This window comes from Pseudopodoces humilis, chromosome 11 (genome assembly GCF_049639895.1).
Source record: "Pseudopodoces humilis isolate 2021_Gansu_Grassland_sample_001 chromosome 11, ASM4963989v1, whole genome shotgun sequence".
Lineage (NCBI taxonomy): Eukaryota > Metazoa > Chordata > Aves > Passeriformes > Paridae > Pseudopodoces > Pseudopodoces humilis.
Window position 1 is genome coordinate 8454053 of NC_142210.1, and position 135323 is coordinate 8589375.

A 135323-nucleotide genomic window follows, 5' to 3' on the forward strand; every position below is an offset into this window, starting at 1 on the left:
CTTCTTCATAACAGGACTGTAATGAACACAATTTACAGCCTTGTTTCCCTCTTTCAGTTCATGCCTGTGAGTTCAAGTTTTAAACTGAGTGTCCCACAAACACTATTTAGACACATGCAATTCTCTACACCCTTGCAGAAATCACCCTGACATTCTCCAAACTTTGACTATTGACAGTTCTGTTTATTCCACACCTTCCCTGCCAATCACCGAGTTATGGCTGCACTGCTATGGGTGCCTAATGGGATGGAGCCTTGTAACTGAGGATAAGGAAGTGGGTTGTTTCCTAAACCACACTTACCTCCCATGTCTGCTGCCTCAGCCATCCTTCATTCAACCACTGCAAGAGAGAGCAGGAGGCTCAGGTGAGCAGGGCAGTTGTACTTCAAGAGCTGCTATTGCCTGTCTCAGGGGACCAAACTCCAATATGGATGTGCTGCTGTGGAGGAAACCTGGAGAAGGAGCCGTATACTATGGAAGAAAGAAAGAGAAATGAATGAGAACAGAGAAAAGACAAAGGACAGCACTAGAACTGACAACCAGCTGTGGCTTAGCACCAATGCCATCAAGGAGTACAGGCAGGCAGTGCCCACTCTTGATCAGCTGCACGTGTGCACGTGAGCTCATGAAAACTCAGTTTTGACAGATATATACATGTAGGTTTTGAGAGCAGCTGGAAACAGGCTTCAGAAGGAAGATTCAGCATAGATAGTGTGAGGCATAGCATCTTCTTTACCTGAAAGACAGCTAGAGTAGCAAAGCTAGGAGCAAGTTAAACCCTAATGTGTATTTCTCTATAAACAAGGTAAAGAGGAGAAAAACATGTACCTCCACAACCCATAATACCTTTGCAATACAAAGCAATTTAGGAATGAATGTACCAAATTTTCTGCAGACAAGCCAGTCAATCCCACCAAAATTAACAGAACACATCAAGAGTAAATCAAAGAATATGCTTCCACTTCTTTGTGTGAGCAGATTATACACTATAATTTGTCAGAGACTGGGTACAAATGTGAGTCAGACAGCAGGTAGTTACAGCAACTCAGAGCTGCTGACATGTTGGGAGAAAAAGGGTCATGCATAGAAGCAGAAAGTAAAATTCCTAATGACCCCATATATTTATTATTTAATTTTATGGAAAAAAATGGTATAGATTTTATTACTGATATTATTTTCATACTTCTATTGCCAGAGTAATAAAACAAGCAACACTGTCTTTGAATCTGTTCAAGAATTAGCTTTTGCATATTAAAAGTTGAGCAGACTACACAGCTACCTAGAGCCCATATCCTTACATCTTCCAAAGGGACAAAAAGCTTTGTAAGATCACTTGATAGCAGTCACTTAAGAGATCCTTGATCCTTGCCTTTTGTCAATGAGAGGCAGAGACAGCCTTCAAAGACCACATTGAAACTTCCTGTGAGACAGTTAGTTGATGACCAAATCAGTTTTTGAATGTTAGGCTGTCAGAAATTCATCATTTTCTGTAGTGCTTGATCACAGCATTTCACAGTCAGGTCATTCAGCACTCAGGACTTGGTCAACAAAAGTAAAAAAACCTTAGAGAGTTTTCTTTCTGAACTCTGTAGCAGTGAATCCAATCAACATAAAAATCTGTCCCCTTCTTGCATCTAGTTTATTCTAAATCTCCTTAAGGAATAAAGTCAGGTACTAAGACCTGGCACAGCTATCTGAAATTTAAATGAAGTTTTCAATATCAGGAATTTGAGAAGTCATCAACTGTGCATTCTCAGTGACAAAACCAGTACATATATTTTTGTGCTTTCACTACAAGGACACCACTTGCAATTCTCCAGCATCTTCAACTTTAACTAGAGTTCATATGCCTTATTCAAAACATAAGATGGTCTACATAGACATCTAAATGGGCTTTTCTGACTACAGATCAGAAACAGCTTCATTTTTTCCCACCAGTTTTTGTTGGAGCTAGAAAATGCAGAAATTTGCCTTGGGAAAGGTGAGAAGTTTAAGCTGTTCAAAATGAGACATATCATGTTAAAAAGAAACCATCAAAACCCAAAAACAAACAAACAAAAAGCCAAAACCAATTATTATATACCACACAGGCTCTTCAGCCCTCATTCAAAGGTGGCAAGTTTGTCAAACTCTTCCAGATTCCCTCTCTGGCTCCCAAATACCCCAAGGAAACAGTAAGCTATACAACATACTCATCAACCAACATTCAGACATTTCAAGTGTTACAAAGCACAGCCTGTGAACGCTGTGAGCAACTGTGAGGGATAAGGATGCTTTCCAGGTTATCTCCATCCTTTCTCTGTAAGAAGGTATCATGAAACAAGTGCAACCACCTTGTATGGCTGCAGTTTGTGTCCTCTGTATATATTATATTGTAGGCTGTGCTCACCCCATCAAGCAGAATTAGCATTTCTTTGGCACCTCAGACAGGCCCAAGGCATTTCAGAAAGGATCCTGTAGATAAGAACCTTTGCAGAGCTCTGAAGGGGAGCCAGATGAACCAGAGAAGATGTCTGTATGAGCTGGCAAGCAGAACACAGGATAGGGTTACACATCCCTAACTGGGATCACACAGCAGTTGCTCAGCTCACAGGTTCATTGTGGGCCTTTGACCTGCTGCAGTTCTTTCGGTTCCAATACAACACACCCAACAAGCTCTCCCAGGAACCTACAATTTGTACATGGGGCATGTAAAGGAAGATCCAGAGCACAAAATGCAGATTGTGCTTTCACAGGATGGAAAAAAAAAAGATGGATCATCCAAATAGACTAAGTGAATATCAAGAAATATTTTATTGTACATGTAATCAAAGTTTAAAAAACAGACAAGGAGGAGCAAAGGACAGATTTATCTAGATTCTCTTAACTATGCAGGGTACAGAAATACAACTAGGAAAGTATTAGCACATATTAGTACCCTTTGCTCCCCTTCCCTGCCCCAGTGGAAGAGGCTACACAAGCGAGATCTGTAATGCTTCAAATCAAGGCTTCTCAGTAATTGCACACTTGAGCTGACATAGTTGAAGTATGATCAGTTTCATGAGAGACTGTGTGCCTTCAAAATAGTTGTTTATAAACAAAACTACTCTCTCTTTAGTGGTTTGTGAGCATTACTCATTCAATACCAAGAGTATACTTAAAAGACTAATGATTTAGTGGCCATAATTGTCATTATATCTGAACTGACACTATCTTTAAGTATATCAGTTATAGAAAATAGATTCCTTAGGCAGTAGAGAATATATTATCTAGTGGCAAAAACATAATGTAAAGAAGAAGAGGAGGTATTCACAGGGAAGGGAGGGGGGAGCTCCATGCTGAGCAGGGGCACATTGAGTAATCAGAACTAAAAAAGCTGAGTTCTGGAGTGCTAATTGCAAAGGAATCGGACTTCAGCATCATGGGTATAGGTTTCAGAATGTCTAGGTTTAAAAATATGGTACCCGTTGCACATCTACATCAATCTCTCAGCTTAACTCACACCCTAGATCCTCCTAACCTATTACAGTGGCATATTAAACAATTCTAGCACTGTAATTCATGTTCTGCCTTACATGTCGTGAGGAAGAAAGCTTCTGTTCTCTTCCAGAACCAGATAGGATGAAGTCTGAAAGTGAATGCACAGAATTATCAGAGCTTATTCACCCCTGCAACACATTCCTTCCTAGTTTAGAAGGCTGAAGGCCTTCAGAGCATAAAGCTGAAATTGCTCATCTAGTGCAAGCTGATATTCTCTCAACAGCTCAAAAATAAGCCTTCCCAAAAACCCTAAGCTATACAGCATGTAGCCAGAGTTGAATCAAATCAGTGTGGCAAGTCTAAATCTTGTATTGAAGGCAAGACAAGTTTTGAGATCCCCACAAAAGATGGTTTTGTTTATTCTTCAGTGGCCCAATAAGGCTAGCAAATTAAAAGCTCTTCACGAAACTTCAAGAGAAGGCCCATGGAAAAGCAGAAAAAGTAACAATAACTATCATATTCTGGATTCTAATGCCCTTTGGAGATGATCAGATTTTTGGCTTGTGAATCATGATGTATTGATGATCTTAATCTATTTGAGCCTACAGCATGGTCCAATGCAGATTATTAGTGTCAAGTTACACACCTAGGGCTTGAATTCACTAATACTCATAGCACCAACTTGATGCTGTAAGCAAAGACAGCCTAACCCTCAACTCTTGTGCCAGAAAGAGCGTTTTACCTTTGATAATTGTGTAACATCATCTATTCCAGGCCAGCTGAACTACCCTTTTTTTGTCCTTACACATATTACATCTGTTTCCAGGTAAATCTTAACAGCTCCAAGCTTAAACTCTGTGACATATCACCTTAGCTTCCAAAGTTACAAAAGAAATTCTCCTTTACAGTATTCAAATGTAGAAGAGACACTCAACTGACAAACCAGTTTACTGACAGTATCTCTCACTAGTTATTTTCCTTATGTGCCAACTGCACAGTCATAAAAGCCTCACAGCTCTTTTTCATACTTCTCAGCTTTGAAACAGGAAAGGATCAATATAGATATCTCGGGATTGACACTCCTAGGTGCAGGGGAAAAAGCAGCTGTTCTGTACCTCAGTAATTATTGCTCAGTATTTATCTGTTTTAAGCAACATCAAGACAATATTTGAATTTATGCTGTACTTTAGCAGAGACAGATTCCCAAACATTAAAGAACATTAGCCTGTCCATCTCTAAAATCTAGCTGGCCATTTTTTGTCAACTGTTCCTTGTAACAAGGCAGGTTTGTTTAGGTTTCCATTCCAACATTACAGTTGTCAAAGTACATGGCTCCTACCTGTGGCCAGTTCTTAGAGTAGGTGGGCTGCACTTCTTCATAACTACAGAAGTTTATCAGCTATGCTAAAACACTACATAAAAAGCCCAGGATTGTTTGCAGACTCACCAGCTACCGACACAGAACAGCTGTACCACAAAAGTGATTTCACTAACAACTGAACTTGAAGACAAACACTACAAGAAAGCCAATAAAGGATCTTGTGTGATCAAAGATTCTCTTACTATCTCATCTGAGAGAAGCTACCTTCCACTTTAAACTATCTCCTCCTTCCATAGAAATAACCAACATATCTTTTGGAGGCAATTTAGACAGTGACTGCTCAAAAACATTTCAACAAAACTGCTTTTTGGAAGAGAGAGTAAGTTATTTTACTTTTGCACAAATTGAATTTACTACACTCATTTTACTCTGGTAATGTTTTAGCTACAAGGTATCTGTACAAGATATATCAGCAGAGATAGCACATTGTTAACACTACATATGTAAACTGAGAGACAAGAGGTCCTTCCATCCAGGTGTCATATTGCAGATAAACCATTTATGTCAGTCCGAGAGGCTGCGGAACCGCACTTCAGCACCACGGAGATTCCCGGGGAGCCCAACAGAAAAGCTGTGCTCTACAAGGGTGACTGTCCATCCTGGAACAGCAGCAGGAGGAGAATCAAGCAACCAGTGTTTGCAGTAATATTCTGAGGAGTATTCCATTCGTTCGGTGCATATTGCTGTACATAAGGTGCATAAACCTGCCACGGAGCAGATCAGCGGGAAGAGAAGCCAGTGGCAAGGCTGCATCCAACTACTGGCGTCATGTCCCAGATCTGCAAGAGAATTGTGGGGAATTACCCAGCATTAGTGTCAGATTCACAGGTCTTTCTGCAAGAGGCATAGAAGCAAACATAAAGACATCCTTGGACACAAGGTAACATCCTTTTTAATCTATGCTTGAGGAAAATCTCATAAAGAGTTACACCAGCCTTACAAGCCAAAAGCCAAATTTGGGGCTCAAGAATCTTCACACGCTTCTGTGTAGGTCTGTTTTAAGAGGTGTTATGCAGTTTGTCACAAACATGCTAAGAGCAAAACAAGGACAGGATGGCACAGTCTCAGTTGTGACACGCATGGTGAATGTAGAGCTCAGGCACAGCAAGATTCCCGAACAGTCTGAGCTCCATGCCACCATCTCATAACAAGGGCTTTCAGTGGCCATGCTCCAAGCCATGGAGCTCAGAGCAGTGGAACCCGCACATTTCCTCAGCTCTGTGCCTTTAAGGCTGCTGGCAGATTCTCCTGCTGCCCATGCCTGCTGAGTTTGTTCAGAGACACACCAGTAACAGATCCAACAGCTGCACTCCTACAGTGGAGTTACAAGTCACTTCCTCATTCAGCTGCAGAAGAACAGCCTAGCAAATACAATTCTGTCTTCCCACAATAGATAGCTTATAGCAGTAATTGTCACAAAGGAAAAAAGAATATACAAAATGAACTCTCTATTAAATATCTCTTAGAAATGCAGGGAAGAGATGCAGTAATACCTTCACAATCCGGTCACTCCCACAAGTCACCATTAGCCCTCTGGAGATGTCCATGGACATGTGTGAAATGTTGTGTTTTCCTTCATGAAAGGTTGCCAAGGAAGTACGGCTGCACAAGAACAATTGAAATTGAAATGAAAGCCAGCCATCAGATGATTATAGCAGTGCAAAATAAACTTCAAACAAAATGAAGTTGCTCAAGTACTAATAAATCAATTCCAAGAGCTGCAGTGCCATATTAAAGGGAATTAAATCAGCAAGTCATGCTAAGGCACTGGTTGTGCAATTGTACAGGTGTGATGTTTCTTGGCCTTCTGCAGCATGACTGTAAATAATACTATAGCAGAAGTGGGACACTGAATTAGAAAACGCTTTTACTCCCAGTTAGCAAAGTCAGGCTCAGTAACATTTTTCCCCTGCTGGCTACAGAAGCCAAGTAGGGCACAGCATTCCACTTTTCAGAAAAGCCCAACCCAAATCAAACAAAAAGCCCCAACAATTAAAAACCCAGCAACATAACAAAAAACCCCAAACACTCCCAAAATTTTCACATCTGATTACACTGTTTATATCAAGAGAAAAGTGGTTCCTTCATTTCTAAGACAAGTTTAATGAGGCAGCAAATGGTGTTTAACCTGGTTTGCTTGCATGGGGAAATAATGTTGAGCTCTGAAGAACATCCCCAAAGTTTTTAGAAAGTGTACATGAACTAATGCATATACATCCTGGCAGCTGTAATGCATTGTCTGGCACCCACTTAGCAATGTTAAGTGCAATCAATAGCTTTTAACTAAACTGAAATGTTGAGATAAATATATTTCAAGTCTAGATCTGGGCTCCTGGAAAAGAGGAACTAAAAATGATAAAAATGTTGTAATTCCACATCTGATCCAAATGTAGTTGCAGAGGCAGATGGAGAATCCCTGCCACCACAGTGCTTTCAGTCCCCAAGGCCTAATAGCAGAGAGTCAGCTCAATGTGTTCTGTAGCATTGTGTGTGGAAGTGGAGCAAGCCCAAGGCGTCCCAGTTTAGGGTTTCTGTACATCAGCAGTGTTACTACAGCTTATTACTCCTTAATACTCACTCTTCATCCTTGATCGACTCAAAACAGGAATCACAGACACGGACCTGGAATTCAAATCCCATGATTGGGTAGCTCGACCGTTTGGTGCTACACTTGCCACACACTGCTTGCCCACATTTTCTGCAATGATGCTTCATGGAGGAAGAAGAAAATAAATAAGTCACTATACTACATCACTTGACCAAGTGTCCACTGAACAACAAAAACAACAAGGCTTCTGTTTTGCGACCTGTTAGAAAGCAACCTGTTAGGAAATTCCCTGTTTCTCCAACCAAAGTCTCTGGAGTTCTGCACAGTCATTTGGATCATTAATGGATTTATCTTCATACTCTCTGTATATATCCTCTTCTTCTGCAAGCTCTTTCTGAGAGAAGGAAAAAAGAGGGTTGAACAAGCAACCCAGTTAAAAACAGTCTAAGGAAGCCAGAAACAGATGACTGTCTTGGTGCCTATCCAGTTCCTTCTTAAAGAAAACTATCTGGAAAGCTTTCATATTCTGGTGCAGTAAGAACAGGGCCATTAGTGCTTCACTGGAATGAGTATCTACACGCTCAGTTATGGGGCACTGTTTGCCATTTTACACAACACTTGAGGATTGGCTGTCCATAGTTCCAAAGCATGGGAACATTCAGAGAAATCCTACAGAGCATTCCTAGCACAGCCTGCTTTGACCTGTGACAGAAGTTTGATGCAACATTTTCATAGAATTTGGAAATGTCTTAGCAGTGCCTAGAAGTTGTAACTTCTCAATATACCTCACTTCAAAGCAGTGAAAATACTGAGAGTTGAAAAGATCTACCAGCTTTAGTGGTCTTCTGTTTACATTTTCTTCAGATGCTGAAGTACAGCTAAGCACTGAAACCAGCCATCTCACCTGTCTCAGCCCTATCGTCTTTGTATCCCACATTTGCTTTATGTTCCAGAAGAAAGGTTGTTCACACTTCTGACAGGAATCACTTTCTAGCCATTGAGGAGCCTACAAAAGAACAGGAGACATAAGCAATCAGAATTGTTTTCCCTCATATGCAGTAAAGGAAGTTTAAGAACCCAAAGTAAAGTCTTACTTGGAAAGATGCCCTGGTTCAGTTCTGGACACTAAAACAATAAACTGCCTAGAGCATAGTACAAAGAAAGTTTAGCAGAAAAACCCCAACTCAAGAATAGAGTTATTGGTTACCTACACACCTCCTACACTTTTTAAGCCTACAGGAATATGTTGTGATACTGCCTTAGTAAGAAAACTCATTCAAACATCTAAGTTACCAAACCCACTGCAGGCATTCAAAGACTGCTGCTCTGGTTGCCTAGATGGCTTTTAAGGACCAGTGTAGTCCAAACTGTAGAAGCTATGAGGCAGCAATCCCCTCTAAGAAAGGGGGTGTCCAGAAGTAAAATGTGTGAGTAATTATCTTTTCTACTTTCATGGGATTGCAGTTTGAAATGATTAGGGATTCATCTGCATTTTCCATCTTGCCCACGTCTTCGTTAAACATCCCTTCTCCCACCCACACACTTTTCCTGCTGTAAATGGACTAGGACAAACCAAAATAGAGCTTTTACACATTTCAGCTCTCTCAAATACTTTAGCTCAACATGCCTGTAAGAGACAGAAAGAGAGGCACAATATTTTTAGTACACAGACTTGAATTTAAACATGTATATTCTATACAACTTTATACATCTTATGAGGGGAAGTCTCCCTGAGATTTGGCAGGAGGAAAGCTGAAACAACAAAGCATTTTTTCTTTTCATTCACATTGTTGACAGTAAGAAAACAAGAGCACTCTCAGTTGCACCACCATGAACATGAACTGATGCAGAAATAAAGTGTACAACTGGGTCAACTGCTGTACACTGAGATCTTTAAAAAAAAAAAATTTCCTGGGGGCTAAACCTCTGCCTTCTGAAATGCATCTCACTTCTGAAATCTGCCTCTCACTTGAGAACTTATTTCAAGACTATTGAAGCACAATCCATTGGTTTCTTTACTGCAAGAGTTTGACTACTTTAGATTGTTCCAGAAGCAAAGGCCACAGCCATTCCAGTGAACCTGCTGTCTCTTTGAGATAAAACTCTAAGCAGTCCCAAGCACCCCTTGCACTTTTCCTGTCCTGGGAACCCATTTACTACAATGCAGTATGGACAGCCACTAGAACAAGTTTCAATAATATCATTCAGCTTTAAAGTGTCAGACAACATGAAGAAAGCAACCTGCAGAACTGACTAAGGAAAGTCATGGTAGTCTCTGAAAAGGGAAAAAAAAATAAAAATCTTTGACCTATGATATGAACTTACCTCTTCTCGGCTGATATCCATGTTCCAAACAGCAATTCCCCCATCAGCTGAACAAGACACCAGCTGCCTTGTCAACTGGATGTAGCAGATAGCCTGCACCTTGTCACTGCGAACAAAGCACACTCTATTTACTCACAGGTATTTAAACAAAGCTTGGTTTCCCAGCAAACCCTGACTTATCCTTGTAAATAAAGCTACTGACGAAGTCCAAAACTGATTTCCAGTTTGCTAAGTCCACTAAGTAGAGCTTTGAGGATGAGTGAACAGGTGCTGTCACCTGAGCACTACCCTAGCATCAGGATGTTGCTGAGAGTATTCTTACAGGCCTGACCAGAATACCAGAGCTACAGTTCCACGTTAACATTTGCTGGCAGTAAGCCCTGACGGTGAATTGAGTGTCAGCTGGCTCAGAGTGCATGTACAAATACTCTTCTGTGTTGGCAACTTGTCAAAACAGAGACAACTGGAAAAATAAAGAGAAATGATTGTTTCAAGATGCAACTAAGCAACAGACAGGGGTTCCACTTTTGGTAAGAAATCACCATAAATCAGGTTGTAGTTGCAAAGCAAAGTATGCATGCACCAATAAGACAATTTAAACCTAAAGAAAGTCATGGCAAAACAGAAGTCTGCCCTAAGAAATTAGACAAAGAATCTGAGTAGTATCAAACTGCTTTGCAACATCTAAATTGAATTAAAAAGTCATTCTGCTTCTCAGAAGGACTTACTTTCCAATTCAGTATGAAGAGAACCTAACTGCTACAAGTCTTCACCAGGACACATGATGCAGCAGTAACAGCAGTATTAAATTCTGCAGTCACTGCTTTCAGTTACTTTTTTGTAGCCAAGACTCTATTATTAATTCTTTAGCCATGAAACTAAATCCTCAAGATGAAACAAGTTCTAGAGCTAAGGCAATCAGTCTTGATCAAAGGTGGATAGAGGTCATCTATGGAATTAGACAAGAGAACACACTATACAAATATCTTTAAATATAAACAAGATCTCTACTATCAGTGCATTTCTAAGAAGAATATATCTGCCAACTGAATTAGAGCCCTACATTTAAAAATGGTAGCTAGTGTTGGGTCTCTAAAAATTAAGAGCTGATTGTTACAAACAACTACCTCAACTTCAGAAGAGTGACACTTTCTGAAGTTGAGAGACTACCCCTGTAATTTAGCCAATCAGTTATCACCTCACTGATAGAAAGACACATAGACCAGGAACATACTGAAGCTTATTTTATACGCATACATGAACATGCTTATATATAAAAGTCCTAGCCCTCCTCTCACAGGTAACTCAGTGCAGTATTTACAATACAGACACATGCAACTTTTACATATAGGCCAAACCAGATGATTTAGAATTTTTACCCACCTCTTTCTAAAACTACTTCTGTGTTATTTTTAAACCATGGTAATAAAAACGTATTAAACATGAACAAAAGATTTATCAGTAAGGCTTTCCAAGTACTGATTATCCTTCTTCCCCTTCAAAGTACTCAGGGCTCTGCACAGAGTAATTTTCTCCATTATTCACAATGATTCAAATATCTTGCCATGCTATTCAGTCTTCCTGGGGTTGTGTGTTCATTACAGGACATGTATGAAAAATAAGACTCCAATACATACTGATGTCCCTGGAGCAGCAGCGTTCGCCCCTTCCTTCCACCAATATCCCACATGATTATGCTGTGGTCAGAGGCACCTGAGAAGAGCAGCCGTTGGACAGGATCCCACCACAGGGAAGTAATACTCCCTAGGAAAGAACATTCTGCAGTTAGATGTAAGGGACTGGCTCCCCAACACAGTGATGCCCTCCTGGAGCGTTAAAGTGAAACCCGAGGGGTACTGCCTTACTCCAGTAACATACTGAAAGCCTTACGGCAAAGGAAGCATCCAACAGCAAAGTGCAGTCCTGACAGAGAGGCAGGGAGTACTGGACAATAGAAGAGATGTCCCTAAGAAGACAAATATAGCATAAGCTAGAAAGTCTAAGTTCTGCCCCTTGTATTTAGGTAGCTGATTTTAAGAGTTGCCAGGCTGCTATGTGAGCTTTGGAAGACAGAAGTGCTAACACTTGCCAGACAGAAACCAGTATCTACAACAGAGTGAAGTGCTTGGTCAGTAGTTGCAGCACAGCTCACAGGGTTCTCAGGTAAAGCAACTCCCTCACATACCCATTTACAACATTACCATAGTTGGAAAGAAACAGACGCAAAGAAATGAAGTGACAACTTCACTGCTATTAGCAAATCTGCCACTACTCACTAAATTACAAAACTAGATTTCAGAAGGCCCAGTGTGACTATGAATTAGGGATAGAAAAAAAATGAGTCATCTGACAGTACCAGCCTTAAACTAAATCCAAACTCATGGTAAGGCAGCCAGGGGACTAAAGGAGTAATTTTATTACTCATGCCAGCTATAGTTGTGAAGTTGGGACATTTTATTCCTTTGCAGAGGTTCTGCCCTTTAAAGAATCCTTCCATTGCTTGGTTGTCATCAAAAGCCTTGTTAGTCTGAAACCAAGATGATGAATGGTAATTAAAGCCCAGTTATTTTCAATGCTCTGAAGAAAGATTATTTTTTTTGCCTCCTTTAGGGCTATTCTGTTTTCAGACTGACCCATTTGGGAATAGCATGTGCACCAAAAAGGCACCGACTTTGAGTATTATCTCAGCATTACACAGAGCAAGCAGGCTGTTACACATGGTGAATTCTGGAAGCTGAAAACAAACTCTAAAACCATTTAAACTGCAAAGCAAACACTGCTTGCTTATGAAGTCACACTTAGCAAGAGCTAGAAAGCAAACAAGATGAAATTAGACTTTTGAAGTCTCAAACACAACTGCACGCAAAGAAGAATTAAATGCCATTTAAGTTTAGAGTTACTAGATCTTGAGAATGTTACACAAATATGGTGGAGGAAAAAAGGTTACACATAACCTGGTTTGCTTTAAAAAAAAACCAAAAAAAAGATGAAATTACTAGTACTACTAGTACTATACCAGTTGAAGAAAAATCTGCTTCTGCCCCTGAAATCATCTTTTATGCTAGCTCAGTTCTTGTTTTAAAGATCACCATCCCCATATGGAAATAGATGAGCCAAAGTTGGCTGCTGTGTGAACAGCACTGCTGAAGCTGGTGCTTGGAAACCCATCACAACTCAAGAGATAAAACACACACTACAAGAAAGTGCCACACAGACATACTGCTTTCAGACTAACTAACATCTACCAAGAAATTGAATTTGAACACAGACAAGCGCAAAATTGTAGAGGCAAAGAAGTCTTTAGGGCCAAGAGAATTGTTTTGATCTAAATGGAAACAATTTTAAATTCTCCTTGAAAGCAGAAAGACATTTATCACTAGAAAATCTCAACTTGCCTCCTGCATTCAAACCCAGCTGTATCATTTGACAATCATCTGTAGATCAGGAGTCAACCCAGCTTTAACAAAGCCTACTCTATTCTTTCAGCTGTTAAACAAGGCAGCCTTTTCCAGTGGGTCAGAGACTCATGACCCAGTAGTTCATCCTGACCTATATGCAAACTGTCAGCTGATTTGAAAGTTGCCTACATGGGAAAAGGCATTGTCTTGTTTATTTTTCTCAGCATATTATTAAATTACACATTATTCTGTGATTTGCTTTCTTGCCTTACTCATTGCAGCAGACAGTGACTCTGTATCATGTCATGGACTAGTTGATTCTTCATTTGATGTAAGGACTTCAGCTGTACTACAGAGGATGAGCCTTAGACTAGGCAGTTTCTCTAAAGTTAAGGAGACTAAAGCTTTTACAGGTGGCCATCTAGTGGATAACCTGTGTTTAACTGAACACATGTTTACTTTTATTTTTCATTTATAATAAAAATACCTGTAAGTATTTATAAGGCTAAGATTTCCCTTCAGCAAGAATGTATTTGTTCTTTAACAGGAAGTCAAGTACAGATTTCAACAGGTTATGATAACCACTACCTTGGACTGGTTTTTCATCTAGTATTTACCTTTAAGAGGTAGATATGCAACTGAACCCCTCTTACTCTTACAACTGAACTCACCCCAGCTTATGAAGAGATACCATATCTGGGACAAGTGGGTTTAAGTCAAAGAGTTACTTTACCTTCATGGCCTTTGAGGGTTGTGATAACTGAACAGGTATTCTGCTCAAGCTTCAGAAGAGTGATCTGTCCAGAATAATCACCAACAAACGCATGCTGAGTTTCATGATCATATCTGAACACGAGTCAAGGAGAAGCTTCATTTGTTCAAAGAGTATTTTACATGACTGAAACAGTTGGCTACAGAGTCTAAAAAAATTGGAAAATAATATTTTAATATGCCAGATCAATATTTACATAATTACGTCTAAAGTGGTTGGAGACTGTAATAAACCTTTTTGATTCCTTCCTTCTCATCACCCTTCCCTACATATGCAAGTCAAACTGTATAGAAAATAAGAGAGATGAGTTTTAGAAAGCCACTGGAGAAAGCCATGAGATAATCCATGCCCTGGGTTAAGGCAAGCCAAGTGGCTTCAGGTCATTTCTAGCAGATATTTACAAAACATACTCATGCTTGTCTAAAAGATGCCAAACCTCATCAGGCTACTTGTTGCAGTGCAGAGCTCTCTGCAACCATTAGAAGCACCTCACTGGACACTGGATGGCGTTCAGTCTTACCTAGTATCTTCTCCAATAAACCCTTTTGTTTTCTAGTGTGTTAGTGATTGATACCCCCAGGAGAGGAAAACCAAGATACAAGGGTGCTGACCATCCATAGCAAGTTCACCTTACTGTGGAAGTACACTCCCAATGTTCCAGCTACTGCCAAGGTGAGATTGTCTCATTTCTTGTCCTGTTCAGACAAGAAATGTCCTTCCCAGTTTTACCAATGCAGGTCCTTGAGTGTGGTAATGAAAACTGAACTAATTTCAGAAAGGATTCTGTCATTTAGTACTGAGATAAAAGCCACACCACATCCTAACATGGGATCCATTAACAAGATGGCACATTGGGCAAAAGCATTACACCTCATAACAGTTCTGATATTTGGTTTTTGCCACAGTGGAACTGTGAACTCCAGAAATCAAAGCATGGCAAGCCAGACGGACTAGATAATTTTCTGCTTTTAGAAGACTTTTGTTATTGAGAATATAAGCAAGAGCTTCAAAAGATCCATGCAGCTGATAACACATAACCCAAGAGCTGTGTATAAACTCAAGTGTCCTCCTGGAACCACACAAAAACAAAAGCAGCAGCTAGAAAAGTAGGCTCTGGTATCCAACAGAAAAGTCTAACTTTAAAAAGACGGTCTACCAAAAAGCCCACCACCCTAAGTGAAAATGCAGAGGCTTTGTCATCTGATGACATTCCAAAATCACTTAAGCCTTTGGGATCTTGAGATAAACAATTTGCTTTCAACAAATCCTCTAACTCCCTGAACATGTGATCCTTTCTTCATCTTGGAAGTTCAGGCTTGACTTATCCCCACTAATCCAGTAAAGAATAAGCACTCTGCTGTGTCTTTCAGAAGCTTATACATAGGATCATTAACAAACAACTTCTAAGGATACTTCCTGATAGCAAGGCCAAGCACACCAGCAAGCTGGTTCTTCCAAATACAAGTCCAAAGGAAGATCAATTACAATGGATTTTCAAATGTCAAGTTCTTCAGCAGAATTTTATTTTTATATTGATATAAAAGGTCATATTCTTTTCTCCATTTTAATAATAAACTCTGCCATTATTTGCAATAGCATTAGCTATAGAAGCCACTGATTTCAGTGGGGCTCAGACTGTTCACCAGACTGCTGTGAGCTGGTCTCCAACACACAAACCATTAACCTATTCTGTGCTGCATTCAGCTGAGGTGAGCTGCACATGGAATTGTTTTGTGGGACACAACTCCCCTGGATTCTAAAAAAGAGCATCAGTACAACAGCACAAACCTGACAGTTCTGCAGTCAGTAAGGCAGGGTCTGCACAGACGGGAAACCTCAGAAGGCCAGATGTGCAGCTGGCAACTGAGCTTTCCTCACAGCTTCTTACCAGGATACAGGCTTACAGCCACTCTAGAGAGGGCTTCATGTTTTCAAGAGATGTTGACCTGTTTCAGCTTTTGAATCTCGCTACTTCTAAAACATTATGGTCATTAAACCTCATAGAGCAACCAATAACCTTCAATTACTGTCCCACCACATCTAAACTGCCACCATTAACAAGTGCTAAAAAATAGTTTTAGAATTTCAAGTATTTAACTTGCTTTCAAAAGCTTTGATATGTGAACTACCTTTCAAGTTACTGGGTTTGTAAGTCTTTTACAAGAGAAAAGAATGCCCTGAAGTACTTACTTACACCTGAATAGACAACCAGAGTGACTAAGCTGCAAATGCTGCAGTTAAATGTAGTTTACAGAAAGCAAATTGTACACAGAAAAATTAGTACTGGTGAATAAAGTTTCAATGTACCTGGTAGCTTAAAGATAGAAAATATTAACTTTAGCAAAGACAGAAAAATTAAAACAGTCTAAAGGGTCTTCATGATGTTTTCTTCTCTAGAAGGACTCAAAGGCACACTGGCATCTGTTGAACAAAGTGACTTGCCCAAGAAGTCTATGGGCCAGGCTATAGATAACAGTCACTGCCACAAGATGCTACAGACACATCTCAAAATTAGGAACTAGTACAGACTGGGATTTCTGCAGCTCAAGGTCTCTTCTGCTATCTAATAACCACTAACAGAAACAAAGGTATTAAACTTCTAATGAGAATAAGAGTGAGCAGACTTGCAAGAGATGTCACTCCAGTTTTTATACATGAAAAGTTAGGAACAAATTGAGGTAAAGGAACAAAGTACTCTTCCAGCTTCAGGGAAGCAATCATTTTTTAAAGGATACTGTAGACATGAAGCCCAAGAGGTGAAGTAATGTCTCCCCAGCATGCTCCCACTCCTGGTGCACATCCAGCTGATACACTTGTCGTGACCTGTGCTGATAAGCCACTCTGATGCCAGGCAGAAAGTAATAGCAGACACCCGATTCTGGTGAGCTGTTAGAAAAAAAAGGTTCCGCATATTTTTCCCCAAAAATCAAAGTGCTGTGTACTTCCATTATAATTCAGACAGACTGAGGTTGAAGATGATATCTAGGCAATGCCCCAGGGAGATCTTTTACCACTATATTATACTTGCATCTAGGCTGAAAGAAAAGGTTCCCATAGTTCTGTTTAGGATTTGCCTTCTGAGTAGCTCAAGTGAACTAAACCCACCAGTTAGCTGATGAAAGCCTTTCTCCCAGAGAGAGAGAGCAGCTGAGTTCAGCACAGATATCCAAGGTTAAGGAACAGGCAAACTCTTAGCTTCCTCTAGTTAGCTCAGGACTTCTGGAGAGTAATGCAACACATCTAAAAACTTGAATTGCTTTATTAAATGCATCTTTTCCTAGCCCCAGAGAGATATGCTCACATTCATAATTCTAAGCACCTGAAAGGGTATCTAGTCCATGGCATTCAAACTGCTTCCTGTAACCAAATCCCACCCACCTTTGTTGAGAATGCTGACACTAAGCAAGAAGTTACACGTGCTTTAGAAAGAAGCTTCCCCTGCCCCCCAAGATGTAAGTACTTCCCTTGACAGAACTGTCAAATCATCTCCCTTAGGATAAAGGGAAGTTTTGTTGCTTTAAGAACAAGGTCTTTTTCTCCCAAGCAAGAACATTGCTTCTATCGGTGTCAGGGAGTCACAAGACAAACTGTACTTTGTTTTGCTACATAATCTGCAGTCTTTAAGAGCTTCCTTCAGGCCTTTCACATAAATACTACGATTTTAACCAACAATTGAGTTTTGTATTTCTCTAAAGGACATGTAGACAAATGCTGAAATTAGTATTTCTATAAATATTAGAACAATCCCACAAACCCTGTTTCCCACATATTGGAAAAATAAGCTCTTTTTCATCCTTGTTGCTCTCCTAGGATGACAGAGAAGGTAAGGACTCTTACCTTGAGCTCAAAGTAACCAAGCCCATTGATTACAAGAAATAAGGACAGAGATTGCAAATACCAAAATGCACCTTTAGAGAAAGCTCTTACACCAACACTCATGTAGTACAACTACTCCATCTGAAGAGCAAAATCTGAGCTCACTGGTTCTGGCTCATTACACTTGCAGGCTAATAATGTAGTGAACTTTATGATAATGACTACAACTTGGACTCAGCTGTCTAACAACATTTTTCTTATGGCAGTTATCCCTCAACTAAGTGACAACTCTACGGTTAGTCAGAGTTAAAGCGTATCTGGATTTGATTAATCTGTGACTGTGTCCAGTTTTCCAAGCATTGCAGATACCTTCCCTTTACACAAATGTTAGTGTAGATAGTGGTTAACAGTTTACCTGGATAGGTCTTCACAAAATTCATCTTATTAAAGTCCTCAGAAATATGAAATTCCTAAAAGCAAAGTGAAATTGTTAGAAGATACCACAGTGTCATAAAGCAACATTGACACTCAAAAAGGAGCAGCAGCCTCACAGACCAAAATTTGCATAGCAGCAATATATCCCACAGAAAAACAAGCAGCTTCTGAGGCTGGAGCAAAGTATACTGAAATACCAACTGTAAATTAAGGTTTTAAGTGAACTGAGTTTGCAATGGGGAACATCCTTTCAGAACTGAATTTGCTGAAGGGAGATAATAGGAAGATATAAGATCTCATTTGTCCTCAGCAGGAGCAAACAAAACTGTATCTTGTAGTACTTAGGATTTGCACTTTTGTGACTTCACAATAGACAGTTTTAAGTGACAGAGTTCTTTATTTGATCCATTAGACTTAATGATATTTTAGAAGTCTCAACTTGAAATTTCAAGTAGTTATCACTAGAATTCTATGCAGTTCTTTGTAGGCTATTCATAGTAGTCATCTGTAGAATCACTCTTTATGACATTCATGCAGTACTCTGTCTCTTTATGGGGCAGTTATTATTCTGACCTTATTTTCACAGAGAAAGGAAACTATTAAAGCATCTGAGAATCACAAGATTCCCCCCCTCCTTTACCAAGGAGGGGAAGAATAAAACCCAGTTTCTGTTCTGCCAAGTGTGTGTTCTCCAAGACAGGGGCAGCAATTAGAGCAAGAGTATAGAAAGAGAGAAGAAAGAATTCCCAGCAAGAGATGAACGCAGCCTCTTATAATTTTAGAGCTAGTGTTGAAATTTCTACATCATAAAAAGATCTGCAGCAAGCAAATCCAGAGGTGTGTGCATGGCAGGATACACAGATCCATACTCCTGGCCAGGGGCAAACCAACTGCAGTTCACAAGCCCTGTCAGAGCACCATCATGGCACTCTGCCCAGCTTACTGCTCTCCCTTCAGAAGAAGCTTCTTGGCAAAGTGTAATTGTTTGGGTCCATTGCTGCACTAATGGGGCTCATTGGGGCTACCTGCCTCACATCTAGCCAGAAGAACTTTTGCTTTGCAGTCCTCCCACATCAATCTCAGCTGAACTGCCAAGGAGCTCAGCCATTTACCAGTAGCTGTATTCCAAAATGAATGGAAAGGAAACAGGCTATCAGCTGCCAGTAACACATGGACAATTCTAACCTACATTCAGAAGAAAAGTCACAGCAACTTACCATGATAGCTCCGTTATCCTGGCCAACAAATATCCGTCTGCTGTCATGATGATAAGCCATGGCAGAACATGGTGCTGCCAAAAAAGCAAGTACATTACAGTATTTAAATAGAGGTATTAGGATACACATGACTTTAATAAAAGTCAATTCTTTCACTCAGGACAAAAGCTGTTTAAGTAGTTTGATAGAAACATCCTTAGTCTGCATAGTTAACATCCCTTGGAAAGACAATTCAGTTCCCACGTGTGAAGCTGAGGACAGGAACATGACTACTGTAACTCAAGATATACCAACAGGAATCTTATGCAAACGTGATTTCCTGCCGCAAGGTGCAACTTAGCAAGAGGAATTTTACACAGGCTGAAAGCTGAGCTAACAGCAATAGCTAGTTACACTTAAGAACTTGAGCTCACTAAAATTATTTCAAATGGAGATCTGAAAGAGAAAAATGCACACCCTGGAAAACAGAATATTCTTATGTCTCAACTTTCAGTTAGTGATTAGAAAAGCTCACATAATTGGGAGACAAGTTATTTGCCATCATCTGAGGCAACTCCAGCTGCAGATCCACAATGATTTATCTGGTGAAGGATGTGGTTCTGACAACACTGCCACAGATCTCACCCACCATGCAGCTAGTTTCAAATCAAAGTCTGAGCTAGACTTGCTGCAAAGCTCCCAAAATCAAAATCATTGAGGAAATCCAGCCCTTGGGGAAATGAGAAGGAGGTATTCATACACACAGCACAGGTACAAAACCCATACTATGCCTGGCCATCACTTACCACATCCATATTGTACTTACATGCCATGGTGTGATAGATGCTGGGCCAGTACTGCCCACTGTCCCTCTTCAGCCATACTCGGATTGTCCTGTGTCATGGGAAGAGCAGGGAGAAGCCAGCTGTAAGTGCACCATCCCTTGCATCTGAACCACTTCATTACTTATGGATCACTCCACTCCCCTTAGCTTTTGTGCTACTCAAATATAATAGAGGAACGACATAACAGAAATAACAGCACTCAAATACTGCTCTAACATAACAAGAAGATTAGCACTAAGAATAGGCACCATTTGGAAAAGTTTTCTTCAAAACTATTTACACATGGAGTTTCAGTAAGTATGAAATGGAAATACTCTTTCAGCTCACCTCAGAAATTGCTACAAATTGCATCCCTTTACTTCCTTCTTGTCTCTGGTTTATGTAAGTCAAACTGCAGAAACCTTCTATCTTTTGCAAAGCAAACCACAGTTTGTTTATAGCAGATTAAGTGTCTGATACATTTTAAAAAAAAAAATTGCAAGTAATTTAATCATGGAAGTCCAAACCTTACCATTTTTACAGCACCTCTGTGTAACTCACCCTTCAGCAAGCCAGATACAGAATATTAATAACAGAAGCACCTCATCTTCTAAACCAGTACATTACTGACATCTCCATCCCCAAATATTAAGAATATCCAGAGGACAGCATATCTAACTCAGTATTATTTCCTCTAAGCCATGCCTCTAATCCCTCATGTAGAAATGCAAAGGACAAGCAACATTAGTTGCTGTTAGTTCGCCCTGCTTCTCTGCCCTAAATATGATCAGGATGATGAGCCAGTCAAATGGAAGCCAAAAAGCTGACAAGATGATTTGGACAGAACGCTACGATTCTTTATAAAATTTGCTTTAGTTTGCAGTCTTCCAGAATCATCTCTTGGAAGGAAATGGTAAGTGGTCTTGAGAATATTTAGCATTTTACTACTCTGATGACTGTCAAATCCTGGGTGGAGGGATATAAGAGTATCGGCAAGGAAGTGGAAAGCTATTGTCAATTGAAAACATTCCTACAACAGACACATCAAAGAGACTCTACATCAAGAAGAGCACACATATAAGACTGTGTTAGGGTTAATTTAAGTCCTCTTGAAATTTCCTCTCCAAACCATTGTTTGCCTTTTTGTTACTGTTTAAATCCAACTTCCTAGTTCCTAAATGATCTGTAAATAGATGTACCTGGAAACACTGTCAAGAGGCTTCACTGAGCTGTTCTGTTTACAATTAGCTAATAAAAGTTCTGGTATTTAGAATTCTCTAGAAAAATACTAGGGGACTGATTAGTTAAACATCATGTAGGATCAACAATAAAGAGTTAAACAAAAGGAGCATGGGAGGGGACCAGTGTCTTGCAACACAACCAGAACTTTTCAGAACTTTTACTGCTGAAGATACAACATTAGCATTCTAATTTTGTTATCCATTTAAAGGCTTTTATTTAAACACCGCTCAAAAATAAAGAAGAAAATGCCCACCCTTAATGTACTACTTTTTGAAAACTTGAAAGCAATACAGCTGAGCATATACTGCCCCAAAACAATGATTTTCAGATTTTAAATCAAGTTACTTTTTTACCAGTTTTGGGGTGTATGTACATTAGTCCAGTCCACTAAGTATTTTGCATCAAGACTGTTTCTTAGAAGCTATCACTTCCTCTTTACAATAATCGTCAGCCTGCCTAATGTCAGTAAGTCACCAGTTCAGAAGAGCAGTTGTTACTTCTTGGTAACATGGAATATGGGAAAAACAATGTTTTCAAGTCATCCTAATGATGCCAACCTAATAGCACAGGTCAGCACCTACACACCTTTATCAGCTTTTTAGCTTGCTTTTTAAAGCAGCTCCATCATACTCAAACTATTCTGAACATCTCAGATGGTGGCTTCCATCCTTGCTAATTTAACTCTTTCACTTCTAGACAAAGTAATGTAATTATTTTTTGTTTTTAAAAATCACATGAGAAGTTATCATCGTGATCAAAATCATGCATTGCTTTTTCAAAAGCAGACTTAGCTTCCTCTCAGTATTGTGGTTAATTATACTGAACTAAAGGAAGCTAAGATTCATTTCTTCTATGAAATTATTTAATAGGAGCATAACTCCTGTGTTGATCATCAACAGTACAGTCTCTCAGTGAATGAAGTCGAGAGTCTAAGCAAAAAGCTGCAAGAGTTAGCAAAATTAACTTCTGAAAGCTTCTTATTTTGGTTAAGTAAGATTTAGACTCTGCTCACCTCATGCTTGCAAAGCTGTCAGACAGCTTTATATCTAATTATATAAAGCTCTGACTGAGCAAAATTTGAAGAGATCGTTTCACAGTAGTCAGCGAGTGACCTGTGCCAAAATGTCACTTCTCCCTGATTCTCTCTCCTACAGACCTATTTTTGTGATGCATCTCCTTATGGTAGGACAAATTAATTTGTGAAATACTAGTTCTTAAAAGAAGTCCGCCAGTAATGCTGCTCCCGCTATCTCCTTCAACCAGTCAATTGCTTTGTTAGGACAACTGCCTTAAGAGCCTTTAGCAGTTTCCTCAAAACTTGGTCTTTATTTAATGACAAATTCTGTGCTCAGTACTTGAAAAGAGCTGGCTACAACTCATTTCTCCTTAAGCATTCCCTACTAAGGGTCTAGAAAGACACCGGGTTGTTTGACAGCAGTCTCAGTAAGGATGTAAAAATGCTGAAATTCATTAAGGAGCAACCAGAGATAGATACAGACTTTTTAAATTCTAGACTCAGGTCTCTGAGAGTGGCAGGAGGAAGCCATACTTTAAAAATAAAAGATTAAAAATTACCTCCAAACTTCCCTAACATTCAATATTGAACCAGAAGCTGCCTTCAGCTGGGCAGCATAGACATTTATACAAACACAATTCAAAGGAGTTTTGGCATAGGATTTTTTAATGTAATATAAGGAAAGACACTCAAAAGCCATCTTCAAGCAACACTGACTGTGGCTTTACCAATTTCTAAGAGTTTTTATTGTTTTCAATCGCCATTTCATTTACAGAGTTCATTTCCTTAGCAGCGCTGGAGGAAAAATTTGGGGTTTAAGAGCAGAGACAATGCTGTGTTCCAACAGTGCCTGTGCTCCTGCCCCCTGCAAACCAACAGCACAGGTGCCAGGGAGGGAGAAGTGATGAAAGACCAGCAGTCAAATCCAAACCTGTTACAATACCAGCACTGCTGCAAGGTTACTACACAGCTACACCAGCCCTGTTCCCACTGCATCTTCCTAACTCCTTCAAAACACCAACAGCTGCTTTCCTACCCAAAATCAAGCACTGACAGTTGTTTTCCTAGCAAGGACAGAATTCTGCCTCTTTCTGGTAGTTTAACTAAATCAAAAATATTTATACTGTTATCACCTTGTTCCCAAAACAACATTAGGAATCTGGTTTAATTGCAGTGCAATGGAAGCTCAAAGACACAGCTGATAGTTTTTATCAAATTTCTGCTAAAACTAAAGCATGCTTTGACCAATATTTAAGTTTCATAAGCAAAAAAACAACAAAAGCTAATACTGTACTTTAAGCAGCTACAATGGTCACCAAACACCAGCATTGAAATGTGCCAGTGACTCCAGAGCTCCTGTTAGCATGTAGTAAATACATTACTTTCATCTTGCATTTAGGGTCTTGTACACAGCTTATCATCTCTGAGCATTCCCAACTGCAGCTGGGAAACACTCTTCTTGCCATAGCTATTTGTCTGCTGAGGGACACACTGCAACAATTCCCAACATTGTCTTGCAGCCAGGGTCAGACAAGATGCCAGCAGGGACACAGAGTTAATCATCCTTTCTAGATAAGTTCTGAGAAAGCTTCACAGATGGCAAGTGTCCTGCTGAAACATCCGATTGTGGAAATTAACTCTTTGTCTCCTGCAGGTACTCCTGTTTCTTTTTTCATCTTTAAAATGAAAAAAAAAATCATGGAATTTTGTTGGCATTCACAGATCTACTATGAAATTTTCTGTATCCTCTGAAAAAATAAAACCATTACTTTCCATTCTAGGAAATATAATTTAAAATAGAAAGAACTACAATGAGTAATTCTAACAAGAGAATAATCTGCAACATTCACAGAGAATGTTTGTGCACCAATGTTTTCCTCACTACCCAACTTGTAAACACATTCCTCTGACTGGTTATTATGAAATACTTGACAGCCTTAGCTGCATTAAGATGTAATAAAAAATACTTCAGCTCTGCTCTTAGTACACAACACAGCAGCTCTTTTGCTCCTTGTACTCTGCACTTTGCCAGCAGCATAATCAGTTTCACAGTATTAACACCTACACCCCACTTGTAGTGAATAAACAGGGGAGCACTGTTTGACAACATGTTGAACTGTAGGTGAAAGCTTTGATGTACTGTAGGAGGTATCCCAGATTAGAGGTAATAGAGTGCAACAGTTTCTGAAAGTTTAAAGATTTAAGTAATTTCTCATGGTAAGGCAGGTGCCACAAATTCAGCCACGAGTCCTCATACTCACTTTGAAATTACACACACCAAAGGTGGGTGGTGGCCTCTGCTCTCCTTGCACAGGTCTGTATCTGACATCAGAGCTCGCCCAGATAAAGATGCAGCTCCATCCTTGGCTCTTATCAGCAGTCTAAGCATGCAGGCTGCTAAACCTTCGGCATTAGACCTTGAGTTTAAACGCTGCCACTGTCTGCCACAGGCAAGTCTCTGCAAGCCTGTACCATGAAACTCTGTAAAGGCCAAACTCTGATACAGAATCTTAAAAATCACTATTTCCTCTTCTGTCCTTCAGGAAGCCCATCAAAGCAATCTGAACACAAACACAATCACACCTAAATGACTGGAAGGAAAGGAAGCTGTCCATTCCCATCCAAAAGCTGTTATCCAACATGTACTGCACAAAGGCATCTCCATAGGAAGGGATGACACGAAATAACCACACAGCTGATCTGTTTGCACTTTTTGACCTAAAAATAAATTGCAGAAAACCCAATTCAGGTAATACTATTACTCTGCTGATTCTAAGCACTCATACCCTCCTATTTCTCACAAGGTCAAGCTTTCCAAACAAAAATTCATGCAAATATTAATGCAAATTTAATTTTAGAAGTTTTATACTATAACAGTAAAATTAGCCCTGCACCAAGCTACACCTCAAAGAATGCACTTTTGTACCTTTAACATCGTTCTGTCAAACGGAGCCACAGTTTCTTAAGAAGCATCTCCCACCCCTTTTCACATTTAAAAGACACTCTCCACATAGCACGGGTGAAATTACATCTCTCGCTATACACTGTAGACCCCTCACCACTCTCATGGCCACAACCCTCTGTACTACCTGCTTCCTCATTTCCACTTTCACCTGAGCTCATCTGTCTGCTTAACGACATTGCCAGCTTGTGGCACACGTTTCACATGCTGTGCGAGCCAGCGCCGAGAACCAGGGTTAAACTCTAAAGACACTTTCCCTTCCAAGCAGAAAGCACCGTGCTCAGCAGCTCATCACCCCCTCTCCCCTCAGATCTGCCAATTCACTCCCCGAGCGGCTTCAGCCACAGGGAAGCAGGTTTGGGACCAGCACACCGAGCCATCAGAATGGGCTCGTTCCGACCGGAGCAGCTCGGGGAGCTCCAACTCTCCCGTCAGGCAAGGGAAGCAGTGACACACTGCAAGTGTTTCAGCCAGCAGAGCGGAAGGCCGAGGGAAACATATTCCCTCACTCCTGGTTCTGCTCATAACCTCTGTAGGACCCATTCACACACAGGGCGAGCTGTGCTTTTCAGCTGCTCCGCGGGGGCAGGTCAGCGCGCACGGAGCACAGCGGCTTCTCCCCGCCGGTGGGAAAGTGACAGCCCCGCGTCCCGCACCGGGCGGGCCGAGCCAGTCCTCCCTCGCAGCTGACGGCATCTTCCTCCCTGGGACGGCGGCTCCGCGGATTTCCTTACGGCTGCAGGAACCGAGTCCCTGCGTGCCTCCCGGCAAAGGCACAGCGCACACACGGATCTCCCTCTGCAGCCCCCGCTTCCCCGGCTCCCAGCCCAGCCCCACGGCCCGGCCCTGCCCGGCACGGAGCGGGCCCCGGGTCACCTGTCCTCGCCGGCCGTGATGACGCCGTCCTCCTTGGGGATGAGGAGCGCGGCGCTCACGGCGTCCTGGTGCCCCTCGACCTTGCTGAGCAGGACGGGCCGGCGGCTCTGCGGCCGCGAGTGAATCTCGGCAGCCATGGCCCGTAGCGCTGCGTGTAGCGGCGCCGCCCCGCCGGGCCGAGGTGTCCCGAGTAGCGGCGCAACCCCAGCGCGCTCCGCTGTCGTCACGGGCGGGGCGGGCCGCCGCCAGCCGTATTCGCTAGAGAAGAAGGGCTGAGGGGCCGTATTTCGTAGAAGAGCGGAGATCTCAATCTGGCGGCGGGGGCTCCGGCCGCCTGCCCTGCCCGGGGCGGGACGTGTCCCCTCCGCTATACCCGGGCTCAAACACGTGGCCTGGGCCGCGGAGCTGGCTGTGTTCTCCCGTAGGCTCTGTCCGGGAAAGGTCATTGCTGTGACCCCGGCTCAAGGAGCCCAACTCGCTGCCCATCCCCGCTGGCTTGGGGCCACCGCAAGGCAGCAAAGGAAAGGCTGATCCCCCTGGAGTAATTAACCGAGGGATATGGGCTGAGGCAGGATGTGTAGTCACAGGAAGTACATTAGCTCCTTTCTGTCTGTTAAAGCAGCTGTAATCCTTCATCCTATAAATTTTTAAGCAGCTGCTTTATGCTGTTATTTTCTCTGTGTCAACTGTGTGGGAATGTTGGCCACGTAGCTGGGTAACCAACAGCAGTCGGTGCTTGGCTTTTGGTCTTATACCTGAACACCAGCGCTTGGACATAACCAACACACACTGGGCTCAACTGAAAACCCTCACTGGGAGCTGTGTATCCAGCTATCCGTGCTCTGGATGTCCCAGACAGAGCTCAGCCCAAAGGCATGAGCTCCAAGATAAGGTGCAGACAAACCTCCTGGAGCAGGGTGCTGGGGATTGTACCATTTGATAAGCTGTCACAGACCATGTCACACAGCATAGGATGAATGAGGCTTCCCCAGGATCCTGGGGGAGGGCAGCAGACAGCAATTATCTTCCCCCAACCCGTCCCAAGAGAGGAATTTTGTAGCTGAGAAAGCCAGTAAGGGAGATTGGATCTATAGCTAAGGAAACAGACACAGGAAGAAGCTTGAAGCTTTAAAGATACATATGGTTAAATGCACTTTGTTTTGCCTCAGTTTTTGCCTGCTTCCTTGTTTTTCCTCTGTATTTCCAGAGTGACTTGGTCACTGAGGACAAGAGTTATTACTCCAGGTCTGGCCTAGCATGTCATCCCAATCAAGACAACAGGCAATGATCACTTAAGTAAAATACCTGGTGTAGCTGGATCTAAAATCCTTCAAACAGTATTTCAGGCTTGACCACATTTGCTGTGCAGGGTTTCCCCTGGCACTTGGCCCCAGAGGACATAACTAGTCAGAAAGATAATTTGTGATCCAAGCAGACACCAAAAGGCACCCTGACTGCCCAATGATCTGGATATTATTCAGACTTGTACACATCTATTTCTCAGCTTCTTAAGCCTGACCTGCTTAGCTCCTGCCAGTCGTCAGAAGTGAGTTTGGCTCTCTGCCTGGGGAGGGGAAGACAATGTTCTTCACATACAGAGGCTTCTCAGCAGGGATTCTGAATGAACATCCAGCTGTAGGACGGCATATCGACAGGGAAACGTTTTCAAGAACTACTATCCAAAATTTTATTTGATGACTAGCGGTTATGAGCTTTTTTTAACCTTCCTTTTTTATCACATGAGACATTCCCTCTGGCTTCATCATCTGCTACTCATCCTGCTGACCTTGGCTAGGGACACGTGGTAGTATTTCGGCTTGGAGGTACATCCTTCTACCCGCTCTTCCGTCTCCCGGGTGGGGACCCCGTCCTGCAGGAGCGGGAGATATGCAGATCTCCGGTGGTTTCCTGCTCTCGCACCAGGGGCCCGCCGCGCCCCTGGTTGAGGGACAGGCACCGGCTGAGGCACCGGCACCGGCTGAGGGACAGGCTGAGGGACAGGCACCGACTGAGGGACAGGCTGAGGGACAGGCACCGACTGAGGCACAGGCTGAGGGACCGACACCGGCTGAGGGACCGACACCGGCTGAGGCACAGGCTGAGGGACAGGCACCGACTGAGGCACAGGCTGAGGGACCGACACCGGCTGAGGGACCGACACCGGCTGAGGCACAGGCTGAGGGACAGGCACCGACTGAGGCACAGGCTGAGGGACAGGCACCGACTGAGGGACCGGCGCGGGACCTGCAGCGGGCTGCGCTGAGTTCGCTGGGCCGCCAGGGGGCGCTGCGGCCGCGCCGGGCCCGCGGCTGAGGGACGGATCCGCTGGGACACGGGGACGGGGTATGTGGGGATAAGGGGATTATAGGGACAGTGGCACAGGGGAAGATAGGGACAGAGGGATAGAGGGACAGAGGGAGATACGGGGTGATGGGGACAGCATACTGGAACAGCAGGATATGGTGTCAGGGGATATGAGGAGAGGGGGACCGAGAGGCAGGAGGATATGGGAATGGGGAGAGTGGAACATGGAACAAGGATAGGATATGGGTAAGTAGGATATGGAACAAGGGATATTGGGATAGGAGGACACGAGGAACCTCCTGCTGAATCACCACCTTGTGCAGAGGCCGGCCAGGCAGGAAAGTCACCTGTTCAGCCCCTCTGCTTGACCCTGGTGCTTAGAGGACACTGTTAAGAGCTACCAACAGGGAAAAAAACCCCCAAAAAACAGAACAAAACTGTTCAAATTCCATAATTTTGCCTCAGAATGGATTTAGATGGGTTTGGGGGGCTTTTTTTTTTTGGTTGATGGTTTTGTTGTTGTTTTGGTTTGGGTACTTTTTAAGCCCAAGGTGGAGCATTGAGGGTGGCACTGCTTCTCAGAGGGACTGACAGTGCCCCGTTCCCCCAAAGCCCCATTGCTGCTGGGGACAGCTGGCAGCCAGCCTGGTCCAGGGGCAAGAAGGGCCAGAGGTGACACAGGGCTGCACTTCCCACGTGCACACACCTGCCAGCAAAGCCTTGAACAGGCCAGTTGCAGTGTCCTCACATCAACCATTTCAGGAAGGGAGAAAAGCCCAGGTTGGTCAGATACAGCAAAAGATACATCTTTGCCTTCCCCCTTCTCCACCACCTGTTCTGATCCCAAACCAGCCAGCACGTATTAGTCTGGAAGTGAAACAAATGCTGCCTGTGATCCAAGGAGACAAACCCAGCCCTTCTGTCTAGGACAGGGTGGCTCAGAGCCAGTGTAATTAACTGATGGCCACAGGCTCCAGGTGCTCAGTGCCCCAAAGAAAAATCATCTGATCCATTCCCTCTATTGCACAAACATCCTTCAGGAGCTTACACACTTAATTACAGGAACATGGTGCATTAGGAGCCCAGATCCAACATTCAAGGGAGATGCCATGGACTCAGCAACCAAAAAAGGCATGGGGAAGATAATCCTTGGATCAGGGTTGATTGTGCATTGGCAGCATGTTGGAATGGAAATGACACCCTGTTAATGCACAATGCATGGCACATGCATACCAGACAGGGCCCAATCTTTCTTCCAATCTGTATAAGTTATCTTCATCATGGCCTTTAAAGCAAAAATTAGCAACCCTGGTAACTTGAGCCAAATCTGAAGAAAAGAGAGGACAGCACAGCACTGAGCTGGCAATACACACCTATCACTACTCCAGCAGCACAGAAAAGTGTAATTTCGTAAGTGAACAGTGCCCACCTGGCCATAGCAGCAACCCCAGAAGCAAGAGCAAGGTGCTATTACCAGCACCACCGTTTCGGGGAAGAGGACAACTGGAGCTTCTACCTTTAGGTTCCCCTACAGCCTTTAATAGGGGCTGATCTCCTCCTGGGTGTCACATCCAATACAAGACCATCAGCGGATCCTGGCACCACAGTAATAATGGAAATTATTAGTGTTAGACAAGTTTCAACGACTGCAGGTATTGGTATTATTAATATAAATTTCACACAGGTTGAACTGGTGGGGCTAAGCTAAAGGGCTTTTAGGTTCTTTGAAGCATAAGGAAGAGTTTTTTAAATGTTGCTTACAAAAGAGATATTTGAACTTCTTGCTCTTTTTCATCTTTATTAAGCCACACTGCTGCTGGGAGGCAATGCAGCCATGTTTTTAAGGGAGAGGTTGCTGTCAGAATAAGGCTGCCAGCAGGGAATGTGCTGTGATGCCAAAGGGTGAACAGCAGTTATCCTTTTACACAGGCTGAGGAACTGGTCCTTCCCTACACTCTTCACTCTGAACAGCAAACAGGATTTGAAATCAACAGTGTTAATGAAATGTGGAAGTTGTAAAAGAAAGCCAGCCTTTTTAGAGCTCTCTGAAGTTAGAAAAACAAAGTTAAGACATAGTTTGGCAGATTAATAGCCTGTTATTTTACCTGTTAATTACTTAATGACTAACTACTTTCTTCATTACATACCTGGCTCAGGAAACGTATTGCAAGGTTTACCAGACTCCTTCTCCCTACTAATTCTCTAGGCTAAAGCAACTGTAATCACAAGCATTTTCCAGTCATTCCCTGCCCAGGGTTTCAGTCTCAGTGCTGAAGAGCAGTCTCTCAGGGCTTTCCACATCAGAAAAGTTTACAAAGGATGTGCTATCTGTGCTTTTAAAGACTAAGAAACTGAGGCATCTGTAGAGAGCAGCCAGGAACAGCAAACAATAAGACCATTCTTAGCAGCAATTCTGCAACTCCTGCTTGAAGTTACCCATCCATTATTACAATAAGTCAAGCGTTCCACATTCATGGTCTCTGTTCTTCCTTGAGGATAGTCCCTTCCCAGCCCTCCTATCCTCAAACATCAAAGGGCCCAGGGGCCCAAAACAATCTCAGTTTTGCCAGGATGACAAAGTTTGACTGTCAAGCACTGAGAGTAAAGGAGGAATAGGCTCAACCAAGCAGCATGAGCATTCACCTTAGACCTGACAATCCTAAAGACAAATATGAGCTTGAAAATTATCATGCAACCTCTATTGACTGCAATCACATTCTCCAAAGCCTTTCAAGAGCAGCTAAGACTGCTACACTAAGGGTTAATAGACTACAATAAACACTGCCTTAATGGTAAAGCATCACATTGAACTCATTACTCTGTCAAGTAAGACTGGAAATTTGATATTAATCAGCTCCCAGGGTGGAAGAGCACAGTGTTTTTACAGTACTATTAAAGAGGAAGTTTTTAGCAGCTAACTTAAGCCCCACCTTCCAAGGCTTTTAACTCACTTCCCTTCACTCCAAGCTCCTTTACCCAGTTTATAGGCAAATATCACCAGCATCTTAGTTCAAACCTGCATTTTGACTTCTCTTTTCCAGCACTGAAAAAATGGTGCTGCCTAGGAGTGGCAGAGCTGAAGTACCTTTTTCTGAGTGGTGATATATTTCACCCCTGTAGTGCACAAAACTGAAGCTCATCAGGAGTAGCTGCTATGTGTGGCATTCCCCCTCAGTTTGCTCAGAGCTCAGCTTGGGCAGGTAGTCCTGGCTCCAGCAGACTAAATAATCATTTAGTTTCACCTTTACCAAGCCACCCTCTTTACTGTCCACTTTTGGGGAAAAAAACACACCTACAGTTCATGCTGTGAAGCAATCATCTTATTTTGTAAATTATTTCAGGACTAACAAGGGACTGACAGATGTTTACACAGGAACTGTGCTGAAAGCTTATGTCACTGCATTTTTTCTTGCCCAAACCTAATCCCAAACCTGCTTGCTGCCCAGAGCAGACACTGCTGCTGTGTGTAAGTCTTGTGGGAGTTCAGTTTCAATACCAACCCTGTATTAAATAGAAGCAACTGGAAAATTCTCATATTGCAATTTTATTTTGATATCAAAACAGCAGCTGTTACTCTGAAATACAATCCCACAGTGCTCCAGAGCCCAAAGACATGTTGCACCTCAGTAGCCAAAAAAATACAATGTGTATGTGAATTAAGTTCAGCTCAAGTCCTGTCTCTGTTGTTTCTGAGGCAACATTTCTCTATTCTTGCAGGACAAACCAATGCAAATGTCACTGTAATTGTTTACAGCCCACTAACTATTCTGTTGTTACTCGTGCTCCTTACCTTCATGAGATGCAAGCAACTGAAGGCAGGGGTGGATGGGTTAGCCAGGAGAGCTCTCCTGCTCAGCACCAGAATCCTTAGTTGCATGAGCCTCATACCTTTTGGTTGTTGTTTTTGGGTTTCCTTCCCTACATGGAGGGTTTGCTTTCAACAAGATGGGAAGACGAGGCCATGCTAGCTTCTCCATTCTCCTATTGCAGGAGACCTAGCCCTCAGCATGCAGCAGGAGCATCCCTTTCCCAGCTTACGTGGATTAGGTGGTAGGCAGCTCATACATCCCATAAAACACCTACAGATTTATTCTTCTTGATGATTGCAGTGTTCAACTCAAGCAGGAAAAGAGAGGCAAGCAGATTGGCTTTGTATCTGGCAGCATATTATGAGCTCTCAGCCTGGGGTTAGGTTAGCCCAGGTTAGGACTGGCCATGTACAACACATTCAGGTATTTTCAGCTAGGAGCATTTTCTCTTCATCTTGTTTTCTTAAATGACAAGAGGCTCAACACTCATTCACCCTCCACTTTATGGACACATGCTACAGTCACCTACTTCCACCAGGGCTGAGTGTGCAGGAATTTCTCCCCTGAGACCAGCAGACTCTTCTTCCTGTGAGTGTGCCCTTCAGACCTGCCAAAGACTTACCTCACCCACCCAGATTTCCTTGGTTGCCACAGAAGCAGCACAACAAAGACCCATCTGTGTCAAACCAAAGGGATTTACTGCTTATCTTTTGGACAGTGCTTTGCACTCAGTACTGTCCTGCAAGGAGCGTGAAGAGATGCCCGTGTGCATATAAACTGCACCACAGGGAACAGGAGGAAAGGGCCCAAAGGTGCACTGAGATGCCCTCATGGGGCAGTTTTCAGCAGTAATTTGGACATACAAAAATAGAGTTCTCTTCAGATACCAAACCTATGGATAATTCATCCACAGCAGACAAAAACTAACCAACACCCTCCCCTACACACAACAAAAAGGTCTCACAAAAGATCTCCCTCCTTTCCCCCTTCTTAAAAGTAAATTTTAAACAATTACAGTTTTTGTGTAATTCTGGACCCCAGTATCTATCACCACATCCACAATCCACAACACTGACTGTTCATAATGCAGTTTTATTTTTTTCCTTTGTACAAAAACAAATATAAAATTTAAATCCAATAGAAAGTGTATACTAGCAATGACAAGTTTACATTACAATGAGACAAGACAATGCGATGTGTATTGAACACCACATTAGTTTTAAAACTCTCAGTGATACATGCACTATATAAAAACTGCTAGAACTTTTACTCTATTTCTACCAAGAATATCCAGGTACCAAGACACTCAAGAACCAAAAGTAATCTTGATAGGTGGTATCTACAAAATTAGACCTTTTCCACACACAAGAAGAAACCAACATTAATAGAAACGATTATCATTCTTTGTTAAAATCCTCTCACAAAAAGCCATACATAAAATTCTTAGTAGATACAGAAAAAGCTCAGAAGCTGTTAGCATAGGTAACCATTCAGTAGTTTAGAGAATCTTTTAGACATTTTGAAGAGATACTGTAGTTTTCAATCTGTATTTTCCCCACAAAGCCAGAACTATGACGACTCCTGTTTCAAAACCTAGTCAGTGGTTAAAACTAGTTGAGTGAAGTCAAAAAGTAGTGTACAAAATATTTAACAGAACAGGGGTGTGCCTGTTTACTTCTTGAAGAAAGTCTTTTCCACATTCAAGGTTTGTTTATTTGTCCCATAAACAAGATTGTACCTGAGGGATGAAACAAAAACAAGGATTACCATCATCTGTAAATAGAGTTAAACTTTTCCATGAAAGCATTAAGTCCACAGAGCACAGCCAAGCCACCTCACCAGTTTTGTCCAGCCTTCCTCAGGTCTGTGAGCCCAGGGAAGAGCATGTTTGATTAAGTGGCCAGCTCCTATTTCTAGAGACACACAGCTCTGTTGATACTCTGTGGAGCCTTGGGATGGGGCCAGCCGCCAGCAGCCTGCTCTGCCCCTAACGCTGGCAGCAGCACCTTGTTCCCCACTAACTGACACTGATCATACACGTCACTGCAAGAAGTGCATTTCTGCTCTAGGAGTCAGCCCATTCTGCAGAGAAGCTGTGAGAGCTATACTGAACACTTGCTCATGTTCAGAGCAGGCTGGAGCAGCACCCTGCATCCCCAAAGCCCCTATTCTGCCTTGGCCCTCACTGTCTGACTGTCCAGAAAGCTAGGTGCTATTCACCAATTCACTATCAGTAAAGAGCTGATACTCTCCACTCAGGGGAGCTATGACTATTAAAGACTCTTCTTTTATACCCACAAACCTGCCATTCTTGTTTCTGTTAACTTGATAGCCAAAATGGATTTTTTTCCCTGTTCCAAGTTATATTACCAATAAAATAATCTAAAACTAAAGGCATAAAAATGCGCTTGCAAGAATTCTTTTTAATAGTTATTCAGTAGCTCCAGACTTCTTTTGTCACTATTACATAGCTTATACTCAACTTGTAAGCCAAAAAGTATTTACAGATGCTACTTACCTGTAGGATTGTGCCGGATGAAAAATACAAATGGTCTGTCCACTATGAACCAAGGAGGGGATGACCTGGCTATTAAAATTGCAGCTTGCAAAAAAAGTAAGGTGTAGAGTGAGACAAATCAAGCACCATAATGCATTACATACTCTATCAAGTTTCCTTGTAGATATATCTATGCCTGTGTGTCTACATATATATAGGCTTGAATAGGTGCAGACAAATGCCTAAAGCCTACCAACTTGGACATTTAAAGCCACACAGGTCCACATGATATCCTTACAGGAATCATTTAAAAATATGTAAGACCCACAGAGAGCTGGAAGTTGTGGGCTGTCACCCAAAGGCTGTAGTAGCTTACTCCTCTTTGTAACCTGGATAGCCAGAGCATGCTATCAATGGCCTAATGTAAAGTCTAAGCTATGAGAAGACACTTCTCTAGAAGTAAGTTGTTAGTATTTCTTACAGTGATCAACACTGGCAAGCTGAGATCTTCCTGAGAAATTGCATAAAACCCTTTAACTGATCTGGGTCTGAGCATATTGCTGCAGGGATCTCCAAGTGGGCTATCTTTGCCTTGTGCCATAGCCCTCTAATGGAATTTTCCCAAGTCTGACAGTTATTGGTACAATTGCTTACTTGTTGCTGCAGAAGCTTTGGTTCCATCTTCACTAACTTCAATTTTTGTCTTTTGCAGAACATTAGATACATGAAGACCTTCTGTTCCTGAAAGACCCAAGGAGAACAGCACCTTCAGTAAAACTCACAGAGTCCTGAAGTACTTTGTAGCTAAGCAGCTCTGTCAGCATGGCTCAGAATACTAAAAGTTGCTACAATCCTGCTGGAATCCCAAAGCTGCAGTGCAGAACAATACCTTTGAATACAGTCACTAAGTGAGTAATTAGAAAAATAAGAAATAACCTATTTTACTTCTCCTTCCTCCCCATTTACTAAGTTTTTATTGATGGCTTAAGTTAGAAATGCTCACATGAATTTTTAGTTACAATTAAAAAAAAAACTGAAAAAAAATTGCTATCTGAATTTAAATTACACTCCCATGTGTCTCAATGTCAGGGGAAAAAAAAGCACTTAGCAACATACCTTGCTTTCAATGAAACACAGGAATCTGTTTTCAAATTAAGCCAGCACAAGGTAAGCTTTTTTGTTAGATAGTTCTAGAGAAGCTAATCAGGATTTTAATGAAAGCAGAGAAGAGAAATAAGATGACATTTTGCAGCCATGAGTTTAAAAGTATTTACACCCCAGTTTCAGGTACTAGTATTTACAGCTCTGAGTTGGTTCAGTCCCTTAAAGTGTGAATATTTTTCATACATGCTTTCTTACAGCTCAAGAAAAAGTCACTAAACACATACTAAAGAGAAGATTTCACACTGTAGTTGCAGTTATTTGCTACAGACTAAGGTATGGTATTAAGTCCTGCCAGAGATTTCAGACAATGCTTGAGACCCTCAGATTGCAGTATCAAAGAAGCTGACCAGCATGATTTACTGCTGTAATGTAAGATAAGGGAGAAAAAAAAGCCACTGCAATGCTGAACAGAAGCAAGCAGTCATGCCTGGCTGGCTACAACATAAAACCAGCTCCAATGTCATGGCAACACTTAGCCAAGAGAAAGCAGACAACTGCACTGGTAAAGCAGCACTTTATTCAGAGCTAGAACCTATGAAGGACCACCATGAATTAAGACAAAAAAAACCCAAAACTTACTTGTTATTTTTGCAAAGTTTGCCTTTGACTGGTCAAACATATCTGTAATACCAAGTGCTTGCAGAGGTTCCTTTAAGTCTGTTTCTGCTTCTGCTGTAAACCTGGTTGGAAAAAAAAAAGAATCTATCAGTATTATGCAGGAAAGTCACCTGAAGTATTCCTTCTCCCATATCAGATAAGATACATATATAATCCATTCCTTCTTCAGGGAGTGTTAAGTACTTACTTAGGTAAAATAACCTGCACTCTTTTTGCTACCATGGTTGTCATCCAGCTTCCTATTGTTTTTGTGCTGATGTGGGGGATGATGGCAGAGAGCGGCGTTGTGCTTTCGGTGGGCAGTGCAATCAACATGCTGATCATTTCCCCATGGTATGGCAGCTCAATGATGTTGTACCACAGCTCATTTGGGGTACTTGTAGTGCCTTAAAAAATAGAAACAAACCCAAACAATCTAGTGAGCCATAGCCCTTATAGCCTTAAATCTCTACCTTAACGCAACTACAGCTAGAAGAGTCTGTCAGGAAAGCTTTGCCCACCTCTCAAAACCAACTTTGAAGACCTAGACTTCCTCCTAGACAACCCTTCAAAAGGCACAGGCTCTGTAGGGATGCTAGTACGATGCAAAACACAGAAAGATGATATCATGGAGCAAATACTCATTTAACATACATACTGTTTCCCAGACAAATGTCACCAGCCCAGAGCAGCAAGCCAGCTACATTAGAAGTGACCAGGCCTATGAATTAGCTGGATCTTTGCTTCAGATCTCAGCTGTACCAGAACCAACTGTGAATTGAGAATTAAAAAAAAAAAGCAAGGAATAGCAGCAGACTATCTTTCAAAACTGAAGAGATTTTGCAGACAAGCCTGTTCCTCCAAGAGTTATTGCAGGACCTCCTGGTTCCTGTCTGAAGTAGTCTGTTGCATTCACTTAATTTTCTTGCTTAATAAGGATCTGATTAGGAAGCAATCTGAAGTCTTTGGAGATGGTGGAAAGCAGCCACTTTGAGGCAGTGTAAGAGGCCAATTAGATGAGATGGAGGGAGATAGCAACACATCCAAGTTACAGCAAGACTGTGAGCAACCCTCTCCTCCAAGCTCCCTTTGCTTACCGTGGGATTTCTGGCATGTGGCTGGAAAGCAAATGCTTTTTATAGTAGTTTCAAGTTAAAATTTGTCAGTTTAACTACAGACAGTATTTCAGGCAAGGTTTTAGGATTAGTAGCAAGATCTTATTGTCTTTCCCCTTTCTTCATCTAAATCTGTACTTGTCAGTCCAAGCTGAAAATCAATGGCTGCATTACACATTTAATCTTGTTGCCAAGGGCCATGAAACCTGTCCTAAACCTCATATTGCTAAATATGAGTTTATTGCTAAACAAAACTGGCAGTACTGCACCTCTGCTTTGCAGGAATCATGTCAAAGTTGGCAGTTTCACTATACCTTTTATTATGGCAGTAGTTCTCAGGCTGGAGCCTGCAGAGCTAACACTGGTTGCACAAGTCAGCTCCAGGACAGTCACACAAGGCAAACTGTCCAACAGGTAAGTGCTGCTTTCCTGATTTGCTACATGCTGTTATCATTACTGAGGCAAACTGAACAAGAGGGGAGCTTAGCTTCAGTCAGCTGATGGGACTGAAGATACTTAAGATAATTAAACTTTTAAAAATCCCATTGAGAGCATGGATAGAATATAAACCCTGTGTTAGGAAATCCAGAGATACAAAAACTCAAGTAAGTCCTCAGCAAATGGGTAACTCAACAGTATTTATTTTGTTCCTTTTTAGCCTTAATAGTTTCTCTAGCTTAAACATAGGCCAACATTATGGATATTATAACCAGCATCAGAAGCCTTTAAGATAATAATCTTGCTAAACTCCATCTTAAGTTATAACTTCTTTGAAACTCCAAAATTAGTATATACTGCAGTAGCTTTCCTACCTCCCCTAGCTCACACTTTCAGCAGCTAAAGTATTATATTACATCTGCTATAATGTACAGGTTTGGGACAGGGTCACAGCTGTTCACTTTAACATAAATCTACTAATGTTAGTGGAGCACTACTGACATAGTAGTGCACAAAACTAGGCATTTAAGAGAACAGCATCTCTTGCTTTTAGATTTATAGCAAGCTGTATTCTCAGGCCTGTTTTTCAGACTGTTTCTAGCACACATGGAAGTAAGTTCCAGGCAGCACTTCTTAGAATGATGGAACACAAGTTTTTAATCAGAGCATCCACCTTACTTTGACCACTAAAATCCCCATAAGGCTGCAAACTGAAGCTCTGAAGTACGTTGCCAATCACATCAAGCCGCTGGTGTCAGCTCTGAGAGTCTCTGATGGAAGTCTGGCAGAACCTGCTGAACTTCTTTTCACTTGTGACTCAATCTGAAGAGCAGTTTCACACCTCAGGAGATATAGCCAACATTCTAATCCAGCTCCTCTGGCTCCCATAGGACTGGAGACTGTACAAGTCCCATTTCTCTATCTGCAGTAAAATATAAACTGATTCTACTCCAATCTTTCTCTCATATACAGCTCACCACTGGTAAACCTGTTGGCAGCTTTCCTTTATTCTCAGTCCTTATAAACATGTACTTTTATTTCTTACACCAAAGCTTAACTAACATGCAAATTTCTCAATTTGGCTACTTCAGGCTTTCCCTTTTGAAGGCAAAGGATAAGGCAATACTTGACAGTATCCAGCCTTAAGGCAACTGTTAAGTACGTTGCCCATGCCTCAGCAGCAGGAGACACTTCTGTAACAAAATCCATCTATATCAGCTACAAGAAGCAGCACCATTAAACACCACATGCACAGCAAGCTCTTGTTTCAATTTGAAAGGAAAGAAAATTCTACACCCATTGTTGGTGGTAGTGAGAGTCACTGAGCTTACCACAGCGGAAGATGGACAACTGGGACAGCATAGGAACTTGGTAAGTCTTCCCATCAGCTCCATAAAATGGGCGTTTCTTTGTATTTTCAGGTCGAAATCGTGACTTCCATAAACCCTTGAAATACACAGCATTCACTAAAACCAGTCTGGTCAAACTGCCTTCAATATCATCTGGAGCTACAACCTGATCAATCATACCTAGAAGAAATAAAGGAATTCTTGAGTATTTGCCATCATAAACACCAGCTGTTTTTGAAGTACCTGGCACACATATTACTTTAGACCCCTTGACCTGTGATTGTGTCAGCTCCTAGAGGGGCAATATATTTAAAATTCTTAAATTCAATGGTATTCTTAGTCAAAGTAGACTTCTGGGATAACTAGAAATAAACATATCTTGTTAACTGATAGCCTGATGTTTTAACAACTAACAAGGCTTTGCCCTTTCCAGCATGCAAGCGAAGCTAAGACTACATGGAATACTTTCAGCTGAAACTCCTCCCTATTCACACACTGCTTGCAACATTGCTATGCAAAACTGGTGATGTGGTCGAGAAAGAATTTGACAGCCTCATTTCACAAATATGACATCCAATATCATTAACACACTCCTCACATCCAGGAGGGGCTTGTTTTAGCTCTAAAAGTTACCAAACACATAGTTCACCTAGACTGTGAACATGCTGCAAAACACCATCTCTGGCTTTAGTATTTGTAAGCTTGACAATTGGTTCAAGAGGCTTGAAGCATTAGGAGTTGTCTTTAGGGCAGTCAGAGCAAAAGTTGAACTGCCCTACAGCTTCCTGCAAGTCTGATTTACTGAGTAAAACATGTGAGTTCCCTGAAATCATCTATGTTTGAGAAAGCATGGACCCAAGACAATTGTGCTTGGATTTCTCACCAGTTACATGAATGCAAAGAAAAGTAAAAGCTGCTCTGATCCCTGCTGGGGCAACAAGACTGCTGGTTCCTGGACCAACCAGCTCTAAAATATCACACTAATGCCAGCTAAAAGTTTTGAGCTGCAGAACAGAGCTCTCTACCTCCCTATCTTTCTCCAGTATTTCCATCTAAATTGGAGGTATCAGACACCACCTTGTCATGCAGAAAGGCACCCACCAATACTCACCCCTTGTTTCATTTTTCACCCATTGGTTGATGGAATCACATGCTGCATTTGGGTCCTCAAAGTCCACACTCTTGACACTGCACTGAAACACCTCTTTGTTCCTTGTAACAAAAGGCACTTCCATTTTAAAGCCACTCTTTGCAAACACTGCATTAGCAATTGTTACAATGTCTTTATTCTTTTTTGAGACTATCAGCCTGTTTATCTTCTTTAAGGCCTTACCAACTCCTAGTTGGAAAAAACAGCAAGTTTCATTTAGAATAACATGATAAACCAACAGTTACTTTATATGCAACTATTAATGACATAAAAAGTCAGACATTAAGTGTTGGACTAGAAAAGGAAGACCAAAGCAAGCATTCTGAAAGGACTTCCAAAATACCCATTTCTGATGTCTCATCTGCATAACACTACTGATACCCAGGAAAAACATGATGATGTTCCACTATGATGTCTACTGCACCTCTTGCTGTCACTCAGAATGTTACAGACAGTGCTTGGGTTTACACTGAGGTTCAAATATTAGTGCAGAGCTACAAATCATGCTCTTCCACAGAACAAACTGTTCCAAAAATATTTCATATCACATAAGCCAGGTCACTTGTCAGTTGTGACAATGACAAAGAAAGTCGAAGGGTCAGCCTGCTCACTCTGAGAGCTCTTCAAGATTTGCAAAATGGTCTTGAGCCTCAGAATGTAAAGAAAAATTGTTTTCTTTGCTTCCTTTCCATTTACTGGAGAATAAAGGAAGCTGTCAAGATTTTTTATAATAAACTTCCAAGTTGAGTCTTAGTTTCCTTAAAGACCAAGTCCTGGCCTAAATCAGCTACAAGCAAGAGTTAGTCTCTTAACACATGGGCTTGCCTCTAAAAGAAGGAAAAGGGAAGGTAGTAGGTTCCAGTGCTTAGTCAAGATCCTTAGGACCTGAAAGCAGATTGTACAAAGTGCTACTAGCTCCTTCACTGTGTGTGAGGGAAAGCATATGGTAGCACAGAAGAACTGCTATGTTCACCATATCCAGTTCTCCCGTGTTATGCCTTATCAATGAGCGCTTGTCTACACAGGGATGCTACTGCCAGGCAGGCAACTTCATGTTCAACCACTGTATCAAACAGCATCCTTGGGTTGCTGTTATCAATGGGTTCCCTCTGTTTCACAGTACAATTTAGGCAGAAACATTTCCTGACTACTTTCTTATGTAGACAAACAAGAGATATGAAAGGAATAAATTAGTTCAGAGTTATTCTCTTAGCTGCATGTAAGAAAAAGCCTCAGATGGCTTTGCTGTTTCATGTATCATGAATGCTTTAACAGCACCACTGGTATGAATTTCTACATGTTTACTCTCCAATATTATGGGCAAATTCTTTTGGAGAACATACCATAACAGAGGTTCTCAAACTGTATTCTGTGGACCACTGGTGGTCCACGGAGCACTTGCTGGTGGTCCAGGGAGAGCTGGCTGGTCTCATGATGCTGGCTCTCCTCTTTGCTTCCAGCTGCTAAATTGCATTAAAAGACAGCTAAAGACATATTAAATACTTTTTTAACTATTACCTTTCCAAAGAAGCAGTTGCTACAGTTGCCAAAGGACTTTAAGGTAGTCATGAACAGGAGCAGGGGAAACTTGTGCAAGAACACAGGTAGCATCCCATAACTAGACTCTAACCAGATAGTGGCTACCTTCTAAGGTGTTTGAGAACCTCTGTGTCTCAGTTAGGATTAGGAAGTCTGAAAGCCAGATGAAACCAGTTGATATAATGCTTCAACATTTTTGCAAGTACTTAGATTTTGTGCTTTCAAATGTTCCTAGAGATAATTATCCCATGAAGAGATTTTAATCTACATCATTTAGATGTTAAGGTGTCAAATCATTTTGTTGTACTTTAAATCCAGGACCAAAACAGCAAAGCAAATGAAGACAGGACAACATGTTATATGACAACATGTTATATCACAATACTGCTCAAGATTTAAATGTGCACTTACCTCCTGGAGGGTTTTCTATTCTTGGAATTAAGGCAGAATGCTGGCACTAAGATGTTAAGTCTTGCTGGCAAACACTCACAAAAATAGCATGCAAATTAAAGCAGTAAGAATCTTCAGCCTACTCCCTCTGGAGGGGCAGACATTGGCAGAGGAAGATGAACACAGATGCATGCAGTGTCAGGCACAGGCAAGAAGAAATGGCTGTTTCAAGAAGAGGGCACTACAAGAACTACACATACAGGGATTCTGACAGCAGAAACACAAGAACAAAACTGAAGAGCAAAGTGAAAGTATCAATTGTATGGTTAGTTTGCACCGCCTTCAGTGAGGTGCCAAGAAATATCCTCCTACCCTGTTAGCTAAGGAGTGGCACATTAAAGGTTGTTCAGTACAGCCTGAAATGGAGTACTGTCACCTTCCTGATCAGAGGGGTCACTGGACCACCATCCATCCTGTTCTGGAATACCAATTTGGCAAGGACAAAGGCAGTTCTAGCCACAGCCCCAAAGTCATTAACCAAACTGCTTATAAGCTAGTTTGGTTATATATATACATTCCCATGCTCAAATTGCCAATTAAATTCAAGCATGCCCATTTTGTGCTTTGGTAAACAGAGTTAACTGGTGCATGATGCAATCTACCACACTTTGAAAGCCATCTCATACATCATGAAGAGTCTCACAAAACACACCCAAAACCACCTTAGGATCACTGACCATTTACACTGTATCTCATCATAGTTGTCAGCTGCTTCTTTGTCTTTCCATCAGCTCCCAGCTGCAACACCCCCAGGACTGATGCAATCCCATGAGGAGAAACAACAACATTGTCCTGAGGCTTAGCTTTCACTATTTGATTGAAGACCTGGATTCCAACATCAGAACTAAGCTCCTCCAGAGGATAAAAACTGAACTGGGAACATACAGACATTAAAGTCCCAAGAACAAAGAGGAGTGAAAAGTGCCAGTTCATGATTCCTGGTTGGAGATATCTGTAAGAATAGAAAACGGGAAAGCTAAGTCAGCTGTCACAAGTACAGCATTTATAACAAATTCTTATTTACCTAAAGAGCAGGCAAATCTCTCACACATGCCGCACACCATTCACAGAATGCTGGCAGTGGGACTCACACCTGTTTTACTTACCACTACAAGGATTTTAGGTCTAGGGGTTTCCAGATGCAGTGATAATCATGACATAGCTAGGTATCAGTGCCTATATGAAGGACAAAAGCCACCAAGTTAGGAGACTACCTCCCACCACACCCAAGTTCCAATAATTTTGTGCTCCAGTTAAATGAGCCTTGGCATTCTATTTAGCTTGCCCTTTAAGGTAAATGAGTGCTGAGAAGTGTTGTGGTATGGTCCACACCCACAAGTATGTGATGCACAGTACACCTCATAGATCATTTTCAACAGTGAACAGAAGCATATATAGATATATGCAAACAGACCTTCTGTTGTGGGAATTTACATCTGCCTAGAACAATAAGAGTTAGCTGCATAATTTGCATTCTCAATAACAGGAATGTAGAGGAAAATTTTAGATTTCAAAATGCAAATGTTGAACTTGGATTTCAATCTGTACTTTTCCATTTAAGAAAATACAGCACCTAATGAATACGGAATGAAGATAACATTTAAAATGGGCATATCTTCATCTGCAGGTCTAAAACTGACAGAATTCAGTATCACTACCCTTGAGCTCCAAAGAACTGAAGCACAAGCAGCAGCAGCAACATTTTGTTCAGGACCCATCAAGCAACTGACTATAGAGAGCCAAGCCCAAATGTCAAACACTGAGCACTGTAACTACTGGGCTGTATTTCCTCCTCATGAAATTGCAGTCAACCCTTTTTGTTAGGGCAAAGAGATACTTAGAGAAACATACAATAATCTCCAATTTCCTTAAATTATGTTCCCTGTTCACAACATTTTTAAGGCATTCCATTTGCACAGTTAAGTGTCCTGACTTCCATTTCCAGACCAGCCAGGAGCCTGTTCCCTCCCTGAGCTGACTTCAGAAGAAAGGCTGCAGAGGGTGTACAACTGAATGAAGTGTTACCAAATACCAAATGCAAAAACAGGTCTCTGCTGCCCTGTGCAGCAAGTGTGGCACACTTGATCTTCTGGGTGCAGCACCCCAGGGCACTGGGGGCCAGCAGAGCCATGGCCTTGTCACCCCCCAGCCTCCTCCCACACACCCCAAGGAGCTGTGCCATCGCCAGCCTACCTACGCTGTGAGTTCAAACCATGCTGGAGCACTTGACTACCAGAAAACCAGCTGGTGTTTGTACAGATTCCTTTAATCATCTTTTAATAGCATGTACTCTAACTGTGCTAAAACACTTGAAAGGGACAAATACAGCATTTCCACTTTCTTCTACACCATTTGAGGGGACAAAGTTGGCTTTCTCAAATTTTGTCATTGCAGAATAATAAACCAAATGCTGAAAATGCAATTATGCAGGATTTCAGACATCCTTCTCCCCCAAACCCAACTTCTGACCAGAGAAACTTGCTGGACTGATTTAAAGTTATGCAAGAAAAAGTGAAAATGCTGTCCTACAAAGCGGGGTAACAGCCCACCCAATAATTAAGTCTTCTCCATCAACCTACTAATCCCCCAAGCAGTTTGGAAGTCATTTAAGTGCAATTCCTTCCAAAGGAGCCTCATATCAGCCATCTACTGCTCAAGCTTAGTCCAAAATTTAGACTGGACTGAGCTAGCTGCAGCTGAGACCCACACGAAAAAAGCCCAAGCACCACAGATTTGGTTTGTTACCCCCTGAGGTAGATTACATGCGTCATTCAGGTTTGTCTTGCAGCCCTCACCACCAGCTACAGCAAGAAAATGTCATGGGGGACAGCCAACAGCCTGACAGGGAAAGTAAACTTTCACCTTAAAAAAAAAAATAACTAAAATTGTTAAGGAATATTCTTCAGTGTTCTTTAATACTAACACAAACCACCTAATTTTGTTCTTAAGGGCAAGCATTCCCTCTCTCCAGACTGATGGCACTGCTGTCTTGCAGGAGGCACTCCAAGAAAAGCTATGTTTAGGGATAGCTTTTAGAGTTTTTTTTTCTTTGGTGGTTTGGTGACCATCTCTTCTCACAAACCTGGAAACTCAAGGGATAGTTTAGACAAATTCTTAATCCTGATATTAAGCAGACTTGTACCTCAACCTAGTATCCTGGAAAAAAGAAACTTCAAGGCCCTAAAAATACTACAAAGTCTGACTGGATGCACTTAGAAGCAAGCAACGGTTCATGCTGCTGCAATGTAGCCTGTCCCACGTAGTGATGGACAGGAACAGTACCAGGTAACAATCACAGAGCACAGTTTGAGCTGCAATTTGAAAACCAAGCTTTTGACCAAGGCAGTTCCACCTGACCCTGACAGCAAGCCACAGGAAACTGGTCTATTTTGAGGGCAATCTACCATAATCTCGCATTATATGGCGAGAAGCATACTATGAGGGCAGAGACAGGAGTGACACTTTGAAATCAAATAAAACAGTGTTTCATTGTCATTTATATATTTCATCTGCACAAGCCTAACTGAAGTCAGACACTTGACTTTCCCAGAATATATTGCAAGTCTCCAAGTTTTTCACTGGTGACAGTCCCTGACAGGGTGACAGCCTTGCATTTTCCCCATGACATTGTGAAGCCTTGTCAAAACAACCCAACTCTGCTTCCAAGGCCACTGCTGCAGAATTTTGTTTTTTTTTTTTTTGTTTCAACCAATTACCTCCCACATCTGGTTTCCCCAGAATTCTCCACATTTGCCTAATCTCTCCCCTCCTGACACACCATTAAGATGGGTTGGCCTCCATTTTGGAGCACAATCTCTAGCAGATACCTATTCAATAAGTGAAATAAAGTTGTGCAGTGCTCTAAGCATGGAAAAAGAATAAAACCACTTTTAATCAAAGTTACAGAGCAGCTGCTTCTTGGCCTGGCCCTGCTATGGCCACTGCATAACTTAATCAGGTAACTGGGGAGATAACTGGATCTTTGAGAAGAAGTGGCATCCAAGTAGTTGAAGTTCCATCATGGATTTCAGTAAATTCAACTTCTCTGCGGTTCAGTATCAAGAAGTGCATTTGCATATCCCGAAAGAAACAGCTTAAGCACAGTGCTGGGAGAAGAAATCCAAAAGTATGTATGATGTGTAGGATGGAAAACAGCTGACCTGCTATACAGAATATCAACAAGCTTTCAACATGCTTTCATAACACTGAAGCTAAAAACTTAGTGATAGTTAAATCTGAATCTAATGCTTCAGAAAACCAAACAAAAATACAAGCTAGGCATTTCTTTGCCTACGACCTTTATATTTTTTACGAAGTTAACTGAGAATTCATTTACATAAATGTGGGCTTTTGAAAGATGCTGGATCAAAAAAAAGCCCCTCTTTATGGTAGGCAGCCCACTTCTTAGACTGAGCACTTACAGGAAGGACAACATCCACAATTTAAACTTCTCAACATGCAATAGAAATACTGTCGCTAACCCGAAGAAACGTAGCCAGTATTACCATACATTGCAATTTGTTATGCAAATCCAGTTCTTAACCCTAATGCTAGGGTTTCTGAGCAAAACACATCTGTGTCACACATTCATCTATATGAGAAATGCCATTTCCACAGCAACTCCCCCTGCCTCACTGAACAGCACCACCCCAAGTCCTGTACATCACACTGAACAACCAGTTAAAACTTTAGCTAACTGCAGAGCCTAGCCTAAGCCACAAAATTTTTAGACAACTATTCCTGTCAGGCACAGAGCTCCGGGGAAGGGAGAAGAGGAGAACAGCAGCATGCCCTATGTACAACAATGGTTCTGTGTTGTTTCATGACAGATGATGAAAAGTCTTCTGGCTACCAATCTTGGGATGAGCTCAGCTTCATGCTGGTGTTGCAAACACTAACTCTCAGACAGACTGGGCAGGATACTCAACTCTAAGAAGGCTGCTACTCAGATCACCTCCACGGTACCTAGTTTAATTTTTTTTTTTGATGAAATGAAATGGAAGTAGGTGTATCAACAAAGAGGACATGATGCTTTCAGCCTGCATTTATAGAATGCTTATTACAAAAGCAAAGTTATATTAATACAGCTGTTTAATCTGTGTCTAGAAAAGCATTTGGTGGAGCAGGGAGAAGTTACATCTTCAGCCCTAGGCACAAAAACCTGCTAACAATGAAGATCCTCCTACAGCAAAAAAATAGCTTAAGAAGGACTTCATTTTCAGAGAGCCAAACCAAGCTGCTGCAGTCTTCCCAAGAGGAAGAGAAATTAGTTTGATTCAAGATCATAAGCAAAGACATGATCTGAAAAAGTACCCATATTTAATATCTAAGTTGGAGAAGAGGCCTGTCCCAGAGAGGCTGAAGAACACTTTGTAGTGGATTGAGAATGAAATAATGAACTGTACATAGATTTTTAGATATCTATAATGGCTGCATTATTAGAGACCGCCAAGTGTTTATTTTGAAGCCTGACTTCAACACCAATAATGTATAATCTAAAAGGCTCCTTGAAGGTTGCAAGACTGATTCTGTAGTTTCTTTAAAGACAGATCAAACATAAGTTTAGACACCAGACTGTACTTCTGTGAATAGCTGTAACCAGACAGCAGCAAGCATAGCTGAAGGGACTAAAACTGAAGAGCAGTCTCATAGCATTGCTGGTCTCACTGTATTAAGCCCAAAAACCTTGAATCCCCTGAGCCCACGTGGCAGGAACTGGGCAGCTGTGTGACCAGAGAAAACGTGGAACAAACATTCAGGGACCTCTCCAAGTCTGAGATGTTGATGTTTCCATGCCACTGTCATCTGGGCTACTAATTTAAGTCTTATTTCAATTGACATATGAGCTGAAAGAAAGCAGCTTCACTTCAGGCATTTAACCAACTCTCTTCAGCAGGACTGAATAAATACTCAACCAAACTTGTTAACAGTCATTAAAGGAGCTGGCTGAACACAGAGCAATTGTTTCTCCCAAGAAAGGAGACCACTCTGGTTGCAGTGGGAGGGTCATATGCTGGGTCCTGTTTTTCAGCTGATGCCCACTTAGCAGCATGGCAAAACACTCCAGCCTCTGGGTAGCCTTCCCCCCACTTCACGTGTTCCTGACTCACCTTTTGCCTAAGCCTCTTACACACCAAAGCTTTCAGCTTCAATATCCTCTCCTCATCCTCAACCTGAGTTCAGCCTGCTGAAGTTCTTCCACTTGACAGATCTGGAAATGTTTCATCTTCCTTCCACATTTTCTGGTATGTCCTGAATGTTGTCTCTCTTTTCATCTAAGAACTCCTATTATTACTCAATACCTGGATAGTTTAGTATATGCAGTTTCCAAGAAAAGATGATTGCTAGGTTTTAAACAGCTCAGTACTCACAATGCTCTGAAGAGGAGTATGTTACTGTCAACAAGATATAAACTTAACTTGTACAGCGAGATAAGCTGGAAGTGATTTTTTTTTAAAGAAATAATTTTATATCTTAAGACATTGGTCTGTTTTCAGGCACAACAGCCAGCATAGCACATGAACACAAAAAAACATGGTACCAGTTCTGAAGATTTCCTCTCCCAACCTTAACCCTTTCTCTGCTATTCCTATTTCTCTCATTTTTAATGAATTCTGGAAAGCCTGTTTAGCTGTGTCCAACCAGCCTCCCCTGCCAAGTGGCAATTTCCCTGCAGAGCACCACCTTGTAAAACCAGCTGGTCCCACACAGGAACCATCTTTGTCCAAACTGCTCCCACATGAGCAGGAAGTTATTAGAGTTCAGCGCTTTATGAAGAGTCCTGACTGCCACCACTTTCTGGGAATTTCTGTTAAGCATGACAAGCTTAATTTCAAACTGTCTATAGCCTCATGACCAGGGTCTCCAGTTCACAAGCCAGACTAATTTTTCTCACCAGTATCTATCTTCTACATCATTGGGTGGTGGTTCATGGTAGTAAATTGGAAAGATCAATTTCATATCATGCAAAGCTGACCAGAGATTTTTACTTCACCACTGAGATGCGGCTGTACAACAACTAACAGGCACTCACCACTGAGATGTGGCTGTACAACAACTAACAGGCACTATTTAGAGTTTCAAGGACATAGAAAGGCATTTATCATTTGTTTTTACTTCCATCCCTCATTTATACATGAGTAAAACAGCCAAATTTATCTCTGCTTCATGAAGCAAACAGTTGACAGGGTAGGGGGCTTATGGAGACAATTATGGTACTGCACAGTTCTATCAGCATTTTCAAATTTTATGTGTTCTCTTGTTACTTGTAGGCTCAACTACAATTGCTAAAGTTTCTAGGTATTATTTACTCCTGTATTTAAAGTAGTTTCCACAGAATTCTCCAAGATCTAGTATCAAGTCTTATGGTATCAGAAAGATTAAAGAGAATTGTTTTTAATTTACTGGTGTCCCTTTATTAAAGAAGTGGTTTGGTTGATCTTAAGTCTTTATGCAATGTGGGTATTTTAATGTAATGAAGAAACAAGCATGGGACAGTCAACTCATCAAGACTAATGCTGCAGAACCAGTTTCCCCAAAAGAGGGAGCATAGCAGTGTTTCACAACATGGTGGGGAGGCTATACCCTCTTCTCTGGACTCACTCCAGGAAAGAGAACAGGGGTTTGACAATCACAGCATTTGCCTAAACTCAAGCTCCCTGAAAAAAACTTTCAGATTTTTTTTTTTGTGCAAGAAAGGCCTCATGGAACCACAGTTCCCATATTTATTGTACATTAACAATGCTCACTATGCAACCACAGGCTCGTTAGGAGCCAAAGGCAAGCATTGCAAGCTCCCATTAATAAGGTACAGGGCATTAATTCTTTGGCAACTGGCTGTGTAAGAACAGATTTATGAAGTAAATAGTCCACAAGGTGCTGGACTAACAATGGTTGGTGTCTTATCAGGTACCTGACCAACACCTTTACCCTAAGTCCCACCTCAACCTTAGGATTTTATCATTATTTTTTCCTTAAAAAATATTAAAGGGTAACTCAGTATCCTTATTCATTTTCACTTGTTGCAGGCATCTTTGTGTCATCTGACAGCAAGTCTCTCACACCACTACATTCCTGCAGCACAAACAAATCTGGTTCTCCTTTTCCCAAGTAAATTTTGATGTTTTAGCTAGTGACACATGCCCTGCCTCTTGCACCTGCTAGGCTGGGAGAGTAGAAATAGCCTTATGCAGATGCTCCATGGCCACCTGGGAACTGTGCTTGGAGAAGATGGAATGTCAAGGCCTTTCAGGATACATCCTTCTTCAGAAGGGTTAAGACATGAGTATCTGTTGCACTTGGACTTAAAGAAGTGTCAAGCAAAAAAAAAAAGTCCTGTGTAAAAAATAAAGAAAACTAAAGGTATAGAATTGAGTCCTCAAGCCAATATTTCAAGTTAATATTTCAGAGTTTTAATAAGGCACGTGAGTTGCTGCAGAGTAGAAGAGGAATGACTCTCTGCTTTCATATTCTACATATTCTACAACTTTTAGGTTTATGTTACTCTACAAAAGAGGTACTTGTATTTCCAACTAAACAATGCTACAAAGCCCAATTCCCATCACTCCGCGCTCTACTGTTCAGTCAGGGTTTGCAGCATAACCAAAAATTAGGCTTTCTGTGAAGCCATACTATTTTTCCATTATTGACATTTTTATTCCTGGGAAGCTAAGAGAGGTGGCAGGCTCTATCAGCCACGCAACATCCAACTAAAGCTAATGCATGCTGAGTTTAGAGATGCCCAACTAGTAACAAAAGATGGGGAAACAGTCTCCCAAAAGGACCTGAAGAACCCTCACCTAAAATAATGCAAGTAATGAATTACTTGCATTATTTTAAGTTTTTACGTATCCCTCCCCTTTCAAGAGGAAAGACTAGGGAAGTAAGTGTTGGCAGCTCTCTAGAGTTACAGTCATTTCACTATAAAAATGAATTGGAACTCCAGTATTCTCCGTTCATAACAAGAACATTTATAAAAACTTGCACTTACACAAACTCATTGACAGCCAAAACCTGATACTTTAGACATTTTAAACAGAGAATGCCACCAAATGACAAAATACTTGGAGAGATCAGGAACACTGTTCTAACCATTTACTACACTTGTGGTTGGAGATCTGGAGAGTAACAGATGACTAGCCTGTTGTTTATTTATTAATCACACTGTACAACATTAGCAATCAACCACTTCCTATCTGCAAGCTAATTTAGAAACCTCACCTGAAAAACTAGATAACAAATATAACCCTTAAAGTGTAATGTAGCCAAGTTGTTAACATTTAAGATGAAAAACATATTGATTTTCTGTATCCAGGGCAGCATCACGGAAACAGACCTAAGCTCACAGGAACACGAGATACCAGTTTTTAGTGGCCTTTTCTCCACCATTCCAGCCCTAGCTTGAAGGCTTCCCAAAAAGGGTAAGGACATTCACAATTCTCTTTACAGCACAGACATTTACTTATATACATCTTTTACCCTCAGAAAGCTCCAAAAGCAGAACTAGCCAATCACAAGAGTATCAGAAGTCCCAGATGCTGTAAGGATGCAGGAATGAAGCCCTGTACTATGCTCAGGTCAACACCTTCTCAGTCATCTGCAAGACTACTTACATTAACCAGTTAATAAGAGAATTACCAGCTATTCAAAACCCTGTATTTAAGAAAACACTCTTTTTGTTAAACTGATCTCACTTCTGATCCCACTGGCTTTACTACAGGTTTCTGGGAAGGTAAGACTTAAATTTCCATAGTAAAAAAAAATGGGACAACTGAGTATGAACTATGCACAAGAATTCTCCAAGAGCAGGTCGTGACCTGGTATATTAAACTCTGATTCAGTTCAGCTTGAGAGTTTGTAGGCTGAGTTGTGAGCTGCGTTGGCTGAGCCTCCACAGAGTCCATCACTATTTCTGTAATGCAGATGACGAACCTCTGCAGAGGAAGTAGGCAATTAGCTGGGAAAGCAACCTCTTCAACCGAGCTGCCAGAGCAGCTGGAGGCCTCAGCTTGTTCAACTGCTGAGAAAGCCATATGAACAACTCTTTCTGGAACAGGAGGGTGTATAGCAAGATGAAGACATATAGCTAACAGATAATGCACTTCTACATAGCATTTCTTAGATTGCTTAGGGACGTCAAGTTATAAGATAACAGAATGGAAGAGGAAAAATTAGTTATGTTCAGTTTTCCTCTTGGTTTTGTACCTGTAACCTGCCAGAGGCAATGGGAAACTGTCCCTCTCCTATTCAAACAAAAAACCTCAAACCCCATTCAGCCTTGGGCCAGCAGAAGTTTACAGTTTGTACCAGATGACAGAGCCATCTCAGAAATAGTGAGAAACACCACTAAATACCTTAACATGCTCTTCTGCAAGAACAAAAGCTTAAAGAGCAAGTAGTTAAAATAATACAGAAAACATTTAAGTAAAAAACAGACTTGGTCAAAGCTACATAGCTGATGAACATAAATTCATATCCCCTGTACATCAGCCACATTAAGGGAGCTAGAATGTATCAGCATTTCTCAGTAGTGCTTCTGAAGATTCCAGGGGGATTTACTATTGCAGCTTACAGTCTCTTGGCAACTCATTTCTCATAAACCAACCTACCTGCATTCCAAGGCCACTACATATACACAGTCTTGAAGAGGCTTCTTCAGTTCAGCACTCACTGGCCATCAAGTCTTGATGCCTTCCACAACTGCTTTTGCAGTCCCAAAATACTGAAGAGAATTTCAGGCTGCTGTTTCTAAAGCCCAGGATGACAACAGTAGACTGCCTGAAGCCCACACTTTATATCACATGGCTGAGCATGGTCAGCAAAACTGACATTTTCACCATGGGGAGATAATTCCACAAGATGAAAATGCTTTCATACTTAAACTGCTTTGTGGCATAATTATCTGACCCCAGCATAAGGCACCTTCTGATTTCAGCCTGAAAATAAGGGAAAAAACATCTTTCTGGGCACTAAAAGTGAACACCATACCACAGAAAAGATACAGCAGCTGCCAAAACATACGTTTTTTCACAGACACTGCTCAAGGAGATGTGCTAATGGATTTAGAAAGCATTTCAGTTCGCACTTAAGTGTATTTCAAGGCCATGATAAACAGCTCAAGAAGCTATAGTAGCATTGCCACTAAAATTGCCCCATACTTTTCCAGTCCATGATCACTGGCTCTCACTTCAGCAGACCTCAGCTCTGCTAGCAGATGTATTCACAGAAGTCAAGTATGAAGTGGAGTCTGTCCCTAAAGAGACAGGAACAAGCAGAACACAGGACAGATCTTTTTTCCCATAGCACTCCAGCCTAAACATTTGTGTAGCTCCAGCTGTAGAATGCTACCACCTCTTTCTGCTCTCCTCCCACCACTTTAACCATCACAGAAGAGACACACCTGAACATATACATGATTGCACATATTCAGCTTTCTAGTTTTTACACAAAGAAGCTATCTACTTTTAAAATAATAAAAAGCTTCTTATATTTTCATAGTTCCTTAACTTACACTGAATCTTTACATTTACACTAAATCTTTAAATTTATATGTAGGTGATTGACTATTCCATGCTACCACTACCTGCTCTTCAAAGCCAAAAAGAGAATTCTTTATATCATTACATTATTCAAAAGATGTTTATGGCTAGTATAGGTGCACTGAATTACATGGTTCTTACAGGCCAGCACTTTGCTAGCATGATTTGCTAGCTATGTCACAGGTGATTGGGAAGATGCCCAGAGGCACGTAAAGATGACTGTATCTAGAACCATCACTTTACAGATCAGTGACAAGTATCCATCTTTTCCCTGTCTTCTCATGTATAAAACCTTGGACCATAGAAAATTGTAGAATTCAGTTAACAAACCAAGTTGACTGGAAATGTTTTGATGATTAGAATTAATTTCCCCATAGTTAGTATTACAAAAGCGTGCTCTTTCATGCATGCTTGTGATTAAGCAATTCAAGCAGCCCAGACAATCCTCACCCCAGCTTCCAAGAAAACCCTTCCACCTCAGCTTTTTCAACAATGAGCACATTAGTTCCTATCAAGAACTCAAAGTCACAGCCAGCTGCACAAGCCGGGTAGATACTGTGCCCACCACCACAAATCACTACCCAGAGCTCCCTCTGAACTGATCATCTGCTGTGGATACGTGCAATTTATATGCATCTCAATTGCAATTCCTAGCAGTAAGGTGAGGTGGTTATTTTTTAGCATTTATTCAGACACAGTCATGTCAATCTAGTCTAAAAATACCTGGTGCAACTTACTGGGCTCCCTGCTTGACATTTTTCTGCCTAACAGATGCTGGTAAGGAACTCTAGGTTGGGAGCACGTTTCTGCCTGTGTGATTTAGACACTCAGGCTAAAAGTCTCCACATGCCACTTAAGACACACTATTCTCCTGGTTGTCAATGACAACACCAAACAGAAGCTTCAACACTTCTGTATACACCTTGAGACAAAAACACTGCGGGTTTCTGTTCTCTTTTTTGTTCTGACACGAGTTTCTATTGCCTCCCACATGAGGTACATAGAGCTGTATATCGATATAAATACACATGCAACTATAGTGATGGCCAAAGCAAAGCTTTATTTTCTACCATCCTCATACCTGGGGAACACATAAAACAGAAATGCCCAGAGAAGCTGCTTTCCTGCATCTCAAGAGCACTTGACACAATTGCTTATAGGTTGCCTGACATACAACTTGCCTGTAATTGTAAAAAGCTGTGGGCTAGCATTCATCACTCAAACTTTGCTCCTGTGCCAAACAGCTGCTATTCTCATGAGTTTAATCATATCCCACAAAATGCTAGCTCTCCAACCTACTACATCTTATATGCAGTTGAATTAATCTACTATATAATTCTGCCTTTTTATTTGCATTGGTCTTCACCTCACGCTCCAAAGACTCATCTGAGCACTCACCAGGCATGCAGCTGCTTTTCTCAAAGGATGTCTGCACTTTCCTCAAGGATGTCTGCAGCTTCTCCGAAGCTGTACACGGCAGCACAGCTGCTTACACCTACGTACATTTTGTGAATAGTCCCGACGAAATCGGGTTTCTAATGAATTCCTGTGGCAAGCTGGGGACAAGACATTATTTAATGTTGACACCAGAGAAAGTGAAAGAATAGGAGGTAATTTTTCAGTACAGTGAAAAAAAAAGTAATTCTACCAGGTTTCTCTTTCAGGAAGTTACCCGAGAATGCGATTACAACCACTAAAGCCAAACCATGTTCAGAATCATATGCAGGCATGAGAAAGGGGGAGAGAAATAAATCACACTAAGGCCTCTAATCCATACACACATATTCCCTAGTTTTATGGGAAATTTGACATTTTAACACTTATTTGTTAGTACAATGGTTTCTCCAAAGGTATTTTTCTGTTAAGATCCTCCAACATTACACAGTACTGAGCCAAAATATCAAGCACCATTTTCACCAAGAGACAAAGGACTCTGCATTTCCAAATCTTCCCAGAACCCGACGCACAAAGCAGCTCTCATACAATTCCAAGTGAGCCGAGGTCAGAGTTTTGGCTAACCAGTTCTCCGCTTCAGCACACAACGTGATGCCATCAGCCCTATCCAAATCCTATTAGAGTATCAGAGTATCACCCCTTCCTCCCCAAAAGCCAATGGCCGCAAACGTTTCTCCCCCGTTACTCTGTCATTCGAAATGCCAAGAAAATTTCAGTTACTAACTGAATTATGATCTACTACTTTTATTTAGCACAACACCAGCAAGCTCTCTGTCACAGCAGACAAGAGACACGAATGAAAGCGAGCAACTTGCAGTTTCCAAGCTCTCCCAGCGCAGCCGGTGCTCGGGCAGTGCCACCTCTCCCGCACCCGGGAGCGCAGCGTCTCCCGTACCGCAATGGCGATGCTGCTCCCCGCGGGCTGCTAGCCTTAAACCCCGCTTCTTTTGGGGAAGAGCCCTCCCTGCTTTCAAAAAGCCAACACGCAGAAGAAACTCAGCGCGCCAGAAGCCCCGCTCCCGGCACAGCGCCCACGCAGCCGGTGCTGGGAAACTTGTGAGAGCAGGTAACAGGCAGCGCACACCGAGGAGCCGCCGGAGCGACCCCCGCGGCCTCCGGGCTGTCAGCAGCCAAACTTCGGGTGCCCCGGTTCTCCCGCCCGGCGTCCCGCTCTCTCCCGCCCTGCCCTCGGGCGAGGCCCCGCTCTTGCCCGCACGCTGCCGGGGGCCCGCTCACCTCCCGGGCCCGCTCACCTCCCCGGCCGCTCTCCTCCGCCGCTGCCCGCGCCGCCGCCGCTGCCCCACCGCCCCGCGACGCTCGGCCGGAGCGCGGCGGCGCCGCCCGGCATTTATAGGGCCCGCGGCCGCCCCGCCCGCCCGCCCGCCCCTCGCCGAGCGCCGCGGGCCCGCCCAGGGCAGCGCCGCCGGGCCGGGGCGGGGCGGGGGGCGAGCCCCGGGGCTGGGCGGGCCGCGCCCCCGCCCCCACCGCTCAGGCCCGGGGACGCCCCGGGGAGCTTCTCCTGGCTCAGCGGGCGGCGCGCCAGTGCCGGGGAGAAGGGGAAGCCGAGGCACCGGTGGAGGTGTACACGGGGCAGGACACCCAGGGGATAGCGAGGGGACAGAGCCCACCGAGGCCAACCCCGTGCGACCCCTTCCCGGCAGTGGCGTGGTGGGAGGTTGGAGGATTTTGGTCAAGGGACACCCCTCCGCAGCAGCCAGGCTTCCCCGTGCGCTCCCCACTCCACCCATGTCCTCACTAAGGGATGAGGAGATGCCTCCGGCCGGGACCTCCATCCCTTGTATGGCACCTTGTATGGGGTTTAATCTGCACAAACAACGGGAGGGATCTGACGGAGGGAGCTTGTTGTTCCAGCGTAACAGCACAGGCTCAGAGCATCGTGGCAGGACAGACGTGTAAACCTGGAAAAACACATGTTGACTGTAACGCTGACTGACAGCCCTGGACTCCTTGACTGGCAAAGCACAAGAAGGAATTTCCACTAGTTGTACAAAAACAGTAGTACTGACAACTTCAGAGAAAGCAGCAGTATGTTGGTGTGGCAGTGGACAGCACTGCCTTGTAAAGTCATCGTTTCTGCTCCTGGTTTCCAAAAAATTTTTCTTGCATGGCACAGTTCAGCTTTGAAGAAACAGGATGAGTATGCAATAAACCACATTTCTTCCCTCAGGAGTTTGAACTTCTCTGGATATAAAATCAAAACATCCTATCTCCTGGCATGAGCTGGAGCAGCAGCAGCTGCTGCTGGTCTTTAGGGTGGAGAGCCTTCTGTCCATCAAGATGGCTCTCAGTGCAGGGGCCCTGTGCCTGGGCAAAACCAAAGTGATGGAAAGATGGATGAGTGAGGTGGCACAGCAAGGCAGTGCACAGAAGCAAGGAGCTCAACCTCAGCCAGGGCATGGGGAATTAGACCAAGATAAGGTGCTGGTGCTTGAAGGCTGGGCTGTCCAGGAATGGTTTCTTCATGGGAAGCACCAGCTGAGGTGGATGGTTTTTAGACTATTTACTAAGCAGCTCGATTTTTAAATTTTAATTAAAATTTAGCTTGTAGTCTGTCTTCAGTAGAAATGGGACAGGGAAAAGGAAGTTTTGTTCCAAGCAAATGACATGAAATTGTCCAAGTTTTGATTCCACCCAGTTTGGACAGCACACTTCCAGTCCAGTGAAACTGGAGCTAAAGAGTAAAAGTCAGAAGTGCAGTTCCTCCCCTTAGTTGTTGCCACATTGCCCACAGCTCCTTCAGTTCCTGGCTGTGGGTAACCACCTCCCACCCAGGCAAGAAGTCACTGTTCCTTCTCCTTAGCAAGTGGTTTAGGTGATCTAATTTGTGCCCACTAAACAGTTAATGAGTCGGGCTTTTTGGAAGGAGTGAGGCACCACACCTACTAAGTACTTTGCATCAACAAAGAACTGATTTGTGGAAATCAAGCAAAAATAGCTGAAGTCAAGAAGAATTTGAGGTGAACCTGCCTGAGATTTTCCCACCCAACCAAACAGCTGCAAAAAGGAGAGCTCTTCCATCCCCTCCTTTTCCCCCTACCCTGCTCAGGCTCTCAGAGCCTCACCAGCTCTGCTGACTGCCCAGTCCTTGTGTGAGGCATCTCATCTTGGTAGGGGAAAAAAACAACAATGAGCCTTTTTTTCTGAATTTATTCTCTGATTCCTTTAGGTGGTACACACTTGGTTGCTACTAGAATTAATTTCATAGATAAGTACCTATGCACAGAGATGAAAGATGGATACATGAAAGCAAAATTCATTGACAAGTTGTATGTGCTGTGAGGCTATACTTAAAAGCAGAAAGATTCTTCAGATGGTATCTCACCTTAGAAAGGGCAGATTTCAAACTGTACACCACATTGCTAATGAGGATACAGGAAATCTCATCCATTTTTTCCACTTGATGCAAAACATCTCTTCCCACAAAGGGAAATGTTGATGTTTCCCTGTATGATTTAGGCTGAAAGAGGAAGCTGACAGGCAGAAAGTCACAGTGAAACAGAAAAACTGGATCCAACACAAACAAGCCTAAGCTTGACAAAATAGGCTGTAGTTTTAACAAGCAAGTTAGAAGAAGACCAAGGCGGTGGCCCTTAAAGAAATTTACTGCCTTTTGAGGCCAAAAATTTGAAAGCAATATTTCTCAAGCAGTTCAGATAGGAAACCCTACATAAAAAGGGAAAAAAAAAAAAAAAAGAAACTTCCCAGTTCTCATCCATGCTTTATAAAGCTAAAGTAAAAAAAAAAAAAAATTGTGGTAAAAGTGATAAGCCTAAAGAATTTATTGTTTCATGTATGGTTTTGACAGGTTGCCAAGAGAATGGTGCTGCTCTATGGAGAGTAGAAGAAATGACATTTTCTTTGCTTTAGATTGTTATAACATTTTCAGTTCTTTACAAGCCCCCAGATGGTTTTTATAACCCCTTCAGGGGTTGCAACATATTGACTGAGAAATACCGATTTATACAGCAAGCTCTACTCTCTTTCTGCTGGCAAAATTACTGCTTTGTATCTGTGTATACACACAGTGGCTGAATATAAATAAAACCCCAAAAATAATGAGATCTGAGGCAAAATCCACCACCTGGCAGTACATTAGTTGGATGACATTTCCCTAAATTTACACTGGTGTAAATAAGAGGAATATTTGGCCCTAAATCTTTTAGGTGAATTTGGGATTGAGGATTAAAAAGATTGTACTCTGTTTCACCATGCAAATAAGCAGGCTGCCTTCATTGGTGTCAGAAACAGGGAAACATTTCCAATCAACAATTCTTCCACTTTTTATTGGCTTTCATTATGTTCATCTGCAGTGTTTGAAGTGGGAAGTATTGGTGCCTTGAGACACAGCAGGGTTACAAAAGAGTCACCAAAGCAGGTGACCTTAGCACCTCAGGAGGAGCAGCTCTGAAATGCTTTACCTGTAATGAGCAAATAATTACTGAAGTAAACAGTGTGTCCAGTTTACTGGACACCACTATACCACTATAATCATCTGTATTTTGTATATACATGAGGGTATAAGAGAATTCTTACCGAATGGTGACTTCACAAAGAATGTCTAAATCGAGAGTGGACCATGAAAAGCTCATATTCCTCAGGGGACTAAGCCTGAGCTTTTGCTCTTGCCCACACTCCTGTACAGTCAGGCTGCTGGTTTGGCTCACTGGGTGACTCTGGTCACTGCTGAGACTGCCCAGGTAAAAAATACCACAGTACCTGGTGCTGTGCTCCAGCTCACAGCTAGGGAGGAGGTAGTACCCCATTCTTCCTGTACCTCAGGGCTAGGTGGTCACTTAGAACACAGGGAGTGTGATTTTAATTCCAATGAAGGTAGAAGGAGAGTTGCTGGTGTTCCCAGGAGAAGTGTCTGTCCACCCTATCTGAAGTTTTTCTGGAGAAAGAGAGTTTTTGGTGCCTTCCTGCTCTGCATTAAAGAATTAAAAATGCATTTGAGCAGGCAGAAGGAAAGGAAGAACACGGCATCGTAGCTTCATATTTAAATCATCCTTTGGGAGGGTGGAGACTGCAGTTCTGCTCCTGGCTTGCCAGGCAGAATACTTTTGTATTTTACATTAGTCAGCCAGTGGATAAAATACACGAAGAACCCTTAGGCTGGCCAGAAAGTTTAACTGATATCCTTGTACTCAGCATCTCCTCTGCTCCTTTGCATTGCAATACCTCACTCTTCTTGGAGCTGAGCCTTAACCTGTGCCCTGTAGCTCTGCACGGGAAAAGCAGAACTGCCGCACTAAACTTTCTGGCAGTTTTCATTATGCAGATTTTGAAACCTTTAGATCACAAATTTTCTCTGTCAAGGCACGCACACAGCTCCCAGCTCCTTCAGCCGTCTCGCTGATATGAAAGCAGCAGTGAGCTGCTTCCAGATTACCTTGGATTTGTGTGGATTTAGGGCTAAGTCCCGTCAACGAAGCTGCTGCTTAAACTTTTGCACACTGCATTTAAGTTGTAGGACCCAAGTGAGCAGAGCTGGCGAGGTTTTAGTGTTGGTTCAACTATTCCTGTGCACTTGGACAGCTGTTAAAAGAGCAGGCAGCAGAACAGCTCCAGACCTGAAAGAAGGCAGCAAAGCAGGCTTGGCAGAGGGAAAAAAGCACAGGCAAGTCAGCTGGCTCTGGGGAGGCAAGTCAGAGGAACGAGCCCAACGCACAAACAAAGCAAATGGCAGCCTTGAGGCTGGCCCAGGTCCTGGTGGGACAGAGCCCAGCCCCAGCCAAGGCATGGCTGCTTCCCAAGGCCGAGACAGACGTATGTCAGCAACGGGGTCGGCGAGGGCCATGGTGTGAATTAATGGCATCGTTTTTTGGCTGAAATTTGCCTGTTCCTCCAGGCTAGAAATAGTGCCATTTGCCATTGTAAATCCCCTATTCAAAAACACGGTCTCTATGGCACTCAGCTGAAGGACTGAAGATCTCATCTGCAACTCCTCAGTGCTAGGAAAAGCCAGCACTGCTGCGTCAAGCCTAAATTAACTTCCCTCGGTGTGGGCAGGATGTAGCGCTTAAACTCCTTTGACATGTATTTCCTAGAGACAAATGGCAATTCCCTCTGTGGCCCATCATTTACTATCTACATAAAAGCAGAAGGAGATGATTAGAGTGGAGAACTGCCCTGCTCTTGCTATATTTAGTGCCCTGTCAGCTCAACCTATAGCACTCTGCTCTTCAGTTGTAAATAATACTCTAAGGAGGGGAATAAAATTAATATCAAACATGGAGAAGCTGGTATAGAAAAGCAGACAAAAGACTGTAGGTCCAGGACACACAGGAATAAACCTTCTACTTGGGTTTAAAAGCTGAAGGAGGCATTAATGGAGCTCATCCCACCTCCTGCCCCACGGCTGGGAGAGATAGAGGGTTGCAGTCTTTGGGGTCTTCCAGCAGAAAGCTGAATAAATCAGTCTGGCTGGCTCCTGCTGCCTGGCACCTGACAATATGGTCTGACGGGAAGGCTTCCAGCACTATACCTAAAGGAATTCTCACATTTATATTTCAAAGAGTTCTGGGAGGCCGCGCATATTTCTTCTACATGTATGTATTTAAATCTATTCAAATTTGTTCCTCTTAAGAGTGAATTCCTCATCATAAATTATCATTGGGATTTATTAGCTTAAACTCTACACAGCACACACTTGTAAGGAGAAATACAAACTGTATATATGCCTTGAATAATTCTGTGGTTGCTGGACATCTTACAGCAATAAATAGATTTTCTAGCAACAGCCTCCTGAGGTAAAGTGGAATATTCACATTTCACAGAACAGTAATGGAGGTAGAGTGGTCAGTCCATGGCTGTTCAGGAAATCTATAGAAATTACCCCAGATCTCTAGTACTTCAAAATCTTTGCTAACCCACAGGACCAGCTTCTTCTAAAACCAGATGGAAAGGCAATGCATAAAGGAAAAGAACAAAGAAAAGGGTTTGGTTTGGTTTGTTGCCAATGAAGAGTAAAAGAAGAAAGTCATTAACAGAGCATTTTCCCATGTGATTCAAATTAGGGCAGCCCATAATGGCTGAAGACAATTGTGTTTTTATTCTTTTTCAGTGATATTTTCAAATTTGGGAAAGGTTTTGTTGTTCTTTTGCCATTCAACATAAGTAAGTTGAGTTTGGTTCCACCACCAGAATGATTCACTGCACTGAAGAAATTCAGAACATCCCCAGTAGAGGAAGTACATTACTAAATTTTAAATCTTGACCACATCAATACAGATTTTTCTGTGCTGGGAAACAATTTGTCTACAGTCTAGAGGAAATGTGCTCTAACAAATGAAAAATGAATCCTGTATTGCAAACCCAACTTCACCGGGTTGTTGGTTTTTTGTTTTTTTTTCCATGAGTAAGAAATGAATAAAAACAAACAAACATCCTTTTGGATATGAACCAAAAAGACACATAAAACATTAGTCAGGCTTTTAGCCATAACCTACTTGGAGATCCACAGTCTCAGTGAGTATTTGGTCATGCTCTTTAGGAAACACATAGCTTATTCAAGATAATGCAAACAGCTCAAGGCATTTTGGTTACAAGCTGTAGGTTTCTTTATTACTGACTCATTCTTCTGGATACCTGGCACTGGCTCTGCATTCTGCCTGAGACTGGTTTTTGCAAATTTTAGTTTCTTCAGTTCTTTCAAAATGAAAAAGAAAAAAAGAGGTTATAAGGAATATGAAGAGGAAAAAAAAATCACACACAAAAGAATTTCAATCTTGAAGTTTCTCTTTACTGTTTTATGGCTTCTCTTGTCTGAAAACTCCTAAAATTAAATTTTTAAAATAAATATTTATGAAACAAGCATTTGCAAAATTTGCCTGCCAACTCTAATGAATACTTACTGATTAACCATTTTTCTAAGAGTACCTGGATGTTTTCATACTCTCAGTTCATAATACAGTTCAGTGCATTGCCTTCTCCAACAGCTCCCACTCTGAAGCAGAAGCACATGAAGGCACTTTGCATTTGTTTGAACAGACTTTGGATCTGTTCTGTTCCATATGTTGAACTGTAGAACACGTTTGCATAATCTATCTGCAGGAGTAAACCAAAAAGCCTGGAAGAAAGGACATTTGATATGATAAATAATGGGAAGTTGTAGAGGTGAGGCATTTAGGACTATTTCCTGCATTTTACTGATAGGGAAACAATAAAAAGCTAATATTCTCTCCAGAGATTTACAGATTAAAAATTCAGGTTTTTGGTTTGGGGTGGTTTTGCTGTGTTTTATCCACCCATTCAAGTGGCTTTTGGGGCTAGCAGTACATTGTATCCTCTGAAGATAAGTTCTGATATTCAGCCCAAGAATATTAAATCAGTTTTGATTACTGTTCTCTTTCAGAGGCCTGTAGAGATGAACAAGGCTTGTTCATTCATTCATCTAACAAGGGTTTTGATTTCAACCTGCTCAGATGAAACAGGCTGCTGCTGAGCCTGCTGGAGACAGCAAGCCATGGGCCTGCTCAGCCAGCAGCAAACACCAAAAGGACAAAGAGAGGAGAAGAGAAATGCTCTGGCTGTGATTCCCCAAAGGGTCGAGTCCCCTGTGCAGTAATTAGCAGCTGCAGCCTGTAATCACTGGGGCAGGAAGGAAAGCAGCCAGGGCACAATGCAAATGTCCCTTGCTGCTGCAGGAGCCAACCTGGCTGCACTTTGCTTGCCCCAAACATGGGACTTCCACCTTCCTGTTGCCACAATCTTCGCTCATCACAGAGTTGCCGGATCTGACACCTCAGCCAAACCTCAGCATCTCACATTAGCCTGCCTCTTCCCAAGGCAGCTTCTGAGTCTGCAAGCTGAAGTGACACACACTTCTTCGGTAGTGTTGCTAAAATAATGTGTAAGATGGGAGATCAGGCAGTCTGGCTAAAATGAAAGGTTCTTTGCCTTTCCACTAATAACCATATTTCAAGTCTTGCTTTAAAAACCCTGTTATTTCTTAGCAAGATATTTCTGGTCTCTTTATTTTCCTGCCTGCACTTAAACTCCAATCATGCTAATGATCTTCATCTTCTATTCCTTCTGTCATGTTTTTCTGTGGCTTCTCTAGGTCTCTAGGGCTTGGCAATTAAAAACTCAGCTCTGGGTAAGGTGAGGTTTTATATATATATATATATATATATATATATATATATATATATATATATAAGTTTTATATGTATGAAACACCTACCATCATATTGATAAATATGATGGTATTCTTTTTCTATTTTCACCATTTCTCCAATCACCACCTCTGGCGTATTTGATGCCTCAGGGTCTTGGGTTTGCCCACTCCCTTCTGCATTCCAGCATGAGCTTCTTCTAGGAATCCTCACTGCTTGGGAGGAGAGATGCTTGCCTATAGTTCAGTCCAGACATCCTATTGAGTCAGTTTGTGCTACAACAACAATAAAGACAGGATTAACTGGTTTTAAGCTTAAAGGATTAATTTAAGAGATGATGGGAAATGTCCTTTACTGTGTCTCTTTCTTAGAGCTGGAATTCAGGCTAACAATTTCTTAAATTTCTGAAGTTTGTGACATTTCATTTCAGAAGTCGGTTCACAAATCAAACTCATTCTTTTAGAAGAGGGTGGACTTTGTTTTAATAATGTACACTAATTTGTGAATTAATGTCTCCATTTTCTGAGATAGAAGAGCAGTCTGCTTTGGAGGAGTGGTATGTATATGACAAAAAAAAAGATGAGGTCAAATGTAATTCTTTAGGTTTAGTTTTTACTGTGCTTTATGACTAAAAGACCAACTACACACTATCAGTCAGTCAATAAGAAAGGTTTAATATATTACAATACATGATGAATATATAAAAACGTATGACAAATTTTGTTTGGGGATTGGTTTGCTTGTTTGTTTGTTTGTAATTAAAAGGTAAAACTCAGCAGCATTATGGGAGACAGATATTCTTAAAAAATAGAGGAAGAGTAAGGTTCAGAAAATTTTTTACAACTACCAATAACAGAATAAGCACCTTTAATCACAAAAGACATTTCTTTAGTACAAGCAGCTAGACTGAAGCTTAATACATTACATGTGCTCAGGTCAGTGCTCAGGGAATGATACCACAAGGGAAAAACAAAGGAAGTGGGGGACACACAGGATGCTGAAGTGTTTCCCAGGCCTCAGCAGTGCCATTCCCATGGTGTGTGGGTGTTGTGGACAGATGCAGCCATGCTCTTGCCCTGTGGTTATGCTCCACAACTTCCCACCCACTTCATTTATTTCTGTCCCTTTTGGTGGCAATGCCAGCTCAAACTCTGTCCAGATGGCCAGGACCAGCCCCTGCCACACACGAGATTGTCTCTGCTGGTCCCTTCCCCGCTGCACCAGCACAAACTCCTTCTCTTTCTGAGGCTTCAGCAGATGCAGCCATCCATGAATCCTAGCACTGCTAGGAAAGTGAGGGAAGATGCTCAGCCTGTTCCAGGCTCATCACCTTTCAGCATGCCTGAAGTTGGGAGTCTGGACAGTTGCACCAGCCAGTGGTTCCCCCTGGAAGTAATTAGCCACACTGAAGTGATGGTGTGGGGCTGAACAGCTCTGGTGGAGCACATTTCCCTCCCAAGTCTGAACCTCTGGCTGGTGCCCAAGTACCAGGAGTATCCCCTCCTGAATAGAGGACATTGCCACAGTGATCCATCTTGCTGTGGCTCCACAAAAAGTGACTTTCCACAGTTATCATAACAGTCCTGGGGGTGTGTTCCAGCCTCCAAGCTGTGCATGCTGTCTGCACTCTGAAACCACATATAAGTTGGTGGGCTCATGGATCAGTCTCAGAAAACCTCAGTTCTGCACCAAAGTCTCTCTCAGGGTCTCCCCTGGGTCAGCACCTTTTCACAAAAAACACAAACACACATGGCCCAGCAGACCAGAGATCAAAGGCACCCCTTAACCAAGTGAACAAGAGGCTGTCCCGCATCTCCTTCTAAAAGAAAAGCAAACATGGCTTTTTCTATTTTTGTTGTGCTGGATAGATAGCTCTGCCTTCCCCACTGTGTTCCAGTGTCCTAAGAGGGGACATGAATCAAGATCCAAATTCCCAAGCGTTCTCTGTGCCCATCGCTGCGTGGACTACCCTGGCCACACAAGAATCCTTTTTTCTTTGTTTTTTTAACTGGGCTGAGGTGGTCTATATTTTATTTGCAGCTTTTGTTTTGTTCTAGTCCTGGCTTGCCTCCATCCACTTTTGTCAGCCAGGATTTCGCTGCTTTGTTTTCCAGTTGCACCATTTGGGCCCAGTGGATAAGCTGTTCAGTCAGAAAGCTCCCACACAGGCAGCAGCATCCTTGGCTCAGGCTTGCTCTTGCCCCATCAGGCTTGACAACACTTCAGAAATGATTGATGTGGTAGCCCCAATGTTCTCCCTTGGGATGACAGCACTCAGGAAATTTGTCAGTGCTCAAGGAGAAGGGATCACCCCAAAAATGACAGCTTGTTTCAGCTGATCTCCAGAGTCACTTACTCAAAGATTATAAATACATGGATTAGGGTTTCTGCATTTACGAGTTCCTGGATAATTGACACTGAGAGCTGTATTTCTGAAGTAGAATGTGCTTGTGCCTCCCCCGAGTAACAAATGCCATGAAGCAGCCGATATTTACAGTTCACTTGGTGCAGTCTGTGGTTCAGAGGTCATGGAAGGCCATGTAAAACATCTGCCCAGGTTCAAACAACTGCAGATAAGTCTCCTCACAGAGGATTCTTCTGACTGTGCCTGGAGTGGCAAGAGGCACATGGTGTGTGAAGCAACAGGAGTCAGACACCTTATGTTACACTGGCCTTATGTTATCATTCTCATGCCCTGTGGCAGCAGAGGAAGCTATTTTTGGCAATCATATCATCAGGAAGGTCCAGGAAGGTGATCCAGATGGCAATGAGCTGCATAAAGTAAATTCAGCTTTTCTGAGGAATTTCCCACTTGTTTCATGCACTAGAGCAAAGGTAATGTTCTTACCTGGTGCCTTTCTGCCTGCCCCTCGTGACTGGTATTTTTCAGGCTGAACAATCATTTGTGTTAAATAAATGGCACATATCAAAGCACTGGTTTTAGTAACTTGTAAGAGAAAAGCTGGGTATTATGCCTAAGGTAGGTTTGAGAGAGCTCAGAGCACGAGCATCTCACATCCATCCATTTCTTCCAAGAGCACTTCAGATTCCCTGTGCTTCTAGAGAAACCATTTCTCACTATCACATCCAGACAGGTCTGACCTCAGAGGTGCGCTGGACTTTGATTTCTTAGGATGGCTATTTCTGTCACAGAAGGATTCTTCGTAGCTTGCCATGGTTTCTCTCAATAAATCTTCACATATCCAATTTTTATAAGCTTTCTCTCCATGTTAAGTGTTGAGCAATCTAATATTACATCATTTGTACTGAGTGTTCACTGTCATCAAGAACAGAGAGCTACCTACTGGTTATTATTTCCTTTCAGAGACAAGACAAAGACATTTTTATTAAACCTGAGTGTTTCAGTCAATTACATCAAGTCTGACCCCAACCTTTCACACCTGTGTAGAACCAGTGTCAGGCAACCACCAAGCACCACAGATCTCCCTTGCTTTTCAGGAGTGGTCTGTTCACACTTGCAGAGCAACACAGGACAATTGAATTCCAGTTCAGCAGCATTTAGAGTCGCTTGCATAGCAACAAATAATTACCCAAGCATCAAAGACAGAGAGTTAGAGTCCAGTACCCATATGCTCTATTCAGGATACACAGAACCTTGCTTTTTGTGATCATTAGGACTGGCTTGTTCTAAGATGCTATTATTAAACAGATTCAAGGTACTTTACATCTCTGGTAATGACCCTCATACCTTCAAGACTCGAGTTTCGAGTTAGCACTGGCATAGCAACCGTGCACACAGAAGTGGCATCTGTGCACACACATGGCCAGCTACTTACCAGATGGACTTGGACCGTGCTCCCAGGTGGGACACACAGCTCCCTCAGAGCAGTTGACTCCTACTTTTATTAATATGCTGCCAAAACAGTGCAGTACTAGGGCAGCAGAAGCTCAAGCAACCAAGACAAAACCGAGCTTACGGATCACTCAAGCAGTGTCAGCGACTCCTTTGATTCTGCATCATCTTTCCTAAACGCGCTGCATTTCAGCAATTCACACCTCACACCTAAGGCTAAAACATTTCTTCTCTTGTACAACCCTCTTGCCAAGTATCCCTTATATTTTATTACCAGTTCCTGTTATTTGGATTGTTATTCTCTTGGTATGACTGGCTGCCTCCCAGCTGCCTCTGACACCGACAGAGATGAAGTGGGGAAACAAAAGCAGCAGGTACTCTTCCTTCAGTCCATGCCACACTTACTGCCCTGCACTCACTGCTCCTTCCCCAGACCTCACTCCTCTCTCCATCCTTTCTGGATCTAGAGAGTGGGGAACTGCCACTTCTAGCGAGTGGGATGGTGATAAATGCCATTTTCTTCTTAATTCTTTATAACAATCTCTGTTGGAATGTTTAAAAAATACAAAATCAAAACTAAAAAAAAAACCACCCTAAAACAAAAAACCAATACCATTTCACAAACCAAACCAAATCAGCCAAATTGCACTGCCCTCAGCAAATCTCCTTGTCTTCAGGCTCTTCACATTTTGCCTTTTGGTGCCCATTTAACATAAACTCCCTTAACTCCTGGCAATTATCACGGATTTTGCTGTGTCTGACTGGAAATCTCTAAGCAGTCATTCGAATATCAGGCACTTTAAGATACATTATGACAGCACCATCTCTATTCACACTTCTCCAATATGCCCTTGATAAATCATCTACTTTATTTTCAACTCCTTTTCTGGATTGGCATTCAAACCTTCACTTGGTATTTCTGGAGTGTTAACAGCTGTCTCCCTATTCCTGGTGAATGCTTAGTGAAGGTTCTTGAAAATAATCTCAAGCACCCAGTGATCTGTTCCTAGGGCTGCTCAAGTTTTCCACAGATGCTCTATGGACACCATGAGGGGCACTGCTGTTGCAGCCACCCCTTGTGACACTGGTATCTGGGTTTGCTAAACGCTGCTTGAGATTAGAGATACGCTTATAGGAGACAATGCAGAGGTGGGATGGGAGATAAGTTGTAACATAAAAAGAGCAGATGGGGAACTGAGGCACGCTTGGCTTTCAACCAAATATGCAGAGCATGCTCTATATAAAATACAAGAGAACGAGGAGGTGGCACTGAAAACCCTTAAATCTGTCAAAGGAGAAAAGAATAACAAATCTGGATTATTAACAGTGACCCATTTCACAATTCAGAGGAAAAAAATAAAACAACCCTCCAGTGGCCAAAGATTTAGTTAGTTCTTTGTGGACTTGAGTTCAGTCCCTGACCGGTGAACAAACTCTCAGTGCAACCTTTAGGAAATCACTACATTTGCTTTCATCTACCTCCCTGTCTGTAAAATGGGAATAGTGACATTTCTTTACTGTGGTGCCAGACAGCAAGAACTTGGAGCATGGAGATGCTCAGATGTCAGAGAGTCTACTACTGCTCCTAAAAAAGTTGAATATTCCTCATCTTTATGAGTGGTTTTTGATGTGCATGCAACAGAGGGTAGCTAGCAAAATGAAACAATTAGTTCTGTGACATTTTCAGCTGCCTAATGAGTTTCTCTTCTGCTTGTCACAAAAGCGTTTCAGAATTGGAGCTTGTGTTACCAGTTCTCAATATTTTATGCTTTCTCAGCCTGAAATTCAACAGCTGTTTCAATATTGCAGTTGGAGCCAACATAATCCATATAGAGTTTCTTCAGTATGTTGCCATTTTTTAAAACCTTTGCCATGCCTCTTTGCTTTTCATGGCTTGTTCATGGCTACCTCTTCATTAGAAATCTGGCAGATGAGTTTTTCTCCTACAAATGTGTGAACTGAGTTTGTTTTAATGTCAGTGAGAATCATTTCTCAGAAAACTCAGGTTTCTGTCCCAGCACTTTCCCCCCACTCTACCAAGCTGCACATCATGTGCTTGTTAGTCAGTTTTCCACAAAAATACCACAGAAGTCATGCACAATACTGCTCTTTCCAGCCTTTCTACTTCTCTTTCTAGGTTCAATAAGGTATTGCATTTATCACACATGTTATTGGAGAGCTTTTTTTTCTTTGGTCCAGACCTTGTTTCTTGGAGCTGGTCCAGAAAAAAAATTTCCTTATGACAGCTCTATATCCTATTGTTGTTAGTATTATTCTCTCAAAAGTACTGTACTGCATTGAGGACAAGCCTCCTTTTTCACTCCTCCTAACACAGAAATCTCTCTGGTGGGATCTATACTCTGAAACTGGCCTTTCTCTCCTATCCTGAACTAATCTCCCTCTTATGTTCCCTGTCCTGACTTCACCAGCTCTAACAACAAGGTATATAAGTGTCTTGCTTCCTGCTATTAGAAATCATTACAATGCCCGTATTGATTTTAAAATTAAATTATCTTTGTCACCTGTACATAGATAAATATTCTTTTGAGCTTTTAATTCCTGCTGTGCTGCACATCCCACAGAAAGGAGCCCCTTTCTTTGTTGGAAGGACTCTCTGCAGCAGATCCATCACTGTCCAGAGCTGGAACACACCTGCAGATTATTATCTCTGAAAAGCTTTCAATCATTTGCTTTGGGCCACTTGAAACAGATTTTTTTTTTTAATACAGTATTTAGGACAAAGAAAAATATACCTTTGTATTTGATAGTACTTGAAAGTACTATGAGGAAAATGGGAAAAAGTACCTCTTGTGTAAGCCTTCCTTCACTGCTGGATGCCTTTTTCCCTTGGTTCCTCCTTTCTGCTGATGGGACGTGCTCTCCCACGAGTCCTGCCTGCCCAGCCTTCTCCTGCCGCCCTGGGGCTCCGGGGGCACGGCGACAGCCCGGCACCGAGGTGCTGCCAACAAAGCGAGCCATGGTGACCCACATCTCCCCAGGGCTCAGCCAGGCAAGCAAAGGGTTAAACAATTGCGAGGGATTTCTCTGCGAGCCATGGAAAGGACTAAGAAAACGGAAACCAGCCTGAATTTAAACTGAGGACCCCATTCTTCCGCCAAGCCGTTCGGTTTCTTAATCAACTGGGGCCTTGTTTCACAGTCAGTCATCAGAGGCTTTAGAAAGGCGTTCAGACAAATCTGTAAGGGGAGATCCACAAAGGATGTCTTTTCTGTGGCACTCTCTACCTAGAATATGCAATGCTGGGGACACGGCTGCCCTCAGTGGCGCTTCTGTACCGTGGAGCACAATGCACAATGATGCTATAGGATACTTCCACTGCTGAGCTCCTGCTTCTTTAAATATGCATTTAATTAAGGAAAGTACTGTAGGAAATTAAGCAACGAGCTTTCCCAGTGGTACTTCTCCTCCTTTCTAGGAGAAAATCTTTCTCAGGTTTCGGAAGTGCTGCAGTCTGCTCCAAGTCAGACCTTTCTTTCTCTCATTAGCTGTGCAGTCCTGTCGCTAACTAGATTTCTAGCTTCTAAGGAAACAATTCATTTTTCTTTTTTCTTCTCAATCTGGTAATGCTTTAAATGATTTCTGAGAACTACACTTTTATTACTCATTATTATCGAGTCAGGAGAAAAAAAAAAAATACCTCACATAATAGCAGAAATCTGATTATTCTGGGAAACTTTGAAATTCCCTTCTCCAGTGGTTTTCTTTGATGTTCCTATTAAATAAATAATGATTTTTACATCTAAGGTTTATCTTACAGTGCAAATACACCATTATCCTCAGTGTAAAAACACTGTTCATTGTTAGCCACCGTAAACATGGGCTGAAGCTGTGATTCAAGAGTGCTTGAAGCTGACCTGCCCAGGTATGGGGCAGGGTAATTTTTTCACATTAACAACTTGTGAAGGAGAAATGGGCCATGGAGACAGAGGCACTGCAACAGGGGGAGGGAAAGAAGAGGTTAGATCAAAATAGAAATGTCATGCAGGCAAAAAGAAACTCACGGGCACTCTAAAGACAGAAACACATCTGATTAGAAACAGAATATGAGTCTTTTCATAAGATTTTTCAATCGCAGCCTCAGGCACTTTGTATGACAGCGGGAAATAGGATGACATTTCTGGACTGGTACAGAATTAAAAATAATAATAAGATCAGAGTTTACTGGAGAAGGAACACACTAAAGACTTCAGTACATGCAGGACATTACTATGTAAAGCCACCTAAACTAATGTATTTTTATGTATTTACTTGGTCTGATAATGGCTTTTACTCCTAAGTGTGCAGTTTGGAGTCTAGCACTGCTCAGTACCTGTTCATCTCTCTCCAGGTCTGCCAGGACTTGTGCTCTGTGCAGTGACTTGTTCCCCTCACTGTCCCCCTGGAGGCTGGGAATTGCCTGGTTTGCAGCTCGGGATGGAGCTGTGCCATTGTGGGCAGGGGCAGGGCCAGGCTATCACCTGAGCTGCGACAGAAGAGCTCTTGCAGAGCCCACAGGCTTTCGTGGGGAGGTGTGTTATCTGGGCACTGAGAGAGCCCCAAACCTCCCTTCATCACCTGACATCACCCACAGTATCCTGGCGTGGGGAGGCCCCTCCAGTGCCACACACAGTCCTGTGTTCGCCTTGCTTTGGGTGCCTGGTGCTGGGCTGGTGGGCAGGACACTTCTGGAAATGCAAGGGGCTCCCAGCCCAGCTGGCTGAGGTGGGACCCACCTGGGCAGCCTTTAGCTGTGTGTGCCAGAGAACATCCCCTGCAGCAGCACTCTGAGCGAGGGGGAGCGTGGTGGGAGCAGCACTGCAGGGAGAGTGAAGAGCAGCAACACACCAACACCGAGCACAGGGAGAGCAGAGTGGGCACAACAGGGTAGGAGAAGCTGCAAGAAGAACTCCCATGTTTATTCCAGCTTTTATCCACACTTGTATATCCTGATTTCTCTGTGGTTTTGCAGGGTTTTTTTGGGGGGGAGTTCGTTTTAGGTTTTTTTTGGGGGGGGGTTAGTTTTGGGGTTTTTTGGTTTGGTTTGGTTTTTGCATCACAGATTAAACCCAGAAGTCTTCTCCTGTCTCTCAGTTCCCACCTATGTCTTCCCAAAATTTCCCTGATCTGCTGCTCCTCCCAGAAGTTTTGTAGCACCTTTTGTTACCATTCTGCAAGCACACTCATCAGACAAGACTGGAAGAAGCAATCACCACAGGTTTCTCAGAGAAGCAATCTTGTACTCTGGAAGCAAGGCCCCATGCAACAGATTGCTGGAAATTGGGAACTTCCCCTGGCAGAATGCTGCTCTTCCACTTGCTTCCCAAAACAAATGTCCATTTCCAGAAACCAGAGGTGATAAACCTGGGAGGGGTTTACACCTGGAATGGAAAAGCTGTGTTTAAAATGAAGGCATAAGAAGAGCAGTGATGACAGAGTGTTTATTTTGGGTTGTGTTCCCTGGCAGCGCTGTGTGAGCACTGATCCCCAGCCCCTCTCCAACCCTTCCCGTCCCTGTCCTGAAACAGGAGCAAGGAATAGTAAAGGAAATGGAAGTGAGCTGTGCTCAGTAATAAAGTGAACATGAGAGAGGGCATATCTGGAAACCAGAGCTCCTTCCTGCCCTCCAGAATGTATCAGCAAGCCCCATCAAACCACCCTTGGCTGGCTGGTTTCTTCCAAATGCTATTTCCAAAAGAAGGCTCCTCGTTTTGCAGTCATGCTTACTGGAGTTTGGTGCAAGGCTCCGGGTTTTGTGTGCTTCCTACATGAAGTAGAGGAGCTTTCAATGGTTTTCTGATTTTTAGTGTCCTGAGCTGCTGGATCCAGTTCAGCCCTGAGCACTACCCACTTCTGTGCAGTCCAGTTTCTTTTTATGCAATCCAGTCTAAGTGAAGGCTACCAAACAGAGCAGCATTTCTCCTTCAGCCCTACCAGATGGGGCCTCCTAGGTCAGATTCTTGCATGCATAGTTATGGCCTGGCACAAACTGAGCCTACAGTGGACATCATGTGCTTCGTACTGGGTGAACAACATGGTGTGAGTCGACCTCACAGCTTGGGGATACCCAGAGGCAAGAGAAGGGAGAGGGTGGGAATGCACATGTGGGATGTGAGGAGGCCACCTCTGTCAGAAGCAGCTTGCTTTTAACTGGGATTAAGTGTTTCATGAATCTACACCCTTAGTTACACAGGATTTAGCTTCCAGGCCACTCTGAGTCATCACAGGTTGCAGCGTCCTTCCCAGAGGCCGCTCCACAAACTGTGTGCCACAGCACACCACCATTTCCAGCCCTGCTGCTCCCTTGTTCAGCCTGGAAGATGATGGAAGGGCTTCTGCATGTCAGCCCCACTAATTCCTTACCAGTCAGGGCAGCCAAAGCCGTAGCTGCTGTGAAGACCCCTCTGACGCTCGTCTCAGACTCAGGGATGCAGCAGCCAAGGGAAGCCTTGGCCCTGGGGTCTGTGCATCTCACAGCCCAGCCTGCTGTGGGCAGGACTGACCAGCCCCGATGACACTGCTGCTGCCATCAGTCAGCATCAGCCCAGCTCCAGACAAACATGTTTAGCATCTCCAGAGCAAGCTGTGATTATATCCTGGGCAGCACAAAGAGCCACAGGCAGGTAAATTAACAGAACAAATATTAGCTCCAGTCTGTGTGGCTTGCTGAATGCTGTTGTTTTCATATCCTCAACTGAGTTCAAACACTTTAGCACTTCCCAATACCACATAAGACTTAGAGAAAGCCCTAAACCTGGCACGGTGGGGATGGCAGCTCCTGCTGTCTCAGAGGATGAGCTAATCAAATTACACAAGAGGAAGAGGGAGGCAGTACTCAACTTTCACCTTTGCCGAACTGTTGCAATTTTTCCAGGAAGGGTGTTGGCTCTTTCAAGAAATCCAGTCATCTCCTGTAGACTCACACAGTGAAAGTGCTGGCAGGTGCTCTTAAGAAGCAGCCATGGGCCACATATGTGGTTCTCAGCCCCAAGTCAGCTGAACAGCCTTGCTTCTCCTTTTCATCTGTGGCAAAGCACGTTAGCACAGGTCAGCAGAACTCGTGAGCAGGCCCAGAACTTTACCCAGATGCTTTGGCTGCAAGTCTGTCACTGGGTAAGTGAACCTAAAATCAACACCACGCTGATCCTCTCCTTGCCCTGGCACTGGCTGCACGCTCCCATCTCTCTTCCTTACATCAGTGGTAATATTTATCTGACCTCTGGAGCTGAGTGGAGCTCCAGCCACCAGTTGGGCAGAAAGCTAATTCCATGAGGAAAAAGAAAGATGTTTTTGCTGATTTGAACCATAGGCATAAAACCAGAACTGATCTGAACCCTCTGTAAGAAAGTTTCAAATGATAAGTTACTTGTAAACGTAGGCTCCTCTTGTATTATCCTGCAAGGTGTCAGATATGTTTCACAACCACAGGCAAATTTTTGAAAACATGAGTGTATCTAAAGACCTTGCTCTTCAGAAAGTCTTTCTTAACTCAGGGGGAAAAACCCAAATCTGCTTCAAGGAATTTCTTTTTCGAAGCATTTTCAGGGAACAAAACTTGCAAGATTATTACCCCTCTTCCCAAACAATGATAAACAAACCAAAAGTAAAAGGAAAAAAAGAAAAAAAAAGAGAGAGAAGAAAGAAAAATTCAGTTTCAGAAGAAGCAAAAATCTTGAATAATTTCTCATAGTCTTTTACTGGAATCCAATAAACACATTACCAAATTACACTGTATATTTCACTAGGCTAACTTATCTCTCTGTGTATTAGAGGCACAGTATGAAGAAAAACAATAAAAAATATTAACCTCCTTTGTATAACTCAGTAGAGTTATAAAATATCTAATTGAATAAACTACATTTGACAAGAACAAATGGTGACATTTTCATGTAATGTTGTCTTTTTGGCTTCCTGACAGAGAAAAGCTTAAGGAACCATGAGTTTTGTTTCCTCAGGGCAAGTTCTTCTACTTGTATCAACTCAGCAATCAATAATAAAGTATGAGCATAAGCAGTTTTAATTTATGAACTGTATACTTTGAGTGAGCTTAATAGTTTAATCTTACGCACATTGCTGTGTGCTTATTTTTGTTGTACTGCATAGAACTGTTTAATGGAAAATACTGCTTTAAAGCAGTAAAGAAGCCATATATGTAGAAAAACAGAAAAGGAATAATTAAGACATAGTGAAATTAATACTGTGCTGATTTCTTGTAAGCAGAAGTGCACCATTACACTGAGGGGGAGCAAAACCCCAAACTGGGAGCTTTCACTGATGTCATCTCTCAGCAGAAGAGCATCAGATAACCAGGCTTCCTCTTCTCTGGCAAGACTTTGTCACTCTTTCCATCAAAGAGCAGAGTTCAGCACTCCTGAATTTTGGTATTTGTCTTAGGTGCAGTTTTGCAGCTAGTTCCCAATTCTGTCAATGTGGCTTGTTCAGCACGTCCCCTCCGAATCACCACTCCAGCGGATCTGCCAGCTTGCAAGAAACCGGGAGCAGCCAGGAGGGGTTATGTGTGTTTAAACTGACCTAGAAAGGGCTTACCAACAATAACACCTGTCTATGAAAATATCACTCCCATTTCTCCCTGGGAATAAGGAGTGGACTTTATGAGACTAGCTGTGGAGTGAATCACTGCTGCCCATTACTCACAGCTGAAATTGGATGTGACCTGCACCTGGTGTAAGGGAGACAGTGGCTTTTCCCACCCAGCTCTCATTCAGACTTGATAAGGATTTTCACAGTGTGTATTTATCCTGTCAAAAGCACGCTCTTCCACTTTGGACTATTGATGTTAGGCACAGACGGGCTTCTGGTTGCCATGCAGGTGGTAATATTCCAGTGAGCTTCAGTTAATATTAAATGGAAAGTGGCTCAATCTGCATGTCTCTCTAGAAACAACAAACCAACCCTACTGAGAATCAATACTGGTAATACTCTGAATGTGAAGCAAAATAAACACAGCAACAAGGAACACTTGTCATGTGGTGTCTCCAATAGCTGTAAAGACACTGCAATATCATGCAACAGGAAAAGCAGGACATTTAAAAGAAACAACTCTTCAGAACTGTATTCTAATTAAGACCATGCATTGATTATCAGATTGCAGATCATCTATAGGCACAAGCTTTACCTGCCAAATACATGTTCTGTGTTAGATGAGCACCATGGGCAGGAGCAACACTCAGGAAGAAGAGGCAGACCCATGCCAGCTGCCATGTAGGTCATGGATGTCCTAGGAGCATTCAGGGGCTGGAAAGAGCCCTCTCACCCCCCTTTGGCAAGTGAACACAGGGCTGAGGCAAACCCACATTTGTGTTATTGGATGTGGGGTTTTCTTCTTGGCCTATGAAAACATGATGAGACAAAGCAGCAGGCAAGGAGGGCCAGTTTTGTAATTCTATCTCAACCCACATCACACACAATGAAGAAAAGAGATACTTGTGCACTGAGCTGCTTCAAGCAAGGATAAAGTGCTCACGACCATGTGTGGGCTCAAATAGCTCACGTGGACCTTACCTTTCTCAGAGAAGTTTAACTTCTCAACATGGTTATGCCGTCAGCAATTTATGGAAAACTGTATTATCTGCCATTTCTACACCAGCCAAAATGAGGTCTCTGGTAGCCTGCTCTGTTTTATTAGTGTCAGCTTTATTACTTCTAATTTATGGAATAAAGCTTCTCAGGAAAACCTAGAATTATGGTCCCATCCAACCCAGAGTGGCCTGGGTTGGAAGGGACCCTAAAGACTATCTAAGTTCCAACCCCCTGCCCTGGGCAGGGACAATTTTCATTAGAACAGGTTGCTCAAAGCATATAGAGAGCATATTTCTTAGCTTGTTATATATTACCAGTAGCCTGACTTCTGCTAAGTGTTTAGCTAGACTAGATTTAAATCAACTCATGAAAACAGAGGATTGTTTGAATCAAGACAGTTGGTGTGTCTCATCACACAAGCAGGATTTTCTTTTATTTAAACATGAATGTGTGTATGTGTATGTGCAAGAAAAAAAAATTAAATTGCTATGTTCTAAACAAATTTAAAGCAAGAAAAACCCACAGGAGACAGAACTAGGAAAGACATCCTGTGGCTGGTTTTGGATCTGAACCAAGGGAAATGCATTTTAGCCTTTAGTTCGTCAATGTGCTCATCCCAGAAAAGTCCATGTTTCATCCTAAGCTTCTCAGTGTAGGACAGCACTGCGATTTTGGACACAGGTGAAAGGTAAAACACGTGCAAAACCACTGAACCCAGCAATGGGAGTGCTGGGGCAAACCCTGGTTCTGAGGCTGGAGGCAGGCAGCCTACTCTTTTCCTGATGAGCAGGGCAGCATCTTCATTATCCACATGCAAACACAAGAGAGGGATGTCACAAACAAACCTGGAATTTAGAAACAATTTGTGCATCGCTTAGCAGAGTGAAGAAAAACAGTACATGAGTGATTGCAGTCCTCGAGGAAGGGAAAACAGAGAACAACGTTGTCAAAACTTAAGTAGAACACGAATGAGAGTGTTTGTGTGTGCCCTCATCTGCAGTCACAGCTCTCCAGCCGGCTTACGCAGGCTCACCCCTCATTACGGCAGTGAGACGAGAAAAATCATGTGCTCAGCTCAATATGCCATGATTTAATGCCCTAGAAAACAACTTAACTTTTAGTATTTTTTTTTAATAGTTTGCAATTTCAGTTTGGACCCGGATCAGTTTTTCAAAAAGATCATCACAGTTTTACCTTTTCTAGTAACAGTGAAGCTATTATGGATGCAAATTATCACATTATAGTCGTTGCCACGGAAATAAACTGCAATGTTATAAGCACAAAAATAAAGAGCCTGCTGCAAAAGAAGATGTGGCAGCCACAGCTTCAGGGAAGTGCTTTTTTGGTAGCAAATGATGAATCAATTGCTCCAAACCACTTGAGCTACAGGAGGTAATACAGCAGCCCCATTTTCCATTTATATAGGACTGTGCATAATGCCTGGAGTCATTTTAGAAACACAGTGCCACCCAGCTCATGGCTAGAGGTTAAAAGGTAGTTTTGTCATACCAGGAACTCATGTGGGACCTTCTGAAGGGTCTTTGCACTACAGCCTGTTCCTCCCACGCTGAAACACAATCCCAGCAGCACGGGTGCCAAAAAATCAAGTCTCTTTTGTAGTGATAACGTGCACGTGTGAGTGTGACTAAGACACCTTACAGCAGACCCATCCTTTCAGGATTTCCCCTTAGGCAGGAAGATTTCTCCACTGGACATATCCTTTGAGCCTGTAGCCATGTGACATCCCAGAAATGTGTAAGGGGGCCAGAGGCTGATGTGATTTAGGGACCCATTTCAAAGGACGAAAAGAAAAAACTCATTAAAATCAGCACTGCTTAGTTACTCTTGCATGGTGAAGGCGAAAAACACATGGTCAAAAGAACCTCACAATCAGCTAAAGACAGGTTTTGAGAAAAGCCATCTCCCAATCTTGCTCAGAGGATCCAACAGAGTGCTGGGAGCACCAAGCCCCACAGACAGGCAGCGCACGGAGGCAGCAACTCTCACTGCAGAGAATTCCTGACACCCAGGAGAGCTGGTTTGCATCTTGTGGATGTGACTCCAGGGCATGGGGAGTAAGGAGCCGTGGGTTCAGCTGCTCTCCCAATGCTGCCTGTTCACTGGGTGGCTTTTCCAAAGGGCATGTCTGGGGCAGGGGACAGTGGAGCGAGAAAGGACACAAACCCACTGCTCTCACCACAAACATCTTCAGTTAACAGAGACACAAAGAAATCCCCAGTGTTTTATTTTCTTTTCTAGCCCCACCAGGGGAATCAGAGGATCAGGCTTGCAGTGGCTCCCATCCACATCCCTGCCTCACTGGATGCTAACTCACCCTCTCCAGCTGGGATTCTGCCTGCCTTGGGCACGGCTGCGAGTCACCAGCCCAACCTGCACGGGTGCTGGGCTGCTGGCCAGCCCCACCAGCCACCTTCCTCTGGGGAAAAGAGCATTCCTGGGAGGCACACGGGCAGGCACAGCGGGACAGAGCCAGTCCCTGGCTCCTGGAACATCCAGAGCTGCCGTGGCAGTGCTGGGCACAGCCAGAGCCCACCCGCTGTCCACGCTGTGGGTGCACGCAGACAAACTCTGCTTTCCCAGTCCCAGGCAGAATCATGTCACAAACAGTCAATTAGCTTTGTGGAAGTTAAATAAACAAACAGAGAGGAGATTATAACTGATTAACTGAAGGGCAGGAAACATGAGAAGCTGGTTTGCTAGAAAGAAAAGCTCTTGTGCTGAGATCTCCAGTAATTAGCAGCAACAAGACCTACAGAAATTTATGAGGGAAAAAAAAATCCACGAACCCTTCCTGTTTAAATGTTCTCCTTCCCCATGTTTTGCTTGGAAAGTTAACTTAAAACACAAACACAGACTGGGTCTCAAGTATGGAATAGATTCATGTTCTGCAGCAGTCTTACACTTGGATTGCAAAGCAAATGAATGTGTATCAATGCAAGTATTTTTTTCCCCCCCAAATTATATATTTTATTAGCAACTATCAGATTGACAGCTCTATCCCTCCCTCCAAGCACCTGGAAGGCAATTTGCTGGCAAATGCTGGAAGTGCTCCTAGGAGCACAGATGAAGACTGAAGCCACTGGAGAGCCAAAGGCCTTTGCCAGGACTGACCAGTGAGATTCAGGAATAATTTAGCAATTCCAGCTCAGCAATGGCCTATGTGACCTGTTTACCAGTCTGCAGTGGAGCTGCTGTTGCTTATGCAGAACCCTGCCTGCTGTCATTATACTGGCTCAGAAGTGTCCTCCACCTGGTTCCTGGGGCAGCAGAGTCTCCCCAAGGCATGTAATGAAATCCCCAGGCAGAGCTGGAACCTTGACCTAGATTTCAATGGCTCTCCAAGCTGTATTTATGCATCTTCAGCATGGCTGTGCTTACTCCCTTAAATTGCAGATAAACTGAAAATTAAAGAAAGCCCTGCAGACTCATGTCTGCTTTGCAGTCCTGGCTTTGCCTTTCTTTGTTGGATAATTCAGAAGAAAACTGGAATCAAAACTGAGACTTGCTCAAGTTGATTGCAAACCTTAGCATCCACTTGGAAAAGCAGCATGAGCAGGCCAGCAGTGATTTCATTGGGAGGGAGGATGGCAGCTCTGATCCTGACTGGAGCTCATTAGCACCAAGTCATTATTCTGCATTATGGTGTGTCCCCAGTGCAATTACAGCTCCAGGATGCAGCTCTCTGCACATGGCTAAGGATGGTGATTACACTCGAATACAGAGGTGAAGGAAAGAAGTACTATTCTATTTCCCTGACAGCAAATCGCAAAAATCTCAAGGTAAATCTGCATATCAATGTGAGTTAACATAAAGAAGCACAGCTATGTGGCCTAATAGCTCTGGAGAGCCCATCAGCAACATTGCTGGGGTGTCCTGCCCTTTTCCTATACAGGGGAGCACATGGATGCTCAGATCTGACTTCCAGAAATCACCAGCATCAGTCAGACACTTCCTGATCAGATATCATATTCTGAAAAAACCTTCAAATACAGTAGCCCTTCTTCCCCTTCCAAAAACAACCAACCACGGATTGGTTGTTACCTCAGTAACAACCTCAGTGGCTGCACAAGGGGAGCACCAGGCTGGCAGCAGGGCCCTGGGCAGCTCTGGCAGGAGTTTCCTCATGGGCCAGGAGAGTGCCTGAGCAAAAGGCTGAAGTGCAGACAGGTGCCTGGGCAGTGGGTGCACCCTCCTGGCCATGCAGCTGCCACAGGGGCCGAGGCTGGAGCAGTCCCTGCCCTGTTGGGGACAGCTGTGGCTCTCTGGGCAGGGAGTGCACCGGGGGCTTGCTGCTCCTAATGCTTACCTGCCTTTTGTGCCTGGGAGATGAGTGACCAATACAAGCACACATTGACACACTCAAAAAGATTCAGTTGCTTAAATCTGTAGCTTTTAGAACAGATGGTTGCTGTAGGACCTTACTGCTTCAAAAAAGCAGGGTACAGAGAAGAAAAGACCATTGCTGCCCATGTGTTCCCGTCAAACACACAGAGTGCCTTTTCTTTACTCTGGAATGGCACTAGAGAACCACGAGACCACTGACAGACCACAATGAGCTGACACTGCTGGCCAGGGTGTAGCTGTATTTATTTACAACGCCAGTACCTGCACAGTGCCAGGGAGGTGTGCTCAGGGAGAGGTGTGCAATGCTCCAACAGCCTCCCCACACTCCACGGCCTCTCCCAGGGTGAGACCACTGTGCCAGGAGCCTTCCTTTGGCCAGGAACCACTGCTGGCATCAGTGACTGGTCCCCCATCCTGGCAGGGCTGCCCTTCCTCACCAGTCCTGGCAAATCCACTGGTGGGGGACTCAGCCTTCCAATTAGAGCTGCCTGAGAAAAGCAACATGAATGAACAACAAAGTACCAACCAGCAGCACTTGCAGATGTCCTAAAGGTGATACGAGTTCTTTTATGTTCTCCTAAATTAGATTCATGGGAATTCATTTGGCAATGCCAATACTGCAGGCTCAGGAGCACTACATCATCCTTTATGGGCACACTAATATGGGTTTCAGTCTCTGTCACATTTAGTATCAGCAATTATTTCACACACAGCTGTACATCAGCTCCCTTTTGATCGCAAACTGCCACCCTTTCCTACCATTCAAATTTATAGCAACATTAATAGTTCAAAAGTAATAGTGTTTACTGTGTACTGGGTTTCAGTAAATTAGGAGGAAGCAACAGTTCCTAACCAAAGACTCCAGAAAGCACCAAAGATGAACTGAATGTAAGCTTTTTCACCCTGATTAACACATCCTCCTCTATTGGCAGAAAGTTTCCATTGCAGCTGTGAGAAAATAATTCCATGGATTATGTCACATCAATTCAAAGTGAAATTCAAAGCCAAAGAGAAAGCAGAAAAGTATTCCTTGTGTTCTTACAGAAAATATCACTGCTTCAATTAGGTGCTACAGATGCTTGAAGTAAACATGTTTTCCACTGGTTTTCTTAGAACCATACCCACTTAAATCTCCAATATTATTCTGCACGTTCATTTCTCATCCCAGTTTAATACCACGCCTCTGGGTGTTAGTGGTTAATGGGATACTGCCAAGCAATGAAAACCAAGGAAAGCTGAGATAAGAAGGGAAAATATGGCCTTTATATAGTAAATAAAGTTTTCAGCCTTCATGTAATGGTGGCTGTCAGCATAACTCAGAGGGGAAAAAAATAACCCAGTGCTAGTTGTACTTTTCAGTTCTTGGACCATGTGAATGTCCAGTTCTCCAGCTTTGAGCCTGCTCCAAATCCAATGGAAATAATGCAAACAACTGAGCATTCAAGCCTCTAATAAACCTCATCTTTGTGCAGAATCCCTGGGATTCAGAACAAAACCAAAACTAGATAAGACTTCTCAATATTTCAGGAAACACCATCCCTTTTTCCCAGTAGAATCTCAAATTCTAGGAAATTTATATATCCTTTTGATATAACAAGTATGGAGCAATGAGGCTGGAATTGAATCATTGAGTAATTAAACCATGAATACCTGTCACACATATATGGATCTCTTCAAAACAATAACCACAGTTTACATCCAAAATAGGAATGCTCTGGAAGATACAAACCTCCTCTCCCACCAAAGTCCTTCCCAGAAAATTTTCACCCCAAATTACTACTGTGTGTATCCTTCCCTTGCAAAAGCATGGGCAGAAGAGATGAGGGGAAGAAATCACTGGCTTTATAGGTGTTATAAACTGCAGCTTACTTTAGAGCTAAAACATCCTGGCAGATGGTACTCAGCATCTGGAGAATGCAAACGCCCAGATATAAAATTTGTTTTCTTTATTCCTCTTTATTGGGACTCTATTTGGTTACAGTGTATTGTGGTAAGATCTATTTCCTATGCTTGTCTCTTAAATGTAAATCTCAAAGCAACGTTTATAAACATTACAACCTATCAGTTATTGCTGTAGTGCAGTATCAGTGATCTGAATTCAGATCAGCAACAGTGTGCATAAATATGTCACATAAAAATACATCTAACAACACTTTCCCAAACAAACATCTAAGAATTTTTTTTTTTTAAGAGATGGCAGAGGAAGAAGAAAAAATAGATTACATTAGCATACCTCATGAAAACAAATGGTCTGACCTTGTAGGAATAAAGGCAGGAACAGCTCCATTAGTCAAGTAAAACCCCCTAAAATTATAAAGGTTGGCTGTTTGGGGGGCAAGAACCATCTCTCTTTATTCCTCCTTGACAGCAGCAGGCAGCACAGGCCATGGGGAGCTCTGGTCAGCCCTGCAATAACCCTGTGCCACAGGGCTCTGCCCACAGTCCCGGGCAGCAGGAGCAGGATGCCACAGCAGTGGCCCTGAGCCTGTCCCAGCTGGTCACCAGTGAGCTGTGGGGTCCCAGTGGGGAGCAGACCCGAGATGACACCGGGCTCCTGCCCAGAGAGCCCTGCAGGTCTTGCTGGGGTGCAGCAGCACAGCCAGCTTCCCACTTCTGCCTTGTCCTTTCCTGCAATTAACTCTGCTCTGTGTAGGTGGGAAAATCTGGGTTTACCTGCTCTGACTGCTGCTGCAGCTCCCCCTGCCCCCTAGGAATGCCATGCAGACTTTGCTTTCCATCAGCGGTGCTGGAAAACCACAGGACCTCTTTGTTTAGGATAGCAGGTCAAGGCTGTTCCCAGCTGAAATACTGCAGCAGGAAACAGCATTCAAAAGAAGGATAGCTTCTGCCCAGCCCCAGCACCATGCTGAGAACCTTCTGTACCAGTTCATCCAGGGCTGAGGTGAGTGAGCAGCTCTATTTTGCTTGCTAAATTAGCAACTAGGGTATCAAGGGCTATCTGCAACAGCTGTACCCCTGAAAAACCTCAAAAATATTCCCACCAGAGGCCTGGGAGTAAGAGACCTGGAGACATGCCTTTTAAAGTTTGGATCTCTCCTTAGCATTGCTCTCTTCTTCTGCCATAAGCACAGGTGAGAGCAGGCAGGTGACAGGAGGATGCTGGTAAACACAACCTGCTTCAGACGATCCAGCTGTTACCAGAAATGGAGATGGAATGGGAATATTTTCTTCAAACCAAGTAAAATCTAACTCTAGCAGTTTGTTTCTGCAGCCTAATGCCCTTTGTAGCTCATTAGCACCAGCCCCTTCTCTCCCCACCGCTCTGTCCATCTCCCAGGGGCTCTGTGGAGAGGCAGCATCACTCCTGGGCACAGGCTGCTCCCCATGCAGAGGCTGCAGGTTTCTTTCATGTACCTGAAGGCCCTTCCTCCCCTTTACCTGCCTGGCTGCTGGGCTGGCTCAGCTGCCTCCACCTGCTCTGGCCAGTCTCCAGCTACAGCTTTCAAATTTGGGTGGCAAGTGCCAATACCATAAATAAAGATTAATGAGAACCAGGGCTCTTACCCATTCCAAAGTATTTGGAAACCATGTTGCTGCACTATTTGTCTGATTCTGAACACCTCAGCTATTGACCAAGTTATTTCCTTACTGCTGCCCTTGTGTTATTGGTAGTAGCTGTGGATTTCCTTCCTGCCCCCCATAACGGGGTGGTTCTCTCCTCCCTGCAATGGCATCTGTCCTGCCTATTGCCAGCTCCAGCACTTTGCTGGGAATGCCCAGCACCAGGTCCAGATGACGCAGCCAGTCTGGTGGAGGAATCTGCAGCCCCCCAGGTGTCCCTCGGTGCTGTCTCAGGGGCATTGCTGTTCCCACGGGTGTCACAAGCTGCAGTAAAAGGTTTTACACTCCATACCCACAATGGGACATTACTCTCCAGTGAGGTCAGATATTGTCCAGAAATTTTCCCTTATCTTTGGCCAAGTATATAGTTGCATGTATGGAAAAGACAGAAGAGAGATACTCCCTTTTGCAAATGTTAGTCTGGTCTGCAAGAAATTCATAGGCTGATGAGATAAAATGAGAGTGTGCTTTTAATAGCAAAAATATGTTTTCTTTGGCCTAAATGCAACCCAGGGTTTTCCAGTGCTCAAACTTAAGCTAAAGAGATATTAATTATTTAACAGACATAAAAAGAGACCTCAGGAAATTATTCCTTCTTCCTCCTATTCAGTGTGAGGGTACAGCCAACCCTGGGTCTGGCATCACAGGGATTTTTCATCTGTTCTGAAAACATGAGTTTTAATTTTCCCTTCATTTCCTTCCTGCTAATGATCTCCTTGGTGCACAAAGCCTTGGAGTTTATCCATGTTCTCTTACCAGGAGCACAGCTTTGGGTGAGCCCAGTCCATTGCTCAGGCCATGAAGACAAACACCATCAGAAGTGAATCTGGAGCCCACCAAAAACTGATGCCAGAAGTCTCAGTTCTTTATCTGGCGTCAGGAGAGGGGTGTGGGGTAGAGTTGCTCCCTTCTCAACACCAGCTAAATGCAGTTTGCCAGGAAGGTTCTCCAGGGACTACCAGGGAGGGTGCCAGAAGGACCAATGTCCATCAGGAATGACCTCTGTCCCTGCTGTGCTGCCCATATGCCCAGAGCCTTGGGCTGGTCATCCTGGTCACACCTCTGGCCCTGCTGATTAGAAATACAGGCAATTAATCTCCTGCCTAAACTAACAGCAAATTCTCCCTGTCATGGCACAGGAACTGCTCTGAGGGATTGTCCTGGGAAATGAACAGTTGTAACAATTTCCAGAAGCCAGTGAATGTACAGGCAGCTCCCAGGGCAGATGATTCAGTGGATTCACCTTGTGTTTCATTCTCAGCCTCTCAGCCCCTATCACCAGAGCCCCCAGAATAAACCTTTTGTCTCAGCTTTTGCCCCACAGCTTCCTGGTTTTACACCTGGCATGAGACAGCTGGGAAGACACAGGGGAGTTACTTCTCACTGCACAGGGCAGGGAGCAGCATCCCCTGAACAAACATCAGTAGTGAGCTGGCGTTGGCTTCAGCCAGGGTTTTACCATCACCCCCTCAGCCTTGAGCTGGATATTGGCTGACTGCGAAATTTAATGCTGGCTGCATTTTTTTTTTTTTTTCACAAGAGTTTGCACAAGCTGGGACTACTTTAACTCAATTCTAACCCATATGGTCAGAAATCACTTATAGGAGTCTTACTCTCATTTTTCAGGCTGTGTTGAATAAGCTTTTCTCCACACATAACTAAGGTGGAAACAATATAGATTTGAGGAGGAGCTCTTAGATAAAGCTGAGGCATACTGCAAAAGACAGACTTTGCAGGAGAAAGGAGCTGAGGCTGGGGCAGAACCAGACAAAAGGGATGTGTTCCTCATTTAATTTATCCCACGATTTTATCAGATGCTGTAAGAGAAGTTAGCTTTAAGAGCTGTCTGCAACAGGTCATCCCAAGGAATTTTCAAGAGAAATCAGTAGGGCTTCAATTTGATATATGGGAACTTACTTCATATGCTGTGCAAAACTTAATTTCTATTCATCCCTCCTAGTGGAATATGAGTGGGGTGGTGCTGGGGTCTTCTTTTCACCCACTGGATCAAGTTTGTTATCTTTTATGACCCAGGTATAAGGATTACTACGAAGGGAAAATAATCCAAATGTATCCTGTAACCCAGCTCCTCTGAGCTGTAGCAAACACCTTTGAGGTGGTTTTGGAATACATCAGTGCTGCAAAGCCCCCAGTGAAACCTCACAACACTCACAGCCAACACTACAGCAGCCCAGAAGAACTACAGGGAAACAATGAAGAATCATTTCCTGCTTTAGCACTGGGCGGAAAAGCTCAGTCTTTACCTCCTGCCCAGCAGCAGCCATCACACAGAGAGCAAGGTGGGATGCCACTGCTTGATCCCCCTCCTTCCCAAGCAAGTCTGTGATATTCTGCTTCCTGCACTCCTCCAACCCAAGGTTTAGCACCTGCCCCTCACTTGCCCCACGCCCCTACTGCCCAGCCTTGCAGTCCCACAGTGCAGAACAGCCAGGGACTGCCCCAGCCAGGCAAGGCCATGTTCATGGGGACAGAGGTGGTGATTAAATACAGCTGTACTATTTATTGCTGTAATGCTCTGCAAGGTGGGAATGCTCTGCAGAGGAGAAGTCAGAGCTGTGCTGCTGTCCTTAGCTGACACTGAACTGTTCTGTCTCCTAAACCCATGTGTTTTCTCTTCATTTAAAATCACAGTGCTTCCTTTGAGGCAGAGCTGATGACAGAAGAACAGTCTGCCCTGGCCATTTCTGTTGCAACCCTTGGAAAATATTTTGGCTGTCTCTAAGGGCCACTGTGTATCTGTGTTGTTAAGCCTGACTTACAACACCTTGAGGTGGGCCACGGGTGATGGTTCAAGAATCCCTGGGCTTTCCCATTTGTGCAAACTCCAGTTGGCTTTGTCCTAAAGCAGAACATAAAAGGTCATGGTTTTGCAACCTCCCTTGAAGCGTGGGAACTCAGAACATTCTTGGATTAAATTTTGCTTGTGGGGAGTCAGCCACATGTACCTGCTGAGGGGAGGAGCTGCAGGGCTGGTTCAGAGGCCCCCTGCTCTCAGTGCAGCGTGTGAGGCAGAGCACCTGCCCAGTGGCAGTGAATCACTCACAGAATCCAGCTACTGGGGCTGAGCCACAGCACTGGCCCACAGCCACTGTTGTAAAAGCAGACAAGTATCAGCATTTCATCAACATTTCCCAGAGGAAATGTCTCCTCCTGATTTCCTTGATAGAGAATTGAATTCTTCTGCTCCTCCAAATCAAGTGCTGGATTTTTCTATCTTAAAAAAAAAAAATAAATAGAAAGACTGTATTTTAGTCAAGAAATAGTGAGGGATAGTGAGGTTGACCTCCTAGCCAGCTCAATGCTCTGTACAGCCTCTGCCAGCAAGAGACACAGGCTTTCCAGTCAGGAGATGTCTTTCCAGCCTGGCACACCACGCCACGCTGCCTTACTCTCATCAGAGCTTCAGCTGGGAAAAAGCATGGGAAACCTGTTACACAAGCACATGGGTGTTTTCCTATACCAAGGAAGGTCCATGACCACATTCAGAACATGAAAGGTACAGAAGTTTCTCAGAATTTGTATGAAAACTTGTAAAAAACAACAAAAAAACCCAAAACAAAAAAAACCAAACCAAAACAAAAACCCCAAAACAAACAAATAAAAACACCAAACAAACAAAAGAAAAACAACAACAAAAACCCAACCAACAAAAAAAAAAAAAAACAACAAACCAAACAAACCCAGCCCTGAGTTTTGCTTGTTACTCAGCTTGGTCACAAGAGACCAGATGTTTTCAGGCTGCTGGAGAGAGAACCCAATAGCAGGTTCAGCTCAGTGTCAGCTGTGGGTCTGAAGTACAGGCATAAGGATGCAAGTGCTATGGACAAGATAACCTCATGTTTCTAGATTAGGTGATGACTTGAACTCAAATACCTGCCACGGTTAAAAGCAGGTTTTTTGGATGAATGGAAAGCTAAAGCAAAGGGATATAGTGCTTATTCAGTTAGTACAGACTGCCTTTTTAATAAATTAGCAGACTTGTAAGAAAGATCTAATTAAGAGGCTCTGTACACAGCAGCAGTTTAGGAAAAAAACTTGAATGGAAAAACACTTTGGGGTGAGTTGGAAAAACCTTGACTGTTTGACAGGTATGATGATGACTTCCAGAGATCAGTGATGGATGTTGAATCATGGACATTTTGGCATGTTTGAATCATGACATTGTTCTTATCAACATCTCTTCTGGGAAGCCAGGGCCTTTATACATCTTTGTGTTCTGCTACAGATATTGTCCTGCCAAGTGCACAGACAGGTAATTGCCAAACCTGCAACCACTCAGAACACAATATGCACTTTGAAAAAAGGTGATTTTAGGAGAAGTAACAAGGGAGAACATAGTAAGTGTCTCCTTTGGAGCAGGCTGCACCAATGCCATAAAGCCTGGAAGCTGATCTTGGCACTGAGAGCAGGAGCTTTGATTTTTAAAGGCATAACAGAAAGCAAGAGCCTCACAGACATGTACTTCTAGGAGTGATGTGTGCTGAAACCTGTGCTAGCCCAGGCACAGCACATGGAGCCTGCTGAGCCAGACTCTCTAGGAGGTTTCCTTGACCTGTGTCTAAAAGCTGAACATGCAGAACACCAGTTTTGCAATATGTTAGTTGTACTTATTAAAAACTTTCCGTAACACATACAGATGCCATCTTCTGTCACGGCCTAAAAAACACTTTAAACAACAGTTTCCTCAAAAATCAAACAAAAATTTATATCAAGCTGAGAGATGATGACAGACTTCTGTGGGATTAAGCAATTTCTCTCAGCATTTTTGTGGGTTTAACTAAACTGAGAAATTACAAGCAGAAAGGAAAGAACCACCCCCAGATTTTCCATTAAAAAAATAGTGAAGAAACAGTCTGAAAAAACTATAGAAGATAAACAACTATTAGACATGATGTACCATAGCCTTGACCTCCCACCAACAATTGTTATTCCCATTCAAATCAATTGTTGATATGGTTTTCTTCTCACCCAGCAGCTCCAGACTTTTTTTTTTCTGAACATTCCTGCTTGCCAAAGGAGAGCATTCACAGGGAGCAAAGGGGAGCACAGTAAAAAAACCCAGTAAAACCTTTGGCCCTCTGAGCACCAAGAGACCAACCACAACTGCAGAATGTCTTCCAGCAGCTCCTCAGTGCCAAGGCTGGCCCAGCCAATCTCCTGGGAGGGCACAGCAGCTCCACACCACTGCCTGTCCCTGCAGCCAGACTTGGGGTAAGGCAGGCAAGGACTGACCTGTCACTCACCCTCTGAGAGGAACAGAAGCAGGACAAGCATCACAGATAAGCAGGCTGTTTCTCCAGAGCAATTCAGGGAAGTTGCAATGAGTCACTCCTAGTCACTGAGGGGAAAAAACCCACACAGAGGTATTAAGAAGTCAGATGGATTGATTGCACCATCTTCATAATGGGAATCCTGGATTAAAGCACCTCACCTCCTGCTTCAGGAGCACTGTACAGCCCTCCAGATAGCAGAGTTGGTTATTTTGAATGCATGGCATGTATGATTGATAGGAGAATAAACCTGAATCATGCTGGCTGCTGCTGCTAAAACAGATAGGATAAAGTGTAGTCATCTGACACAGAAAACCACATTGTAAAATTAGAGATGAAGCCTGCCAGGATGGATTTAGTTGTATTTATGAAGTGCCCGTCAGTGATGTGGTTACTGTCCAAAAAAATGAAACAATGTACTTGATTGCTAGAGGAAGAACCAAAGATCAGCTGAAGTTCACAGAGGAGCTTGTGCCTTTTCACACAGACAACAGCTAAGGTGCTCATGGCATGCACACCCTGTACATAGGCTGGAACTTCTAATGGGCTTTTCTAACATGTTGTTAAATCTTTTGGGGCATAAAAATTATGTGCCAGCATCCGTATTGCTGATCAGACCTGGAAATCCTCACAGGGTTTGTAGTTCTGACACAAACTCCATGCTCCAGGTGCCCTCCCTACCTCTGCCCAGGGATGCACAGGGGAGAAATGCTGCCTTAATTCCCCTCAGCCATCTCCTAGCTTGTTGCCAGACATTTGCAGTAGAGAGATTAGGGCACTTTTTAGCTTTTCTGTCACCTTTACTCAGTGACACAAGCCTGTGGATGTCTTTCATATTGCAGGCAGGAGATACTGCCACCTGAGATAAATCTCACTGCAAGTGAAGCTTACATACAACACATGATTCTGCAAGTTAACTTAGCAATTCTCCCTGGAAGTAGGTCCATGGGACAGTGTCTTCACAGATTAATCCTTGCTAGGACCTTAAAACTGGCAACTCTCTAATGTAGCAAATTGTAAATCTGTGCATTCTAGGATATTTAACCTGAAATAGAGCAAAAAGAGGGAAGTAAATGGCTGTATTTTACACAGACAAGACAAGTTGTCTACACAGATTTTCTAAATGAGGCTGGGAAGTCAGATTTGACTTCTCTCTCAAGTCAGCAATAAAAAAGGAAACATTCAAGTTTTCACAGTTATTGGCTGCTTGTTCCATGATCACCAAAGAGTTAAGTACCCAAGGCCTGCAGTTTTTTCCAGGGTGTTTTGCATTCTTCAGTGCTCAGACTGAGAGCCATTGAGCACATTACCACAGGCAAACCTCTCTCCAGGCAGATGCCAGAGCCTGGGAGGCTTGGGCGCTGCTGAGCCTGCTCTGGCGAGCTGGGACAGCAGCCAAGCCACACAGAAAAGGACAAGTCAGGTAACTTCTTACAGCAGCTTTTTTTCTGCTTTCTCTTCTTCTGACTCCAAAGAAGCACATAAACCCAAATGCACCAGTGGAGCACATCTGGGAGGTCAGGCAGGGAGAGGGAAGGGGGCAGAAGGAGAGGCCCCACGGAAGGGCTGAGCCACCTAGGGCTGGGATTAGGGTCAGCGGTAAAGCAGTGCAGGATGGGGTCGGGAAAGGCTTGGAACACAAATTCCCAGCCCTACTGCTGCCCAAAGACAGCGTGCAGGGAGGGAGGGGGACAGCAAAGAGCTCCAGGGGAGAAGAGTGCCCAAGGCAACAAGGGGTCCACTCCACCCGCGGCAGGTCTGGCCCTGCAGCAGCAGCGTTTTGAGCTTCCTCTCCTATGCAGAACATTTAGTTCGTTATTTTCAATTAAAAATAAGCGAGCTGTACTCGCTCTGTCAAGGACACTGCCCCTCAGAGTGCTTTTCTGCACGGCACACTGAGCTGATTTAGAGGGAGAGAGAAACTGGGTTTGGAAACTCCAGTGTTCTGGGGGTTTGGCAGTGTGACAAACCTTCCTGACGAGAGGGATGCATGTAATGCCCTTTCCCTTGCTGTTCTCCTCAGCTCAGGCATCTGTAAGCACTTCTCTTTGGATCATCTGGAAGTGACATATGGAAGAAGTTAGATTTTAAGTAGAGCTGACTCTGTTCAGACACAAGATTGTTGGTAACCTGGATCAGAAGGGCCAGTTCTCTCTCAGTCCCCTGTGGAGGAATATTCAACAGATAACCCTTAATAGGTAACAAAAGCACATGGGATTCACCAGCTTGGGCAGTAATTTACCCATCATTAACAATCATTACTTCATCCTCTGCTACTCCACTGAGTAACTGAAGAGGATAAATTGCTGTTGAAGTACCTGTGCAAAAAAAGAACATGTACCCAAATACTGGATGCATTTTGCTACTGATAATGTATTTATCAACCTGATTTTGCATGGCTCTGATTTCTGATAATGTACAATCCAAGTGACTAAACATATAATAGCAATTAACAACTTGCACACAGCAAAAAAGAAAGGTGCTCCCAAGAGTTTAATGCCTGTCTCTGCTCTCTCTTTGAAGTGGTGAATGAGTTGCAATTGATGGTTGCTAAGAAAAATAGGCAAAGAGAGACTAGTACTTATCCAAACTGTGATCAGCATTGCACCATCCTGTCTTCTCCCTGTGTAGAGGAAAGGTTCATCATTTTCCCAAGGGAGCTATCCAGGCCAGCCCATGCTGCCCAGAGCAGGGCTGGGCAGTGAGGCAGGAGACAGGGTCTGAAATGCTAAAATCAAAATTAAACCAGAAGACTGTAGTCCTGTACTTGACAGTCAGTGGTACACAGGCCTGACCATGCTGATTGCAGCATTGATTCTTCTCTTTCCAGACAGGTATTCTGCTGTATTACAGCAAAGATGCTTTTCCATTCCCCCTTGTCTCACTCCTTCCCAGGACAATCCTCCTCTGTTACACAGGCAGGACCCACCATGCCAAAACACTGGAGCACGAAAAGCATCAGTTTAAAGTCACAGTACAGCAGTGATTCTGAGAGAAGCCTTGAATGCACAGACACAGCCATCTGCTGCGATATGTGCCTGCATTGAAGGCTCTCTGTGCTCTGCCAAGGAGCTCCAGACCCGCGAAGGATTCCTGTGGCAAAGCCTTGGCAAGTCAGAGAATATTCCCATTCATTTTCCTCTCTCCATAAATTGGCCAAAGCCACCTCCTGCAGCTCAGGCCTCAGCAGAGCTCCTGGGCAGAGGGATTATTCCTCCCCAGGATCCTACACACCCATAACCCTCAGTGCTCTTTCCATTAACAAGGTTGAAAACCCCAAAAGCAAGCAAGGATGAAAACCCAGCAGCAGCACATGATTTGGAATGCAGCCCTAGGCTCATGCCCATCTTTGTGTGCCTCTGTTCCAATCCCACTGGAAATTTGTGGAGTTTGCTCAGAAATGGAGTGCCAGTCGGGCCTTGGCTTCTACTTGAGTCATTGAGGATGCAGAGGTACTTCTGCCTTGTGACAGTCTTACCTCTTCCTTCTTTCCCTCACAAGTTTATACAATTATGCCCTCAAAATACATGTTTTGGCATGAGAACAAGGGCAGATATCAAAATACTATTTAATGAAAGATTTTAAATGAAACTGCTGGCTGTCTACAACTCTAACTGCCTCCCTGCGTTCAAAATTTGACCTGAAGCAGAATTATTATAGCTTTCTTTTTAATGATTTTGTGGAGAATTAAGGATATAGGTCAGCACCATGCAATTGTGCAGGATGGCCCCTGAAGCAGAAAGAGGAATTTAGTGGTGGCATCACCACGTCACCCCTGTGTTAGAAATTGCTGCAGCGAGGAGGAGGAGGGCAAACTCACCACAGAGCAGCTGGGGGAAAGGAGGGGGAGATGCAAACAGCTGAGAAGCTTCTCACCACTGCAAAGCGTGGTTCTGCTGTACCAGAGGATGTAATAAAGCAAGGTGGGGGTTTCACATTCCCTGCTGGGGTACCAGGGTGAATTTTCTCACTGTGAAAGCGTGAAGAAGCTCCAGCAGCCACAGTGTTAAACAGAAGTTTTCCAGGCTCACATACCTTTACCTCTGGTGAAAGTAATATAACATGGACTCGGGCAGCAATTAAAAACCTTCCTTCCCAGCTGCCCCTGGCCATACTCAGGACCTCCCAGTGACTGTGCTTAGTGGCATAGGCACAACACTGACACGCTGTGCTTTATTAAACTTGCTTATCTCACTGGTGTCAGCAGCACATGCTGCGGGACCATCCCTGCCTGGGCATCCCGACATCCACATTGTCTGGAAAAGAAACACCTGGAAAGGAGTTCAGAGGCAGGCACTTTTTAAAGGCATTTTCTTGACTATGTTTCAAAGAAAATCAAGTGCTTCTTGCCCTCCAGAGGAACCCAAGAGCGGGATGTGCATGGGTGCCAGGGCATAACAAGCATTTATTTTTAAATACATTGCAGGTTTTGTCTGTGTTTGGAGGAGGAGGCATCCCTGGCAGACAGCAGAACAAGAACCACACTGGGGAAAGAGAATAATGTTCAAATTAAGTGGGAGGAGAGGGAGAGGAGGAAAAAGAATTGATTTTTTGCAGTATGAAGGTGCTTGGCCCAGAAAATACAAGCCTGAGAACAAGAAAATGCTAATTATTTTTTTAAATGTATATTTCAAAGTATTTGGCATTTCAACTCACCCAACATATTTATATTAAACTGCTTTTCTTTTCTTGGAGACTTGGTCTTTAAAATGTTAGTTGGTGACTAAAGAATACCCTTAAGGAAACAGATTTGCTGGCATTTCTGGCTGGGTATGTTCAGATTATAGCTTTGAAAAGTTGGGGTCTTGGGGCGTTTTGTCTTTTTTCCTCTAAAAAGAAAGTAAAAAATACCTTACAGTTTCATTGCTGAAATTGCATTTTATCTGAATACCTTCCCACCCCCATTATAAAGAAAAAGAGCAAGATTTGAAAGTTCGAGAGTTTGGCTTTTCAGTGACCAATGTTGGAAAGATTTCAAAGGCTTCCAACCTCAAAACGGCGATTTTGAAAATACCATATTGACATAAGCTGCAGGTTCTGCCTTTCAGAAGAGTGTCTGCACTCCTTGTCCCTTTGCTAGAGGTAGCTGCATTAATCCTTCTTATAAGGAGTGCACCAAGGAACGAGGTTTTATGGAATAATCTCACCTTAAAAGCAGAAAGGACGGGAGGTCTGACACATGAAGCTTTGTGGTGAGCTGCTCTTGGAGCTGTCCAAGTGAGGTGGAGGAGCAACACTGGGACAGGAAAAGAGCCCAGAGGCAGAGGCTGCTTCACCAGCCACAGCCTGGAAAACATTTCTACCTAAAACTATAATTTCTAATTTGTTATGACCTCTACTAAATGGCAGTTAGATTTATGCACACCGCAGCTCCTAATGCATTTTCGCAAGTGTAATTTACTCATTTTTCAGTTGACCTACTTCAAGTCAGGCCTGCTATTAAAGAAACCGTTCAGAAGGTGCTACAAGCTCTGTGCTATATGCTAAATGTTGTGACAATGAGCAAGGCAGGGACCCCAGGCAGGTGCAAAGGAGTGCTCCTTATTGCCAAAAACCCTGCCTTTTTTAGCAATTAGCCAGTTATCAGTTTACACAGTTTTAAGGCATGACAGGCCCAGCTCAACCAACCACCACACAGCAAGATGTGGACACGGTGTGGACACGTGGAACGTCTCTCCAGCCCTATTCCAGCTGCATCCCCCTGCCATAGCTCCCTTCCCCTTGGCCCAAGTACCAGGTTACACGGCCTTCCCCTTAGAAACCTCACCTATGGGTAACAGCTAAACACTGGTGTGAGCCCCTGAACAGCACGACTCGGACAGGGAAGCTCAACAGCGTTCTACTTGAATTCCTGCTGAAGCTGCAGCCAAGCTGGCATGCAGGCAGCATGCTCTGGGTGGTGGCTCTGCATCTTGGCCAGCTCCATCCCTGCTCCCAGGCCTCCCAGGCAGCTTCAGCCACAGCTGCTGCCTGCTTTCTGCCTCCAAACCTCCCCTTTCCAGGTGCCTGTAGGAGCTGCACAACTGAAATCCATCACCTTGAGATTTTTTCCCCCCCTCCAAGCTAGATGTTTCCCTGAGGCTGAGTTTTACAAGAAGATTTTAATGGAAATGTTTGTGTCAGGAATAGGAAGGGAAAGGAAAAAAACCCTCATTCTGACACAGTGAAAACCTGGCAGGAATTTATCCAGGTGCAGAGCAATGTTCTGACATGATGGAAGGGTGGTCTCAGCAGCCTTCAGTGTCTCTGTATCTGCTGCAGTCGGAGCATGTCCTGTGCACTGCAGCCACCCTGCGAGACACGGGGAGAGATGGGGCTGAGGAGAAGTTAGGGATACAGAGATGAGGAGGAAAGCAGCACATCACAGGGATAACAGCTGGGATGAGGGGGTTGAGAGGAGCCATCATGCAAATCTCCCCAAAGACAGAGCCAGTTTTGGAAGAGGCTGTCTCGCAGCTGCCCATGGCACCTGGGGGAGGAGCACACCCCAGTCCCTGCAGGAGAAACACTGGGAGCCTTCTGCCACTGGTGATTCCAGGCCTCGGAAGGATGGTGGGAAGAAACAAGATCTGCAGAGCATATGAATTGCATTTCTGACTGTGGGCTTGAGACTGTGCCTGAGCAACACCCTGGGAAGGGAAGCGAGAGCCTCTGCGGAGCCGGAGCTGGAGGAGAGCCTGCTGGAGCCTCTCGTGGAAACTCAGCTCAGCCTGTCCCGAGCCACAGGCTCTCTCTGGCTTCTGTCCGGCTGGCAGCCGCACCTCAGCAGCCTGGGGATGGGAAGAGAAGCGCAGAGCACGTGCTCGCTCCCTCTTGGACTTTCCATCTGCACCGCCTGAGCTCTGCCCGTGCTTGGCATCAGCAGCAGCAGCCGGCAGAGATAAACCGGGAGCTTTGGAGCAGGGAGGGCAGCTTTGTCCAGCTTGAAGGATGTTCAAAATCTGCAGGAAAGCCGCCCAGCAGCGAGCAGAGGGAGGGGCTCTGTCACGGCTGTGTTCTCCTGCAAGCACAGCAAGGCCCTGCTGCCTGTGTCACCGTGGAGGTGATGGCAGGTCATTTTGGTATCCTCCTGCACTTCATCCCTGCCCCTCAATCTTTATGGCATTTATAGGAGAACAAAACTGCCGGTGGCATTTGAGGTCACAGCCTGCATGAGGTCCTAGGGCTGCCTCTGATGCCTGAGTGTGCTCACAGCACTTCAGTGCTTTTATGCTGAGTGTGGAAATAATTTCAATAACAGACAGCTCCACACAGACTTACTGTGAGCACAGCCTGCTGCCTGCCTGCAAAAGCACCTCCATGGACAGGACTGAATTTGGGGGATACCCCAGTCTAAATCTGGAAATCATTGGCCCGGAAGCATTGGGACAATCAGGTTCACATCAGCATCACGACCCCGCTGGATGGCAGCTTGCCAGTCTCTCATTTCCTGACTGCTGCTGCTCAGGGGGGCTGTGGTGCTGGACTGTGTCCCACAGGGAGAAGGAAGGGGAAGGCATGGCACAGCAAACCCCCCAGAACAACTGCTGCAGCAGGGAGAGAACTGCAGCTCCTGCTGGCTGACCCTGAGAGCCCCAGGACACACCAAGGGACACTGCAGAGCTGGCGGTCAGCTGGCAAGGGCACAGAGACATCCCCTCCCTGCTGAGCTCTCCCTGATGCCCAGCCTAAGCCACCAGCTGTCATTTTGACATTGGAAACCATGTGCTTTCCCGTGATTCCCACTGCCACCATCAGCTGCTGTGGGTGTGCAGGCACAGCTCCTGCCATGTGCCCAGAGCACTGACCACAGGCAGAGCCAGCACACCTCTCCCTGGCCACCACGGCCACCCTGCTGCTGTCCCAGCCTCCTGCCAGGTTGGTTCCTGCTCAGCTCCAGCTCATGCATGCTCACGCTTCAGCCACGGAGAGCAAAAACTCACAGAAAATACAGCTCATCTGCAGTAAGCAAGGATGTTGTGCAACAGCCTGTGTATGGACCTGGACAAAGGATATGTTGTTGGGGGAGGTTTTAGGAGGTATTAACATGGGAAAGCAACTTAACACTGACATAACTACTCCAAAAATATTTAGCTTAGTTCTCCAATCAAATATAATATTTGTATCAAAATTGACTTATTTCAAAGCCCATGGAAAAATCATAATTCTCAAAGGATATAACCTGCCAAAATCTTTCCAGGGAGCTTTCTGTGCTTGCCACGAGCTCCATCCCTAGCATAAACCGGTGAGCTGTGGATGACAAGCTGCAAGGGTACACACTCCCAGCTGCCTGTGAGATGCCAGCTGGTCCTGTGGATGATTAACCATGTGCAGGACACAGGCACCTGATGGGGTTTCAGGCACAGTGACAAAGGACCCCACAGTTCCCAGCACGAAGCTCTGCCTGGTAACCTGGGGCACACAAGGCACCTGTGTGTTACTGAGTGGGCAAATGCCACAGACCTGGATCTGTCTATGGGGTTTTCTCAGGCAGAGGAGCAGCTCTGAAGATGGATCTGAGGATGGCATCTAAACAGAGCCTGGAGACAAACAGCACCTCTGAAACCAGAGGACAAGGAAGGCAGAGCAGCTGTTTCTTGTTCAAGTGACTCAACAGGCTTCACAGCATCCTATCCTACTCAGCACAGCATTGGTAAACAAGGTTTCCAATGGGTTTTTTTGCCCTATAGGGGCAAAAGGTGGGCAGGTTCCTAAAACAGCACAATGTGGGCAGGTTCCTAAAACAGGACAGGGGAAGCAGTGGAGTGGTGGGGTTTTGTCAAGAAGAGGGCTATGGGGAACTCCTGCCCAGCAGAGTGGTGGTGGAGAGGTTTAAAATTCTTTCAACTCCTATAAAAAGTATTTAAAAATCACAATATACAGACTCACCTTTTCCAAAAAAAAAAAAAAGTCTCAAAGGATTTTTGCAGCCCAGCATAAAGAAGGGCAATGGGTGCACTGCAACTTTACAGGAATGTATCAGCACTGTATTTCCAATAACTGTTGTCCCAAGACCCTTTTGAAATGATAGGAGATTTACAATTACAGTGATCCTGCTAACTCCAGGAGGGCTCCACCCAGCTTCCCTTCAGAGAGCTGAGAAAGAAATTATCCTCACAGAAAGATCATTATTGTGAGCTCACATAATCCCACTTTTAATCAAATGATAATTTAAGTGTAAGTTCCACTTCATGCATTTAGAAAAACATTGGTGTAATAAACACTCCTATTAAAGCCTCATCCTCAAAAAAGATCATTCCCACAGTTGCCATTTAACAAGGCAGGAAAAAGAATCCAGTACAGTTCAGAATGTATGCAGCTATTTCATCTCTTCCTCCAAAAAAAGATTAATTTTATATAATATTAGAATCTCATCTACTATTTACAGAGCCCAAAAGGGAAACTACAGCAGATAAAGCACACAGAGATATTTAAGCCTGATTTTTTTTTCATTCTGCAAGATAAACCTATACCATGATTATTCTGTTAATAGTCTTCCTTGAGTAACGCACTAACAAACAATTGCTTTGAAACCATAACTCCTGTGAAGTTTTAGGGACCTGATTTGCTCCTTACTGACAAAATGTGAAAATTGGAATATTGACAGGAACATCAAGAGAGTTGAAATTCATTAGCATGAAATTCACATCAAATGCAAGGAGAAGACTGAAATAAATGCCCTCAGAAGTTTCTGAGCTCTCAGTAAAAGCCAAGACATTGAAGCCGCAGCTCGCGCAGGATGCGCTGTGAGCTGCAGAGACGACGGGCCACTTCATCAGCTGGTGTGTCATAGCAGATAGGATGAGCTGGCTCATTATTCTCGCTAAATTATGCATGCTGGATTGGGGAGGGAGGGGGGTCTGGGGGGGTCAGGAGTGAAATCAGAAATCATTCCAGTTCATCGTGTGCCAGATCGCTGGAAAAGCTTCAGTAGCTGCTGCTGGCAGCAGGCAGTGCACAGGCTGTGCAGGCAGGCGTTCCCCTACACAGATATTTCCCTTTCACCTGCAAATGCCCTGCTGGTTAGCAGCATGGATGGATCAGAACGATGCATCAATGTCTTCTACAGAGAGCTGGAGAAAGTCCTCTGCATTAATCCCACATTATCACAGTGATCCAGAATTGCCTGGCTTAATCAGGAATGAGCAAACGCTTTGGGGCTCAGCAGAGCAGGAGTCCTCCCTCCGAGCAGCAGGATTGCTGCCTGCACCCAGCTGGGCACCAGTGGGAGGAGGACTGAATTCTCCTGTCATTTAGCATCTTCACATCAAAGTGTGTGAAGAAAAGGCACACAGGAAGGCTGGGCTGGCTCCTCCTCTGCACAGCCATAGTGGAGTGTTGGGAAAGCTTCAAAGATGTGTGCTGGAGGGAAAAACACAAACACAAACAACCCATATATTTTATACATATATATGATGTTGCTCTGACTTATAAAAATGCAAAGTATTCAAGCCCTTGAAACAGCCTGACAGACAGGCTCTCGCTTCCCAGCCATCCCTAGCTTTGTGCTGAGGGATGCAGGGATTGTCATACTGAACTGGATATTCCAGTTCCTCTGAACAACAGCCCAAAATAGATTTCAAGGCATTTGCTTATTTTAATTCATATGCAAGTCCATCCCACAATGGAAATTCTTCCTTTTGGAGATGCTTATCTTCTGGCTGGGTGTTTAGTCTTAAAAGGACTGAGTCCCAGAGGAGCTGTTCCCAAAGGTCTGGGATGCAGTGGCTCCCAGCAGACCACCCAGCAGAGGCAGGCACCCCAGGTGCGGTGAGCAGGCTGGGTGGCAGGCCACAGGAGCTGCTGGAAAGCCATTTGGTGACTTCTCATCCCTTTTCCCAGCCCCACAGGGTGCTGGCACACTGTTTGCAAGCAGGCCTGGGCAACACAGCTGCGGAAGGTGCTGGCAGAGGTGGAGCCACCAGCACTGGCAGAGCAGCCCTGCACCCCGGGCTGCTGGCACGGCAGGGGTGCCCATGGATCACCCGGCAGCAGGAGCTCACTCAGGCCCTGGGAATCCTGCCAGCAGCCCCAGGAGCTCTGCTCAGCCTTGGGCATCTGGGACAGCAGCTAAGTGCTCCTTATCAGCACTGGGAAGATATGGCAGGATGAGGGCAGAGTAACAAAAGCCCTGAGATGTGATTTATAGAGAAAAAAATAAACTTAGTATTAGTTGCCAATGGCATTTAAGTTTAAGAGGCCAGCCAAAACTTTTTTTTTAACAGAAAGAAAAAAAATCTACTTCACTGAAATACTCTTTCCTACAGGGACTTCTCTGTGTTGTGCTCAGGCAGTGTTATAACAATAAACAGTCATCCTTGCCTTAAGGGACTGCAGATACTGCCAAAGCAGGCAACGTTTTAAACCTACAATAACCTTTCACTAATTGCAGAAGTCAAGCCAAAAAGCCCAAGCAGGCACAGGGCTGGGAGAGCACTTCAAGGAAGAGTGACACAGCATGGGCTCTTACCCAGGCATTGCTGCCAACTGGCTTACAGAGGAACTTTACATCACCCTAAAGCCCAGAAACTGCCTTCAGAAAACTGACTGGCTCCTCAAATGCCCATACAGTTAATGGTTTGTGAACTGAAGCCAATGTGTGATTTCCTAGCCCCCCCAACAAATGGTGGGGACCAAGAGGAACATGGAGATGCAGCCCCTGACATAGAGACAAATATTTTTGCACCAAGCCCAGGGAATGCTTGGAGGGAACCTGTTGCAGAGGAAGGGGTTCCTCTGGCCCACAGCACACATGCTGAGGAGTGGTAAAATTATGCCAGGAAGGAGGAAGGCACTTTCCAATCAGTCGTCCCCCTCTCCTGAGAACTGAGGTTAGCAGAGAACTGGGGCATTCTCGGGAAGCTGCTGTTCTGTAGCTGCTCATTGCTTCTCACTGATAAAGACCAATGGTAGCTCACTGAGCATCAGCTCTGTTATGGGTTAGCAATGGTTCCAGTGTAGCCACTGGAATATTTTAAGTGGGTTGGAAAGCACATTTCTACTCCAGGGATCAAAACTCTCCAAGTAGGGTGATCCAAACAGTGACGTTTAATGCAGGTGCTTTTGACAGAGCCCTGGAGCAAGGCCCTGTGGCTGGGAGGAGACCTGGGCTCCCTTCAGGGTCCATGCAGCAGCACTGGGGTGAGACCACGGCACAAAGCCCAGCCCACTCCAAGCCTTTCTTCCCAAGCCTTCATGAGGCTGTGAACCAAGGCCCTTTCACCTGGCTCACATCCTAGAGGGGCTTAGGCAGTCAATTATAAACCTAGTCAGTTTTTAGAGTTATTGTTTATGAGCTAAGAGGATTGAATGTGAAATCCTACATTGTTGTTTTGTTTGTTTTATTTTAAATTAAATTGCGAGCAACCTCCCCGCAGCGTGGTCCACAACACTTTCCTCGGAGATGCTCAGTTGAAAGGATCTGGAACTCATCACCATACCATCTGCCTCTCTCTGAGAGGTGATCAATCATCCTGAAAGCTTAAACACCCACAGTGCCTAATCTATTATAGTGTTCAAATCCACCTATTTTAAACAGTGAAAGGGAGGACATGCTGTCCCCTCATGGCACAGCAGTCAAGCCCCAGCTTCCATGTCTGCCAAGCTGTAAAACCCCAGTGTTTCCAGTTTTTACAGTCAGTACTAAGACAGGGAATCTTGTTAGGATGGACAGGCAGACAGAGATGAAGAGCTGTGTGTGACACCAGCCTGTAACAGGGCTGCAGGGGCATCCCAACACAGGCCTGAGGAGGATGAGCACTCCCCAAACCTGCCTTCCATCTGCCCACATGCAGCAACTTTGCCTGAGAGTAAAGAGCAAAGCTAATGCCTCATCCTGCTGTGATCAGCTCTGGAGGTGCACAAAGGGCTCCTTCTCCATAGGACACAGGTAAATTCAGAAGTCAGTGGAAACCAGACAGGTACTGATGGCTCCATTCCCCTCTGCTAGGAGCAGGTACAAGTCTGGGCCAGGCCTACAACACAGCTTTATCCATTCCAAAGGAACAGTGATCAATCTACAGGAAAAGTGTGTGGAAACTCATTTTCCTTGTGCTGTCTGCAGCCTTTGGTGTTGCACAGTGTGTGTGTTGGTCCACATGAAACCACTGCCTGAGAACAGGAGCTGCCCCTGAGGCTACTGAGGTTGGCTTTGCTCTGCCCTGCGTGGCTCAGGGCACAGGCTGGGTGTTGCCAAGGAAGGTGGCAGAGGCCACAGTTCTGGCCCCTCTCGGTCCCCCTGTCCTGTACAGCACTTTGTGTCTGAGAGGCATCACTAGCCTGTGGGGCTGGGGCTGTTCAGAGACCAAGGAACCCAGGAGAGCTTGCCAGGAGAGCAGCAGCCAGCCTTGTAATCCTGCTGGCATCTCTGTCCACAGCAGCACAGTGCTTCTGTGGTTTGGACTTGGGGCACACTGTGCAAGCCACCAGGACAGGCACTGCTGTGAGAAATACTGGGGGAAAAGGTACAAAGCATTTACCATCATGTCTGTTCCCAGGAGATGAGTAGGCAGACTATTAACAGAGACCAACTGAATTAGAGCTTCTTATAACGACCCCACATGACACATGCTGTCATCACTGGCTTAGAACAGGTCCTGATCAAAAAGTCACTGTTTGTCCAGATTGGCAACAAATTGTTTGTTTTCTTAAACAAGAACACCAGGTAGCCCACAAGTTCATGATTCATTCTTCACCACAAAGATCTCCACCCCAGGTTTGTCTAACAGACTACTTATTGACCTGCTAAAACCTTTTCCTTAGCTTACCTGGAGACACCAGCCAGCTTCATTGTGCTGATCTTCATCTACAGAGCTGAGCAGCTGAGGGTTCTGCTCATCACTTCCCAGCTGGAGCTCCTGGATGTGGCTCTCCCATGTTGGAAATGAGCTGTAGCTATGCAGGCTGTAATTCTAGAAAACAGGTGGAAGTTCAAAAAAGCACCCCAAAAATTGTGTCAATTGGCAGTTAATAGGAAAGGAAGTAATTTATGGTACTGTTATGGAGAGCATATGCAGTATGTAAGAGTTTGCAGGCACACTTACAGACAAGCCTTCCCTAACTCCCATGAGCCTTGTTGTGATAGAGACAAAAGAAGAAAATGGAGTGGCCAGGGGAGGAAGTAGAATAAACTTCAAATATATGAGGATTTTCTAGATGAGTATGTGATTTAGGGAATTTAGGGGAAATATAGGCATTGAAGTTTTGTACTAAAACATCCTGGGTTTTCAGTGAAGGTATCCAAGAGGCAGCTGCACATTGAACAATTGTCAGAGGGACACCAAGCCATACTATCACTTCAAAGAGGCCACACTAGGCACCACGGGATCCACAAAAACAGAATAAATCTGACAGATGCCCTACATTTATGAATTGAAAGAGAAATTTCCCTGACAAGCTCTGCACCCACGCCAGTCGTGCTGTGCTGCTGTGTGCTGACTACAGGGCAGCCAAGGCATGATGCAGTGTCCATCCCAGATCTTTTGAGCCTCCATCCAGTTCTCTCAGTCCTGGCCATTAGACAGACTAGAATGGAACAGAGATGAATCCAAGCCTGGATGTGAATCCCCCTTCAGAGCCACTTTACCTGCCAGAGCATTGCTGGGTAGAAAAGGGTTTCCAGAAACACTCACCTGAGTAGTAACTCACTGTCACTGGGAGCCAAAGGTGGCAATTGTCCCTGTGCCACTGACCAGCCAGCCCTACTCAGTTAGAAAGAAGGACAGTCCACAAGACCTGCTGCCTCTCAGGACTTCACCCACAGACCCATGGAACTTGTCTTGGAGACAGGTTTCATGAAGAAAAAGGCTTTCTTGAGCTAACAAAGCCACATGAAGATAAGCCAAGACTGATAATTAAAAACTATGGCAAATGACCCAGAAAATTAAAAATACTGTTAAAGTGTGTGCTTTGGGAAAGAACATGAAGGGTCAAAATTTAATTTTCCTTAAGTCAGCACACAAAATCATTGGCTAATGGCTGAGACACAGTGGTGCCCACTGAGATTTCTCTGGAAAAGAGAGGGAGAGAAATGTATTCAAGACGTAAGACAAGTAGTGTGAGCTAAGTTGTTTTAATTTTCTCCTTCTCCATCCCCAGGTTTCATTCCAGTGTCACTCACAGTGCTGGGTTTTTACCAATGTCTACATCTGACACATTTTCAAAGCCCAGAAGTGAACAGCATTCAAAACACAGCACAAGCTGCTTGAAACAGCTTTCCAATATTTATACAAACAACCTTGGGGCTTTGAAAACATCTCAAAGCCCCCATGTCCCACAGAGGCCCTCCATCACAGGCGTGAGCTTTGGGCTTGGCCCGCAGCACAGGAAGAGCCCGAACTGGTGAAGCAGGGGTTAGTCACATCTGCCTGAACATCTGGTCATCATCAGCGCGGAGAGCGGCGCTCCGAGGTGGGCGGTGGTGATCCTGGCCCTGAACTGCTGCCATCTCTTACTAAATGGACAACCTACAAGCTTGTTGTATGCAAGGCTGATTGCTGGATTCTCTTACTGTTTCCATGGGTTTCCTTTCCCAACTCCCATGTTGCAGGAGAAGCAGCAATCACCTCCAGCAGACAACCTCCCCAGACATGCAGAACGTACATGGCTCTGTCAGCGGCCGTGGCACTGCCATCCACCCTGCAGGGACAGCTCCACCTTGGGCTGGAAATCCCCTGCTGCTGATCCTGGGCCAGTCCAGGCTATTTGCAGTGCTCTCAGATCAGCTCTATGGGATTAAAAAGTTCCAATCACAGTGAAACGCTTATGGAGTTTGCAGTTATAAAGAAAATGTAGGCCAGTAATAGCATGTTTGACTCTGGCAGCAGGGACTCCCTCTCACCCCTTGAAACCCAGCCATTTTTTGTCAGAAATGCCTTCTTTGAGGCAATCACACTGGAAAATTGTTGGCCAGAAATGTGTGAATTAGTCAGGAACTCTGAGTAACAGGAAGGGAGGTTTCATGACCAGATGAGTGCTGCCTTGTCACTCGGGCTGCGGGGCTCCACGGAAAATGGGAAAGGCATTATTCATCCTGGCACTCACAGGAGGTGCACGTTTCCCCTGCAGGGCTGGGGGGTGGTGTGCACCTCTGGGATGTGGTGTGCACCTCTGGGATGTGGTGTGCACCTCTGGGATGTGTCTGGGCAGTGCCCACGCTGGGACACCATCAACACTGCTATGGGCCAGATCAGGAACGGGAGCTGTATTCATGCCACCACACATTCCCAATGCACGCAGGAAGAGGAGATTTCTTCTCTTGAGAGAGAGAGAGACAGGAGATTATTTAATGCAGCTGCATGGGGTGACATCCCCAAACCCCAGCTGTTGTCAATACAAGAGCAACCCTGGCAGTGGGTGTTGCATACGTGATGTCCTGTCACGGTGTCCAGGCCAGCTCAGCCTGTGTCAGCACTGCTCCAGAGTAGAGAGCACCACATGGCACTGGATTCCTCAGCTGTGGAGAGTCTGTAGATCCCAGCAGAGCCTCCAGCAGACCTCTCTGGGGACCTGCATGGTGCGGGCCCACCACCCCACACGGACCACAAGAGCCAGCCATACCCAAGCCCCTCAGAGGAGAGGCACTGTTTGAGCTGTGTCCCTGAAGAGCCTTGCTGTGCACATCGGGCTCCTTCACACCCTTTGTATTGACCCTGAAGGGATTCAGAGCAGAAATACTTGAGCACACACTTTCCCGAATCAAGGTCGCAGCTCCAGATTGTTTCTCTGTGTTCAAACAACCAGGTTAATAAATCAAAATAAGTTCTCAGAAGAATCTTGTTCAAAAAGGATTAAAAACATCAGTGTTTTTGCCAGAAATAGTAGGCTCAGATACGGGGTTTGACCCCTCTTCTGCTGAACACACAGAAAACATCTGCTTGCTCAAGCAAAACTATGGAGTAAACTGGATCAAGATGATTCTGACCGTGTTTGTGGGTTCTGAAATCCTTTCTTCAGATGGATAACAAGCTAATTCATATCCAAGTGTTATAAAGTTGGGATATGCATCAATTTATAGAGGAGCTTTTATGCTTCTAGGTAACAAAGCAATCTACAAAATGTTTAAAAGAGCACAAGACAGAGAATAGAAGCATTTCCATGGCACAGTGGGAGGCTCTCCATTGTTTGTTAGATTTAATGCACAAATACAATAAAAAGGAAATCATGCTGACAAAATAGCAAGTTTATGCCTGTTCAGCACTAGGCACTGAAATACCAGTATTCACCCATCACAGAGCAGTATCACCAGCAAGTCACTGCCCCATTAAATGCAGAACTTCACAAACAGCAGAAGAGCCAGTTCTTGCCAAGAGAAGTCACACTGACAAAAGCACACTGGGACTTGGCTGATTTAGGCAAAAAGGTCACCTATACCAAATCCCACATAAACCAGGTGTCTCCACCCAATATTTTCTTCACCATTGCCTTTGCCTTAAGTTGCTGAATACTCCATAAAATCTGATTTTGAGGGGCTGACCTCACACCCTCTGAACGTGGGGTAAGAGAAACAGAATTTGTTTCCCTTCTACATAACCTGGATGAGGATTTAAAATGATATCTGATGTCACATTTCCATGCCTCACTGTGAGTTCCCTGCCTGCAGGGATGGCCCATTGAGGGGAGAGCTCCTGGCTGACAGCAGAGCCTTCTGAACCATGACAGGCTGAATTCAGCTGCTGCTGCTGAGGTTGTGCTGCTAAGGTCTTATCACCCTGGGAAACACTCTTGGAAGAGATTTAAACAAACACGGACACACAAAGCAGAGCAGAACATTAGAGCTAAAGCTGCACCCCGGCAATGCCTCGTCCTCCCTGAATACAGAGCCTGCAGTGACTCCTTTGCTCCCAAATCCTACAGAGGAGGGGTGGCTTGACTGCCAGCTAGACCAGCAAAGGGCGTGGGCAGGAGAGAAAGGGTGGCTTCAGGCTATCACTGACAGCTCTTAATTTGAGTGATTATTTACAGCAGTACTCTGGACTCACCTTTCTTTTGGTACAGTGATGACACAGGCTAAGCCACTTTGAAATGGTATGAGGTACTCCCATGTTTTAACTGGAACACTATCATAACTTTTTAGTTCTTGGCTTCCATTGCTCAGTCAGGAGCACTTCTTACAGTGCTGGGCCACCTTCCAGGCATAACATCTACCAAAGGCACTGAGTATGTCCTAGTTTTTCTCAGAAAACAGCCCAGAGCAAAATAACTACAATACAGCAAGTGCAGAGGAGAACCAGCAGTGAGGAGGTCAAATACTAATTAAAACCAAACTGGGAAAAGAGCAAACCAAAACTGCCTAATCTATGACCCCAGGAGAAAATTATTGCAAGCAACAAACAAAATCAGTTCCAGTCATGCTTTGCAGAACCAGCAGTACACAACTCTGCAGGGCAACATGTGAGCATGGCCAGCCTCAATGTTTCCAACACCCAGTGCTGATGGACCAGCATCTGTTTTCTGTCACTGACAGGAGCCTGGGAATGAGCACTCCACACCTGCACACTGACAAGAGAACCCATGGATGGATGGGGGGCTTCCTCAGCACCAGAGCACCTGAGGGGTGAGGCAAACCTACTGCAGATGTGTGACTTCTGAAAGGCAGCACCAACCACACTGACTGACTGACCTAAACCCACAGGGGATGAGCACAGCAGTGATACCTCAGGATCTGGAATGCGAGGCACTGCACAGTACAAAAGTGGAACAGCCACTTCTTGTCTAGAGGTAGGGTGCAAAATGAATGCATTTCCAAGCACAATCAATGCTCCTGCAAAGCAGGACCATCTTCTCCCCAAGACCTTCCAGCAGCCTCTATTAGTAAGCACCTCCAAAGACAGGGAAAAAACCAAAAGGCAGTATTAGTTCAATTAATGTAAACATGTAAGGAAAATGGCAATAAAAACAGTCATTAATGATTTCTGTTCCCACTATGCACATCCCTCCAAGATACCCTGTTGTCTGTGAGTGGCCAGATGCACCAAGAAGTGCCTCAACTTTAGTCTTGCTGGCCTCTCAACTCCTACTTCAGATGGGAGGAAGATGCACCGAATATCTCATCATTGCTCCAAGCAAGAGCAATGTCTTCACTGCCATCCAAAAGCCCCTTCTCCTCCTACAGATGCTAAGGCTTCCCTCCCTTCCACACACCACTGACCAGCCCCCACAGAGCCATTCTCAGCCCCCAGCATCTCTAAATAAAGGCGTCATCATTGTTTCAACACATCCCTGACCAAGAGGAGTTTAAAAATCTGAAACAGGGAATGATGGTGCAGCATAAGAAAACAGAGAATCCAGCCTGAGTACCTGAGATCACTGCAGTTTGTATGTATGCCATACCTCTGCATTCATACTCTTCCTACTTGTTCTTGCCTTTCTTTCTAAACAATAATGGTTAGGGTTTGGGTTTTTTTCAAATATCAGACAGGGTTCAAACCTCTGGATGCCTGTTCAGGTGTAGAGTCTTGGCATGCTGTTGAATTTATGTTAAGCCAGCTCATTACCACTGAACAATAGCCCGTGAATTGGCTATTGCTCAAAGGAATCACTTATCAAGGCCATGCCCAACAAAAACAAACTGTTAGTGCAAAGTCTTGAAGTGTATGAAAGAAGGATTAAGGAAGAAGGATGTTGTTGCTTTTAATCTGTAAGATTAGGAGATGAGAAATCTGTTTCTTATTAAAGGGAGTCTCCCTGTGATGTTAGACAAGCTGTACAAAATCCCTGTATTTTCATTTCCTTCTGAATAAAATGAGAATTAATACTATTTTCCTATCCAGTGGAGAGGTTTGGATAACTTCAGCCCTAATGCTCTCAATGCCGACCACCAAAATGCCTGTGAAGCGTGAGGTGAAAGAAAAGACATCTCAGCCAACCACATCTGATTGACTGCATTTTTAAACTCAAATGAATTGACTTTCATCCAACTTCCAAAACCCAAACCAACTACACAGGATTAGGCTAAGAATAAGCATGAGAAATGACACTCTACAGGGTAATTTTCTGGAGAGGCTGGAAGCCCCAGGAGAGGGGCTGGGGAGGGGAGCAGCTCCTCAGCCGTGACCGGGCGGCTGCGCCTGTGACAATCTCATTAATTTTGTGCGGCGGCTCCGCGTCCCGGGGCGCCTGGAGCCGGGGGCTCGCTCCTCACCAGCCAGCTCCCAGCTCCTGCCCTCACCCCACGGCCTGGTGGCTTCCACGGCATGGAGCTGCAGCCCTGCAGAGTCAGAGATGGTTATCCTGCCTCTTGGGAGCAGGCTGGCACATCGCATCCTTCCGGCCGAGGGGCTGTGCAGGCTGTGCTGGAGGAGCAGCTGTGTCTGAGGAGAGCCACGCTCAGAGCGGGCTCTGGGAGCTGCACACCTCCAGGAACCGGCACACCTGGACGTGCTCACTGCTGTGACACCTTGCTGGACCGAAGGCCGACTGCATCCCCACTTTTCTGGGGAAATGACTGCGCTGCCTCCTACGTGTTTTGCAAAAGGACATTGCACAGAGCCCCGCTGCCTCCCCAGCCTGATCCTGTGCTCCTCTGTGACACGGCACAGCTGGAGCTGCCAGCCACCGCTGAGAAATGGCTTTCAATCGTCAAAAGGGAAAAAAGGAAAGGAAAACAATCGCTTCAAGCTCGGCAAAGCTTTGTAGTGAATTTTCAATGTTTCTCCCACACAACCTCTGCATCAGCAAGGTTATTGTTATTATTGTTATCACAATTTAAGATTAGAGGCAAATAGCTTTTAGAACATACAACGGGTGACTGCTTTCAAAAACCATCCAAAATGTTGATGTTAAAAGGGGCTGCTGCATGCCCATAACATCTCCTTTCCCATTACCATCAGCAACCCTGTGCAATCCTCCATAAAGTAAAACCACATGCTGGAGCATTAATGATAATGGATGGACAGGCTGAGGCTGCCAACGTGCATTGCTGGGTGTAGGTCAAGCAAGACAGAGCACAAAAAGGCACAGATAGAACAAATGCTTTCAAATAGTCACCCTCCAAGCAGTAATCGTGTGTTGAATCAAAACCATGATAGATTCTCTTGCAGAAAACTCCTACCCAGAAGAACAACTGAGAAACACAGACAAGTCTCTAGGTGGCCACCAGGCGTGGGTGGCCAGCACTGCCATCCTCATCCACCTCTCAGAGGCCCAGGATCTCCATGGGGGGTGTGGAGGGGGGAAATATCTGTTCAACCTTGTGAAGTATTTTCATTGTCATCATAGCTTCTCTCACAAAAAACTCAAACCCAGGTTTTGATGACGGGTCTGAGGCTTCTCATTGCTCCTGCTATAAAAGCACAGCAGAACACAGAAAATACAGGTGTCCATCAAATCTCACAGCTACACCGGAAACAAGGAAAGCTCAAATTAAACCTGGACAAAAATCCCATCCTGTTCTGTTTTTGAGAGATTGTGTGCAATCCAGCTGCAGCAAGTCCCAAGGGCACCTTGCCAGGCAGTGCTGCAGCAGCCTGGGGTGCAGCAGCCCCCCACCCTCACAGCCATGGAAGCACCACCTTGCTGGCTGGCCATGGATGGTTTGAGTCACCAGAGGGATGGAAGTGGTCTCCACACTTCAAAAGGCTCCCAAACATGCTCTCATGAATCAAACAGCTGAAAATAAAATCCAGCAGCCAGACAAGTGGGGCAAGGGCTGTGAATCTGCGAGACATTAGAAGAAAGTGTTTTATTAGAAGGAAAGTGTTTCCTTCCTCTCCTCCCTGCTGTCTTTTGGCTAAAGGCTCAAGGTTTTCTCTGGGACACAGCTTTCTACATCCCCCCGAGTGGAAGTGACCCAGCTTGTGCTGGCTGGTCCTGCCTGACCTCAGCCCCTGACCTGGCAGCTCCCACTCTGAAACCTGAATCGCAGGAGCTCTCTGCTCCCAGCACCAGGGGTGCAGCTCCCACTGGCTGCTGCTGGGTTTGTGTGTGCTGCACTCCCCCAGACAGGTTCAGAGGAGACAGGCTGTGCCAGCAGCACCTGCGGATAGCAAGGAGCAGCAGGAGCTGTTCCTCAAGGCCAGCCTGCCCTGCTGCATGGAGAGGGACCAGCTTCAGCCCCTGGCATGTCCTCCCACCCCTGCTCCTGAGCCTGCCTGCCAAGGTGCTGCACCTCTGACACCTGCACACCTCCTGCTCCCACTGATGCCTTGGCAGCAATTCCCTGTTCCCAAACTAAACCTAGGAACCAAACACAGGGCACAGATGGAGCATGAGGGTCCTTCAGGACGCCCATGTCACAGTCCCTGCCTTACCAATGCCAGCAAATTACAAATCAAATGCAACCTCTTAGAACAAGAGATGCCTGAAAACGGGGACTGAGGGATCCCCTGTGTGGGGAGGCACAGGGTTGGGCTTGTTCACAGCTCAGTTTCATGGCAAGCAGAGCAAAGGAGAGAAAGCCCTGGGTGCTGATGGAGGCAAGCAAAGCCAGCACACTGACACAGGAAGAATTAAATACTGGGAAGGCATCTGGCCTGTCATCACTTAGAACTTGTAAACACAGCAGTGGTTATTACCAGAACTGAACAATGAGACTGGAAAACAGAAGTCTCCACTGATTCAGGCAATTGGTGAATCAAAGCAGCCATGAGAAGTAAAACATTTTCTCTTCCCTACCAGAAAGTGCTTGGCTTCCCATGGTACCTGTCTGGTCTCAGCTGCTTTAAAACTTTGTGCTGTGTGCTGCAGGATGGGGTGGCTGAGCAGCTCGAGCTGGTGTCAGAGAGCTACACCTAAGGGTGGCCAAACTTCCAAGCTTGTGAGAAATCTAAACCTCCTGAAATCTGGTTTCACTCCAACTTGCAAAAAAAGCTAACACTTGTGAAATTTCTCATGACACAGAATGACTTTCCCATCTAAAAACAATATCTGGTAAACATCAGCATGAGGCATTTCTGCAATCAGCTGTTCTCTCCAAAAAGCCCAGTAGCTCCAAATGAAAACAAGATGAGAAAACCACAGTTAAATTCTCAGGGAAACTCTGCTCTCATCCTACCCCTTCCTCTGGTGTCCCAGCTCACACAGACTGCCTGGAAACCCTCACAGCCTTAGGGTTTGTAAAGTTTGTGTAGAGTTTGGGGAGTTGGACTGCAGAGCTGGAAGCCCAGTGCCCTCCTCAGTGTGAAACCACTGAACCTGCAAGTGAAACCAGCTGGGGACCAAACCACCCCACCAAGGCCAGTGGGGACCCAGCAGGACCCTCAGTGGAGCCCAGGCAGTGTCACTGTACATCTGCTCCACCAAGACACTTCTGGTGGTGGCAGAACCAACCTGATTAGTCACCTTCGAACTACTCACTCCTGGAGAGTGCAGCAACAGCTTGAAGAGCTGGCTGGACTGGCAGGAGGCCACACAACATCCACTATCCCCAGTGGACAAGGAAGCCCCCAGGGAAGTGAAATATCAGTGCCATGAAATGCTGCATTTCATCTAAGCACAAGGTTTCATAACACCCATTTATTCATCCCAGTTACGTGCACCCACCCCAGTGACCATTACCAGTTTCCAGAGCACTGCATCCTGAGGCAGTTGCTGGTGGTGCTGTTCCCAGCACATGTGGTCACCCTGAGAGGATGCTTCTATCTAACACAGCAAACAATTAAGGGAGGGACAGGAACAGAACCAAGATCTGCTTGCTTAGTTCTGCTGCCAGACTGGAAATAAAATTTCCAGCCACTGGAATGGCCAAAATCCGTTCCCTTTGTACTCACTGCACACTCAGGATCGTTTGTGTTATCCTCGGAGTTTCCTTTAATATAATCTCCTTTTTTTTTTATTATTGTTTCAATTGAGAATCCCTGGGGCATTTTAAGCCAATTCTGGTAAAGCAAAAGCAAAACCACAAACTGCCCTTCCACTTCAACCATCCACTGGTGGAGCTTCAAGTTCAAAAAGCAGCAAGGGGACAGGATGGCTCAGGTGTCTGCCCAAACACCTGTGAGTGAATTGCTGACACAGTCACTGGTGCCTTGCCAGGAGGAGAAGGAAGCTGAGAAAGGATCAGGGACAAGCACTGATGGCCCAGGCTCCCAATCCAGGCACTCCTGTGAAGGCCATGAGTGTGGCAGATCCAGCTGGAGGCTGGTGACAGCCCTCCTGTGTCTGCTGCCAGCAGCACCACACCCACTAGGGACAAGGCCAGCTCCCAGCACAGTGACACAAGGGCAGAAGGGACAATGTTAGAAGGGTTGGGAGGCTTTGGATGACGCCTCATCCTTCCTCCATCTCTCACACCAAGACAGCAGCAGCGAGCCAAACCTCAGGCAAGCGTACAAGGAGGGGCTTTCTCCTCTTTCTCCCACCAAGGTGCTGGAACCAAGTGAGGCCAACAGGGAGGAGATTGCTGCAGAGCAAGCACCCTTCACCTCCAGTCAGTTGTCAGGGTATTTCACATCCTGTCTTCCAGTTTTGGGAAGCAAGGCTCAATCTCCAGCAGCTGTGGCAGCTAACAGCCCCAGCAGCCCCTGCCTGCTCCGTGCCTTCCCAGGCCTGCGCCCTGTGATGCTTCTTCTGATGCCGAGATGCTGCTGGAGATGATCCCAATTAAAGAAGTGAGGCTGTCACAATTTCAGCTGCATGAGGGAGATGAGAAAATGAACGGTGTCACTGAGTGTCTGCAGGAACAAATTTACAAACCTAATCACCTCCCAGCATAGCCAGGCTGCCAGTGCCTGAAGAAGGGTGATAGGGGAGAAGAAAGCTTTTGGGACTCTTAAAGAATATAAATTTACCCTAATAGGAACTGGATCTATCCCTGCCTGTAATCAGCAGCAGAACTGAGATCCTGAACTGGAATATTAATACAAGTGCTCAATGTGAAATGAAAACCTCTCAAAATCTCTCTCAAATAATGAGAATTAAACATCAGAAGCACAGCACAGCAAACTGCAATGCAGTTGTGCTGTCGGGAGGAGTCTGCTGAAGGGGGAGCTTGAGAAATTCCATGGAAGATATGACTGGCTCCTGGCAGTGCCCAGGACAAAATACCCGTTCTGGCTGCTTCCTGGCATGCTGACTTTTCATTCCAGACACCCTCCCAAACTTGGGTGTGATCCCTGTTTCTCTTTACAAATATAGGATAATGAAATTTTTAATACAGGTTGATCAGGTGCATCCTCTGCACCTAAAGAAGACCAATACATGGGAACAGGAAAGAAGCTCTTATTGTAACATCTGCTGTATTTTGTTATTCTTTATTACTGCCGTTATGGTTTGGGGGGTGGGAAACATCTCTGATACTTCAGTGAGGTACTAAGTATTTGGGGTGTTCAATTTAGGATATTGCATTACAAATGAGCAGCTTTTCCTGCAGATAAAGTTGATGGGGAACAGCTAACACTGAGAAGGGCACAGCTCCAGGACACAGCTTGGTGCTGAAGCCCAAGCTGCAGGCACACCTGCCTGTGGCAGAAGAGGGGCCTGGCAGAGTGATCACCCTGAGGAACATTCTGCAGCTGGTAGGCAGCTCTTGCAAGAGGCATTTCTGTTCTCTCATGTTTGCTTCCCTCCTTGGTGTGTCCATAGGGGTTGCAGAGCAGCAGAGCACCTCCAGCACACCGAGCCACTGCAGGGTGGGAGACAGCCCACAGCCAGCAGGCACTTGGCCAAATGGAAGCACATCATCCCCCAGGCTCCTTCCCAAGGCCAAGGGGGCACTCAGGCCATTCCTGTGCACCCTACCCCATCCTCAGGAAGGTTCTGCTGCCAAGGCCTTCTCCCATGTTCCCTGACTCTGAGAGAGGGATGTGCCTTCCACACGTACCATATCAGGGCCATGAAGAATGAAGGAAAAAGGAGTTTTCACTTCCCTGAGGACAAAAGAAAGGTGCTGGAAAGCACCTTCTTTTGCAGGAAAACACCCTCTTGAGAAAGGGACAAAGAACATGCACAGGTTGGGCAGCTCCATCCCAGCTGAGCCATCCCTGCCCTAATATGTGCATGTCCCACCCCAGCTGGTCTGTCAGACTGGCATGACTCATATTTGGAGGCTTATTCAGCAAAATCCTTTTTCAGCAGGACCTTACATCTTCACCACACAGGCCCAAACAGCTGCTGCAGAGCTGACTTTGTGTGAGAAGGTGCCAGGTAGGATGGGCAGGGAGCTCCAGGCTGCAATGGCCTCCCCTTCCTCCCTGAGCAGTGCCAGCAGCACCACGGGCACAGGGGGCTGCAGAGAACTCTCCTGACTGCCATCCTACATGGAATGGTGGGAGGGAAGAGAAGGATGTGTGCCACACACACAGGGCACCACGGGGAGACCCCAGACCCTCTGTGCGCCTCTCACAGCCCAGACTCTCCTTTGGCTTCGCTTTGGCTTCAGCAGAAGTTTCCTGTTCCTGATTAGAGGAAAGCAAAGCCTCAGGACCTCTGAGCTTCATGACTCACGCTGCAAGCGAGGCACAGAGAGAGACAGACATGACCTGGAATGCTCTGTATCTCCTCCTGCTCTGCCCTGCCAAAGCAAAGGTCCCACTCCTCTCCCCTCTCCCTGCCCTGCTCCATCATTTCTGTCCTAGAGTGGTCATTCAGTGCTCAGCTACTGATGAAAAGGGGCAATTCATAGCATTTTTTAGTAAAACATCGTAGCAAGCTTGTCAGTACAACATCAACTCTTCTTACACACAGCAGGTGCACAGTAACAACTGCACATGACATTGCACAGCATCAGTGACTGAGGCTGCCAAAAAACAATGAAACATGTTAAGGAGAACTCTATTTTCCCCTGTCACTTACATGACAGATCTCCTTAATTGACTACTTTGCTGTCAGAGAAAATTAATGAATGAGAGAGAAATGGGCTCTCTTGGTTATTAGTACCCCAATTGCTTTTGAATCTATCAGGTTAATTTCATGTAAATGAAAGTGAGGATTAAAAGCCCCAGTTGCTGGAAGGGTGGGGACAGGGGCTGAAGCTCCATGAGGAGCTCAGACACGCTGGGCCACGGCTGGCCTTGGAGATGTGATGGTGCAGAAAGGCAAAGCTGGGGAGAGGAGTGCAGCCAGACCCTGGCTGGGGCTGCTTGCAGGCAGCTCGCACCTTTCTGTCGGGGCAGCGGAGCCAGAGCAGCAGCATCGCCCACCGCCGGGAGAGGGACACACGGACACAGGGACACACGGACACAGGGACACACCGCCGGGAGAGGGACACACGGACACAGGGACACACCGCCGGGAGAGGGACACACGGACACAGGGACACACCGCCGGGAGAGGGACACACGGACACAGGGACACACCGCCGGGAGAGGGACACACGGACACAGGGACACACCGCCGGGAGAGGGACACACGGACACAGGGACACACCGCCGGGAGAGGGACACACGGACACAGGGACACACCGCCGGGAGAGGGACACACGGACACAGGGACACACCGCCGGGAGAGGGACACACGGACACAGGGACACACCGCCGGGAGAGGGACACACGGACACAGGGACACACCGCCGGGAGAGGGACACACGGACACAGGGACACACCGCCAGGGAAGGAGGGACACACGGACACAAGGACCCGCAGGGGAGATGCCGTGTGCGGGCACCAGGCGGAGCCGATGTGACAGGGACGGGCGGGACCGGCCCCGCAACCCCCGCTGCCGCGACACACTGGGGACACATGGGGACACACTGGGGACACATGGGGAGACACTGGGGACACATGGGGACACACTGGGGACACATGGGGACACACTGGGGACACATGGGGACACACTGGGGACACACTGGGGACAGCCACTGCAGGTCTGTAACCCCGTGTTTAGAGAGCACAGCCCTGCCCTGAGCCCCCTCCCCTCCCCATGTGCCTCCAAGCCCCCGCTCTCTCACACCACAGCAGGCCCACGGAGCCAGCCACCCTTGCAAGCTCCTCTTCCTACTGACCAGACATCTTCTCTAGCTCAGAAAAGCCCTGCCGAGTCTCTAGTGCTAGGAAAGATTAAATAATCACCCTGATGTAACAGATCACAGCGGGGTTCATTAGAAAGTCCACAGTTTTTGCGGAGCTTGTGAAAACCTGGCGGGTGTTTGTAAGTGTCCAGTCAATGGAGTGTCCTGTCCTGTTCTGTAGGTTTTGGTCCCCAAACTGAAGGGTTCATGAACATCACTTGGCAGGGCAGCACCAGCTGGGAGGGCCCAGAGAAGGCACTTCCCTATATCCCCTCCAGAATTCACATATATTTAAGGGAGAAAATACCTTTGTTGCACTGTTTGGAAGGTAAGTATGCTCAGATGTGGCTTCTCTTTGAATAATTTCACTCCTCCCTCATATTCTTCCTATATCTTTCCCTCTGAAATTTATTTAATCCTACTTGAGAAAGAATACTGATCAAAATGGGAGTTATTTCAGCATCTGTTGATGCTGAATCATGACTTCATTTCTCCTGTCCTTTTTACTGTCAAGGATTTAGCAATTCCCTCCAAGACTCTTAACTGCTCTTGTCTTCTGTTAATTAAAAGCCAGCTAGGATTGCCTGCTAATTGCACACTGGTTTAGCAAAGCCTGGCCTGTTGCTGTGTTTATTTTAAGTGTCACATGAATAGGGAACAGCAGGTTTTACTGGCACTTTTCTTCAAGTGTTTTTTGCATGTACTGTGCTGAGTTGGGAAAAAGGTCTCGCTAGAAATATTTTTCTTGAGACATTTAAAAGAATATTCTTGTTTCAAATATTGCACAAAATTGGCAACATTGATAGATTTTAAATACCAACAACAGAGGAAACAAGGAACACAAAGGAAAACCAGCATAACCACTGTGACCACGCCAGTATACTTGTTCCAGTATGTCCTGGCAAGGGATGGTGAGTCCCCACGGTTTGGGGGCATCCAGCCGCTTGGGCAGCCCAGGCAAGCTGCACCTTCAAAACCCGTCTGAAGATGTCACTGTCTATTTTTTAGCATCTTAGGACAGCTGGAGGAGTCATATGGCTAATTCCTATTCAGTGCACAACATACCCCTCACCTATTGTGTATTAAGAAAAAACAAAACAAAACAACAGCTTTCAGTAAATAGTGTTATTTTTCCCGCACCCTCCTTAGCGTCTCTCCATGGGAATTCAGTGTCTGCCTCAGTGACCCTGGCGGGGTGCCACAGCTGCAGAGGTACACGCCGAGCAGCAGAGCTCACAGCACACCCAAAAGTGCTCCGCCGTCCTTCGGGAAGGGCGAGTCCATCTGGCACGTTCGGTTCCAGTCATATAAAGAATTCCTCCTCCTCGTCCTGTGCCGGGTGTGCGGGGCTGGTCCGCGATGCTCCGAGCTCCGCTTTGTCGCTCCCGGCCCCGGGGCGCGGCTGCTGCCGGGGGCTGCTCCGCAGGGCCCCGGGGAGGCGGCTCAGCGGGCAGCGGCCGGGATTCCCCACGGCCAGCCCGGTGTCCACGTCGGTCTCTGGCGCCCGGGGCCGGCGGCTCTCCGGGAGAGGAGCCCGCGGCCCCCGGGCCCCCTGCCTGCCGAGAGAAGGCGCTTCCCAGCGCGGCCGGGCTGCTGCCGCACCGCGGGCACCGCAGGAGCGCCTCCGGAGGTCACCGCCGGCTTGCTCAGAGACAGCGACTTCACTGGGCTCAGGTTTTGCTTTACTCTTCAGAGCTCTGACCTCCTGGCTTCTCCGCCCAGGATTACCCTGTTTTCCAGGGAGAGGGACTGGCATACAGTCCTGCGGGATTTTTCCACTGCCTGTTACGTTGTGCTGCTGGGAAAGCCCGATGTTTCTTTCAAGGGTCCTGCAGCTGCTTTGAACCTGTAGAAAATTAGAGAGAAGCCAGTTATCACACAGTTCTGGCTTGAACAAGGATGATGCTCTTGCCCAGGCTCGCTGTGCCGGGGTCACCTGCAGCCCGAGTCGGTACGCCTGGGGAAGCCTGGGCCAAAGTAGGTTGTGGATACAAAAAAATCCACATGCATTCCAGAAGAACCTGGATAAACAGCTGGAAAGGAGAGCCACTGCCAGTTCCCACAAGGGGCTTCAGTGGGGAATGACAACTCCATGTGGAGTCCATGGGCAGAGCTTTGGATTTAGTTTGCAATATGGCAGAAGGTCGGTGCAGGGGGGTAAACTGCAGCTGTTTAGAAGAACGATTTACAATATGGGCTGGAGAGTTGCAGAATAAAGCACTAGGCTGTCAGCCTGCTGTCTGGAGCTTGGACACGAGACACATCCTCAAGTTCAAGTGGATTACACCTTCCCTTGCGAGGAGCACAGTGCAGCATGGTCACACCCCACAAAAAGCTTCCAAATTTCCAGCCGGTGAATTAATGTACATCTGTCAGCTCAAAGACCTTGTACCTACAGCAGGAAGTGCCACAGAGTAACTAGGAAGGGACCTTTGGAGGTCACCTGGCCCAGTCCCTTGCTCCAGGTAGAATCAGCTTCAAAGCAAGGTAAGATACCCAGAGCCTTCACCACTCCAAGAGGGTGCAAGTTTATAAATGGTTTATAAATTGTTTATAAATTGTTTATAAGTTGTTTATAAATTGACACTGAATGACCCAGCAAGGGCTACCCTAAGATTAGTGTTCAGAGCAGTATAAAAATAGGCTGAACCAAGTAATTAACTTTACCTGTAACAGAGGACTTCTGGAAGCAAAAAGAAAAAGCCAGGGCAAATAATTTAAAATCCAAATTACAAGAAAAAATAACCAGAAGTGGGAAGGGTTATTACAATGGAACGAAAGCACACTGAGCCAAACTGCCATTCACATGTATAAATCTATATTCACTACACATGATCTCAGCACAGACTTTGTCTTCTTTTTTAAATTTGTATTCATATAACCTCTGGAGAGCACACTTCAACAGAAAAGGCAGAGATTTCCTAGGACACATCCACAACTCACTTGTAATCTCACAACCTCAATTGCAGGTGGTGCTGTATCAACATTACACTTACAAAACTTTTGGTTTTGGATGTCAAAAATCTGCTTTGAGAAACATTTATACAGCAATGACTTATCAGAAAAAGATTAGGTTGCTACAATCATTTTTTTGAGGCAGAGGAGGGAAGATGTTAAGCTAGTGTGCCCTAGATAGCATTAATAATCTGCATTTCAGGCAAGCTGCAATGATGTTAATTTAACTGTATAAAAACATTCCAGGGATCAGTACTTTTATTTATCAACAGCATCACAGCACTGGCAGATGCCGATTACTGCATTCACAAATTCCAAATAAAACATGAACATGAAACAAAATCATAACTTCCATTTTGAACCAGTCCTGCTGTCCTTGGAAAAGAGTAGCTAAACCCTCCTCTTGAGAGCACCGCAGACATACCTTGAGCAGAATTGTATTTCCTTCATAGTCCTGTGTTTGCCACCTGGTGCTGCTGATAGGAACACAGGGGTTGGGAAGGAGGGGCACCAGCTGCCCGATTTCTTGCACCTTGAACTGCAAGGCTGACGAGTCTCTGGGCTCGGCGGCCACCCCGATGGGCAGCTGCTTCAGGCACAGCTGCACGGCCACGTGTGGGGTGGCGTGCAGCACGAAGACACACAAAGTGCTCTTCTGCAGAGTGGCTTCTTTCTGGAGGATCATCTCGTAGAGCCTGACTGCATCCTCGTAGTTGTCAAAGCTGCAGTAGAGGGTGACGCGCAGGATTTCGGGGCCGCGGTGCGCCCGCCTGACGCCCCACACGGGCAGCTGCTCATCCAGGCCATAGAAGTCCTGGTGGGATGGGGCATAGGGGGGGCTTTGCCCATCAGCAAACTGGGCCCGCTGGTACCGCCAGGGAGGGCGCTGGAACTGCTCGTGGACCTGGAAAATCCGTTCTTCTCCCAAGTCCTCGTGCAGAAAAAGGAGGATGGATATTCCAGGGAAGCTGCAGCTCCTCTTGCGGTACCTCTCGTAGTATTTCAGGGGGGGAATTCTCTCGGACACCAGGAAAAGGCGAACGTCCAGGTAGAGCCACTCCAAAAGGCGATCCAGAGTTTGCCGCAGAGGAAATGAGTGTCCCAAATGGGTGAGGAGATGCACGGTCATCAGAGACTCTGCTCCATCATCCATTGCGAAGGCTCCTGGCAAAAAATGAGACAAATCAGTGCTTTTGTTTGCTCTTTGTCTCAGGAACACAGGGGTGTACTCTTGAACACAATGAGCTCAGACTGCTACAGGCTTTGCAGTGACCTGATAAAACACATGGGTGAGCACAGGGAACGTGCAGAGGAGCAGGTGCAGAGTGACAAGGCTTTAAGCGAGCGGTCCCAGGTCACATCCCAGCGGAGCTCGGCTCCAGGCTCATTCCCAGCTCTGGAGCTCTCATCACCGAGGACATGCGACCCAAGTGTCCAGAAACAGCTCTGTGCCCTCCTGCTCCTGTCGTTCACCACACAGGACAGCAGAGATGCACAGCACTGGAACACCAGCAGTGATTTTCCAGGACAAGGCGATGCTCACTTGTCTCTTGGCAGTGGAAGCGGCCGCCCCAGACCCAGCCGAGTCCCTCCAGTGCAATCGCTGCTTTTGCAAAGCCCATGTGGCACTCACAGCTGAAACCCTCAGCAAATTTTCTCTTAGTCTTCAGGCTGGCTTTGGCTCATTGTAAAAAGCCTGTGATCTCTGTGAGTCCCACCCTTCTGGGGCACACAGATAAGCTTCTTTGAAAACAAGGAAGGAAAACAAAATAACAAAAGAAAAAACCCAACCATGTGAACGTAACAGATAACAATAAGGGCAGATATAAATCAGGAAAGAGGAGCTTTGGGAAAAAATCTCGACTCATAGTTACACCCCTTACAACAAAGGCAGCTTGCTGCCTAAGTGGAAACCATGTCCTGGGTTATTGTACATAGCCCATAAAAGCTGGGTACCAGGCTTCCCATTTCCAGTGTCCTCTTTGCTTCTTTTTCATCCTGTATTCTTTTTTTTCCTGATGTACCCATGTAATCAGCAGCCTTAATCAAAATACAAGTTTTTTTTTTTTTCTTGCTTCTTGGGTTTACATATTGGGACCTAACTTTAGCTATAAGCTAAAATAGGAATGCTGAAAATACACTGCTTTCCAGGTCTCTTCCAGTGTCTGGACAATAAACCACACTTTCCCTTCATCTCCCTGTTTGCCAGCCCAGGAGCAACACAATACAGATCAAGCTAAACCCCCTTCCTATACAGAACAGCACATACTGTAGCCAGTATTTAAATCAAAAGTGGGGCCTCTGGTGAGCTGTCCAGCTCCATCTAATTAAGAGCAGCGCATCTCTCTCTGCTGACATGCCAGCTTCCCTCTCAAGCAGCCAAGCACACAAAGCAGTGGTTCACTGCTAAGAAATCCCAATAATAAGTCTGTTAATCAAAATTCTGAACTATTCTTTTTAACATGACCCTAACTTTATATTCAATGAAGTAAAATCTCCAAGGTTAAAGTTACAAGCAGCGGTGCCTTGGTTTCCTTTAGGGAAATCCCTCTCACTGATAGAAACACACATTCATGCTTTAAAAGCTATAGTGACACCTATGTACAATAAAAATAAAGAAAGACTGTCTAGAAAATGAGGAAAAAACTTATTTTGCACTCACCTGCAACTCTTCAAGCAAGTAACTGCTGAGGGGAGGGAGACAAAAACAAAATCCAGCCTTCAGACAATTGCAAGAAGAAAGTGAAGAGCGCAAGTGCTCAAAAACATTGACATTCTCTAGATGAGCTCTGAACAACACAATTTCACTAAAATATGGAAAAGGAAATGATTCATCAACTCCTTGCTACAGGGCAGGGGCAGGCAGTCATCTGCCTTCCTGCCTGTGAAAAATAGGGCAATTTGCCTGTACAGGAAAGCACTGAAACGAATTAAGTTCATCAGGGCTTGGTTTGTAGCTGGAAGCAGCTCCCATGAGCAGGTTCCCCTATTCCCACCCCAGGTGAAGATCCCGTGGGCTGCTATGACCCCATGGCCCCTTCTCCCTGGGAGCAGGACCCCCTGCTGCACCTGCAAACTGCTCCTTCTCAGGGCAGTGAAGAGCAAAGGGGACCCAGCACTGCTTTCCTCATGCAGTGCCATCACTGCTGGCTTGTGCAGCTCTCGGCCCCATCCCTGCTCCAATCTGCTGGACAAAACCCCATGGGCAGCTGCAGCAACGTGGTGAAGGTGACAGAGGACTGGGGACATGAATTCTTGCACAGCAGTTGCAGAGGGGAAGGGCTGGTTAGGGAATGATGCCAAAACCTTGTCCCTTTCCAGCTCCTGCTGTGGCCAAGGGGAGCCAAATTGTTTTCCAGACGGGCAGGTGCCTCCCATAGAGGCTGCTGAAGGTGTGCAGCATCTCTCTTGTTTTTACAACAGCCAAAAACCTGAGCCTTACCCACAAAATGGGTTAAATCCTGAACCCTCTGCTGTGTGCTTCTTCTGTGCTGGGGTTAGACAAGGAAACAATCTCAGCTCTGAAACTCTACCTGATGAAGCTGCCTGGAGAACAGTCTTAGGCCTGGTTCTCAGCTCTTCAGCAGCTCTGGGGCAGGAGAACCCACCAATCCTCCTACAAGGGAGAGATGAGCTGAACATCAGCCTGCTCTCAGAGGAGAGCAGCCCCTCCAACCAGCCAAACACTTCCATTCCTCTTCCACTTGCTCTGACAGTTAATATCCTTGGGGGCAGGCTCAATCCAGGCTCCCCAGCCTCAGACAAGGGTATTATCTTCATGCCCTCTCTTTGTCTCATCTATTGCCCCCCCCAAACCTTGGCATTAAGCCTGGGTGCAATGGCCCTCAGCCTGCTGAGCTGAGATCCTTCATCCAGTGCTGGTATCAGGGAAAAGGGATGGCTGCCACCAGAACAAAGTGCTGGCTTTTGCTGGATCTTCTGAGAAAAGCAAAGGGTTGATTTCACTCCAGTCCCTGAAGGGAACGAGTACTTGCCTTCCTCTCTGCTTCCCCTTCCCCCAGCTTTGCAGTCTGGCTGCCAAACGGAAAAGCACATTTTTCATAGTGACCTACTGAACGCGCCAAGAAAGATTTCTTCAAGAGATTAGAAAAATAGCAGTTCAATCTTACATGGAAAGTTGCTTTGCTGAGGGGAGGAGGGGTGAACAGTTCTGATATGGGACTCAAAAGAATTGGGGCCCCATTCCCAGATGGCAGTGACTGGTAACACAGCAGAATGTACAGGAAGCTGCTGGGGCACCCCAGCTGTGTGTAAGAGCAGGACAAATGTGAACATTTGCATTCAGCACTAATGCATACACTGGTAAACCCTCCACAAATTAAAGTCCAAACATAAACAACTAATAAACACTTTATGGTGTGAAGTCTCAGAGAATACTGTCTGCTGTAAGCCTAAAATTTTACAGTGGAAAGCCAGAGCACAACAATTAAAAATTCTTTTTCATAATCAATTCCTGAGTTGTGCGTAGTCCTCTGCACTGGTCAGAGCCCTTTGCTCCAGCTGACACCACCAAAATTGATGATGCATCACAGGATTTAATAAGTTCAGAGCAACATCTGTAAGGAAGGTACTTTACAAGGATTATTAGAATTTAATTAACTTGAGAGAGACTGAGTATGTATTACCTAAGCACCTTGGGAGAAGGCCTCATTAAATACATGACTCAGGCTTCCTAATTTCATTAAAAACATTTTTTTTTGTTTTACACCAATCTCAAGCTCTGTTTATAACGAGGACAAAACTACTAAATTAACCTGCTAGGTGACAATTACATACAGCATACACAGTACTGAGATAAAAATCAAGATTAAGGCCTTATTTGAATACAGAAGTCTTTTCAGAGGTTGTTTCTGGCTTCAAACCCCGTGACTCCAATTCATCACCACTTTGGACCCAATGACCAAAAGAGCAAAACCCCATCTAACCTACTGCATTTATTTAAGCAGACTTCTTTCCCAAATGATTCTTGTTTCTTCTTTTTAGCCAGGATCAGGAAGCAGTAATCCAGCAAAGGTCTGTCAGCAGGCAGGACACACAGAGAGCTCCCCACACTGAGTCAGGGTTCAAGCCCATCGAGGAGGGAAGGGGAAGCTGCAGGGAGCAGGGGGAGCAGTCTGGGGCTGCAGCAGCAGTGCAGCCCCAGCACTGGGACATGCTGCTCCTGCGGGAGCTGCTGGCACTAGGGAGAGCTCCAAGGCTCATGGCAGGTAAAATGGGAAGCGAGAGAGGCTCCTCTGAGCCACGGCTCCCGGGCAGCAGGGATCCTTGGCACTCCAGCTGCCAGAGGGACACCCAGGATGAAATCCCATCTTCCCTGTGCGCCTGGTGACTGCAGTAACGAGGGTAAAGCAAAGTTATCCTCAGGTGACACAGGTTTTGGGGCGAGGGCAAGGCTGAGAGAGCAGCGCTGAGACACAGAGATGAGCTTCCTAGTAGTAACAGATATGTTGTAGAAAGGCAGTGCATGGCCTTGGCTGGCTTTTGTACTCATCTCTCACCAAATGTGGGTTATGCGTCCTCAGCCAGGCACTTGCAGAAGTTCCATTTTTCCTCAGTTTTCATTTTGTCTAAAATATTTAAAAAAAAATCCAAAACACTTCATGCACCCAAACCAAGACCCACTAAAGGTAATGAGCCAACTGGAGGTTACAGCAGAAGCAAGTGTTTGGTAACAAAGATCACAGAATGGCTCAGGTTGGAAAGGGACCACCATGGGGCATCTGGTCTGACCTCGCTGCTCGGGCAGGACCATCCCAGAGCACATGGCACAGGATTGTGCCCAGACATTTCTGGAATATCTCCAGTGAGGGCAGACTCCACACCTTCTCTGGGCAACCTGATCCAGTGCTCAGACACTGCACAGGGAAGTCCTGATCCAGTGCTCAGTCACTGCACAGGGAAGTTCTTCCTCAGGTACAGGTGGAACTTCTTGGGCATCAGTTTCTGCCATTCCCTCTTGTCCTACTGCTTCACAGCACAGAGCAGAGCCTGCTCTGTTCTCTTGGCACCCTCCCTTCAGTCCCTTATTGACATTGATCAGCTCTCAGCCTTCTTGAGATGAACAAGCCCAACTCTCTCCGCTTTTCTGTCTTGACTTCAAAGAGCCAACATTTAGCGCTGACCCAAGACGGTATTTTCTGGATCCCTCTGCCCACATGCACAGTGTCAATCCATTTACACAGGTCAGAGTGGGACAAGGGGGAAGTCAGCCTGCTAGATGTGAATTTAAGTGCCCAGCTTCAGGGATTCATTTCTGAAAGATTTAACACAGCAATTTTTATATAAGTTACACTTCAATTAAAAATCTTCCAGAAAAAGAAAACAGGCAGATCTAAACAAACCCAAGATTTGCAGGTCCAGTGAAGTGTTTGTTTAATCAGCTTACATTTAGCATTGTTGAAGGCAACTGAAAGCAGAATTCTTGGAAGGCCAGCAGCAGTGCTGGGCATGCCTGCACCCTGCCGAGTGCTAATAAGAGTGAGTCCCCAGGAGATGGTGACCTTGCCAGTGAGGCCAAGCTCCAGCTTAAGGAACAACTCAGACCCACACACTGTGAAGGCTTCTAATTACTCCCTTTTCTGAAGACAGCCTTCCTGAGATACAGAATAATACACCCAAACTTCTAATTAAACAAAAGTCTTGGCCTGTATCCCACATTATGCTGGAACTGCAGATTTGCGTAATTAAGTTGATACCAAATGCTGTGACAGACAAGCTGCAGATTATTACCCGCATCTTTAACAGAATTTCAAAAGAAGCAAGATCCAAGCAGCCAACAAATACTAGCAGTAGTGGCTCCAGAGGTCTAGGAAACTCAAACACTACTGGGATTTGGGGCATGTTCTGCTAATTTTGCAAAGGAAAATCTGCACACAGACTCAAGAGCCATTGTAAGGCACCACCAGGCTCTAATGTAGCATCACTTTAAGGACTTCAGGAATTCTTACTGTGAAGTTTTCCTCCCAAAAACAGGACTGCTAAAATGAATGCTATTCATAAATGGGCTGGAAGTTGCAACTTCTGGTGGATCCCCCTTTTCTCCCTCCTCTCTTTACTCAGGCAAACAGGTATTTTCGGGATCCCTCTGCCCACATGCACAGTGTCAATCCACTTCCACAGGTCAGAGTGGGATGTGGCTTTCCAGACAACTTCCTTGTGTACAGCTGGTCCAGGTCAGCAGTTCCAGGACTGGGGGACGTGAAACAGACCTTTCCCTCCTGAACAGCAATTTGCTTCTTGCTTTAGGACAAACAGCTGATGAGAGCAGGCAGACTGTCAGGCTGACTGGAGACCCAGGAGACTGCTTCTAGGTACAATCACACCACATTTCCAAGATTTTCTTTGCAGGTAAAACCTGTGAAAAAAAAGGGGAAAAAAAGGTCAGATTGTGTTTGAGAAGACCAGAAGCACCAGCCTAAACCTCAGTGCCTTAGAGTAGAATGAGGCAGAGATATTACACTTACCAGTCTGTGTGTGTACTTCCCTAAAAACGCTGGGCTGTCCTTGAAAAACTTGGCTTAATTTAAAAGGCTGTAAAAATAGACATTCACATTATCATATTTACATCTAAGTTCCTTAAAGTAAGGACTAGTGCTGTGGCTTTCGACATACTGGATAAATACAGTGTGGTCAAAACTGAGGCTTCAAGTACTAACCTAATGAGAACAAATAAGATTAAAAAAAAGAGGATAAAAATACCACCAGACTAAACAATATCCTAACAGCCCACCTGGGCAGAAAGCATGATTGTCCCTGAGTAGTAAGACCACATCCATGGATTTTTCAGCACACACCTGTTACTGCAGCTGAAGTGCAGAAGATGCCAAAGAAGCTAAAGATGCTAAAAAGTACAGAAGCAGAGCAATTTGAGAACCTGGAGCCTATCTCCTATCCTTTGGGGTAGTATTTTCACTCTTTTCTATTAATCACCAATTCCTAAAAGCTCTTCCTTTTATGATGCCATTACTACCTGAGCGGATTGAGAATAACTATTATTCCGTGTTGATATCATTCTAGATCACAACCATCAGACAAGAGCAGAGTGGTGCAGTTTCAGACATTACTCCCTCACCTGCGTTCCAGTTCAAAAAAGACCAACAACTTCATTTGAATCACAGCTTCCTAGAACCAGAATTTGTACTTGCTTCTTTGTGGAATCTGCATCCCCAGAGGAACACAATTCCTGGCTTCTTCCAAGAGTGCAGTAAGTAGCAATTCCTTCAAGGGAACAAGCAGGGAGCACCAGGACTCAGCCATGCAGCCATGTGATGAATTCCCGCAGATGTCACAGGTGAATTTCCCAGCTCAACTTTAATTTAATTTAATTTTTTCCCAGCTCAGGCTGAGTCACCAGTGGAACAGCTCTGGTGCTGGTCAGCTGCTGTCAATAGCACGGCTCAGAGTGCAGAGCAGCGCAGCAGCAGCAGCAGCTGACAGCACCTCTGGTGAGAACACCAGAGCAGGGCTCTTACAAGAGCTCAAAGAATCCAGCTGGTGCCACTGCTTGGTGCAGCCCCTCCTTCCACACTCCCCCACTGGGTATCACCCCACTGCTCACTGAGCAACCTGGGGAGCAAGCTGCACCATCAGTGTGATTCTGCCCAGGGCAGCACTTCAGAGTAAGAACCTCTATACAACTGAAAAATCAGAGTTCATTACCAAATTTCATCCCTCAAAGAGCATGAAACATGTACAGGAAATATCCTGTTTCCAAGATTTCAGTAATATTCACCTTGGAAGGGCTAAATCTCCCTCTGATTTCCACAATACCTGTTTCCTTCTAAAGGTAATAACCAGTGAGCCCAAGTCCTGTCATATCATGTAACTGCAGACTGACTGCTGGAGCAGCAGAGCTCAAGACACCAGGATTTCAGCCTTAGACAGGGTTGTTAGTATTTATTTGTTAATTTATTGAAACCCACTCCAAGTTCAGGACGTGCAAGACTCCCAGTACATGCTAAATCTCGTAAGTCACTCCAGCTGTGCCACACTTATCTAAAGAAGTGGTTACAGTAAGGAAGAAATAAATAATCATATTTATCTCTGCCAAATAATCTACGTTGTTCTGTGGCCTGTGGAAATATCAAAAGTTCTTTCAGCTTCTAAGAAACATATTCAAGAAATAAAATCTGGCATTTTAACTTAAAAGTTGTCCCATGACTAGATTAAAAAGTCATGATTTTCAGATTCAATTTACAGATCTAACAGTGTTTTGTTTCATCATCTGATACTGTGTATGTAACTCTCAGTCCTCATTCACCTCAGACATTTCCTGCACATGGGAAGTTGCTTTTCCTGCCAGTTCGTGCTATTCCAAAACACATTCTTATGAATTTTTAAACACCAGCTGCAGGAGGAGCTTGTCAAAGATGCTACTGGGTGCTTAACAGAGCTTCAGTCAAGGAAAGGAGAGGGTGAGCAAGGGAGAAAGCATACAGGGAAGCCCTGAGAGAGCAGCTCCCACCTTGGGCTGTTCAGAGCAGGTGTGAACTGCAGACTCCACATCCCCGTAATGCACATTCTGTGCTGCAAGTCCCCCAGGATGCCCTGAAGTCACCAGCACAGGTTAACATCTTATCCATGGTGAACACAGGTTACCAAACCCCAGTTTTGCACCACTCTGGCCCGTAACATCCAGCACAATCTCAGAACATGCTTTGCTCCAGCCCTAGTCGCTGCCCCCGGAGATGTCCCTTCCTCCCTGCACAGCAGCCGGCACAATGACAGCAAACAGCCCTGCGGAGCAAACACTCCTCACTCTGCTGCCAGAACATTTCTGCCCTGAGCATTCACCACCTTTGCTTCAGCTCCTGACAGACCAAACATCACAGCTCTGACAGGATTTGAAGGAGACACAAATGAAGTGAACCACAGCAGCACGATGTTCACGGAGGAGGAAGAGAGTAGCTCTAAGATCGAAGGGTTCCTCTGTTGTACTTGGAATAAAAGTTAAGTTTCAAACTGCAGGAGAAAGAACGATTAGCAGAACAGCCCTGCTGTATGTTCAAATGTTACTTCTTTTCCTACCCATAAGCTCTGTGCTCATCTCAAAGCTACTGCATGCATTAGCTCCCATGGACTTACTCCCTGTGAAAGCTCTGGTTTGGGGGAAGGACGGAAGGAAGGAAGGGAGGGAGGGAGGGAAGGAAAGGGAAGGAAAGGGAGGGAGGGAAGGGAGGGAAGGGAGGGGGGAAGGTGCGGGAAGGTGCGGGAAGGTGTGGGAAGGTGCGGGGAGGGGAGGGGAGGGGAGGGAAGGGAAGGTTTTTATACAGCTGACACATACTAATGCCAGCACAGCATGCACTATCCAGGGGCAAGAGGCCCAGCCATGTCCATGACTTAAAGCAAACAAACCACAGCTGAAAGATTCAGAATATTAAATGCAGCTTGGGGGCACAATCTACAAACACTTCCCTGCACAACAAAGGCCAGAAGAGTAGTAGCAGTACTGCTGCCCTGTACACCTTTATGCAGCTTTCGGATGGATATGTAAGTTCTGCATCTTACGGTCTTTTCGAATGACACATTCCAGAGGACAGAGGAACCATTAAGCTCACACTTCAGATTGAGCACAATGGTTATTACATTTACTGTCTAAGCTATCAGAATGAGAGTACCAACAGAAATTCAGCTTTGTCCCAGACACACACAAGATGATGCCTGTTGCCAGCTGTGCACACTACTGAGTACAGTTCTAGGCTGTCACACCCTCGCTCTAAAGGGCTCCGTGGAAGGGGGAGCTCAGGATCTGAGCCCAGCTTGCCTCTAAGCACCACGAGGAACAAAGCAGAGCCAAAGGCTTTGAGCTATAGAGGTTCTGGAGGCCACAAGTAATTGCAGTTTTTGCTACTTCTCTGTACAGGCTTATCCCCAAAACTGTGCATTATGACAGGCTCTATTCCCATATGTATATATATGCAAGTGCCACCCACCAGGTATTTCTTGATTTGCAAGGTACAATTTGTTTGCAATACATGTGAATAAAAATACTTCAGTCATCCAGCATATTTAGTGCAAGGCTTCTGTTTCCACAGGGTGAGGGAATGTACATCTGACACCAGTGGCTGATTCTCAATGAGCAGTGGCAAGTAAAACGAATTTTGTTGCATTGGAAGTTTAAGGGCCAACAGAGCAAAGTTTGTCTTTAGAAAAGGGGTGAGGAAAGACATTGCATTCAGGAGTAGCTTAACATCACAGACTTGATCTTGGCGTTCATTTATTCTGTAGCCAGTGGAGAAAATGTATGGATTAATTCCAGGAGACACAAAGAGTAAATCAAAGCTGTGAAGGTCGTGAACATGGAAAAGAGCAAGAACCACACCAGGGATCCATAAGATTATCACATTTCATATAATGGTAGATGAGGCACACTTTCAATCCTTTTAAATAAACTTGTGTACAAGGAAAGTACATGACTACACATCTTCAAACAGCTATAAAACTCAAACCCTACTTTTAATTTTAAAAATTCCAAAGACTTAAACTCCATATTTATTAGGTCCTGTTACTGTGTCTAGCTGCACATTAATGCAAAGAAACCAAATTACTAATAATTGCACTCACACTGGTAATTACAATCCTACTAATGAAATTAAAAAAAACCCACCAAATCTTTAAGTAGAAATTAAGAAACTAAATTAGATAATGCTTAGCAGAATTCTACTAGATTGTAAATGAAATCCTAACATACAAACATGTAAACTTCAAACTCACCTTAAGCACAGTCCTAGTGATGTCTTGTTCTCTCTTACCAGAGCTTTCACATTCTCCATATTTCAATCTTCTACCTCACTATTCAATGGTAAAAGCATATTTTTGGAATCTGACATCAGCAGAAGTCCCTTCCTGAATAGTGTCTTCAAAATTCTATTAAAATGGAAATTATGCTCTTAATATTTGTTACTGAAGATAGTCATCACCACCTGCTGTTCTTCTGGCAAACATTCTTTCCCACACAGCTCTTAAAAACATATTCTTCAACACCTAATTATAAAGTCATTCACACAACATTTAGCCTTAGCGCTTCCAAAAGCCACCAGAAGTAGGAAACTTCAGCTGATGGGTAGCAGAAGTACAGAGGCAATGCACAGGACAAACACCTCCTGTCCCAAATCACAACACTCATGTCTCTGTAAACTTCACAGGGAAAAGGACTGGAACCCATTTCTCCCTGCAAAGCACATGGGAAAACATTAACATGCAATATCACAACATTGATGCTAATAGTGAGTCAGTTATGCATAAAAGAAAACCTTCATATCAGTACATGGAAGAGTGATTTATATTTTGAGGAAGACGTTTCTGATGACTTTAAACAAACTCAAAACCCCAGCTCAGCTCCCTGTCCTGGCTAAACAATGACCACAGCTTTACTGCAGATTTGCATACACTGTGCAGACAGAGGTGTTTTAGTAGCAGCCAGCAAACGCCTTTTCAACAGGGCCAATGGCCCAGCTCATTTCTTCTGGGGTTGAATTCCTGATGGACAAGAGCAAGAAAGTTCTTCAGACACCACCACCTCCTCCTGTAGATTTAACGACTACTCTGTGTGTGTGTAAGTGTTGGGGGCGTGCAGTAAACAAAGCTTCATAGAAAAAGCTTCCAAATAGTCAAGCTAAAATTGACCCTAATTCCAGTCCCTCTCTTCAGAAGAAATATTCTACTCCTGAACAACAGCCTTAAGGACTTGTACCTTAACAGGCTGGAGAGGGGTAGAATTGTGCGCACAATGTGAAAAACACTCTCTAGTCACACCGGAACGTTGCACCCATCAAGAACTGCTCTGGCAGATGCTCTACAACCAAGCTTTTCTTTTTGTTTCATATCCAGCTCTTCATATTGGAAAGCCCATCCCAACTATATTTTTCAAGATCTATGGGTGAAAGTAATGCAAACCAAGACAAAAAAAATACTGTTTTGAATTAAAGCAGAAAAATAGTTATGGCTGGGAAAGCACAGAATATGTGCATTGGAATGTCAGAAATATGGTTTAATAAAAATGAAAGTACAATGCACACAAAAATTTCTAACTGTGAGAAGAATGATGCCACCAAACTGCTATTTTTAATCTGTTTTTGCAGCATACTGTCAAGAAGAAAAAAAAGTTCCAG

At 44.6% G+C, this 135323-nt stretch overlaps 3 protein-coding genes across 10 annotated transcripts; all 3 read right to left on the reverse strand.

The window, feature by feature from the left end:
- Positions 1 to 2774: 2774 nt before the first annotated feature.
- WDFY1 (WD repeat and FYVE domain containing 1) lies at positions 2775 to 26471 on the reverse strand. Its single transcript, XM_005527032.3, has 12 exons — positions 26250 to 26471; positions 20157 to 20224; positions 19352 to 19425; positions 18115 to 18169; positions 16619 to 16769; positions 13845 to 13957; positions 11351 to 11477; positions 9714 to 9819; positions 8293 to 8394; positions 7419 to 7549; positions 6334 to 6442; positions 2775 to 5619 (listed from the first exon to the last, which is right to left on the reverse strand). Exons 1-12 carry the CDS (start codon positions 26384 to 26386, stop codon positions 5560 to 5562), a joined length of 1233 nt encoding a protein of 410 aa, XP_005527089.1. The 5' UTR covers positions 26387 to 26471; the 3' UTR covers positions 2775 to 5559.
- Positions 26472 to 33434: 6963 nt separating this feature from the next.
- On the reverse strand, positions 33435 to 56984 carry SERPINE2 (serpin family E member 2). 7 transcript variants are annotated; one of them, XM_088061224.1, is made up of 12 exons: positions 56907 to 56951; positions 55597 to 55754; positions 43768 to 43837; positions 43339 to 43613; positions 42016 to 42132; positions 40634 to 40861; positions 39505 to 39702; positions 36829 to 37027; positions 36603 to 36703; positions 35514 to 35600; positions 34881 to 34964; positions 33435 to 34100 (listed from the first exon to the last, which is right to left on the reverse strand). In XM_088061224.1, exons 4-12 carry the CDS (start codon positions 43592 to 43594, stop codon positions 34063 to 34065), a joined length of 1308 nt encoding a protein of 435 aa, XP_087917350.1. In that variant the 5' UTR covers positions 43595 to 43613; positions 43768 to 43837; positions 55597 to 55754; positions 56907 to 56951; the 3' UTR covers positions 33435 to 34062. The 7 variants fall into 7 exon arrangements, with proteins under 7 accessions (XP_087917350.1, XP_087917348.1, XP_014111670.1 ...); XM_088061222.1 differs by having other exon boundaries at positions 42016 to 42135; XM_014256195.2 differs by lacking the exon at positions 55597 to 55754 and having other exon boundaries at positions 42016 to 42135; positions 56907 to 56972.
- Positions 56985 to 120348: 63364 nt separating this feature from the next.
- On the reverse strand, positions 120349 to 124988 carry FAM124B (family with sequence similarity 124 member B). 2 transcript variants are annotated; one of them, XM_088061054.1, is made up of 3 exons: positions 124856 to 124988; positions 122618 to 123357; positions 120349 to 121084 (listed from the first exon to the last, which is right to left on the reverse strand). In XM_088061054.1, the coding sequence occupies exons 2-3, from the start codon at positions 123344 to 123346 to the stop codon at positions 120542 to 120544; spliced, it is 1272 nt and encodes a 423-aa protein (XP_087917180.1). In that variant the 5' UTR covers positions 123347 to 123357; positions 124856 to 124988; the 3' UTR covers positions 120349 to 120541. The 2 variants fall into 2 exon arrangements, with proteins under 2 accessions (XP_087917180.1, XP_005527162.3); XM_005527105.3 differs by lacking the exon at positions 124856 to 124988 and adding an exon at positions 123737 to 123876.
- Positions 124989 to 135323: the final 10335 nt, after the last annotated feature.

What these genes read in the sequence shown, in the direction of transcription:
- FAM124B (XM_005527105.3), bottom strand. Translation starts at nt 123,815, where the DNA reads ATGGGCTTTGCAAAAGCAGCGATTGCACTGGAGGGACTCGGCTGGGTC. An exon ending in CTTCCACTGCCAAGAGACAA is followed by an intron (nt 123,358 to 123,736) that starts GTGAGCATCGCC and finishes ATTTTTTGCCAG; the next exon opens with GAGCCTTCGCAATGGATGAT. An exon ending in GAAATACAATTCTGCTCAAG is followed by an intron (nt 121,085 to 122,617) that starts GTATGTCTGCGG and finishes AATTTTCTACAG; the next exon opens with GTTCAAAGCAGCTGCAGGAC.
- WDFY1 (XM_005527032.3), bottom strand. Translation starts at nt 26,386, where the DNA reads ATGGCTGCCGAGATTCACTCGCGGCCGCAGAGCCGCCGGCCCGTCCTG. An exon ending in ATCACGGCCGGCGAGGACAG is followed by an intron (nt 20,225 to 26,249) that starts GTGACCCGGGGC and finishes CCCATGACACAG; the next exon opens with GACAATCCGAGTATGGCTGA. An exon ending in AACCCTCAAAGGCCATGAAG is followed by an intron (nt 11,478 to 13,844) that starts GTAAAGTAACTC and finishes GTTCTTTCCTAG; the next exon opens with GGAGTATTACTTCCCTGTGG.
- SERPINE2 (XM_014256196.2), bottom strand. Translation starts at nt 43,594, where the DNA reads ATGAACTGGCACTTTTCACTCCTCTTTGTTCTTGGGACTTTAATGTCT. An exon ending in AAACTTTGCAAAAATAACAA is followed by an intron (nt 35,601 to 36,602) that starts GTAAGTTTTGGG and finishes TGGGTCTTTCAG; the next exon opens with GAACAGAAGGTCTTCATGTA. An exon ending in CATCCGGCACAATCCTACAG is followed by an intron (nt 34,101 to 34,880) that starts GTAAGTAGCATC and finishes TTCATCCCTCAG; the next exon opens with GTACAATCTTGTTTATGGGA.